The sequence below is a fragment of the Macrotis lagotis genome, chromosome X (genome assembly GCF_037893015.1).
Source record: "Macrotis lagotis isolate mMagLag1 chromosome X, bilby.v1.9.chrom.fasta, whole genome shotgun sequence".
Taxonomy (NCBI): Eukaryota; Metazoa; Chordata; class Mammalia; order Peramelemorphia; family Peramelidae; genus Macrotis; species Macrotis lagotis.
In genome coordinates this window covers 388133659-388277837 of record NC_133666.1, presented here as the reverse complement: position 1 = coordinate 388277837, position 144179 = coordinate 388133659, and the positions used below count along the sequence as shown (strand labels likewise).

Here is a 144179-nt window from a genome sequence, read left to right as displayed (position 1 = left end):
CCAGAAGGCAAAAAAGCTTAGAATGCAACTGAGAATCAACTACCCAGAAAAAATGAATGTCTTCCTCCATGGAAAAAGATGGACTTTCAATGAACCAGGGGAATTTCAAATGTTCCTGTTGGAATGACCAGAGCGGAACAGAAGGTTTAATCTTCAGGTACAGGATTCAGGTGAAGCATGGAGATTGAAGGAGAGGGGGAAATTATGAGGGGCTTGATGATGAACTGCATGTATTCCTGCATAGAAAAATGACACTGGTAATACTCATATGCCTTCTCAGTTAATAGAGCAGGTAGAGGGAGCTTTTATAGTTGAAGCACAGGAGAAAGATGAATTTGAAAATAAAATATGGTGTAAAAAGTGGAGTCAATAGAAAAAAAGGGAAATGTAATGGGAGAAAGAAAAAGGAGAGGGGTAATAGGCCAAGATATCTCATATAATAAGTTTTTTTCTTTATTACGATAAGATATTGCAATGATATGGAAGGGGAGAAGGCAAGGGGGAATGAGGGAATCTTTGTTCTCATCAGAGGTGGCTAGAAGAGGAAACAGCATATATACTCAATGGGGTATAGACATCTGGAGTAAGAAGGGGGGGGGATGTGAGTGATGGAGGAAAGGATGGACCATGGGGGGAGAGTGGTCAGATATAACACATTTTCCTTTTTACTTCTTGCAAGGGGCTGGGATTGGATGGCCTGTCCGAGACCATAGGGCCAGGTGGATGCTGGGCCTAAGGGGTGGTAAGGGGGCTCCAGGCCTCTTGGCCCCAGGACCAGGGATCTGTCTGCTGTGTCACTCAGATACCCTGCAGCAGAGTCAGAGTGAAAGGAGAGAGAAAATATAGTACAGGGTAGTAGAGAAATACAAAAGGAGGGAGTTGAGATCAGCAATGGCAACGGTGGAAAAATATGGAAGTAACTTTTGTGATGGACCTACCATAAAGAATGTGCTCCACCCACTACAGAGTTGTTGGTGTTGGAACAAAGACTGAAACACATGTTTTATTATTATTATTTGGGGGGGGTGCAGGGCAAATGGGGCTGGGTGGACTGCCTGAAGCTGCATAGCAGGGTGATCGTTGGGTGTCTGAGGCTGGATTTGGATGCAGGTGCTCCTGGCTCAAGGGCCAATGCTCAGTCCACCACCCAGCCACCCATACTATAATTACTATTTTATTTTATTTGGGGTCTTTTTTTTCTTTTTGGGGTTTTTGCAGGGCAGTGGGGTTGGGGTGGAGTGCATGTCACATGGCTGGGTGATTATTGGGTGTATGTGGCTGGATATGGGCTCTGGTGCTCCTGGCTCCAGGGCTAGGGTTCTGTCCATTGCGCCACCTGGCCATACCTACAATTATTACTATTATTTTTTAATTTTAATTTTTTTCTCTCCCCTTTATTGCTCAAGCGAGTCTATATTTGGGGGGGGAGAGGGTATTCTGTTTACTCTTAAACAAGAACATTTTATTAATGTATAAAAACATTATTTGTACAAAAAGAGAATAAATAAATATTAAAATCAAAAGGAGTATAGTTCTCTCCAAAAAAAAGCTTAAAAAGTTATACCATAAGATTAAGTGGATAGGCAATGCCTGTAAATCTTGAGGTGACAGTTGAAAGGAACATGATGGAGGCTGTGAGTATAAATTGATCATGAGGTGATGATTTATTTCAGCTCATGAGGGCTATATATCTATTGGGACAATAGAAGAGAATATATTTGAACAGAGTGTAAGGGGACATGTGAACCATGATAATGATAATGCGTATGGTTCTTGAAATTTGTGCTTCTATCGGGATAGTTGAAAGGAGTATACTTTGACAGTGGATGGGGTACAAGCCAGGTATAAAAGAATCAAGACATGAAAAAAAAATGTATACTGGAAGAAGATGAAGACATTAGAAAATAATTAATACTACAGGAAGAGACCCAAAGGACCAATAGAAGGAAAGAAGGAAGAATACTGAGTAAATCCTATTGTCAACAAATTTGGCTCAAATAAGGAATGATATACATCCCTAATTGAGTTTAGAAATGTTTCCTACCCCATATAAAAGTAAGAAGAAAAAGGGGAAAGGACAGTGTGAGAGAAGTAGTCAGAAGCAGAATATTGGTGAGAAGGTTTAAAGGGAAAGGAGAAAGAAAAGTACAAATACAGGGAAGCTGGGATGGAAGGAAATAAAAGGTTTTCCACACAAATAAGATTAGAAAGAATGAAGAAAACTTAAAACAATTTTCACAGCAAATATTTCTGAAGAAGGATTCATTTCTAAAATATATAGAAAACAAATTCAAATTTATAAGAATACAAGTCATTCCCTAACTGATAAATGAGGAAATGATATGGACAGACAATTTTCAATGAAGAAACCAAAACTATCTATAGTCATGAAAAAATACTCTAAACCATTAAGATTAGAGAAATACAAATTAAGACAATATGAAACTTCAACTCCAACAAAATGTTTTACCATCCATCCCCTGATGATTTGGACAATGGCATAAGAATCTTAATCATGGGGAACCTCCATTCCTTTCCAAATTCCTCCCCAGGTCCTCACTCAGACTCTCCTTCTGGAACTGGAGATGGCAATCATTTCCAGCTCAAATGGAGTCAGGGTCAGTGTCTTGTCTTTCTTCCCCAGAAGCTCCCAAGGATTTGAAGCAACAGCACCCTGTTCTGAGCAATTTTGTGTCAATGACTAAAGTTGAGAAGTTTCCTCAGTGCTCCTGGTCCTCATGTCCATAACCCCCCATTAAATCTCCATAGCTCAGATGGACAAACTTCTAACTGCCAGGAACTCCCTGTGCATGCCACACCCTCTGGACTCCAAAACCACATCATACTTTCTGAGGTTTATTCTGGAACAGAATAACATGCTGTCTCAGCTCATGTGCAATCCTACCACCAGAACTGCACCTCCTCCCTTCTTGCATACTTTGTGATGCTCACTCAGTTGTGTAAAGACATCATGAGCATACTTTAATTTGAAAAGATCTTGTTCCTTTCTTGCTCCCTCTTTCCTCAAAAACCTCAATTCAAAATATGAACTACACTCTGCAATTGCCCCTAATATATTCTCTAGACCAGGGCGACCAGGACAGCCTTGGGAGCTCCTGAATGCAGGGAGTGTTAATGTTGCAGGTGACCCAGGCCTACTGGTTGGTTAACAGGAAGTTTGTGTTTTGTGAGAGTCATTTTTTAAGGAAGAAAACTTGGAGAATGTGTTATACTTTTCCCTAGGAGACTGATACCTGTTTAAAGGAAAGGGGAGGATTTCTGGGATAGCATCAAGGTGGTATTGTGAAGCTAGAATGCTGGGACCTCTTAGGCAAAAGACAGAACTGGGTTGGAAATGAACTATTGCATAGGCTGAACCTGGACATAAAGTAGGAATCAAACCTCTGGCAAAGGCAACATTTTGTCTAATGATAAGTCAGAGATCAGACACTAGCCAAAGAATAAAAGGTTTGGGTCTATAATCCCCATTCCCCAGGAACTCAAACAAGCAAAATGAGCAAAAATAATAAAAGTGCAGTAACCATAGAGAGCTACTAAGCAGATAAAAATGATAATGCACCTCAGAACAAGAAAGCAATGAAAAATTAGATACAGGGGAAGCCATAAAGGAGATTATGAATTGGACTCAAATCCAAAAGGTCATAGAAGTGCTTTAAAATATTTTAAAAACAAGGGCAGCTAGGTGGCGTAGTGGATAAAGCACCAGCCTTGGAGTCAGGAGTACCTGGGTTCATATCCAGTCTCAGACATTTAATAGTTACTTAGCTGTGTGGCCTTGGGCAGGCCACTTAACCCCATTTGCCTTGCAAAAACCTAAAAAAAATTAAAAACCAAAGAAGAGAGGGAAAAGAAAAATGAAAAAAGGAAATGAAAAACATGCAGGAAAATTATGAAAAATTGACTAAAGAAACCAACTCCTTTCAAAATAAAAATAACCAACTGGAAATCAGAATGTAACTCTGCAAAAAATAAAATTTACCAGCTGGAAAAGGGAAACAAGTCATCTAAAACTCAAATCAAACAACTGGAAAGTGAATATAATTCATCTAAAACACAAATCAATCAAAGGGAAAGGGAGTACAGCTCAGTTAAGAAGTAAAATTAGCCAACTGAAGAAGAAAATAAAACCCTAAAACTCAGAATTGGACAAAAAAGAAACAAAAGAATCTAAGAGACTAAAAGATTTCTTCAAAGTAAAAAGACTGACAAAAAATTGAAGAAAATTTAAAGTAATTTTTAGGAAAAACCAATGACCCAGAACATAGATCCAGGAGAGATAATTCATGAGTTGTTGGCTTCCTAGAAAGCAAGATTAAAAAATAACCTGGTAAATATCTTTCAAGAAATCATTAGGGGAGGGGGCGGAGCCAAGATGGTGACATGAAGGGATCGAGTCTTAGGAGCTCTATGATAAAAACTCATAAACTAAGGACTCTAACTAAACTTTCGAGAGACAGAACCCACAAAGGGACCCAGTGAGGCAGTTCTCCCACTCAAGGTAACCTGGAAAAGAGCAGAAAGGCTCTGCTCCCCAGGGTCGGAGGGGTGGCCCGCCAGAGGGGTGGCCCTCCAGAGCCAAAGAACTTTAGCCTCCCAGAGGCAGCCCCAGGGCACTGGGAGCTGCGGCTCACAGCAGCGGGGGAGTCTCCTGAGCTGCACGCCGGGGAGCACCGGCACAAAGTGGGGGAACAGGAGGGGACCTCTGCCAGAGCGAACACATGGAGCCCAGCCCTCAGGGCACACAGTCAGCAGCTTGGTCTTTCCACAGCCCAAATGCAGGAAACAGAAGCAGGTGGAGCCAGTAAGCAGGAGCCCCCAGGGCATGAGCCCATTGAGTTGAGGGAGGGGAGTGAAGAGAGAGAGAGACTGCAGAGCTCTGTCCTCTGCCTCTGGAACAGGACTCTGGGGTTCTAACCACATTCAGATCCTGATCCCAGTCTAGGCCCCCCCCATAGAACAAGAGGGCCACCCTACCTCGGCCCGTGGCAGAGGGGGGCGCTTATGTTCATTCACAGACCAGGAGGGAGGACAGAACCTCACACACTGAGACCCTTGTGGGAGTGTCCCAAAAGCTCAGGAAGCACCCCCAAAAAAACAGGCTTAGACTGGGAAAATGAACAAGCAAAGGAATAAGAGTAAGACCATTGAGAAATATTTTGCAAATGAGCCCAAGAAGGATCAAAATACTCAGTCTGAAGATGAGGAAGCACAAGGTCCTACATCTAAAGACTCCAAGAAAAACAGAAATTGGGCTCAGGCTATGATAGAACTCAAAAAAGACTTTGAAAATCAAATGAGGGAGTTAGAAGAAAAACTGGGAAAAGAAAGGAGAGAGATGCAGGAAAAACATGAAAATGAAGTCAGCAGCTTAGTCAAGGAAATCCAAAAAAATGCTGAAGAAAATAGCATGCTAAAAAACAGCTTAGGTCAAATGGATAAAACAGTTCAAAAAGTTATTGAGGAGAAGAATGCTTTAAAAAGCAAAATGGGCCAGATGGAAAAAGAGATAAGAAAACTCTCTGAGGAGAACAAATCCTTCAGACAAGGAATAGAATTCAGAGAGATTGATGAATTTAACAGAAATCAGGAAACAATACTTCAAAACCAAAAAAAATGAAAAATTAGAAGAAAATGTGAAATATCTCATTGAAAAAAACAACTGATATGGAAAACAGACTTAGAAAAGATAATTTGAAAATTATTGGAATACCTGAAAGTCATGATCAGGAAAAGAGCCTTGACATCATTTTCAAAGAATTATTACAGGAAAATTGCCCTGATATTCTAGAAGCAGAGGGCAAAATAGAAATGGAGAGAATCCACCAATCCCCCCGAGAAAGAGATCCCAAAAAACCAACCCCTAGGAATATTATAGCCAAGTTCCAGAACTTCCAAGTCAAAGAGAAAATATTACAAGCAGCCAGAAGGACACAGTTCAAATATTGTGGAGCTGCAGTCAGGATCACTCAGGACTTAGCAGCATCTACATTGGAAGTTGTAGGGCTTGGAATACAATATACCGGAAGGCACAAGAGCTTAGAATGCAGCCAAGAATGAAAAACCCAGCAAGGCTGAATGTCCTCTTCCAAGGAAAAAGATGGACTTTCAATGAACCAGGGGAATTTCAAAGGTTCCTTTTGGAATGGCCAGAGCTGAACAGAAGGTCTGATTTTCAGATACAGGACTCAGGTGAAGCATGGAGATTGGAGGAGAGGGGGGAAATATGAGGGACTTAATGAGGATGAACTGCATGTATAGAAAAACGATACTGATAATATTCATATGAACCATCTCAGTTAATAGAGCAGGTAGAGTGAGCTTTTATAGTTGAAGCACAGGAGAAAGCTGAATTTGAAGATAAAATATGGTGTAAAAAATGGAGTCAATAGAAAAAAAGGGAAATGGAAAGGGAGAAAGAAAAAGGAGAGGGGGAATAGTCCAAGATATTTCACATAATAAGATTTTTTTTTTATTACAATGAGCTATTGCAATGATATGGAAGGGGGGAGGCAAGGGGGAATGAGGGAACCTTTGCTCTCATAAGAGATGGCTAGGAGAGGAAACAGCAAATATACTCAATGGGGTATAGACATCTGGAGTAAGAAGGAGGAGGGAGCAGGGGGCAGGGGTGGGGATGTGAATAAAGGAGGAGAGGATGGACCATGGGGGGACAGTGTTCAGATATAACACATTTTCTTTTTTACTTCTTGCAAGGGGCTGGGATCAGATGGCCTGCCCAGGACCATAGGGCCAGGTGGATTCTGGGCCTAAGGGGTGGTATGGGGGCTCAGGGCTTCTTGGCCCCAGGACCGGGGATCTGTCTGCTGCACCACTCAGCGACCCTACAGCAGAGTCAGAGTGAAAGGAGAGAGAAAATATACATGGTAGTGGAGAAATAAGAAAGGAGGGAGTTGCGATCAGCAATGGCAACGTTGGAAAAATATGGAAGTAACTTTTGTGATGCACTTATCATAAAGAATGTGATCCAGTCATGACAGAGTTGATGGTGTTGGAACAAAGACTGAAGCACATTTTTGTTATTATTATTCGGGGGAGGGTGCAGGGCAAGTGGGGCTGGGTGGCCTGCCTGGAGCCACATAGCAGAATGATCTTTTGGTGTCTGAGGCTGGATTCAGACCCAGGTGCTCCTGGCTCAAGGGCCAATGCTCTGTCTGCCACCCAGCCACCCCTACTATTATTACTATTTTATTTTATTTTGGGTCTTTTTTTTTCTTTCTTCTTTTTGGTTTTTGCAGGTCAGTGGGGATCGGGTGGCTTGCATGTCACATGGTTGGGTGATTATTGGGTTTACGAGGCTGGATATGGACTCGGGTGCTCATGGCTCCAGGGCTGGTGCTTTGTCCATTGCACCACCTGGCCATACCTACAATTATTACTATTATTATTATTTTTTTAATTTTAATTTTTTTCTCTCCCCTTTTTCACCCAAGCAAGTCTATCTATATTCATGGGGGGAGGGGTATTTTGTTTACTTGTAAACAAGTATATTTTATTAATGTAAAAAAAACATTTGTACAAAATGAGAATAAAAAAAATTAGAAAATCAAAAAAAAAGAAAAGAAAAATCTACCCTCATTAAAAAAAAAAAGAAATCATTAGGGAAAACTGTTCAAATAGAGCAAGAAGGTAAAAAATAGCCATCCAAAAATACATAGAGGTCCCAAGAAAGAGACCCCAGGATAAAAACTCCAAAGTCTATCTTAGTCAAATTCCAGAAATCTCAAATAAAGGAGAAAAATACCTCAAGCAGTGAAAAAGAAGCAACTTAAATATAAAGGAAACACAAGCAGACTTACACAGTATTTATTAGTTTTAACATTGCAGAACCAGTGGACCTTGGAATACTATATTTCAGGGAGCAAAGGACCTTGGATAACAATCAAGAACAGTACCCTGAGAAATTCAACATATTCTGCAGGAGAAAAGATGTATGTTCAACAAAATAGAGGATCTCCAAAATTTCCTGATACAAAGATGAGAGCTGAACAGAGAATTCAATCTCTAAACATAAGACACAGGAGTTACATAAAAAGGTAAAGGAAAAGGGGAAAAAAAAACAATTTTACATAACGTTAGTCAAGAACCTTAAATTGTATAGAACCCTGGAAGGGAAGATATAATGCTTTTAACTCTTAAGAAGTATATTTCTCTTAAGATAGTTAAAGGGTTGAATATAGCTGAAGAGGTTGGATTTAGAGGACATGGGTATGATTGCTCCTTGTCTTTCCATTGAAGAGGACCAAGATCACTTCACTATGTTTGAGATAAATAGAGGAAGTGAAGCATGGGGTGTTACCTCTAAACTTATATAGTCTCAATTTTCCTTTGACTTACTTTAATCCTGTCTTGCTCATAGAGCTGAGCACTTTCCCTAAAGAGGCATCCAATGCTGGGCAGTCCATATCCAGTGTTTATTATGCCTTACAATCAATTCTAACATTTTTAAAAGAGATCTTCAGAGTATCCCAATAGTTAGAGTACCTGGAGACTCTATAGTTAATTAAATCAGAAGTTACTTTATTTTTCTAGATACTTAGAGATTTGTTATATCACAGTGGCAGAAGGTGGGAATTTACTTAGAAGGGTTTGGCATAAAGATACTAAGAAGTGATTTTATCTTAATCCATATGGAGTAAGTACCAAGGTTGGGGAACTAAAGGTGGGGGTGGGGGTGGGGGTGGGGGGTGGGAAAGAGTATGCTTGTGCAGGGGGGGATACAAATGGTTCATAAAATGATTTGGGTTTACATGATGGTTTGGCTCATAAGGATTATGTGTCCATAGAGGAAACTTGACAAGGGGGCAAGGTATAAAAAGATTACAGTTTGATATGATTCATGACTCTTCAGAAGTATATTTCTAGCGAGACAAAAGAGGGGAGGGTACTTTGAGACAACAAGGTAATGCTGCTTATCAATCAATCAATTAACCATTGATTGATAGTGCTTCTGTCAAGTCAGATAAACAGAGAAATTTATTTATTTATTTATTTTTGGATTATACAATTTTCCCCCCTAATCTTGCATTCTTCCTCCCAGTCCCCACAGAAGGCAGTCTGTTAGTATTTACATTGCTTCCAAGCTATACATTGACCTAAATTGAATATGTTGAGAGAGAAATCACATCCTTTAGGGAAAAAAATAAAATATAAGATAGCAAAATTACATAATATGATAATGCTTTTTTAAAAAAAATTAACAGCAATGAATAGTCTTTGATCTTTGTTCAAACTCCACAATTCTTTATGTGGATACAGATGGCAATCTCCATTACAGATACCATAAAATTGTCCCTGATTGTTGCACATATGAAATGAGCAAGTCCATTAAGATTGATCAACAACCTCATGTTGTTGTTTTGGTGTACAATGCTCATATTGTTCAGCATCACTTCATGCAAATCCATCCAGGTTTCTCTGAATTTCCATCCTTCCTGAATTCAAATAAACAATAGTGTTCTATAATGTACACATACCACAATTTGTTCAGCCATTTCCTAGTTGATGAACATTCACTCAATTTCCAACTCTTTGCCACCATAAACAGAGCTGCTATGAATACTTTTGTTTAATTAATGTTTTTACCCTTTTTCATGATCTCTTTAGGATATAACCCCAATAGTTGTATTGATGGATTAAAGGGTATGCAAATTTTTATTGTCCTTTGGGCATAAACCCAAATGGCTCTTCAGAAAGGTTGGATAAGTTCACAACTCCACCAACAATGCATTAGTGATCCAAATTTCCCACATCCTTTCCAACACTGATCATTGTCCTTTCTGCTTATAATGGTCAGTCTGTTAGGTGTGAGGTGGTATCTCAGAGATGCTTTAATTTGCATTTCTCTAATAAGTAATGATTTAGAGCAATTTTTCATATGATTATAGACCACTTTGATTTCTCATCTGTAAATTGCCTCCACATATCCTTTAATCATTTGTCAAATGGGGAATGGCTTTTTTTTATAAATTTGACTCAGTTCTCTATATATTTTAGAAATGAATCCTTTGTCAGAAAATCTGGTTGTAAAAAATTGTTTCCCAATTTACTACATTTCTTTTCATCTTGATTATAGTGGGTTTGTCTATGCAAAAGCTTTTTAATTTAATGTAATCAAAATTATTATTTGTTTTTAATGATGTTCTCCATCTCTTTCTTGGTCATAAACTGCTTCCCTTGCCTTCTATCTGATAGGTAAACTATTCCTTGATCAATTAGTTTACTTTTAATATTATCTCATATCTTTTAATAATATTTTCTTTTATTGTCTTTTAAATCATGTATCCATTCCGATCTTATCTTGCTATATGGTATGAGGTGTTGGTTTAATCCAAGTTTCTGCCATACTAACTTCCAATTTAAACAACAGTTTTACTGAAGAGAGAGTTTTTATTCCAAAAGCTGTACTCTTTGGGTTTATCAAACAGCAAATTACTGTAACCATTTCCTGCTATTACATCTATTCTTTGATCCACCACTCTATTTCTTATCCAATTTCAGACAGTTTTGAAGACTGATGCTTTATAATATAATTTTAGAACTAGTAAGGCTAAGCCACATTCTTCTGCACTTTTTTCATTAAATCTCTGGAAATTATTGACTTTTTATTTCTCATATGAATTTATGTACTTTTTTTAACTCATTAAAGTATTTTTTTGGAATTTTGATTAGTAAGGTGCTAAATAAGTAGTTTAATTTAGGTAGAATTGTCATTTTTATTATATTAGCTTGGCCTATCCATGAGAAATTGATATTTTCCCAGTTTTTTAAAATCTGATTCTATTGTTGAGAGAAGTATTTTGAAATTGTTTTCATTGAGCTTCTGAAACTGCCATGGCAGGTAAACTACCAGGTATTTTTTATTGTCTGAAGTTACTTTGAAGGAATTTCTCTTTCCAGCTCTTGCTGCTTCATCTTGTTAGTAATATATAGAAATGCTGAGGATTTATGAGGGTTTATTTTATATCCTGTGACTTTGCTAAAGTTGCTAATTGTTTCCAGTAGTTTTTAGATCTCTTTTTTAGGATTCATTAGGTATACCATCATGTCATCTGCAAATAGTGAGAGTTTTACTTCTTCATTCCCAATTCTAACTCCTTCAATTTCTTTTTCTTCTCTTAATGCTGAAGCTAACACCTCCAATACAATATTGAATAGTAGTGTGATAATGGGCATCCTTGTTAAATCCCTGATATTATTGGGAATGACTATAATATAACCCCATTGCATATAATGCTGGTTGATTGTTTCAGATACATACTGTTAATCATTCTAAGGAACAGTCCATTTTAGTATTTTTAGTAGGAATGGATGTTGTATTTTGACAAAGACTTTTTCATCATCTGTTCATACAATTATTATTTCTAATAGGTTTTTTATTGATAATAGTTAACTGAATTAACAGTTTCCCTAATACTGAACCAACCCTGCATTCCTGGGATAAATACTGCTTGGTCATAGTGTATCATCCTAGTGATAACTTGCTGTAATTGCTTTGATAAGATTTTATTTAAGATTTTTGCATCTATATTAATTAGGGAGATAGGTCTATAATTTTCTCTCTCTGTTTTGACTCTTCCTGGTTTAGGTATCAGCACCAAATTTGTGTCATAGAAAGAGTTAGGCAAAGTTCCATCCTCACCAATTTTGCCAAAGAGTTTATATGTAATTGGAACCAATTGTTCCTTAAATGTTTGATACAATTCATTTGTAAATTCATCTGGCCCTGGAGATTTTTTCTTAGGGAGTTCAATAATGCTTTTGTTGAATTTCTAGGGTTATTTAAGTAATTAATTTAAAAGATGAGTAATTTGATAAAAGAAATGTAAGTGCTAGAAGGATAAAAATGTCAAAAAAAGAAGTAGTAGCCTATAAATGAGTAGATAATTAATACCAAGTGAAGAGGCACAAAGTCCTATTATATTAGAAGGAAAGAAGGGAGGCTCTGAATACTGAGTAAATGCTATTCAACAGATTTGGTCCAGAGAGGAAATAAGATATGTTCTCAGTTGGGTTCAAAAATCTATCCTATTCTACAGAGAATAGGGGGGAGGGAGGTAAAGAAAAGGCAAGATAAAAGGGAAGGTGATAAAAGGGAAGATGAAGGTATAAGTGCAAATATAGTTAAATTTAAAAGAAAAGTTAAAAGGTAAAGAATGTGAAACTTTTGTGAGGAGGAATAAGATTGGAAGGAAAGAGAAAAGTATAAATGGGGAGAAGTAGTATGATGGGAAATACAGAATGAATAATCTTTATTATAAATGTGAATGGGATAAACTCTCCCTTAAAATGGAAGTAGAGAGCAGAAGGGATTAAAAACCTGAATCCTACACTATATTTTTTTTTACAAAAAATACATTTGAAACAGAGAGATACACACAGGGTAAAAGTAAAAAAAATGGAGCAAAATATATTATACTTCAGATGAAGTAAAAAAAAAATTGGTGGTAGCAATTCTGATCTCAGACAAAGCAAAATGAAAATATGTCTCAATAGAAGGGGTACGGAAGAAAACTGCATCTTCTTACAAATAATGAAGTTATATCATTATTTAACATGTATACACCTATTGATAGCATCCAAATACTTAGAGGAGAACCTGAGTGAATTACAAGGAGATAAAAACAGAAAAACTTTAATAATGGCAAACCCCAACCTCCATCTCTCAGAACTGTATAAATTTAACTACAAAATAAACAATAAGGAAGTTAAGAAAGTGAATAAAATCTTAGAAAACTTAGATATGACAGATTTTTTGGAGAAAACTGAATGAGGATAGTAAAGAATATTCATTTTCCTCTTCAGTACATGGCACCTATACCAAAATTGACTATGTACTAGAGTATAACATCCTTACAATCAAATGCAGAAAGGCAGAAATAATAAATATATTCTTTCTCAGATCATAATGCAAAAAATTACATGTAATAAAGGACCATGGAAAGTTAAACCAAAAATCAATTGGAAGATATAAAACAATTTTAAAGTTCAAGTAGATCAAACAATAAATCATAGAAATAATAATCATTTCTTTCAAAGAAATGATAATAATGAGATATCATACCACAATTAATGGGATGCAGTCTTTAGGAGAAATTTTAATTGCTTCTCTGAAGAAAAAAGAGAAAGGAGATAAATGAATTGGGTTTAAAGCTAAAAAAAAGCTAGAAAAATAATGAATTAAAGATTCCTTATTAAATATGAAATTAGAAACTCTGATATTAATAAAATTGAAAGCAAGAAAACCATAATAAATAACATAAATAAACAAAAATAAATGAATATAAAAAATAAGATATATATAAAAATAAAATAAATAAAACAGTTGATGTTATGAAAAGGCTAATACAATAGATAAACTTTCAGTTAATTTGAGTAAAAACAAGAAAGAAGAAAACCAATTTAGTAGTATCAAAAATGAAAAGGATGAACTAACTGCCCATGAGAAAGAAATTAAAGAGATAATTTGGAGTTAGTTTGCCAATTCCAATAAACATGATAATCTGAGTGAAATGGATGATTATTTGCCAAAATACAGTGTCCAAATGAACAGAAGATGAAATAAATATTTACCTAACCATATTTCCATAAAAAAATTGAAGAAACCATAAATAAACTCCCTAAGAAAAAGTCTCCAGGTCCAGATGGATTTGCAAGTGAATTCTATCCAATCTAATACCTAAACTGGGAAGAACCATAGTAGACAAAGAAAATTATACCAATTTCCCTAATGAAAATTAATGCAAAAAAATTTAGTAAAAAAATTTACAGCAAGTTATTACCAAGATAATACACCATGATCAGGTAGAATTTATCCCAGGTAAGTAGGGATCATGCAGTATTAGAAGAACACTCAACATAATTGAACATATCAGTAGCAAAACCAACAGAGATCATATGATTATATCAATAGATGCTGAAAAGCATTTGACAAAATACAAATCCATTCCTATTGAAAAGAAAAGAAAGTGTAGGAATAAATTGAGTTTTCCTTAAAATGATAAATAATATCTCTCTAAAACCATCAACAAATATTATATGTAATGGGATAAAATAGGAGCATTTCCAATAAGAAGAGGGGTGAAACAAGGATGACCATTATCATTCACTATTCTATATATATTAGAAATGTTCACTTTAGCAACAAGAGAAGAAAAAAATTGAAACACTCAAAATTGTCAATGAGTATGCAAAGCTTTAATTTTTTGCAGGTGAAATGACAGTATACTGAGAAAACTGAGAGAATCATCTAAAAAAATGACTTGACACAATTAACATATTCAGCAAAGTAACAGGATATAAAATAAACCCACATAAATCATCAGCATAAATATGTATGAACAACAAAACCCAAAAGCAAGAGATAGAAAAAATCCATTTGACATAATTGCAGACAATATTAAATACTTGGGAATCTACCTCCCAGGACAAACCCCAAAAGTGCACAAACACAATAACAAACCAATAGAACATTGTACACATTAACAACAACATTGTGAGTTGATCAACCTTGATAGATGCAGCTCTTCTTGATAGATACAGCAGTTCAGAGAGCTAGGATAAGCCTAGGAAAACTATGGAAAGGAGACAAAGATACAACTTAGAGAGAGAGATACAACTACTGAGGAGAACATGAATTGGTCTCCAGCCCAGAAAGACTGATTAAAAAAGATCAGGAAAGAGTTTAAAAATCAATTGGAAAAACTGGGAAAAGGAATGTAAGATAAAATTTAACACCTTGAAACAAAGGATGAAAAACAAAACAAAACAAAATGCGCTATAGAATTTGAATGAACCCTACATTGACTTTTTTAAAAGATTCTGTTTCTTTTCCCTTAATCTTAATTCCTTATACAGAAAATGGCTAATCTGTAAACATGTTAAACACTAGTGTGTATGTACATATTTACTAAACTGTTCACTGCTAAGGGCAGGGGTATGCTAAGGGAAGGCAGAAGATACTTATGTAGCTTAAAAATATGCATATGCATGTGGATGAAGTTTGAAAAACCATTGTAACTTGTAAGTGGAAAAGGAAAATAAAATATCCATTAACAAGTTTGTTCTTTGGGTCTAAGGCCTCTAGGGATGAGTAAGGGTTTGAATTCTAGACAGAGGAACTGTGTGAAACATGGACCAGCTTAAGCATATTATTTTAAAAATAACAACATCACCAGTAAAACAAAATAGAAAGACAGCTCTGTTGTACTACCTCACATTTATCAGATTTCCTAAAATGGCAAAGAAGGAAAATGATCAATGTTGGAGGGGATGTTGAAAAACTGAGACACTAAGGCATTGTTAATTAATTTGTGAACAGATCCAACCATTCTAGAGAGCAATTTGGAATTTTGTCCAAGGGGCAATAAAACTATGCATACTAACTTCTGGCCAAGATGGCAGAGAGAAGACAGGCATTGTTCTAAGGTTTCCTGGCTTTCCCCTCAGAATTAATATGAATCAAGCCTCTTAACAGAATTCAAATCCACAAAATCAGAAAGAGCAAAGGAGAAGAACATCTGCCAACATGGTTTGTCTCAGAGGAATGTGAATGAGCTAGGGGCAGAGGGCAGAGCCAGGTCAGGGATTGTGGAGTGAAATCTAGAACTAAACTCAAAACAGCCTCAGAAACTTTAGCTTGTAAGCAGGCAAGACAGCAACACAGTGAGTAGGAGACCTCCAGCATGGCTAGATGTCAATCTGGTCAATTCTTCTGGCTGGGAGACCAGGGCTGCTTGCCCCATATTTGTAGCATAGTCCCTGTATTTCCAGTTAACCCCCACCCCCAATAGCTGTGAGAGAAATGGACTTTTCCCAGAACAAATACAGTAATAACCTGCCCAACCCCACTCCCAGGCTCAGGTTTGAGCAGCAGATATCTCTCAGTGCTGAGTGAATATGATCGCATAAATAAATAAATAAATAACCCAAGGGCCCAACCCAATTTGTCCAAGGATAATTCATAGCTTGCTATTCCACCCCCCTACCCCACCCCAGGCCTATGGAGTGGGCCACAAATCAAGTTCAGATACACTCCATAAAAAGCATCTACCACCCCCTACTGCTGGGCTCACTTGGAGTTACTAACCCCATTGAGCAAAGCCCCTATGGTTTTCTAAACCAAAAGTCTATGAACCATCCCCCCCATACAAGATCTTAGGAAAATGAGGAAAGGTCAGTGAAAAAGGGGGGGGGTCCACTGAAAGCTACCTTAAAGAAAAAATCCTAACTTAGAGTGAGATGCAACTACTGAGAATATGAACTGGTCTCCAGCCTAGAACAACTTATTAAAAGAGATCAGGAAGGAGTTTAAAAATCAATTGGGAAAATTGGGGAAAGAAACACAAGAGAAAATTTAACACCTTGAAACAAGAAAACAAATGCTTAGAAAATAAAATTGGACAAACGCAAAAAAGAAAATAATTCTCTCAAAACCTCAACTGGGCACATGGAAAACTCCTTCAAAAATAGAATTGACCAATTGGAAAAGAAGTTGCAAAAATGGAAATGAAGAAAATTCTACAAAAAATAGAATGGAATATATGGAAACTTATGGCAACATGACAGTAATATTTTGTTAAACAAAACTACAAAATCAAAAAAATAGAAGAAAATATAAACTATCTCATCAGTAAAACTACTTACCTCAAGAATAGATCTAGAAGAGACAACTTAAGAATCATTGGGCTTCCTAAAATCATTGAGTAGGAAAAAAAAAAGTCTGGACTCAATATTATAGGACTTAGGGATGGAAAATTGCCCTGTTGTCATGGAACTAGAGGACAATATTGTTACCGAAAGAATACAACAATCCGTGCTGAAAGGGATACCAAAATGAAAACACCAAGGAATACTGGGGTCAAATTCCAGAACTATCAGATAAAAGAGAAACAGCCAGAAAGAAACAATTTATATAGCAAGAAGTCACAGCAAGAATTACACAGGACCTGGGTGAATCAACATTAAGGGATCGAACAACCTGGAATGCAGTATTCCTAAGAGGAAGGGAGTTTGGAATGCAGCCAAGAATTCACTATAGAGGAAAACTGAACCTTCTCTTCAAGGGAAAAAAGGACATTCAATGAAATAGGATACCTCCAAATTTTCCTTATGAAAAGACCAGGGTTAAATAGACAATTTGGACTTCAACTAGGAGACTCAAGAGACACATGAAAAGGTTAAAAAAAAGGAAAAGAAAAATAATTCTATCCAATAAGATAATACTGGCTATATCCCCTCCTGGGAAAAAGATTCACATAACTCTTGAAAACTGTAACTCTATTAGAAAGAACATACATAACCAGAAGTGATGAATACTCATGACTTATCTGTGACTTTGATAGCATGATTTAAAAAGAATATCTCCTTAAAGGCGGACAATGCTAAAGAGTCAGGAGAATGGAGGTGATTGAATGGAATAAATCACATTAAATAAAGAAAAATAAAGGACCTATTGCAATAGAAGGGAAGAAAGGAGGAGTTGAGAATTGCCTGAATCTTACTCTCATCCAAAGTGACTTAAAGTTTACATCCACACACACAGTTAAGAAACTTATCTTACCTTTAAAATGTTACTAGGGGAAAAGGGGAGGGGGAGAAAAGAGGAACAAACAGAAGGAAGGGAAAGAAGAAGGGGCAAGGGACAAAGGGAAAAAGGAAAGAAAGGGGAGCAGGGGTTGCTTATAAGTGGGCAAACCCACTGAAGGTGGTGATATGCAGAAATAACATACTAGGGAATATAGATAAATAGAAAAAAGGGGAAAATACAAAAGGAGGGAAGTTAGCATGGAGAATGATGAAAACTTAGTAATTGCAACTTTGAATGTGAATGGGATGAACTCTCCCATAAAACATAATCTAATAACAGAGTGGATGAAAAACCAGGACCCTACAATATGCTGCTTACAAGAAACTCCTTTGAAGCAGAAAGATACATATAGAAAAAAAAGTTAAAAGGTTGGAGCAAAATATATTTTGCTTCAACTGAAATGTAAAAAACAGGGTTAGCAATCTTTACCTCAGACAAAGCAGCTGAAAAAATAGATGTCATTAAAACAAATAAAGAAGGAAACTGTATCCTCCTAAAAGGTACCATAGACAGTGGAGCAATTTCATTACTAAATATGTATGCACCAAGTGTTTTAGCATCCAGATTCTTAGAGGAGAAGTTGAATGAGATAAAGAAAGACAGAGAGAGCAAAACTCTACAGGGGGAGACATGAACCTCCAACTCTCAGATTTAGATAAATCTAACCATAAAATAAACAAGAAGGAAATGAAGGACATAAGTAGAATGCTAGAAAACCTAGACATAATAGAACTTTGGAGGAAATTGAATGGAAATAGAAAGGAATATATTCATTTTCTGCAGTTCGCAGCACTTACACAAAATTTGATCATGTACTATGGCATAAAAACTTTATAATCAAATGCAGGAAGGCATAAATATAAAATACAACCTTCTCAGATCATAATGCAATAAAAATCACATCCATTAATGGGCCATAGAGAGATAGGCCTAAAACTAATGGGAAACAAAATAACCTAATTTTAAAGAATAAGTGGATAAAACAACAAATAATCAAAAAAATGATTTCATCCTAGATGATAGCAATGATACCTATGATAACAATGATAACAACATACCTAAACTTATAGGATGCAGCCAAGGCAGTTGCCAGGGGCTATATTACATCTTTAATTGCTTACATGAATGAATGAGAGAAAGAGGAAATCAATGAACTGAACATGAAACTAAAGAACAAATTAAAAACCCTCAATTAAATACAAAATTTGAAATTCTAAATATTTAAATAAAAATTAATAAAATGAAAAGCAAGAAAACTGTCAAACTAATAAATAAAACTAAGGGTTGGTTTTATGAAAAAAAATGCAATAAAATTGATAAACCTCTGGTTAATTTGATTACAAAAAACAAAGAACATATCATAAATGAAAAGGTGAATTCACCACCAATGAGGAGGAAATTAAAATAAATAATTCAGAATTATTTTGCCCAGCTATATGGGAATAAATTTGATGATCTAAGGGAAATGGATGAATACTTACAAAAACATGTAACTGCAGTTGAATGAAGAAGAAATTAAATAACTAAATAACCCTATCTGAGAAAGAGAAATTCAACAAGACATTATTGAACTCCCTAAGAAAAAAATCTCCAGGTCCACATGAATTCACAAATGAGTTCTATTAAACATTTAAGGAACAATTGGTTCCAATTCTATATGAATTCTTTGGCAAAATAGGTGAAGAAAAAACCCAGAATTCTTTCTATGACACCATTTTGGTGCTGATACCTAAACCAAGAAGAGTAAAAAAAACAGAGGAAGAAAATTATAGACCTATCTCCCTAATCAATATAGATACAAAAATCTTAAATAAAATCTTAGCAAAGCAATTACAGCAAATTATCACTAGGATAATACACTATGACCAAGCAGGATTTATCCCAGAAATGCAGAGTTGGTTTAATATTAGGAAAACTTTTAGTATAATTAACTATATCAATAACAAACCTATCAGAAATTATATTATCTCAATAGATGCTGAAAAAGGCCTATTGACAAAATATAACACCCATGCCTACTAAAATTCTAGAGAATGTAGAAATAAATTGTTTGTTCCTTAGAATGCTTAGAAGTATCTAACTGAAACCTTCAACCAGCGTTATATGCAATGGGGATAAGCTAGAGGCATTTCCAATAAGATCGGGATGAAACAAGGATGTCCATTATCACCACTACTATTTAACAGTTTTAGAGATGTTAGCTTCAACAATAAGAGAAAATAAAGAAATTGAAGGAATTAAAATTGGAAATGAAGAAACAAAATCCTCACTTTTTGGAAATAACCTGGTGGTATACCTAGAGAATCCTCAAAAGTGATCTTAAAAAAACTACTAGAAACAATTAGCAACTTTAGCAAAGTCACACTATATAAAAAACCCTCATAAAGCCTTAGCCTTTCTATATATTACTAGCAAGATACAGCAGCAAGAGATAGAAAGAGAAATTCCATTCAAAGTAACTTTAGACAATATTAAGTACTTGGGGGGTCTACCTGCCATGGCAGTTTCAGAAACTCAATGAACACAACTACAGAACACTTCTCACACAAATAAAATCAGATTTAAAAAACTGGGCAAATATCAATTACTCATGGATAGGCCAAGAGAAAAAACTATGAAGTCTGAATGCAATGAAAGGCATGCTATGTTCACCTTTTAAATTTCTTTTATGTTATTTCTTTCTCTCTCATTCCCCTCCGCCCCAAGTTTTAATTCTTTTTTCACAACATAACTAATATGGAATTGTTTGTGTACAAGCTATATCAGATTGCATACTGCCATGGGGAAGGAGAGTGGAGAGAATGTGGATACAAATGTGGAATTCAAAAGTTTGCAAAAAAGATGAATTTTGAAAACTATCTTTGTATGTTATAGGGAAAAAATTAAAAAGAATGAAAAAAGGTACCAAAAAGACTCTCTTACATTAAAATATAAGCTCATGGAAATCAAGAGGCTATATTTGACTCAAAATAATAACAGTTGAAAAGGTAGTTATGGTGTGAATGAAAGGAGAAGCAAAGGCCATTAGAATTACAGAAATGATGTTCAAGATTAGATTGAAGAACTAAGGAGAGTAATGACACCTAGCTCAAGGACTAAACTTTGTTTTAGGAGCATATTTTGCTGAAAAATATTGAGCTTAGTGGGGTGTTTTTTTGGTTTGTTTGTTTTACAAATAACTACATGGCATATTTCAGAAGACTTGACTAAAATGAATTGCCTAAATTTAAATAAGTTAGAAGCAAAACTAGAACTAAAACCTGGACCTCCTAAATCCCAGTGTTCTTTCTACTATGCCATATTGACTCAGAGAACCTGGATTCAAAATCTGGCTACAATATTTAAATCTTAAATAATCTTAGGCATATCATTTTGTCTTGATAATTAGTTTCTTCATCTGTAAAGTGAAAGATTATGCTTCAGAAGTTCTTAGGGTTCTTTATAGACTGTGAATTGTTTCCATTGATAACTATTTTTCAATATCACTCTCCCTTTGAAATCCCATCAATAATATTTTATGCATTTAAAATAATAAAAGATCTATAAACTTCCCCAGACTATGAAAGGGATCGTGCCATAAAAACAAAAACAAACAAACAAAAAAAATACTTAAGAAACCTTGGACAAGATGATTGCAAAAGTCTTTTCCAGCTCTAAATTCGTCGGACTAAGGTGATCAATATTCTCTCATCCAACAAATTTTAGACTTCACTCTGTCCTTCACTGGTATTTACCCATGCATTTCTTCTGTTCTACTAGCCACATCTTCTCCTGAAGGTTTAGAAGAAGAAAAAAAAAATCCTGTCACTTCTAGGAGGGACATAGTTTTTGATAGCACTGACAAGAAAGGAACTGACTTTTTCATAATGAAATACTATAGTAACCAATAATCTGTCTTCAGTTGGTAAAATGTTTTACCCTTTCCTTAAGTTGGTCCTATTATGCTATAATTTATTTTGAGGCGTTATCTTAAAGTTGTTTCCTCCTCCATGTTGACTCTGCCCCTCAATAGGATTTTTTTTTCAAATAAAAATTAAAGATACTTTTGTAAAGATTTTTGTAAATCAGTAATTTTGAAAAGTTGACATAAGTAGAAATGGAAGTGGGGGCAGCTAGGTGGTGTAGTGGATAAAGCACCGGCCCTGGAGTCAGGAGTGCCTGGGTTCAAATCTGGTCTCAGACACTTAATAATTACCTAGCTGTGTGGCCTTAGGCAAGCCACTTGACCCCATTGCCTTGCAAAAACCTAAAAAAAAAAGAAGAAGAAATGGAAGTGAATCAGTCTAGGTTATTAGAGGATGCTGCAGGAAGTAAAAATAATTATCAAAATAAAAGAAGTGGGTCAACTGCAGGAGAAGAAAGAATCAAAAGAAATATCTTTCTGAAAGAAAAGGAGGGCATAGAGTCTTAACTGAGAGAGGACATAGAGTCTAAACCAATAGAGAACAGAGTATAAACCCCTGGAGGACACAGAACCTAAAATAATGAAGGAAACAGAAACAAAAAAGTCACATTGGAAGAACCAGAGAAAGAATTAACTCCAAGATATCCCTCCAGGGTAAATCACCGGAGAAAGAAGAGGCAATAGTCACTATGCCAGTTCAATAGAAAGACCCAGAGTATACAATGTTACCAGTTACCTACACCTTTATAAGAGGAGCAAAAGGATATTACCTAAACATTGTCATGTTCACTCATTTATGTGGAATTGGAGAACAAGAGGAAAAGAAGGGATATATTGGCAGTGTACAGCATTCACTATAATCAAGTCAAATGCATCTGTTAAATAGAGAGTGTTAAATGTGAGGTATAACTAATATGACTTTTAAAGATGGAGCAGCATATTGATACAGCAAACCATTTTTGCTGTTTTCTGGGTTGGTAACTGGCCACAAAATTGGAATAAGTCATGCAGGATAAAATAAGGAGCACAAAGGCCTTTGAATAAGATCATTTTTTTCTCTTCTGAACTTTACTAGTCATTCTTATGAGGATTTGTTTACATTGATTGGATATACTTATTTATACCTTCAAAGAAAGAACAACCACACAGTAAATAATTTCGTTCTTCAAAACAAACAAAAAGCCACTCTCCTAAAAAACACTCTAGTTGGGTTCTTAGCCAGTGTCTAAATAAATTGAAACTGAGAAGTGGAGTCAAGATGCCAGAGTAAAGGTAGGAAATTGCTAGAGTTCTTCACTCCAAATACCTTTAAATAATGACTAATCAAATTTAGAGTAACAGAATCCACAAAAAGACTGAGTGAAACAATTTTCAGTCCCAAAGACAACTTGGAAAATTGGCTAGAAAAGTCTGCTGCCCTGGGTTTAGAAAGGACCCACAGTGCAGTCATGTCACAGTGAAACAAGTACGGGGCTCCTGGGTCAGTGGAATGGTGGCAATTTCCAGACCTCTCAACCCAGGAATTGCCAAGAACAACTTTAAGAGTCAGCAGGAAAACACTGCCACATGGGGGTGAGATTGGAGCACAGAGCAAGGCAGAGATCAGCTGCACAGACCCAACCACAGCAGACCAGGAACAGGTCTCAGAAGCCATGGAATCAACATAAGTAGCTGCTTCAGGAGCTCTCAGTCCATGGACCATAAGGGAATTACAGGGGTCCCTTACTACCACTGAGGCAACACTGTTGCTTTGCCCCATCTCTGATTTGTTTCACAAAGTCCCAAGACAAGGAGTTGAAGCACAACAAAACTTACTTCCTCAGTGGAACTGGAACCCTCCTCTGAGTTTCAGGGCAAAAAGGAGTACTTGGGGTCACCAAAAATTAGAGAACAGTTCAGGAGAGAAGTGATAACCTCTCTTAAACCTTGGAAGAATTGAAAACTTGCAGTTCCCTAAAAGTATATCTGAAAATAGTGGAAAAAACTCTCAAAAGCTTGGGTCAGTGCATCCTTCATCCAGGAAGTAGAATCCCACCTATTAAAGAGTTAAAATCAAATCAGAGGCTGGGGAAATGAGCAAACAATAGGAGAAGAAAAAAAATCCCACCATAGACAGTTAATATGATCCTATGGAAGATCAAAACTTCTACATTCAAAGTCTCCAAAAAAATATGAGTTGATCTCAGGCCATGGAAGATCTAAAGAGGGATTTGGAAAGTCAAGTAAGGGAAGTAGAGGAAAAATTGGGAACAGAAATGAGAATGATGGAAGAAAATGATGAAAACCACATCAATAGTTTGGTGAAGGAGATTCCCAAAATACTGAAGAAAATACATCTTAAAACCCAGACTATGCCAAATGAAAAAAACAGGTCCATAAAGTCAATGAGGAGTAGAATGTCTTAAAATGCTTCATTGGCCAAATGGAAAGAGACATACAAAAGGTCACTGAAGAAAATAATTCCTTAAAATATAGACTAAAGCAAATGGAAGCTGATGATTTTGTGAGAAATCAAGAAACAATACAACAAAACCAAAAGATTGAAAAAACAGAAGAAAACGTGAAATATATCATCAGATAAACAACTGACCTAGAAAGCAGATCCAGAAGAGATAATTTAAAAATTACTGGACTATCTGAAAGCTAAGACCAAAAAAGAACAGCTTAAACATCATTTTTTAAAGAAATTATCAAGGAAAACCACCCTGATATTCTAGAAGCAGAAGGCAAAAATAGAAATTAAAAGAATTTACTGATGACCTCCTGAAAGAGATCCAAAAATGAAAACTTCCAGGAATATTATAACCAATTTTCAGAGTTTCCAAGACAAGGAGAAACTATTGCTAGTAGATAAAAAGAAACAAATTTAATATCATGAAGACACAGTCAAGAAAACACAAAATTTAGTAGCTTCTACATTAAGGGATCATAGGGCTTCAAATATGATATTCTGGAAAGCAAAGGAAGATAGATTACAAACAAAAATCAACTATCCATGAAGACTGAACCTATTCTTTCAGAGAGAAAGATGAACATTCAATGAACTAGTGGACATTCAAAGTTTTCTGATAATGAAACAACCAGAGCTAAACAGAAAATATGATTTTCAGATACAAGGCTTAAGTGAATATTGATAAGGGACTTAGTGATGTTGAACTACTTTTATTCCTGTATGAAAAGATAATATTGATAACTCAGATGAACTTTCTGATTCATTAGTTTGAAGGAGCAAATAAAGAAAGGATGGAAGTTGAATTTGAATGGATAATATATTTAAAAGATTGAGTCAGTGGATGAGTGGAAGAAAGGTAGAATGGAGTAAGCTATTTCATATAAAAGAGGCAAAAAAATGCATTTTCAGTGGAGTGGAAGAGGATATTGGTAAGGGGGGAGTGAATGAGCCTCACTCTCATTAGAATTGAATGAGAGAAGGAATTGCCTTCACCCTTAATTGGGTGTGGAAATTTATCTTATCCTAGAGGGGAATGGGAAAAATGGAGACTGGCAGTAAGGAGGTAAGTGGTGGAAGGGAGGGAAGATTGTGGGAGGAGGTAGTCAGAGAACAAAAAACTTTTGAAGATGGACAGGGTGAAAGATGAGACAGAAAGGAATAAGTGGGAGTGGATGGAATAAGATGGAAGGAGATATAATTAGCAATAGTTATGTGTGAAAAGATACTAAATATAGTTTCTCTGATTAAAGACCCCATTTCTCAAGCATAGAGAACCGAGTCAAATTTGTAAAATATACTAGCCATTCTCCAATTCATAGAAGATGAAAGGATTTGAATAGTTTTCAGATGAGGTTATTAATGCCATCTATTTAATTTTTTTTTAATGGGGACAGCTCAGTGCGTGCATAGGGCACTGGCCCTGGATTCAGGAGGATCACAGTTCAAATCTGGCCTCAGACACTTAATAATTATCTAGCTGTTTGACCTTAGGCAAGTCATTTTAACCCCATTGCCTTAAATAAAAATAAAATAAAATACTTTTTTTTAAAAAGAATCCCAAATCACTATTGATAGGAGAAATATAGATTGGAACAATTGTGAGGTACTACCTTATACTTATTGTATTGGTTACTAGGACAGAATGAGAAAAAAGACAAATCTTGGAAAGGATGTAAGAGAAATGAGATATTAATGCAGTGTTGGAGGAGTTATGCAATGATTCAACAATTCTGTAGAGCAATTTGAAAGTAGCATTTCCACTACTGGGCCTATATGCCAGAAAAGATGAGAAATGGGAAAGAAAAGGACCCATATGCATAAAGACATTTACAGCAGCTTTTCTGAAGGCAGGGAAGCTAGAGATTTATAGTATGTTAAGCAATTTTTGGTATGTGAGTACAATGAAATGCTATTTGGAGATAAGAAATGATGAACAGGATGATCTCATTAAAAAACTCACCTAAGTAGATGCAATGAGAAATGTACTGTACACAAAGTAATAACATTGTTGTAGTATGTTCAATTTTAAATGACTTAACTTTTCTCAGCAATGCTGTGACCCAAGAAAACTCTGAAATAATTATGATAAAGAATACTGTCCCTCCCAAAGAAAGAGCTGATAGCTTCTGAAAACACAGATTGACCTAAATTATCTGTAACTGTATTTTTTTGGGGGGGGGAGGAACTATGTTTTCTTTTATGACATGACTATTTTAATGACTAAACTTTTTCAACCTCTATCAAGAAACTTTTTTCTTTTTTAATTGATGTTTTATTTTTCCAAATCCATGTTATGAAAGTTTTTCAGCATTCATTCATATGCATATGTATATTTTTAAGTTACAAAATTTCCTTCCAGCCTTCCTTTCCACCCCTTCTCCCCGCAGTGACAAAGTCAGGTTATTATTGTAAATACTCATTTGTGCTAAAATGTCTATAAATTAGTCATTTTCAGTATGAAGAATTAGAATTAAGAGAAAGAAATGCATAAGAGAATTTTTTTAAGCAAATGTATTATTCATCAGATTCAGAAGGTTTTTTTGTTGTTTGTTTTGCTTTGTTTTGTTTTGTTGTTCGTCCTCTGGATGGGGATAGCTGGTCAAATAGGGTTGCTCTAGCTCTCTGAACTGCTGAGAGGATCTACATCTATCAAGCTTGATCCTCTCACACTGTTGCTGTTAATGTGTACAACATTCTCTTGGTTCTGCTCCCTTCACACATCCTCACACCCTGTAATTCATTCCATGTTTCTCTAGAGTTCAATCATTTATGATTTCTTATAGAATAGTACTCTATAATATTTATATACCTTTTATATACACCACTTGTTTAACCATTCCCCAATTGATGAGGATCCCCTCAATTCTCAATTCTTTCACACTACAAAAAGAGCTGCTGTGAATATTTTGGAATATGTGAAAATTTTTCCCATTTTCTTCAGCTTCAATGCTCTTTATCAGTTTTCTCAAAATTTAACGTTAATTTATTTATTTATTTATTTCTCTCTTATATGGATAAAACCCTTTCAAGTTAGTGAATTTATAGACTATAGGATCCAATTTACGGAGACAAGGAGGTATAAAAATATAGCAAATTATATATAGTTAGTGAAGATATATCTTTAAGTACTTCTTTTGTATAAACAAATACAAAAGAGCATAGAATTTCAATATCAGCAACTTATTTCCAATGACAAACAGGAGAAACTTTTTTTCTATCTTTAAGAATATTTCTGATCACATCTATTTTTACTCCTATATTCAGTACCATGACAATGGAGTAGCCTATATGCCTAGATACATAATTCTAATCCTTTTTTTATATTTTCTGGCAGAAGTGTTATATTGTGAACAAGTTTCTTTTCCAATGACTTTGATACACAATAATTGAGAGAATCACATGAGATAATATATTGGATTCAATTCAATTCACAAGTATTAATTTACCAGTCACTGAAGGGTAGAAGAATGAAAACAAAATAGATCATGTATTCAAGTAGTTTGTAATTGACTATATAGTTGGAAGGACTGAGTAAGGTCATAAAGGGAAATGGAAACAATATAAAAAAGTTCTATTTTGGTCATGTTTTAAAGTATTTGTAAAAGGCAGCTAGGTAGCACAGTAGATAGAGCATTGGCCCTGAGGTCAGGCAGACGGGAGTTCAAATCCAGCCTTAGACACTTAATAATTCCCTCGTTGTGTGATCTTGGGTAATTCATTTAACCCCATTGCCTTAAAAATTTTTTTATAAACCTTATTTTATAAAGTTTTTAATAAACCTTAAAGTTCTCTCCCTCTCTTTCCTCCCTTTCTCTCAAATCTCTGTAAAATAACATAAAATTTGTTGCAGTATTATATATGTGTGAGCATTTTTGTAATGGCCATTGTTATTATTAGTATCTATTGTATTACTATTTATTATAAAGACTAAGTTAAATATACAAATATCAAGAGTGAAATTCATTGGTTTCCAGGATGTCAAAATATCCCTGAGGGCTAAAACTGTGAATAATTCCTTATTAGCTAACTGGCAAAGTAAAAAATTTCAATAGAAATAGTACAAATCAGTCTAGGCCTCTGATTCTTCTACCAATAATTCAAATTCCCAAAGCCTCACTCTAGTCAAAGATCATGGCTAAATTTTCTTACTGTATAACGCATCTTTGATATATCTTCAAATATCCCGATCATCATCATCATCATCATCATTGTGAAAATATGCTAGTTGTAGAGGATAGGAGGGAAGGGGATCACTTAATAAGGACATGACACTATAGATCCAACTAATAGAATGGCTCCCATTGAAACTTCTAGGTAGCCAGAAGACTTAAACTGCTATGGGAGCAGCTAGAGATGAAGAATATAAGATATTCAATTCTAATGTGCTTTGGAGATCTGTTGTTTCATTGTGAATTATGACAACAGCTCTGAGTGTGCAAAGTTTTTGACCTTCATTGCAGGAAATACAGTATCTGTGTGTCCTGTGAATTTAAAGGTGTCATAGATGATGATTTTGGTCTCCCTATATAGCAGAAAAGACTAATGCTATGACAGGGTGAGCAGTTCTTTCCATCCTGAGAGCATGGGAAGAGATTGCTTCAGTTTCTGACTTACTGCCACTTGCAAAATCTGTCACTTGGTTGTGACTCAGCCCCTTTCATCCATTATTTCCCAGTTTCCCAGAGCTATTCCATAATGTGTAAAAAAATGCTTCAGAGTACATTGATAATGTTTCTTCATTTCATGCTGCTGACAGTTGATGATGTCAAGTGCTTGCACTTGATCACTGAATCCAAGGAAGAATTTGTGATATTACTCTTGGAACTTGCCAGGTATTTGACTTATGCAGAGAACATATCTAATCTACACTGCCTGATAATAAATGGGTGTTTATTCTTCCTAAAAGATGACCTCAGAAATATTGATCAGGACCAGGCAAGCAATGAATATGCAGGGGATGTCATTATTGTTATCAGTTTGTTTACCTTTGTTCTTGAAAATGATGGCAATATCTTGGGCATATTCTCACTGCTCTGTGTGCTGATATGAATAGCCTGTCCATACCTCACGTAGGGCAAAGAAACAGCACAGTAGATAGTGCATATGGTTTATTCAAGAGCCTTTTATTATCATCCTGACTCCTGCATGTATTGATTCTATAACCTTGGATGTTACTTAAATTCTCAAGAACCTTAATTTCCTTATCAATTAAAGGTATAATAATAATAATAATAATAATAATAATAATAATACTTGTACTGCCTAACTCCCAGAGTTGCTATAAGGAAAGTACTTTGCAAATCATAAATGTGAAATATTTTTAGAAAGTGCTTCAGGGGATCCAAGATGGCAAAATAAAGTCAGGGACTCCAGTGAGCTCTCCCCCAAACCACTCCAAATACTTTTAAATATTGATTCTAACAACTAGAGTAGCACAAAAATTAAAAAAAAAACTGAGTGAAACAATTTTCCAGTCCAAGATAACTTGGAAGATCTCTGGAAGAGTCTGCGGCACTAGGGTTAGAAAGGGCCCACAGGTCAGTCCAGGCCACATAAAGCCAGACACCGGGAACAGACTGCAGGACACCTAGATTAGTGGCAGTAATGGTGATTTCCAAACCTCTCAGCCCCAGAATTGCCAAGGACAATTGGGAAGGTCAACAGGAAAACACTGCTGCAACAGAACTAGAATAGAGCCTAGTTTAACTCAGGTCTCAGCACAGATCCACCCCCAGGGGATGAGTAGTAGACTTGTGGAGTCACCTGACAGGGAATTACCTGTCAAAATGCTTCCAGAGTGCTCAGCCTGTGGATGGTAAGAGGGTCAAAGAGTTTACAGAGGTCTCTTTGCTCTCCTTGAGGCAGGATTCTGTTGCTTTGTCCATATTCAGATCCAGGTCAAAGTCTGGGGCCCAAGTCTCAGAAAAAAGAGCAGAAGCACAGCAGAGCTCACTGCCAAAGGAGTTCTTGTGGTCATTCACATATCAGAGTACAGGCCAGGAGAGCAGACAGAGCCTCTCCTGAGATATTGGAGGAATTGAGAACTTGTAGGTCCCTGGGAGATGTCCCTGAAAACAGCTGCAAAAACCTACACAGGAAGAAAATCTTTCCCCCTTAAAAAAGAGTTAAAATCAAGCCAAAGGCTGGAGAAACAAGCAAATAACAGAAGAAAAAATCAAGACCATAGACAATTACTTTACTCCTATCAAGCTATGGTAGAGCTCAAGAAAGGTTTCGAAAATGAAATAAGGGAGGTAGATGAAAAATTAGGAAGAGAAATGAGAGCAATGAGAAAAAAATCATGAAAACTGAGTCATCAGTTTAGTGAAGGAGATACTTCAGAAAATAATACCTTTAAAAGCCAGTAGATATCAAATAAGGAGAAGAATTGTTCAAATGAAAAGGATTTACAAAAGCTCTTTGAAAAAATAAATCCTTAAAATGTAGAATGAAGCTAAGGGAGGCTGATGACTTTATAAGAAATCAAGAAACAAAATCAAAAGAATGAAACTTAGAACAAAATGTGAAAGATCTCATTGGAAAAACAACTGATCTAGAAAGCAGATTCTAGGAGAGATAACATAAAAATGATTGGACTACCTAAAAGTCATGACCAAAAAAAAAAAACCTAGACAGCATTTTTCAAGAAATTATTCAGGAAAACTGCTCTGATAATCTAGATACAGAGAGTAAAATAGAAACTGAAGGAATTAACTTATTACCTCCTGAAAGAAACCGCAAAATAAAAACTGTCAGGAATATTTTAGCCAATTCCTAAAACGTCCAAATCAAGATGAAAATATTGCCAGCAGTTGGAAAGAAACAACTCAAACATTGTGGAGTTAGTCAGGCTAACACAAAATTTTGCAACTTCTACATTAAGGGATCATAAGGTTTGGAATATGCTATCCCAGAAAGCAAACAGTTAGATTAGGAATCAGCTACCCAGAAAAAAACTAAACCTATTCTTTCAGGGAGAAAGATGGACATTCATTGAAATAGGAAATTTTCAAAGTTTTCTGATGAAAGGACAAGAGATGAACAGAAAATTTGGTCTTCAAATACAAGATTCAAGTGAAACATGAAAAAACATAGGAAAGGCAAATCATAAGGGATTTAATAATGTTGAACTGCTTATATTTCTACATAGGAAGATGATACTGATAACTCATGTGAACTTTCTCATTTGTTAGGGTAGTTAGAGGGAGGTTATATAAACAAGACACAGGTGGGAGTTGAAATTAAAGGGATAATATATTAAAAAGATGGAGTTAATGGAGGAGAAAGGAATGTCCTGTGGGAAAGGGAAAGGAGAGGTAGAATGGGGTGCATTATTTCACATAAATGAGGCAAGAAAAAAAATTTGTATTAGAATGGAAGAGGGGGAAGGTGAAGAGAGTGACTGAACCTTACTCTCATCGGAACTGGCTTAGAGAAGGAATAGCATACACACTTAATTGGATAAAAATCTATCTTATCCTAGAGAAAAATAGGAGAAGAAAAGGATATTAAAAGGAGAACTAGGGAGTTTGGGGAAGGTGCAGGTGATAGAAGGGAAGGAAGATTATGGAAGAGTAGAGTCAGATGCAAGACACTTTTGAGGAGGGACCGGGTGAAAGGAAAGAGATAATAGAATAAATGGGGGGCAGACTGGAGAGAAATACAACTAACAATAGCAACTGTGGAAAAATATTGAAACAAATTTCTCTGATAAAGGCCTCATTTCCCAAATATAGAGAACTGAGAGAAATTTATGAAAAATAAGAGCCATTCTCCAATTGATAAATGTTGAAAAGATATGTACATTTTTCAGATGAGGCTATCAGTGCAATGTATTTGAATATTCTTTTAGGAAATGTCCTACCTCTCTACTGATAAGAGAAATTCTAATCAAAACAATTCTGAAATACTACCCAGAAGGAGAAAATGACAAATATCATAAGGGATGTAGGAAAATTGAGACATTGATGTACTGTTGGAGGAATTGAGAAAGGATTCAATAATTGTGCAAAACAATTAGGAACTATGCCCATAGGGCTATAAAGTCATGTCTTCTCTTTGGCCTAATGGAGCCACTATGAGATCTAAATTCCAGAATAGAAGAAATATTGGAAGAAAAGTATATACATGTTGAGGGATATTTATAATAACTCTTTTCTGGTGATAGAGAACTGGAGACTGGGGGAAGTCCATCAGTTGGGGAGTGGCTGAAAAAATTGTATTATGTGATTGAGTTGAAATGCTGTTCTGGTATAAGAAATAATGGATAGGATGCTCTTAGTCAAAAACTTTAAAAAACAGATGCAATGGGAAACGTATCTTAGACAAAGTAATAGCAATATTGCAAGATGATCCGCTGTGAATTAACATACCTTTTCTTAGCAATGCTGTGCCCCAAGAGAAATCTGAAGCACTTATGAGAAAGAATGCTATCTTTCCCAAAGACAGAACTGATGGTGTCTGAATACAGAGTGAAGCAACTTTTATTTTTCTTGAGGTTTCTCATTTTTTGTGGGGGGGATTCTGTGTATTTTTGCATCATGACAATTGTAGTAATTTTTTCATAACTACACATTTTAATTGACATCAAGTTACTTGCTTTCTCAATGAGGGACAATGAGGTGGGAGGAAGGGAGAGAATTTGGAAGTCAAGGTTTTGGAAGTAAATATTGAAACTTGCTTTTTCATGTAGTTGGGGTAAAATGTTTTAAAAGTTAATTTAAAATATTTGTAAAGTGTTTTGAAGACATTAAAATACATGCTATTATATTATTATTATTATTATTATTATTATTATTACTATTACTATTATTATTACAGTTCTAAGTTCTGGGAATACAATAAAAAGATACTTAATGACAAAAGAAAAAAGAATGCTTCATATTATAAATAAAATTATAAAGCAAGCTAACACTAATTATACTATGTGATTTTTGATGCACCTTTCCTTGATTTCACTCATTTGCCTATATCTTTTTAATATTCCCTCTCCTCTATTGTTTACCCTCTCTTGGCCCAAGTCTCTGTATTATTCTCCTCCTTGAGTTGCAGGAGGGGATAATAGTGAACACAGAAAAATAATCTATGCTAATATTCTAGATATAGAGGGAAAATACCATATTTGAAAACAAAAAGTATGTTTTGGAGCCACAGGTTATGAGCTCTCCTGATTGGTTAGTAAGCAACCCATCCTGGCTATCATCTTGCTTTCACTCTAATACCATATTCATAGCATACCAACACCACATTCTGCTTTTGTTCTGAAAATATTGATCAAAGCAATATTATAATTGCTTCTAAGTAAGACAGGGCAATCAACTTCCCAATATTCATTCATCATTTCTGTAATTTTCCACCTTTCCCAAGTCCCTTCTCCATTATATGTTTTTCATATTTTTATTAGAAAGCAATGTCTTTCAGTTCAGGGATTGTAATACTTTTTTATTCATATTACCATTACTTAACCCTACTTATGCAAATCATAATAAATGCTATTCATTCAGTCATTCACCTCTGCTCTAATATTTATTAGCTATGACGTTAGACAAGTTGTTGAACTTTCCCATGCTTTGATATTTCAGATTTATTAGGGGAATATTATTAATATAGTATGTTATAATAATTATATATGTTAATTATAGTATAATAATAACTATAACTAATAACCATCCCAAAGTGAACATATTATTCCAGATGGCATCTGAGCAAAAGCAAATAGCTCTATTATCTTTTAGTCTTGGATGCTAACTCACCAGATGAAGGCATAGTTAGGTCCACTAGGAGCTAGGCTAGTTATTTTAATTATAATTGATTAAGGCATAAACTGCATAATTAGATATAGGAGGATATAAAGCTGAGTGAAAAACTTCCACATTGGATGGCAAAATCAAACTAAATATAAAATCTTGACAGAATACACCAATAAGCTAAATTTAATAAAATGAAGCTTTACAAACATAACTGTACAGTGTTAGACTGGAATGCAGAAAATCAATTACAAATGTAAAATGGGGGAAGTATGGATAGATAATATGTATAGATAATATAAGTATGGATTGATAATATTTCATTGAAAATGGAAATCTTTCCTCTCAGTCTTTTCTTGGCTTTTCTTGCTTCTTTTCTTCCCATATCTGTGAAACAACACACAGTGTACTATCAATGCTGGGCAAACACTAGTATGTGACATTTGACACCAGAATGTGATTATCATATACATCCTAACTTGTCTCTTGATGGCCCAGTCAGCAATATGTTCTTTCTTCTCAAAGCTTCCATTTTTGCATTGTGAAAAAAAAAAGTCAAGTTCTTTTGAGAGGTCAGATATGTAGGAGGGAGGTGATATTCTTACTATATTCTGCCCTGACCCTAGAATCTTTGGAATACTGTAATCAGTGTAAAAGGCACAATTTTGGGAGGATGTCAAAAAAGACAATATGGTACAGTGTTAAGTATGACATGGAATCAGGAAGACATGGATTTAAATGCTGCCCCAAATGCTTATTATCCAAGTGATTCTTTTCATATTATGTAACTTCTTTGAGCTCCAATTATCTGTAAAAGTGCCTACCTCACAGGTTTTTGAAAGTCAAATGCAATTATGTGTGTGATACACTTTGCAAAACACAAAGCTCTATATAAATGATTAGTATTACATTTTTAGTAGAAATAATTGTAGATTGAGAATATATTCCAAGTATAGTGACCAGGATAGTAAGGGTAATGGAAATTATTTCATTGTTATAGGTAATCTGGGTGAGGAGACTAAGCCATAAATGACATATATTTTGCAATGTCAATAATAGCCATGCACAGAAACCATCACCTCACTTGTGCTTTTTGTGGGTAAAAAACTACTTACCTTGCAATAGTGAGAGGTGCTGAAAATGTTTATCCTATGCAAGGCAGTATTTTAAGAAGGATATGATGGGCATCATCAGGTTTTTAAGATTGTCTTGTAATAGAGTTTGTAATTATTTGGTTTTGTCAGATATGACAGAACTGGGTGCAGACAGATTTTTGATTCCACACAGGAAAAAGTTTTCTTATAATTAAGTGCTATCAAGAAATGAATTTCTCTACTTCCTCAGGAAAGAGTAAGTTCTTTTATAAAATGTATAAAAGTGGAAGTTGGATGACTACTTCTATGGACTATTGGAGAAGGAATGCTTAATTATAGATCTGGAGCTAGAAGAGATCTTTAAGGCTCTCTAGTTCAATTTCTTGTTTTATATTTGGTAAATCTAAGTGAGTCAAAGAAGAGAAGCAAAACTTTGTCTTGCAAATCTAAAGTTTGAAGACAGGTATTCCAGCATTCTTTTCTATTGTATTTTTCCAACTTAAAGAACTCATGAATTGGGTTGCACTGAATGACTTATGTCAGAACTTTCTTCCAAACCCAAATTTCAATGTTCTTTTACTAAGAATTAGCAATATCAGAAATTAAATGTGAAGATGCCACAATTGAAAACAAGTGTGAGAAATTAAAATTAAAATTCCTAGTACTTAAAAATAATATAAAATGTTAATTATTAGGCTATGTTAAAAAACAGCTTTCCAAAAAGAGTAATATCTGGAATAAAGACACAAGTGCCATTGTTTTACTACAGATAGAGATTGTGTGAAATTTTGATTTTCACTGTGACATAAATATTATAGATTTCTTGAATTGGAATCAATTGCTAACTTGCTATGGAACTCTATACTAGTCCCTAAATAATTACTGATTCACATCTGTAAAAATGTTTCTCAATTCACAGGAGACTATCCTAGTCCCAAATCTTCAGACTTATCACTAGTTGAGACCATTTCAAAACTCAAAGGCCATTTAGTACATTTTTTAGTCATGCTAGGAACTTAGTCATTTAAATGACTCTCCAGAAATTTGGTCTTGGCATCATAAAGAGGAACAGCAACTGATTTTCTTTGGCAAATAGTTATTTGTACTAGAAGGAAGAGTGGGAGTGAACAAAGGAAAGATAAAAAGAATAGGGAAGAATACGGATCACTGATGAGGGCTACCATCATAGTAATGAAGTAACATAGTATACAAAAGCGTTGAACTTGGAGTAACAAGGACATGAGCTAAACCTTAGTTTTTGATACTTACAACTAAGTGCCCAGAGTCACTTAGTTATAAACTTTTGTTTGCCTCAATTTCTTCATTTGAAAAATGAAGATAATAACAGCACCTTTTTCTCAGATTTAATTGAATCAAATGAGATAATTGAAAAGTGCCTGGCATAATATAAGGGTTATATAAATATAAACTAATAGTAGTAGTAGTAGTAGTAGTAGTAGTAGTAGTAGTAGTAGTAGTAGTAGTTGTATTGTTGTTGTAGTAGTAGTAGTAGTATCCAAGGTTGACTGATAACAGATGGGAAAAGAAAATTCCAATATAATAATATTCACCAAAATAACTCTATCACTGAATATTTATCAATTGTACCATTTTCAACTTTATATATCAAATGAATCCTAAGAAATTCAAAGTACACTAAATAAAGTTTTGAATATGAAGATGAGTGATAAAGTGAACTTTTTTGGAGTTGGGCAGTGATAGAGTGAATAGGACTGGGTTTTGATCAAATGCTTTCACAGCTACATGCTAGTTATATGATCTTAGATAATAGTCTTTCATAGAGTTAGTATTCTCATCTGAAAAATGTGGAATATAAATCGTTCACAGACTACCTCACAAAAGTATAAAGAAAGTGCTTTGCAATCAGACTATATATAAATATAGATTATATAATTTATCTAAGTATACACATAGAATGAATACATATTCAGAATGTACATGTATATTTAGAAATTACATATGCATACATTCAGATATATGTATATGTGTATACATACACAAATACAGAATTGCTTTCTACTGGTGCTAAGCCAATTTGATTGAGAAAGTTATAGAATAAATATGAAAAAATACAAATAAAATTTAAAAGTGTTGCATGGCTACTTTTTCAGAGAACCAGTTGTTAAACATTTAATACCAAATTACAACTATAAGCCTTCCTGGACCCCAGTCATCAGTGCTTTCTCCCTCCTTAAATTAATTTGTGATTACTTATTTCTATAATTATATCTCTTCATTACATGATAAACTCCTTGAGGTCAAGGATTATATGGTTTCTGTGTCTGTAATCTTAACCTCTAGACCATTGCCTTAAAAATAATAAACACTTCAAATGTTAGTTAAATTGAATGACTGAATTGGAGGGGGGATTACAAACAAAAGATTGTTGAACATCTGGAAATATATTCATAGCAACACTTCAATTTAAAATGAAACTCTTATTATTTACAATTCTTTCAGCATTTCTGAGATTCCCATTATCTAGGAGACCTTGCCTTTTTTCCGGTTAGATTTATCAGTTTCACAGTTTTCCAGCCTGTCTTTTTTTTATTTTCATTGATGTTTTTATTCCTCTCACCCTTTTCATCTTCTTCTTTTGTCTTCTTGACATTATCAACTCCCTTAATAAAACAGCCTTTCCCCATGACATCCCACTGTCACCTATCATTTAGTTCTAACTCCCCATCTCTGTGCCCTATATTATCACCTCTGTCAACAATTGCCTCAGATGACTTCCCTAACTCTACAATTTTCCACCATGGTATTCATCTTCTGCTAAAAAGAATTCAGCTTTGACCTCAGGCTCCCTCAGACTTAAATTACCTCTGCCATTGCAACATAGTAGAGAATTTCCTTTCCAGCCACAGTATGAAAATTCACTTGAAAACAAGAGGACTCAGAACTTAACTGATTTAGACATATGGGAAAAATTAACAGTTAGATAATGGTGACTTCATTTTGCAATCACAAGGGCATGTTGAGTATAGGTGTAAGAATACCCATTCAAAATAGAAAAAGGAGAAAAGTACCTGAAGTTCAGGAAGAGGTTGAGATTAACAACCCCCTCCCACCACCATAAGATGATAAATCTTCAGTGAAAAATGAATCGATTGCACTTAATAGAGGACAAAAGGAAGAGATCAAATCTTCTTCTGACAATTTCTCCAAACCTCTAGCATCACTATCACCTTTTTAAAAGAGTCAAAGAAATTACCGAGTCTTCAAAACCTCAATTTATTTCTACAATTTTATCAAGTTTTAAAAAAAAGAATTCTTAAAACTTCAAAAAAGTTATTTTTTATAGAGGAAGGAAACTATCTAGGATGTTATTCACTCCTAGGCTTAAAACTACATTGGTTGAAAGGAAGAGAATCATGAATGACAATTGAGTCAATTTTCAATATTATAGACTATTAATTATGATCAACATAGAATAATAACTATTAATTGTTGTTAGAACAATAGAAGCCTTCCCAAAAAGGTGCCTTACCAGAGGTCAGTGAGAAGCGGAGATCTGAAAGGCCTCTTTCATCTCAAGCATCTCATAATAGGATAAAATGACAATTCTCTGTAACTTCTACTGGAGAAACAACTTTGGTCCTGAAAATGAAAGATGATAATAATAATAGAGGTCAAGCTAGGAGTCTGAATGGACATCTAGCTGGGGTCCTTCTGCTGAACTTTAAGATTTATGGAATCAAGAATCTGAAATGCTCCTGAAATTCTAACAGTGTCAAGAGGAGTCTTAATTACTGTTAGCATTATAATATAAAGAAGGTATGGTCCAAAGACTCTTTTTTAAGGAAAAAAATAGACGAAATAATTAATTTTATATTTAAAAATAAGGAAAGGTTAAATTATTAGCTTCAAAATTGAAAAGGAAAATTTACCTTGATTTAGAAGAAATTACAGCAATTACAAGAAGATATTTTGGCCAACTATATGACAATAAATCTGGCATTCCTAGTGAAATAGAAGGATATTAATAAAAATACAAATTGTTCAGATTAACAGGAGGAATAGAATGCTTAAAGAATACTATAATAGAAAAAGATATTACATGAGCTATCTCCATAAGAAAATATTCTCAGGACCAGTCATTCTTAGAGAAATAGAAGAATATTTACAAAAGATATAAATTAGTCAGATTAACATAGGAGAGAAAAGACTACCATCTTAGAAAAAAGATATCTCCCTAAGAAAAAATTCTCAGGTCATAAAATGAACCAAAAAATTTTAACAAATATTTTCTAAAAGTAATTAATTCCACTACTATATAAACTATCTGGGGAAAAAATGGCAAAGTAGTCCTACCAGATTGCCTCTATAGTACTTATAGTACTGAACCAGAAAGAACCAAAACACAGAAAGAAAATTATAGATTCATTTCTCAAATGAACATTGATGTAAAATCTCAAATAAAATACTAGCAGAGGTTTTCATATCATATAGAAATATATCACTAGAGTAGAAATAGCAATGAGGGAAAAATCATAAAGATCTTATATTATGATCAAGTGAGATTTATATCCATGATGTAGGACTAGTTCAATATCAAGAAAATTATCAGCATAATTGACCATATCAATAAAAAAAACAAAGAGAACTCATATAATTATCTCAATAGATAACAGAATTTCTTTTGACAAAATACAAGACCCATTCATTCTAACTAGAAACAGTAGAGAGCATAGGAATAAAGAGAGTCTTCCCCAAATTGATGAGTATCTATTGATCCAACTATCAACAAACATTATCTATGATGGGAACAAGTTAGAGGTCATTTGAATACAACCAGAAGTGAAGCAAGGATGTCTATTATCACTCATTATTGTAGTATAAATGGTAGTAATAGCAATAAGGTGGGGGGGAGAAGAAATTATTTTTATTTCTTTAATAATTTATTTTTTAATTTTATAAAAATTTATTTAATTTATTTATTTTTCCAAATACATGTAATGAAAGTTTTTCAATAGTCATCCATATGCATATGTATATTTTTAAGTTTCATAATTTCCTTCCACCTTCCATTCCCAGTCCCCCTCCCCTCAGTGGCAAACAGGTAAATGAATATTGTACATACACATTTGGTGTTAAACATGTATACAGATTAGTCATTTTCAGTATGAGGAATTAAGAAGGGAAAGAAATACATAAGAGAATTTTGTTAGAAAATGAATTCAATGTTCATCAGATTCTGAAGGTTTTTTGTTTTGTTTTGTTTTGATTTTCTATCTCTGATTCAAAGACTCTTAGTGACAAATGCAAAAGAAACAATGGATGTCATTAATGAGATATGCTTGTGTTGCCCCACATACTCCTGGAAGTAGAGGAAAAATGACAGTAAAATTCATTCAGCTAAAAACAGGAATTATCTAGTTTTCACTCATCTCAATGGTGAAGAAGGAAGTGATAGAAAACTATATCATTTCCTCACAATATTGCATATAGATTTAATGGTCATCATTTAGAACTATTTTCTTTTTAGACAATATTTTGAATTTCTGGTTATGAACTTGAACTCCTATTAAGACCAGGCCACTATCAAGTGTCAGCTACTTCTACTTAGCTGGATGTATGCTAGGAGATTAGGAAAGAAGGGGAACCAGAAGGTCAGAGTTCTAAATTATTGAGAATTTGTTTTAAAAATGTTCATATTTTAGGGGCAGCTAGGTGCTGCAGTAGATAAAGTACCAGTCCTGGAGTCAGGAATACCTGGGTTCAAATCATGTCTCAGACACTTAATAATTACCTAGCTGTGTGGCCTTGGGCAAGCCACTTAACCCTATTTGCCTTGCAAAAACCTAAAAAAATAAAAAAAGTTCATATTTTGCTAATGAGGATTGGGAGATATGTATTCAATAGAGATGAATACTAATTAAAGTTTGCGTGCAAGAGAAAGAGAGAGAGAGGGAAGAGAGGAGAGCAGAGGAAAGAGTGCATTTAAAATTGATAGACATGTTAAAGCAATTTATTTCCTGAAGAACATTCTTCATATGTAATATTATCTATGTGGATTTCTAAAAGCAAATAATCTGTAAAAAGTTTTTATTGGATATTATGCCTAAGAAATGGAGGCCCAGAGAGATCAAGTGACCTGCCCAAATTACATAACTAATCAAGGTAGAACTTAGACTTGATGGTATTCAGGACTCAACTCCCAGACCTCTACTATTTGAATTATGTCATATGAATTTTAATTAAAGAATGAATTATAATGCAAATTACAGAAAAGAATTGCTTGTAAAATCAACTGCATATCACATAACTGGAATGATTGGAGTTGCAATACTTGAAATTTTATAAGTACACATAACTTTGGATAACTTGAAAAACGAAAATGAGAATCGTTACTTTAGATATAAATGAGACATGAGTTAGATGGAGAAAGTAAGAACTTGACACTGATTATTTAAAAAAAGTCAGGGATTGAGGAGATTTTTCTAAATTTATTTATTATTAAATTAATTAGTAAATCAAAGTCAACATTTGTTAAATCATCTACTATCTTCCACATTCTGTGATTAGACTTAGTGATGCAAAGAACAGAATGAAACTCTCCCTACCTTCAAAAATCTCACAAGAAAACAAGAGCCTTAATAAAATACTCTACATTTTAATTGCTTTTATTTTTCCTTTGGGATATATAAACTTATCTGAAGTTTCAAAAATAGTTAAGAAGGGAGTATTAGTAAAGTATTAGAGTACTAGAATTACTAGTAGACAGGAAAGGAGAATATGAATATTAAATGTCACAATAGCTCATCACCTTATCAAATCAAAGTAGTGTTTTATAACTACATAGATTAGCTAGGTGACACAATGGTTAACATGCTGGCCCTGGAGTCAAGAAGATTCATCTTTTTGAGTTTAAAGAGCAGATCACACATTAAAAGTGTGATCCTGGGCAAATCACTTAACTCCATTTTCCTCAATTTCCTTATCTGTAAAAGTGAACTAGACAAAGAAATGGCAAATTACTCAGCATCTATGCCAAGAAATCCTCAATGGAAACAGAAAGTCAGCCAAAACTGCAAAACAAGAATAATACCCAAAAGTACAATTAACATTTCAAGTAATTAGAATCCAATTAATAATTTAATAGCCTATAATCTTGATATTTTATTTATTCAGAAACCATTTATTAAGTCCTTAATATGTATGCCTGAAGAAGGCACTGATGTTATAAAGCTGATACAACAAAAGTCCTGTTTTTAAGACACTTACACCTCAACATAAGACTAAAATATCTTTGACATGGGAGTTACCTGCCTAAACAGAAACTTGGAGCCTGCAATATGTTGAAGAAAATTATATAATATTTTATTAATTCTGATATTTTTTGCATAACTTCTGTAAAAGTAGCTAAAATATGAGGCAGTTCAATATTTCTTAAAATTAACTAGATTTTGACTTAGAAGAGCTGGATTTGAATCGTGATTCCCCTGATTACTGTCCACGTAATATCACTAAATTTCACATGTTGAATTTTTGTAATCAGTAAAATAAGATAGTTATATTAAGTAATCTCTTATGGCCCTTCCAGCTCTAGGGAATGATGGACAAGGAAAAACAAACTGCAATTACACCTTTTCAAGAACAAGACCTACTGAAATAAGTTAAATCTCTTCATGTGTAGAGTTCTAATCTTAGTAAATTTAAAGGATTTCATTTATTTGGTCATTCATAATGCTTTTATTTCTGTCCCACTTAATGTCATCCCCAGAAATGAAAGGGCTATGTATGTGTTTTGTAGAAGGAATGAGCTTGGCATCCATAACTTGATGGTTGAATCATAACTTGGTCATTAAAATAGTGAAGTCAAATTATCTGAAATTGTTACATTAACTTTCCCATAGGATGTGTATGAAGAAAGCAGTTCAGAAACCTTAAAGTCTTAGAGGAATGTGAGTTATTATAATCAGTAAATATATGATGCAATAAAGATTAGGAATTAGAGACTTAAAATATATATATATGTATATATATATATATATATATATATATATATATATATATATATGGGTTTTTTAAGTTTTTACTATTAATGAATATGGACTTTTGACGTCCAGAAATTTTTTAATTGTCTGACTTTCTGTAACCTCATTTGAGGTTTTCTTGGCAAATATATTAGAGAGGTTTGCCATCTCCTTCTTCAGATCATTTTACAGATGAGGAAATGAAGGCAAGCAGAGTTAAGTTGCATAGCTAAGAAGTATCTGAGATGAGATTTGAATTCAGAAGGATATGTCTTCCTGATTCCAAGTCACCTAATTGTCCTAGTATATGGTCTACTATGTTAATCTCTGTTTCTTTCCTCAAAGATAGATTAATTTGATCACATATTCATAGGATTGTATAATATGACTTTGGGGGGGAGGATGCTTAGCCAAACAAAACAGACCATTATCTCTGACTTTAAAATACCTAAATAGGTGATTCAGGGGACAGAAACTGGAGCTGAAATTAGGAAGATCTGCTCTCAAATGCATCCCCAGACACTTATGAATTATGCTACACTGGTCAAATCACTTAATCCATCTGTTCAATTTTCTTCATCTGTAAAGTGGAGATAACAATAGTAGTCATTTCTCAACTTGTCTTGAATTTGAAATGAGATATTTTTAAAGTTTTCTTCAAGTTCTATATGAACATTTGCTGTCATCATTATCATCATCATCATCATCATCATCATCATCAGTTCATACTTCTTTTGATAGACTGAGATAAATACTTGGATTAAAGGCATTATCCAGAAAATAACTGGTATACCTGTGTTCCTGAGTATATAAAATGATAGCATGCAATTGTAGATATTTCCTAAAAGACTTTTATTTTTGCAAGGCAAATGGGGTTAAATGGCTTGCCCAAGGACACATGGCTAGGTAATTATAAAGTGTCTGAGCCTGGATTTGAATTCAGGTACTCTTGACTCCAGGGTCAGCACTCTATCCGCTGTGCCACCTAGCTTCCCCCTAAACAACTTTTTAGAATGTTGATTGGGACCCTTAACAACGAAAATATCTGTTTATAATTGTAGATGACTTCACCAGAATGTCACTTTAGAAGGGAGACCATATAATGCAATACAAAGTGCACTGGTTCTGTAGTCAAAGGACTTGGATTCAGTTTCCAAATTTGATATCTACTTTTGGTACGATCTTGGGCAAGTCACTTAAACCCTGTGAGCTTTAATTTCTTCATCTGTGAATTGAAAATGTAAGACTACTTGACCTTCATGATCCCTTTCAAATGTAAGTCCTCTAAGAACTAAACTCAATTTTCCACATACTGCTTCAAAATTTAAAATGTTGCCAGTGCACTTTCTAAATTTCATTACCTTTGTAGAAATTGTATCTCCATTCTGCAATTATAGCTCTGCAAATGCCCAATAATAAACCATTAGTCTGTGTGGTTTAAACATGAAAAGATCTTAGGGTCACTTTGAATAAGAAGCTGACCATGAATCAATAAGTTAGCCAAGTCCTATAGATGAGAAAGAAGACATGTAAGCTCTATTAAATGTAGTAACTAACTTCGTTTCTGGGGTCTATGAGTGTTTCACAAGACATTCTAGCGAATCAGTTCCCTTCCAAAGTAGCCTCACAGACTTTGTGCCTGAGGCAGAGGAAGCTATTCTCAAGTTCAGGCTATCTATATTAAAAAGTGTAGCTCTCTGTGAGATACTCTTGAGAGGCTGAGACAGAAGAAAGCAGTCTTGGATAAGATTCAGGTTGGAAAATTAGCTATGAAGAAGTCAGATTTAGAAAAAAGATTTCTAAATTTACTCCTGATTGCAAAATTGAAAACAGAGGGGAAAAATTAGCAGTAGCCACGTCTGAGTCTATAGAAGTTGCATTGTTTGGTGTCTGGGCCAGCAGATGGCAAATAAAGACAAAATGAGATAATTAGTTTGGGATCAAAGAACCAAGCTAAGATGGAACAATCATCCAGTACATTCATCAAGGAAATGATTTGGATACTATTCTAGGAAAATTAGTATATAAGAGCAATGAATATAATTTGTTTTACACAAAAAAGGGGACTTAGTGTTAAAGGATGTTGTCATATAAAATTCATTTTAGATTACATTATGGCCTATAGTATTCACATCACTAAATTATAATGAGAATTCTTTTTTTTGGAGAAGGTACACTATAAATAATTTTTCAAGTTTATAACTTTTATAGAAATGATAAAGACTTAGGATCAAAGAATTAAAAGAAAAAAGTGTTGTAAATGGCATTTAGTACTTGTTAACATTTTATAAGTGATTTCTTCCATAGTTACATTAGCTTCTGAAGGATATGTAATATTCTTTCCTTCTTATGATAGAGTTGAGTATCTGGACTGGATCTCATATACTGAAGAAAATATGGGGAAAAAAGGATTTGTCCAAAATATTTTTATCTTAAATATCCACATGAAGACAAAAGTAAAATGAAAAAGGGAAATTATCTAAAAATGCACCTTATTTTCAATTTTCATTTATATATTGTACAGATATGTATATTTGTGTTTTCCTCACATTTGAAGTTTTTCAAGTAAATCCTAATCGAAAGATGCATTTATTGAAGATTGGCTAGTATATGTAAAGCACAGTCATAGCCACTGAAAATATGACAATGAAATTGGTCATGGTCCCTGTCCTCATGAAGATTGTTGTCTATTAGGGCCAAAGAGACATATATTCAAATAAGTATAAAATTAAAAGATTTAGGCATATTTTACAAAAGCACATCTCCAAAAACAAACCAGGATCCTTGAAATCTAATCTAGCAAAATACAAGATTTGGCAGAATTTGAAGACTTTTAGTATGCATCTGGAGATAATCTCATTATCTGTTGTCCAAGGGCTAACCTAGTTAAATATAACTTTATTATCAAATTTTAATGAGGATTTTTCATTCTTTATATTTGTATGATCACCACCTAGCATAGTACTTATCAGTACTACTTAAAAAAATTTGCTTAATTGGTAGCAGTTATGAAGTAAAACAAAGACACTTGGTAGCAAACCTTTGTTCTTTCTACCCAAAAATAACTTCTGAGTGGATCAGATTGATTCCATAATATATATTTTAGAGTATCACAATCAATATATCTGTCAGGTATCTTTTTAAAGTGACATCTGAACTTTAATATGAGGATATCCACTAAGTAAATGAGCGGTTGGTATCAATATTGTGGAAAGAATACCTTTAAATTTGAAGTTCCTAAAAAAAGGATAAATGCATAGACTGGATGTCATGGCACATACCTAAAATTCCTGATACCAAGGGATGCTAAGGTCTATAGACTGCTTGAGTTTGAGAATTCTAAGAAAGTCATCACCAACAGGATAAACCCTAGAAACAAACAACAACAAAAACACTATGCTGCCTAAGGAAAAATAAACCATCCCACATCAGCAAAAATATGGCAAGTTAAATCTTCTGTGGTTATCATCATTGGGATTTAGCACATGAGTGAACACTGTACTTATAGCTAAAGTGATCTAGAGAAACCCAGGCTTGGCACAGATATTTAGATAGATGGATGGATGGATAGAAATTTCAATGAGAATTCCCTTTTGCTAAAAAACCTAAGGGTATATTGGAAATAATAGGCACAATTCATAGACCCATGGCACTAGAAGTGAAGTTTGGTGAATAAGAAACAATGGGAAATAAAAAAAGTTTAATTTGAAGGCCATATGTCCTAACTCACATGATCATTTCTAAAACATTGTTAAGTATTTTCCCAAACTCCCCCTGAAAACCTTCATATTAAGAAACTTACTCTTTGTTTCAGCAAGTAGCCCTTTCCATTTTTGGAAAGCTGAATTGTGAGAGTGATTTTTCTTCTGAAACCTTTAGGAAAAATACACTCATTGATCCTAATTCTGCCGAACCAAACCATGCTAGATATTACAAATTAGATTATAATTATATTTGAAGATCAAATAGCATTATAGAGTTGAAGAATGGCAATTTCAACACCCAAAGAAAAAGACAACTATGAAAAATTCATGACTAGTTGGAGATCAATCTTTCCCATAGGCCTTCAGTAAAAAATGAATTAATAACCTCAGTGGAGGACTAAAGGCAGAGAGCAAATCTTTTCCAATGAATTTTTCCAGTTCACAACTATTGCATTCCTTACATTTTAAAAGAGACAAGAAAACATTGGAGACTTCAAAACTTCAGGTGATTTTGATTTACATGAGTTGAGGGAGATTCCTAACTGTATTTCCTTATATCAATGAAAATACAAGTCCAGGTCCTATCCCTATTCCAAATCAGTCTTTCAATATGGTCATAAAAGAGGGCTACATTGATTCTAAAATTATATTTCATTGACATTTGGGAAAAATATTTACTAAAGTTAAAAAATGCAGAATAAATGTAGAAAAGTTAAAAAAAAGAAACCATTAAAATGATCTAGAATTGAAAAAACTATAGTGAATGCTGAATTTGAGGTCAGAAGATTTGGGTGTCAATATGACTTCTTAGTTTCTCTGGGACCTGGGGCAAATTATGTCATCCATCTGGGCCTCTGATTGCTCAATTATAAAATGATGAGTGTTCTCTAAGTTCTAAGATGATGTCTTAGTTCCTTTCTTAGGAGACAGGCAGATGGTACAGTGGATAGATCGGTGAAGCACATGACAGAAAGACCTGAATTCAAAATTAGCCTCAGTTATTTACCAATTGTGTGCCCATGGGAAATTCACTAAATGCCTGGGTCTCCTGCAAAATGAGTGTGATAGTACTATTCATCATACAAGGATGTTAAGTGGATCAAATGAGATAATATCTATAAAGTACTTAGTATAGTTCCTGACACCCAGCAGGCACATGAGAAATGCGTATTCACTTCCTTTTCTGCTAACATTCTCTGATCTTATGAATCAAACTAAGGTAGCCCCTTTAAGAACAAGACACAAGCTTCTCTTTGAGGGAGAAATTTTCAAGATCATTCATTTTCCTAAAGATGAAGAGCAAGATAAATGTATAAGATCTGGAGCTTGAGATCAATAATTACATCATAGGCAAAGTGAGGAAGTTCAATTAGATGATCTCACTGTTCTCTTCCAGTGCTAGATCTGTGATTTACAATCCTATAATCTAGTAGATATTCTTAACATGTTATATGAGCATGCGTTTGAAAATATCTTAATAATAATAATTATTATAAGTATCTTTCATTTTAAATCCCTTATATTTTATTTTATTCTTATAAAATAGAGTCCATAATGTTAAAAAAGAGTTCATAGACTTTAACTAACTGGCAAATGAATTTGTCAAGTTTTTTATTTCACAGATATAGAAACAGAATCAGAGACTTTCTGATTTACCTCATGTAACATCAAGATTATAGCTAATAAAAGAATAATATACATATATATATAGCACCTTCCTCATAAATATATATATATACATATATATATATATATATATATATATATATATAGAGAGAGAGAGAGAGAGAGAGAGAGAGAGAGAGCACCTTCCTCATAAAATTACAAGGAACAAATGATGATAGCTGCCATTTATATGTTGATAAGACTTGTGAAGATATAAATGCCTCTAATCCTCAAAGCAACCCAAGAGGAACATTCTCTTTAAAATCTAACTTTACAGATGAGGAAAGCAAGGCAAATAGATATTAATTGACTTATCCAAGTTCACACAGCTACTATCTGTGGGAATATTTGAATTCAGGGTCTTCTGACTCTAGGTATGGTAATCTATTCACCATGTCATCTGATTCAGTTAGCATACATAGAATGCTTGCTAAGCTAAGTCCAATAGGTTAGTCACTGTAGAATTTCTATAAAATGTTTGAGTTTAGCACATCACTTGAAAGAAGTCATTTTGGTACTGAAAATGGAGTTCTATTATTCATAGTAGAAAATAAATATGTGAAATTTATTGCATTAGGAAGTAAGATAGGCACAAAATATCAAGTTTAAAAAATGCATGACTAAAAGAGCTACAACTAGTTATTTGGAGTTTATAACATTTGACATGTTTTCCTTAACTTGCCAGTTGAGCAAGGAGTTAGACTAATTAACTTGTTTCTCTTATAAATCTTCCAAATACCTTTCTCAGAGACAGTACAGGATATTGGAGGGACCATTTTTATTTTAAGTTATGAAATAATTGTTACAGTAATTACTCTTCCCATTTTGCAAATCAGAAAATTGATACTCAGAGAGTTTGTTACTTGCCATACAAGTGGTAGATAATCAATGTAGTTGGGCAATTGGTTTGCAACTTACAACCTTTATGAGTGCAGCCTGGAAAAGGCAGAGATGGGCTCAGAGCCAGGACGAATTGTGTTTTAATTTAATCTATCTGGGGCCATGGCATATCAGTAAGGATCTTAAAGACTTAGGAAATGCTTTAAAAATGCTTTGTCTTTGGGCAAGTCATTTAATTTTTGTGACTGCTGAATTGCAGAATCATTATAATTTTACCACAGTTAACTTGATCCCAACCTTAACTCTGAACATGCACTATTTGATTCTTGAATTCATATTCTTCATTGCTATGTTTAATAAGGATGCTGAGGAGAGAAGAGGGATCACAATTTCTTCCTGTTTGGCTTAAAATTATTTAAGACTTAAGGTTACCTAAAGACATTCGAGGCAGACCAGTATTTTTAAGCCTTTTTTTCCCTAAGGAGAAAATTAAGGTCAATCATCAGCTAAAATCTAGAAGAAAATGGAAAGTTTAATACATATATAAATACAACATATCTTGTCAAAATGATTGAATTAAGTCATAAATTATTTTCAAGAAAAATGCTAGATTTAGTTCTTGACAAAAATGATTGAGAAATATGATGCAAAAATGCAAAAATCAAGATTAATATCTGAAAGTTATGTGATTAACTTGAGAAAATGTTCTATGATCTGGTAAGACATAAAAACACCATAACTGAGCAAATTTAATGCTCTGAAATGATGTTATGGGAATATACTAAAAGATGAAGTATCATTCAAATGACTAGTCCATGAAGAATTAATTCTAAGATGTATTGACTATAGGCTTTTTATTTTATTACAATTGGAATTCTCACCTAAAATGAAAGAATGACAATTAAAGAATGCTAATTCGTGCTAACTATAAGTATATAATTAACACTAAAAACAACAGTTTAAAAAGGCTATGTTAACACAATGGAAACTTAAGAGATTTTTTTTAATTTTCAAATTTTAAAAATCATGAAAATTCCTTATTTTTATCTGCACTAAAGTAAGTAGTGCAAATGATTTGTTTTTCTAGTATTTGTGTTGATGGACCAAAGTGCGTTCTTTGGTAGATTCTTTTTTCTTTTATGAGTTAACAAAATAATTGATATAAAATTATGATATTATAGTTGACAAAGTACTCACATTTTTTAAAGTCTACATGAAAGGCTGCTTGGCATAATGAATGAACAGTTGACTTTGGACATAGGAAGACTCAACTTCAAGTTCTGCCTTAGTCATTAGCTGTCATTGGGTAAGTTGCTCAGTATAAAGTATTTTGAGAGCCTTAAAACACTATATAAATACAACCATTTAGGTAACCTGAAGAAAAGTTACTAATCTGCAAATAAAGAGGGAATTTCCTCATCTCAGAATTAGCTATATCTATGAAATCACAGGTTCAACAGAATTCCTACAAAGTAAGTCTCATGTTTCCCACAAATTTATAGAAGTGATTATTAACATGTGGTTTTGAAAATATCTTTCATAGATAAGTTTAGAGTTTTAAGAAAATATGCTTTGCAGAAATTCATCAAATAATTCATATATGAATACAGTATGAGGAGTATTACAAAACAATCAAAATGGACAGACATCTTGGAATTTTTATTTATTGTAACAGAAATTTGATTTTTTTTTGTATTGAGGAATATCTGCACCTCTGATAAAAAGATCTTACATGTATCAAAAATGACTTTTTCAACCACATGAATATAAATAAAGGTCAGATTTTTACCTTCTGGCTTTTAGAGAAGCAAATGATGCTTTCTATCCTCAAGCTCCTTCATCTTTTGTTAACTCAGCAGAAAAAAAGGGAAGAATGATATCTTCTACAACCTGCAGTATCTATCAGTTCTTGCTAGAGATGTTAAAAAAATTAGTTTGAAAAACAATTGAAACCATTGCTGTCTTCTTATTAAAAATTAGGCCAGACTGTATCATTATTGAAAAGTAGAGGATGTTTTCTCTTCATTAATATACTGTAATTGTTTGATGATTTGTTCAGAAGAAAATGTCTTCAACATAATTATTTGGGAAAAAGCATGGGATCTTTTGGGTTACTGGGTGGTATCATGGATAAAGTGGATGTTTGCCTGGGGTCAGGCAAATCTTCATAGGTTCCAATCCAGTCTCAGATATTTGCTAGCTGTGTGACACTGGGCAAGTCATTTAATCTTTTTGTCTCAGTCCTTCATATGTAAAATGAACTGGAAAAGGAAATGGTAAACCTTTCATTATCTTTGTCAAAACTCCAAAAGGTGTCATGAAGAGTCAGACATGACTGAAATGACTAAGCAACAACAGCATAGGCTCTATTGGTCATAGGAATAAACCTTCCCTAAAATCTTTCACAGTCAAATACCATCAACCATGTGAACAAAGGCAATATGCTTTTAGGGGCTTTCATGAGAAACAAATCATAAAGATATCAATCTTCTTTATAACACATTCAATCCAGTTACTTTCAGTCAATCAACTAGCACTTAAGTGACTTCTATGAACCGGGTAACTTTGAAGGTACAAATGAAAGAAAAAGGAAGCCTTTCTTCTCAAAGACTCACAGTCTAATGGGGGAAATAACATGTAAACAACTACATAAAAATAAACTGAGTGCATATGTATGCATATATTTGAATTTTTGTATTCACATATATATTATATAATTGGAGATAAACTACAGACAGGAAATAATTATTGCATTCAGAGGGATAATAAAAGACTTTTTTACAGAAGATGAGACTTTGGCTGAGTCTTAAAGGAAGCCAGGAAGTAGAGATGAGGAAGAAAAGGAATCCAGAACAATCTGTAAAAACTATATGTGTAGGAAAATAAGACAGCAAGGGGGCCAATGTCACTGATCATAGAGTTCCAAGTAAAGGGAATATAAGATGTAAATAGAAAAATTGGGTGCCACTATAAGACTAATAGCAATGATTCACAAAATATTAGAAAGAATACCATATTAGAAGTTCATTTAGTTTGCCATGAAGTATTTCTTAAGTGACTATTCTATGCAAAATGCTCAGATGCTGAGGTGGCAAAATAGAAAACAAAAAGGGAAACAATATTTACTCTCAAAGAACTTAAATTTTCTTTCTTACATACAAGCAAATAATTAAAAATAAGACTATATTAGGAGGATAAAAGTATTAACAACTAAAAGGCACTGGGAAGGCATCTGGTAAGAGGTAGTATATGAGCTGAACCTTTTAAGAAGAAAGGGTATTTCAAGCAGGAGGAATTGTCTATGATTGTAAGAAACAAAGTGGTAAAAGGAATAGAAAGTAGGCTGGTTTGATTGAAGCATAAAGTACATGAAGATGAATAGCATGATGAATAATGAAATATCTGGAAATGTAGATTGGAGTCAGATTCTGAAGAGTTTTAAATGGCAAGCCTCTGAAGATTCTTGAGCAGGAAAATGATATGGTCACTCTTTGATTTTAGGAATATTTTTTGGGTAAATTTGTAAGTGTTGAATTAGAAAAGTGAAAGCTTGAAGATAGGTCTGCTGATAGTTCAGTAAAGGGGACTAATTAGGAAGAGAAATGAGATAATAAGAGATATGCTGAAGAATATGATTTTAAAACTAATTGATGTGGGTGATATGAGTGAGAAGCAAAGATAGCTTTGAGTTTGTGAGCCTGGATATGACCTAATAAGAAATAAGAAAATTTGAAGGTTAAGTAGGTTTATCAAGGAAAGTAATTAGTTCTATTTTGGATATATAAAGTTAAGATGCCAATGGATCAATCAAGTGAAGATGTCTAAAAAGTTATTTGACAAGTAGGATTATGATTATATAAATATAGGGATATTATAAAGACATAATAATTGAACCATGGAAATAGATAAAGGGAAAAAGGTCCAGATCAGAGTCATAAAGAACATCTGTGTTTTTAGGGAAGAATAGTTAATCAAATGATTCAAGTTAAAATAAAAGCTATCAGTGTTCAAAAGATCATAAGTTTACAGCTAGAAGGGATTTTAGAGGTCACTGAGTTCAGTTCCCTCATTTTTTTTTTTTAGGTTTTTGCAAGGCAAACCAGGTTAAGTAGCTTGCCCAAGGCCACACAGCTAGGTAATTATTACGTCTGCAACCAGATTTGAACCCAGGTACTCCTGATTCCAGGGCCAGTGCTTTATCCACTATGCCACCTAGCCGCCCCCTACGCCACCTAGCTGCCCCCAGTTCCTTCATTTTACAGCTAAAGAAATTGGGGCCAGAGAGGATCAATGACTCCCTCAAATTCAATCAATAAATATTAGAACTGATGTATCAAATTCTTTCAATCCAAATCTAGGATTCTCTTTCTCCTTTACCTAGTAAGTCGTTTAATGTCTCTAGTCTTCAGTTCTTCAAAATGGAAACAAAGATTCAAATCAAATGTGCTTTTATCCTCTAGTCCATTTTCCATTGAACCCCATTCATTATGACCCCTTTGAAATTGTCTTGATACTGGAGTGACTGGCCATTTCCTTCTCCAGTTCATTTTGCAGATGAGGAAACTGTGGAAAATGGGATTAAATGACTTGCCCAAGATCATAGATTTAATAAATGGCTAGGGTCCCAACTTCCAGGCCCAGCACTATCTAGTGTAGCTGCCCTCTTTCCTCTGATAATTGTGCTACTTAGGGAGGATTCCCACAGTTTAGGATTAGTGGGTCTCTCCAACTTAAATATTCTTTTTTTTCTCTTGAGACAATTTCTGTTATTCTTTTTATTTTTCTTTATTTTATTTTATTTTTATTTCTTTTGGTTTTTACAAGGCAATGGGGTTAAGTGACTTGCATATGGTCCCACAGTTGGATAATTATTAAGTGTTTTAGGCTGGATTTGAACACAGGTCCTCTTGACTCCAAGGTTAGTGCTCTATTCCCTGCACTGCCTAGCTACCCCCAATTTTCTGTTATTCTTAAAACAAATGTTTCTAAAAGAGGATGAATTGAGCACCACTTTTCAATCAATAAAATTAAGAGAAAAACTATCTTGACATTAAAAAAGGATTTTCCCTGCCCACCTAAAGAATCTCCCTCTGGCACTAAAGACCTTTCCTTGTGAAGTGCTTGGAGATAGAGAAGCAGAAATCCTTTGTCAGGCAAAATAATTCAGACCAAGTTAGTTTCCTAGAAGCTTCATAAAAATTAGGCTAACCTCTGAAATGCATTTAAAACATTCCCTGGAATTCAGTAAGCCCCCTTTACCATAAAGTATTAGTCAAGCTCCCTAAAGTAATTTTATAGAAGATGCTGCTGGTGGTGTCAACAACTGGTTTATCATCCCTCTTTTCATATACTTTTAAACAACAATACTGCTATAAAACTAGAATTGAAAGCATCTCTGCTTGTGAACAGTTAGTTCACCAGTAAATCAGAATGAAGCTCTTTCAGTGTTATGAGACAAGACAACAGAATATGTATGTCCATTGTATAAAATTAGATGATTGTCTTTGATATGGAAGCAAATAGGGCATTTGATTCTGTTGGAGTAAATATATGGAGGATAATCATCTTTATTAATTTATTTGGCAAATATCTCCTGAATTATCTTGTACACACTCAAAATAATTTCATATTTCATTAGGTATAGCACGTTACTCCAAATTTTATCAGAATCTGAATGCAGCCCTTCTAAAATTCTAGTTCAGGAGAAAAGGTTTGTGACTGCCAATGGGAAGCCAATCATGGATGTGCCAATGAGCAAGCATAAAGGGATAACTGATATAGGAAGACCTTCAGAGAGGAAATTGATGATGATAAATAAGATTATGGGATGGGGCTGGGTCAAATAATTTCTGACATGGCCAACTTTTGAATACAAAATCCTTTATCTACAATTACTTTCTACCTTTAGCAAGAAAAATAGAAAAAGAGAATGACATGAAAATCAGCCAGAAAAAACTCAAATCTGATAATTCAAAACCATTAATTTCAGGAGAGATACAGAGAAAAGAAATAAATAATAAATAAGTATATAGTCCATGAAGCACAAAATAAAAATCAGAATATAAGGTAAGGAATAGAAACAATGAAGTCAAAGTAAAGGATGTGGTCAGTTAAAGAAATCAATGCACTTGCCTCATCCCAACAAAATTTAGTGATAAAATTCTGTGCCCTGGTACATTAACCAGAATGAAATAAATCTTAACAGATAATCATAATCAAAGCATACAAGTTATATGAAAGACAGCCTAGGTCAGTTTCGATGTCTCTAATAAGTCATTGGAAGAATGGAGAGACTTGGCCTAGGAAAAGTATTTGTATTGTTTGAAGAAACTTGATCAAATCCTAGGACTCTTCTATTAATATCAAGCCATTCAAAAAACAATAGCAGGAGATTTTACAAAGTCAAAAAAGAAAAACAAAAAAAAATCTAGTTAACCCTTTAAGATGGAGTAGCTTCTGAAGGAAGGAAATCACTTATATCTCAGGCTTATCCTACTCTAACCTCACTACCACCATTGACTGGAGAAGGGTGCAGGTTCAGAGCATTTCCTTTCTTCTCCTCATAGAGGTTTCCTAGAAAAATTTCATCAGGAGAATGAAAGAGAATGCACACAGTTTATCCACTAAATTGGAAAGCATTTAATAAAGGGTAAGGAAGCAGGATTTTTAAATCTATATCTATCTGTCTCTCTACACTATATATATATATATATATATATATATATATATATATATATATATATATGCTCTTTTTTATGTTTTTTGTGGGGCAATGGTGTTCAGTGACTTGTTCAAGATCATACAGAATAAAATGTTGACCAAATTTGAACTCAGGTCCTCCTGACTCTAGGGCCAGTGCTCTATCCACTGTACCACCTAGCTGCATTCCTATGTAAATATTCTTTTACATTGGATTCAATAATATTTTAAGCATCTAAAAATCATTTTCTTTTAAATGCTTTTCAATTTAGTGAGGGATAAAGTGCTTTTTTACCACAGATGACATAATTGGTGAATATTATTTTTTTAGGGGTTTTTTTTGGCAAGGCAATGGGGTTCAGTGGCTTGCCCAAGGCCACACAACTAGGTAATTATTAAGTGACTGAGGCTGGATTTGAACTCAGGCACTCCTCACTCCAGGGCCAGTGCTCTATCCACTGTACCACCTAGCTGTCCCAGGAATATTATTTTTTAAGAAAGGATTACCACAACTTTAACTTTAAGTGAAAATCAAATCAGCATCTCCTAATTTTCTAAGACAAGTTTCATTCTGACAATCAATGACAATAAAAGATAAGCAAGTAAGTACTTGGACTGCCATTTCAATAAGGATATGCATTTAACTCTACTATGCACAAGTCTTGAAGAGATTGCCACAATTTTTTCCATGCAAAATATTGTTTAGAGAAAGAAATGGCAGGATCAAAATCAGTTAGGACTTGGGAAAGGCATTTATCAATTACTTTATAAGTCAAGTTGGTCATTTTATTATAAGCATATTTTATAAACTATTTTATGTACCCCCTAAGTATTTTTTTGTCTGTATCAATGTAAATGTCCAGCAGATAATGAGGAAAGGTTTACAGATAACATGAAAAAGAAATTCTCTATTAATCAGCTTTAAAAAATAGACAGGTGTTCTTTTGTTTTGTAAGATATAACAGATTTCCTCTCACTACTATTGTTCTGACTTTAGTTTAATGAAGACTGGTTTGAATGGAGTTTTAGGTACTGAATCCATATTATTTTATAGTCATTTTATAAGGAAAAATTAGAATATTAATGAATTAAACTATATACATAGACACATCTCCCTGACATAACTGCTCAATAACTAATACTTTAAAAACATCTATAACCACTAAAGAGAAAAATGAACAAAATTATTTTTCCTAAAAAATAAAGCATAAGTGTAATTACATATCCACAAATAGTTTATAACAATGTGGCTATTAAATAGCAAACTAATTAAAATACTAATTTAATGCAAGACAATGAGAATGTATAGTCTTAGTTCATATTTCCACAGCTTACAAATTTATGATTTCATATTGAAAAGGAATAAGCTCCTAAAATATCAAAAGCTATTCTCAATCGTATAGAAAATCTATGAGAATTCATTAGAATAATATGAAGCAGTCCTTTTTTAAAAAATAAAACATGAATAATAGTTGTACTCAAAGCTTATAGACACAGGCAAAAGAATCATAATATAATATGAAATAAAATATAAATCCAACACTTTACCTTCTAATTCTCTACACCTCAATATTCTACTGCATGACACTTTTTATTTGTCTCTGTCAAAGGTGAAAGCCAAATAACCATAGATTTTGTATTTATCTTTGTTTTGTGGGCTTTGGGGAGTTCCTATTCAGTGTTGATTAAAGTTTTATTGAAATGAGAAAACCAAACTATCTTCATTCTAGTTAAAAATATTTTAACTACTCATTACCTCTCTCTACCACTTTACTCTTCATTGCCTGCCACACCCCCATTTTGTTTGAAAAAAAATTTACCCCTTCCACTTTTCTCTTCTCCCTACACCTAATGTATCCCACTTTTTTATCCTTTCAGTTTCTTTGGATATCATTATGACATAATTCATACATATCCATTTACTCTGTTAATATAAATTCCTTTTAACTGTCTCAATAATGCTAAAGTTCATTCCATTTTAAATAACTATATATAATAAATAATTGGGAATCTACCTCTCAAGACAAATCCAGAAACTGTATGACCACAATTATAAAGCACTTCTCATCCAAATAATGTCAAATACAAACAATTGGAAAAAATGTCAAATTCTCATGGTCAGATGCAGCTAATATAATAAAAATGACAATTCTACCCAAATTAAATTACTTATTCAGTGAAATACCAATCAAACTTCCAAATAACATCTTGACCAAGTTAGACAAAAAAACAACTAACAAAATTAATCTGGAGCAACAAGAGCTCAAGAATAGCAAGGCAAGTGATAAAAATTTTTTTAAAGGTAGCCTAGCTCTATCAGACCTAAATCTATGCTATAAAGTGGTAGTCATCAAAACTGCCTGAAAATGGTTAAGTGATATTGGATAAGTGAATTAGGATAAGTTCAAAAGAAACCACATTAAATGACTACAGCAATCTACTATTTGACAAACCCAAAGACATCAGCTTTTGGGATAAGAACTCACCATTTGACAAAAATTGTTGGGAAAACTGGAAAATAATATGGCAAAAACTAGATATAGATCCACATCTCACATCCTATACCAAAATAAGGTCAAGATGGGTGAGCACAGGATTTAGACATAAAAAGTAATATCATAGATAAATTAATAGACCAAAAAATATTCTATCTAACAGATCTATAAAAAGGGGCATAAATTTATGACCAAACAAGAATTAGAGCACATTATAAACTGCAAAATGAATAATTTTGACTATATTAAATTTAAAAGGTTTTACACTAATAAAATCAATGCTGCCAAAATTAGAAGGAAAGCAGAAAGCTGGGAGACAATCTCCACAACTAGGAGTTCTGATAAATGTCTCATTTCTAAAATAAATAGAGAATTGCATCAAATTTATATGGTTATAAGTCATTCTCCATTTGATAAATGGTCAAAGGATATGAATAGACAGTTTTCACATGAAGAAATTAAAGCTATATATAAAAAACACTCCAAATCATTATTGGTTAGAGAAATGCAAATTAAAACAACAATGACATATCAACTCATACCTATCTGGTTGGCCAAGATGAGAAAAAGGGAAAATGATCAATGTTGGAGAGATTGTGGGAAGACTGGGACATTGAGGCATTGCTGGTAGAGTTGTGTACGGATCCAACTTTTCTAGAGAGCAATATAGAACTATGCCCAAAGAGCAATAAAACTGTTCATATGCTTTGACCCAGCAATTCCAAATCTAAGTCTATATCCAGAAGACATTATTAAAAAAGGGAAAAATTTTACATGTTACAAAATATACATAGCAGCTCTTTTATGTAGTGGCAAAGAATTGGAAATTGAGGGGATGCCAATCAAATGGGGAATGGATAAACAATTTATGGTACATTAATATTATGGAATACTATTGTTCTATAAGAAACCATAAATGGTCTGTCTTTAGAGAAGCATGGTATGATTTCGGGATTTGATTCTGAGTGAAGGGAGTAGAACCAAGAAAACAATGTACACATTAACAACAACATTGTGAGATGAACAACCTTGATGAAAGTAGCAACTCTCAGTAGCTCAAAGAGCTAGCACAATTGTATTAGACCAGCTACAGACAATGTTGTCCCCATTCAGAGGAAGAAACACAAAAGAAAATGAAACACAAACAAAAAACAAACAAATAAAAAGCACCCCTTCAGAATATGATGAACACTTTGTAAAAATTATCTCTTATGTAGCTTTTTACCTTAATCCTAATTCTCTTACTGAAAACAACTAATTTGTAAACATGTTTATCAAAAATGGGTATGTACAATGCTGACCTGGGTGTTTGCCACTGAGGAGAGGGGCATGCAAAGGCAGGTGGAAGGAAATTTTATAACTTAAAAATATACATGTGTACGTATATGGATGAAAATATACAATTGTATTAATAAATTAAATAATGTTAAATTTCATGGGAATTAAATATATCATCTTTCCACAAAGAAATGTAAACATCCCAACTTTATTGAGTCCTTTATGGTTCTTCTTTCCTGTTTGCCTTTTTATGCTTCTCTGGATTCTTTTGTTTGAATATCATTTTTTTATTCAATTCTGGCTTTTTATCAGGAAAGTTTGAAAGTCCTCTATTTCATTAAATATCCCTTTTTCATCTTAAAGATTATACTCAGTTTTACTGGGTAGTTTATACTTGTTTTTAATTCTAGTTCTTTTGCTTCCAGATCATCACATTCCACACCCTCACTTCCTTTAACATTGAAACTACTAAAGCTTATATTATCCTTACTGTAGCCTCACAATTTCTGAATTTTTGGTTTCTGGCTACATGCAGTGCTTTATTTTTTACCTGGATGCTCTGGAATTTGGCTATAATATATACTATAAATATTTCTGAGAGTTTTCATTTTGAAATCTCTTTTAGGAGACTATCAATGGGTTCTTTCCATTGCTATTTTTGCCTTTGCTTCTAAAAATATTAATGTAATTTTCCTTGATTATTTCTTGAAATATTATGTATAAACTTTTTTTGATTATGGTTTTCAACTATTTCAATAATTATGATATTAATTCTTTGAATGGGTTCTAAATAGGCCTTCATTCTAGCATTCCCAAACTTTTTCTAATAACCTCCTAAGTTTTCTAAGACCAGAAAAATGTTTCATCTTGACTTTCTGTATAGTGGGAGAGTTAGCATTCTCTTTTGTCACTCCAATATTTGATTTGAGGCATTATTTTAAAGTTGCTTGGAGGGAAATGTTGAGAGAGTTCAACTGGCTTGTCTCTAATCTTTCATCTTAGAGAAAACTTTTTTTAAAAAATGATGCATTTTTCAGTAATTAAATTTCTTTCAAATCTTGTTCAATATCTCTCAACTTTTCTGACCTGAAAATTTTCCATGACACAAGGTTTTAAAAAGAAAGAAAGAAAGAAATAAACAAAACAAAATATGAACTTAAGTCTATCAGAATATGCAAAGCTCCACCCACAGAATTATTCACCTATGATAAGAAGGGAAGGAGGTATATTTTCTACTTTCTTCTTTGAAGTTAATTTAATCAACATAACTAAAGAGTTCTTAGTTTCTTTTTTTTTTTTGGAAGGGCAAACAGGGAAAGAAAATAGTTTTATTTCTATTAAAGTCAGTATAGTCACTGAATACAGAGAACTGTATTATCAATAGATTGGACACTGAGTGATGAATTATTTGACCATAAACACCAGAAACAAAAATCAATATAAATTATCCCTAAGTCTTATAGTTTAGTATTTATGTCAGAGTGCAGAAAGGGGACAAAACAGTCTAAGTCTTACACAGTTTATGAAGCATATAACTAATTTTACAGTTAGAACACTAAAGGTGGAAGCCTTCTTCAATGACTCATAGGCTGATGCAAAATTGTAAGAAACTGATCATATTAAGTTGTATATTCTTAATATTAATGCAACTGGAAGAAAAAAGTGAATGGCGATAAATAAAAAGATATTCAGAAATTCTTGTTGAAAATACAGGAGTTGACAGAGTTGTTTGATCATGTATTCAAAGAAAAATTATCAAACAGGAAATACTGATTACCAATTTAGTACTTTCTATGTAGTGGGGGAGTTAGTCAGTATCTCTGATCAATTGATTTTTCCCCCAGACCTGTTAATAATATTATAGAATATAACAGGGCAGTAACAGAGATGAAGAGGTGTTAAATTAAGAGTAAAAAATTATCTGCATTTTATGAAGTGTGAAGTACTTTAATCAAGCATAAAGGAATTTGAGTGTAGCTAGCTACTAACTTGCAAAAGGATGTATGGGCCATGCTAATGAATTGATTGATTTTCTCTCACTGTCTGGATCCTTCTTAGACAGCTTTTGGGGAGTTGGATGATTTACAATCTAATGAAGATAGTCAGAACTTACAGGCTCACTTAGACTTCTAACAATGGTTTTGGTATGGCTTTAAATGAAAAGGTGAGAGATGGGAAAGTGAGTGGTGTCCTTTTCTCATTGCAGCAAAATATGTGAGAGCATATGACGGGCATATCTCGACTTGGAAAGTCTGGGAGATTAAGTCTGTGGTTGCATTTTTTAAGTAGAATCCCAAAAGGGATATTTCCAGACTTGGTAGCAATCTTGTAAGTATGAAAGAATTAGAGATTCTGTGTCTAGTGTTGCTACAGACTGAAATCAGGAAGGATGATCTGACAACCACTATAACATTTCTTGGAAAGGATGAGCACCAACAGAAAAATAATCCAAATTTTTGAACTGACTTGTCTGAGTACATGGATCTAGATATATTTATCTGTATGGTATGGAGTCAAAGTGAAATAGAAAAAGACTATTCATCAGTCCTGCTTTTTCATGTCCTCACATTTAAGTTCCAACCTTCCAACAGATTGTTATACCAATTACATAGACACTTGACTTCTATGCCCTAGAAGGTTGAGCTCCCCTTAGGCCTGAAAAAAATACAGAGGGCACAGTCTGGGAACCAGTGGATGACCTTCGCATCTTTGATGCCTGGCCACACTATTAGCACTCCAGAGCACTTGTTTCAAGACACTTTCAAGGCCACTGGAACACATTATTCTTATCTCCCCATTTTACTGGGGAGAAATCTTTACTTTCTTGGGGTAGATACCTCCTAATTCACTGATGAGTTTGTGACCCATTGGCTACACTTAACCTGATTTAGCCTGTCTGCAGAGTTGGTTTACCAATGTGTTTACAGAACAAGCCACATTTTCTTGCAATCGTAGATGAAAGTTGAATGCCAGATGGACACCAAAAGTGGATGAGCAGCCCTACAAAGAACTCAGTAAACCCTCACACCAGAGTTGTTAGCCCTCCGTGAACACCTTTTACTGCTCTGTTCATATCATTCTAGGATCCTACTTAGGAGAATCAAGACTCAAATACACCAGCAATTATTTTTGTTTCAGGCATTCTTAGTAAGGATTAAGTGTCAATTCACTCTGCTAGTTCAAAGGTATTCTTCTATGCCTTCCTAACTCTGAGGGTTAGCTACATTGCTTCTTGCATTGCTAATAAGTACCCCAAAATGTTTTATTAAATACTGTCAACAAATAGCATAACCTGAGCAAGAAAATGTCTATCATCCAATGAATAAAAATGTTTAATTTTTCAATCTTGGAATTGATGAGATTATCATTTTCACTGAAAAATCAAGTAATACAAATAATTAATTTCTAACTTAAAATAATGTTACCAAATTATTCTACCAAGGATTTACAAATTTGAGGTCCTGTTCCCTACAGGATCCATGAAAATTTTTGAAGAATTACACAAATTCTAAGCCAAAATGATCTCATTGCCATTTCCTCATATCTGAAAATATAGGTGTCTATAACATAGGTGGCTAGTGGTGATAGAGACTTCATTTGAATTCCACTGAGGAGAGAGTATACTACCTTCCTAGAGAAACTATCTCTCTTTTGGATAGTTCTATTTTAAGAAGTTTGGAGGAAAGTGGATATGGTATTGAGGTTGGTTGTTTTGATTTGGTTTTATTTTATGTCCTTCCATAAAATCCAAATGTCTCTTGTACCTTTTACCCATTGATCCTATTTCCCCATCTGCAGTCTTGCAGAACAAGTCTTAATCCATCTTTCACTCCTAAAATCCCTTCAAATACTTGAAGCATGATATTATATCCCCATGTAAGTCTTCTAAGATTGGACATACCAGTTCCTTCAACTTATCTTATTTGGATGGATTAAAGGCAAGAGCCATGTGATCTTCTTCTATATATCTAACACCTAGTACAATTCCTATCACATAGTTGGCACTTAATAAATGTTTGTTAATTGATTTATTGATTCTGTGCCTAGTAAAAAGCTTAGCACATAGCATGTAGGAACTCAATACATTCTCATTGATTTATTGTTTTCCCTAAATTCTCTTTCTCTCCCTTCCCTTTTCTCTCCATTTCTCAGTCTCTCTGTCTCTCTGTCTCTGTCTCTGTCTCTCTCTCTCTCTCTCTCTCTCTCTTTCTCTCTCCTTTAGCATTGAGCTCTCCTTTAGCATCAACGCTAAAAATCATTCCAGGTTCTCAAATTATTTTTCCTGGAAGCAAAAGGAGAAAAATACAATATTTCCATATAGGATGGAGGAGTGGTTATAAAATACACAAGGTAATCCAAAAATTTGTAAACAAATTTAATCTTTGAAGCAACAGGAAAAGCAAGTCGAAAAAGAATTACAACTGATTGTCAGATCATAATTCAGTTAACAAAAATTAATACTAACAAAATTATGTGCAATTCTTCATTACAACTCTTAGTTACTTGGATTGCATAGTAATGCTTTTTAAAAAAATGGAAGTTGAACTAATTAGAGAGCATTGTAATTACTATGTTGATGTCTCAGCACAAGCAGCAAACTGATCAATATCAGGGTCCTAGTGAAGTCTTACTATTTTATGTTCTCTTTAAAAACACAGTGAATCTTTGAAACCATAAAACTCACATTTAGTACTCTTGTATATTGTGTTTGACCTTGCAAGGTAAAAACCAGGAAACTCTGATCCTATTATTCCAATGTTTCCTTAAAGAAACAAACGTTAAGAGAATTGACTACAGAGTTACATAAATTACCTCAATTTTCACAAATCTGCAAAATATATTTACTGAAATATGTTATATCCCAGGAGATGATGTAATAGCAAGGGAGGAAAAGTGTCACAGAGGTGAGAGAAGAACCTTGGGATATCTGTAGCTTTGTGTATTTCAACCTGACTCTGGGTACTAACACACGATCTCCTTGTACAAATTCAAATTCATCATCAACTCAACCCCACAACCTATTCCTTTGCTAACCTTCATTTTTTTCTATTAATAGCATCAATCTTCACAACAAAATAAAAGCCTCATTTTTGAAACTCTTCTTGGAAAAAAGTGTTCAGATTTTCGAATGGTATTCAGGACCTCTGTATTTCCTCTGTCCCCATCCTTTTGCAATCTCATCAACAACAAACAATTCACATAACTTACACTAATTTTTCTACTGTGAACTTCTCCTTTGATTTTTTTTTTATCTCCTTGCCTTTGTTCACATGATACATTTTGGAAATGTACTAACAAACTATGGTCTTTTTAATGCTGAAATTCTATATTCAAAGACTAGCTCAAATGTGCCCTACTGTAAGAAATTGTCCATGATTGTCCTTTCTGTACTTTTTCCTCTTATCTGTAGTATCTTTCACATTCATTTTCTCTTTAAGACTACCAGCTTATTGAAGGGAAACAATCCTATTTTTATACATGTTTGAAGTTTTAACATCAATATATCTTGCACACATGGTGTGTCTGTGGGTCAAATGATTTTTTTATATTAAAAACACTCTTCCCTCTGTAAAGCTACTAACTGATTGCCCTATAGTTGTTTTTTTTAAAGGTAATTCAATTGAATTACTGAATGTTTGCAAGCCTCTTCCTCTTAAGGTTCTCCCTCTACTTAGAAGTAGAACTCTGTTAAGATCATCTGTTTCATCATACTAGTGCAGTCAGCTGAGATAGTGAAAGAACACCAGTTCTGAAATCTTCAGAGTATAGTAAACCTAAAATTTAAATAACATAATCTACAACAAAATTTTGAAGAGTAAAAAGTTAAATACATTTTCTCTTCTTAGCCATTCTAAGAAATTAATATTGCCAAATTACCATCATAAAAGAATTTAAGAGGTCAATCAGTTAATAAGAATTCTTTAATTGTTTAATATGAATCAGGCTCTGTACTAAACACAAAGGGAAAAGGAAATCCTTGCCCTCAAGGAGCTCTGTCTATTTGGAAGACAACAAGCAAGAAATAAGTACAAAACAATTTAAATACAAGATTAAAAGGAAATAATTAAAAGAGGGAAGGTTCTAGAATAAATGGGGATTGGGAAAATTTTCCTGTAGAACAAAAAAATTTAGTTGGAATTTGAAAAAAATCTAGGAAGCCAGTAGGAGGAGTTGAGAAGGTACAGCATTGCAGGCATGGAAGACAATAGCCAGAGAAAATGCGTTGGAGCTTAGAGATAGTATGTTATGTTCAAACAGCAAGTAGAAGGGAACAAAATTTAAGAAGACAGGAAATTAAAAAGGGAACAGGGTTTTAGAGGTCTTTGAATGCAAAACAAAGAATTTTGTATTTGTTGTGAGGAGATAAAGAGTCATTGGATTTTGCTGAGGAGAGGGTAAGGTTAATTGCCTATGAAACTATTAACAATTCACAGAATCCCAGAGTTGGAAAGACCCACATAGTTCATTTTGTCTAACTCAGACCTGAATGGGTAATCTCTTAAGAAAAGATTGGAGAGAAGTCTGAATTTATAGTTGAGGACCTATAATACTGGTTATGCCATTTAATTTCTGTAGTACACTGAATAAATCACTCAAGCTCTCTTTAGTTTTTTCCCAATGTAAAAAAGATGGGTAACCTCAAAGTACCCTTCTGGCTCTAAATCTAAGATCTTCTGGTAAATAAATAGACATCCAGTTCAAAGGTCTCCTATACTGGGGAAACCATTATCTCTAAGGTACCCAATTTAACTTTGGAATAGTATTCTTATATCAAGTTCCTCTTTGAAATTTCTATCCACTACTTTTAGTTCCTTCAGTGGATAAGTAGAATGAGTCTAATCTTTCTTGCACATTTACCTTCAAATATGTGAATTGGACATGATGTATTTTCTCCACCTTCCCTTATACCTTCTTCTTCACATTAAACACATTCTCTATTCATTCACAGACTAATATCTTCCCCTCATTCTCCAGGTCACTCTGAACCTGGACTTATTCCAATTTGTCAGTATATTTTCCAAAGGGAAGCATCTAGACTGAATACAATATTCTGTTTCTAAACTCTACCTAGAGTAGAATTACACAAGAAATGGTAAAAGCTATTTTCAATCTCTTCATAAGCTAACCCCAAAAGGAAACAGACTTAAATTGTAACACTAAAAGAGGTTTTAAGGGAAGAAATAGAATCTCCTTCATTGGAAATCTTTAGTTGAGTAACTGCCTCTTTTTCTTTAGTGGTTTAGATGAAACCTAGCTAAAGGCTGAAGAATACTATCTATTGCTAGTGATTTCTATGTTTTAGTACCAGATCTCAAACATGACATGGAAAGAGGATGATGCTTCCAATGAAAATATATTCTACCCTTTTTTTCTGTCTAAAATAAAAATGTATTGTTATCAGTAGTTAAAGAAGGAAATAATCATTTCTAGGGTAAAAAAGTGACAAAGTTAATAATCATCACTCTCAAAATTCACAGTTGTTTTAATGAGTTGTTGTTTTTCCAGGAACAGTAAATTTCCTAGCCTAAGCTATTTATTGAACTTTTACTCAGCAGAAAAGAAATACTATTTACTTTAGGAATCACTGATTTGAAGCCTGGTGGAAAGTTGGGCAAAGGTCAGCAGTTCTATTTACTTCACCTAGGTCTTTGCAGTCATACTCTTAAATTGATTTTTATAACCTTAAGGAACATTATGCTAGATTCTCTCATCATAGTTTCACACAAATTGCTTTGTGTGTCTTTTAGGCAAATGTACTTTTGGCATTTGAACAATGTGGTCAGCCCATTGGAGTTGTAGAATTTGAATACTTGGCAGTTCAACTTGAGAAAGAACATCCATGTCTGGTACCTTATTTTGCCAAATGAACTTCAGAACCTTCCTAACACAATTCAAATGGAAGTGATTCAATTTCCTGCATGGCACTGGAATACTGTTTAAATTTCACAAGCACGCAACAATGAAGTCGGCATAATCACTCTGTAGACCTTCAGTATAGCCTTCTCACACTTTCCTTGGGAGCCTCCCAAACAATGATCTAGTAATGCCTGCCTCAATTTCATCATCTTTGTGTATATCTCTAGAACATATACTGACAAGATAAGTGAATTTATCCACAACATTCAAAATATCTGCATTTTCTATATTCTAAATTTTATATATGAATGGTATGGCTAGTGGAGCATCTTTGTTTTCTTGATGTTTAATTGTTAGGTCAAAATTAGTACAAGCAGTAGAGAATCAATCCATACTCTATTGCATCTCAGCTTCAAAGCTGCCTTGAGTGCACAATCATGTGCAGAAAAAAAGTCACATACCAATTCTCTCTCTACCTTAGTCTTACCTTGTAGCTTTTTCAAATTAAATAATTTTACCATCAGGGTGAGAGCTGACCCAAATGCTATTTTCATCCTCCTTTAATGTGTCTGACAACATTGCTGGAAACATCATTCCAAAAAATAAATTGTTTCACTCTATTAGACCCTGAGAAAACACAAGAGCATTGTCTATGATCCAGAACCAATGCAAGCATGCCATCATGAAACTGATACAAAAAAATGATAAACTTCTCTGGGCAACCAAATTTTGGCTAATTTTCTAATTCTCATGATTATAGTATCAAAGGTCTTAATTAGATTAACATTTGTTATACACTGACCTTTGTTCTGTATGCAATACAAAGGTCAATGGATAACAGATACACAAGCATGAATATAAATAAATAAAAGATAGATACAGAATATATATGAAGCAATTAAATAAAAATCTATACTAATCAGTTGGTTTGGGAGGGAAGATCTGAGCATTTGAGGAGATTAGAAAGAGTTGGTTTTTGAGTTACACTTTAAAAGAGACAGAGGTGGAAGGAAATGGAAGTCAGGCACGTGAAGCATTCAGAACTGACCAGTGTACAGGAAGGTGAATAATGTTCAATAAGAAAGGAAAATAGATCAGGATCACATTGAAAGACTAAAATGACAGTTACTATTATCAGGAAGCTTACAGTCTAATAGAGGAAATAACATTAAAAATGTAAAAACAATCTATATAAGTATAAATTGTAAATAATCACATGAATAAAGAACTAAAATTAAGAGGAATATGGAAAGGCTTCTAGTTATAAGAACCTGGAAGGAAACCAAGGTATCCAGAAGGGGAGATGAAAAGGGAAAGAATTTCAGTGTTTCCCGGAAGGAGTGTGTAGTATAATGTCTAAAAAACTGGAAAGTTGAGGGTCATGTAATGAAAGACTTTAAATACCAAACAGAGGATATTGTATTTGATCCTGAAGGTGATAGAAAGGCATTAGGTTTTACTAAGTAGAAGACTAACATGGTCAGAAGTGAGTTTTAGGAAGATGACATTGTCAGCTGAGTAGATGATGGATTGAAGAGGGAAGAGACTGTGGCATGAGAGCAATCATCAGGCTATTTAAATAGTTCTAGAGTTCAGTGCATGGATCAGAATGGTGTAAGTGTCAAAGAAGAAAAAGTTCATACACAAGACATGTTACAAAAAAAATGATCATCTTGAGTTTGTCATGTGAAGATAACAATGAGGAATTAAAGATGGTGGTAAAAAGATTCAAGTCAGGATGGTTGGGAGCATAATGGTACATTCTAAAATAATATGGAATTTGAAAGGGAAGGGTTTGGAAGAAAAGGTGAGTTCAGTTTTAGATATGCTAAGTTTAAAATGTCTCTAGGACATGCAATTTAAAATATTCTTTGAGAATCTGAATAAGCAATTTTGAGAATCATCAAAGCAAAGATAACAATTAAATTCAAGGAAGCTGATGAGAACACAAAGTAAAATAATATAGAGAAAAAAGAGAAGAAAATACAAGGCAAAAGTCCTCTGGGAAAGATTGAGGAGACTGAGAAGAAATGGCCGGAGAGGTAGGAGGAAAACCAGAAGAGAGTGAGGCCTTGAAAACCTTCAGAGAAAAGAGTAATTAATAATATCAAAGGCTTCAGAGAGCATAGGGATTGAAAAAAAGCCATTAATTTTGGCAATTAAAATGTTGTTAATAACTTTAGAAAGAACAATTTTAGATGAATGAAAATGTCAGAAATTAGATTGCAGAGAGTTAAGAAGAGGGTGGGAGAAAAGAAAATTGGTCAGTTATTATAGGTGGCCTCCTCAAAGAATTTAACCCCAAAAGGGAAAAGAAATATGGTAAGATAACTTGCAGAGTTGGGTGGATGGATCAAGTAGAACTTTTCTGAGGATAGGAGAAACATGGCCATATTTATAGGAGAGATGGGAGAGTAATGATGGTTGAGGCAACAACCTCATAGAGAAGATGGTTTGGAATGGTTCCCTTTTGTAGAAGCTGTCTGATAAGGAGAAGAGGCATCTTTTCCTATGAGTCAGAAGTGAAAGAGGAGCTACTGGCAGAAGGAATTTGTTTCATGTGAGATGAAGCAGCTCTCAGTGAATAGTCTCAGTTTTTAAAATAAAATATAAAACAATGTTCTCAACAGAGGGGAGTGGGGGAAAGGTATACATTTATTAAGCACCAACTATATTCCTGTCACTATACTGAATGCCTAACACATATATAGTATGAGATTTGAGGAGGGAAGAAAATGTTTGAAAAAACAACTGTGATGAGTAAAATAGTAAATGAATTGCTTTATAGGAGTGAGTACCCAATTGTATTTTGGTATCATAAACTTAGATTGAACCTAGTAAGCATCGCTGCATATTTTATCCAAACTTTTTCAGCATCATGAGTAAATGAGTGGAATAAAAAATCAGTGGTGGGAGTGCTCCCACTGAGAGTTGGCTGAGACTTAGCAAGGTGGGGCAAGGTCAGCAATAAAATAAAAAGGCAAGTGTCAGAGATGATAACAGTGTAAAATTTAAATGTGAATTCAGAATCTTGGAAAGTACTGAGGTTAGGGACAATTCCAAGATGGTGGGGAAAAAACCAAGAAGTTGCTTGAGTTCTTCCCAGTTTCCCTTGGAAACAATGTTAAATCATGCCTCTAAATGGATTCTGAAGTGACAAAACCCACAAAAAGTTGCAGCAAAATATTTCCCAACTTAAATTAACTTAGAAGGACTTTAGGAAAGGTCTGTCTCGCTTGGGTAAAAGAGGATTGCAGCCAGCATAAGCAGTGTCCGGAAAAGCCAGTGGGAAAATCTTAACCACAGCAAAAACCAGCAAACAAGTCTGTGCAATCCTAGCTCAGAAGCCTAGTGGCATAGCAGACCAGGTGTGAGACCCCCAGCCACAGCACAGAAGGCAAATTGTGAACCATAGAATCTTGGCACAGCAGGGCAACTAGGATTGGGCCACCAAAACACAGTGAGCAAGCCACAAGCACCTGGGGTACTGGCTTGGAAAACCAGTGACCAGGCCCTGGCTGCCATCACAGAAATTTAGCGACAGTGCCTGTTGGGCTCTAAGAGCATAACTCAACCTTAAGTCACAAAATAGATTTTAAAAATGAATAAGAAAAAGAAAAGAGCCCTAACCATAGAAAGCTACTATGGTGACAGGGAAAAGTAAAATACAAACTCAGAAGAGGAAAATATTGTCAAAATATCTACTTGTGGCACATCAAAGGGGACTACAAATTGGCCTCAAGCCCAAAAAAATCTTGGAAGAGCTCAAAGAGTATTTTAGAAATCAAATAAGAAAAATAGAAGAAAAACTGGGAAAAGAAAAGAAAAAGTCTTGTAGGAGGTTATGATAAAAAAAAAGAGTCAACAGTTTGGAAAAGGAAGCACAAAAATTGACTGAAGAAAATAATTCTTCAAAAATAGAATTGACTAAATGGAAAAGGAGGAAAAAAAACTGATGAAAATATTTCATTAAAAACTCAAATTGGGCAAATGGAAGCTGATTACTCTAGGGGATATCAAAAATCAGTCGAATAAAATCAAAAGAATGAAATAATAAAAGTGAATGTAAAATATTTCATTGGAAACACAACTGCCCTGGAAAATAAATCCAGGAGAGATAATTTAGGAATTTTGGACTACCTTAAAGTTATGATCAAAAAAAGACCCTGGACAAAACCTTTCAAGAAATCAAGGGAAATTGCCCTAATACTCTAGAACTGGAGGGTAACATAGAAATTGAAAGAATCCACTGGTCATCTCTTGAAAGAGATCCAAAAATGAAATTCCCAAGAAATAGTGTGCTCAAATTCCAGAATTAAATAGTCAAGGAGAAAATACTGCAAATAGTCAGAAAGAAGCAATTCAAATATCAACGAGTCACAATAAGAATTGCCCAGGGCTTACCAGATTCTACATTAAAGTATAAGAGGGCATGGATTGTGATATTTTAGAAGGCAAAGGTACTTGGAATATAATCAAGAATCAACTACCTGCCATAACTGAGCATAATCTTTCTATGAAACAGGAGACTTTCAAACTTTTTTTTAATGAAAAGACCAGATTGAATTAGAAAATTTAATCTTCAGATACAAGTCTCAAGAGAAACAGAAAAAAGTAAACAGGAAAGAGAAAAAAAAAATGTTATCCAATAAGATTAAACTGTTTATAGGCCTGCACAGGAAGATATTTGTAACTGCTGAGAAATTTATTTTTGTTAAGAAAGTTACAAGGATATACATAGACAGAGAGTGTGAGGGTATAAATTGTTTTTGATATGATATTTAACAAATTAAGAGGTGAAAAAGAATATTGTACTGAGAGAAGAGACAAGTAGGAAGCAGAATAGAATAAATTACATCACATGAATGGGCACAAAAGACCTATTACTGTGGAGAAAAACAAAATGATTATTCTTTGCAAATGATATGATGGTATGTTAAAAGAATCCTAGATAATCAACTAAAAAGGTACTTGAAATAATTCCTTTAGCAAAGTTGTAGGTTATGAAATAAATAAACATAATCAGCATTTCTTATATTGCCAATAAAACTCAGCAGCAAGAGAAGAAAAAGAAATTACATTTAAAATAACTACAGACAATATAAAACATGTGGGAATCTACCAACCAAGGCAAATCCAAGAATTATATGAGCACAATTACAAATTATTTTTCAAGCAAACAAAATCATATTTAAGCAACTGGAAAAATATAAATATTCATAGTTATTCCATATTTATTTAATAAAAGTGATAGTTCTACTTAAGTTAATGTATTTATTCTATGCCATATCAATAAAATTACCAGAAATTGCTTTATAATTTGAAAGAAAAATCATCTGTAAAAACAACAAAAAAATCAAGAATATAGAGGGAAGTAATGGAAAAATAGCTTTGATATGCCAGATTGAAAACTATATTATAAAGCTGCAATCATCAAATCTATTTGGTATTATTTAAAAAATAGAGTGGTGGGGCAATAGAATAAATTAGGTAGACAACAGTAGTAAATGGCTATAGCAATTGATTCTTTGCTAAACTCACAGACTCCAGCTTCTGGAATAAGAATTCACTATTTAACAAAAACTACTGGGAACACTGGAAATTAATATGACAGAAACTAAGCATAGATCAATAATCTCAACCAATATCAAGATAAGATAAAAATAGGTACATGATTTAGACATAAAGGATAAGCCTATAAACCAGTTAGGAGAACAATTTTCTTTCAGATCTGTGGGGAGGAAAATAGTTTATGACCAAAGAGGATGTTGACAACATTATGAAATGCAAAATGGATAATTTCAATTATGTTAATTTAAGAAGATCTTGCCCCAACAAAATCAATGCAACAAGCTTAGAAGGAAAGCATAAAGCTGGAACACTTTTCTTAATAGGAAAAGTTTCTGATAAAGATCTCATTTCTCAAAGTTTCTGATAAAGGTCTCATTTCTAAAATATATAGAGATAATTGAATCAAATACTTAAAAGATATGTCATTTCCCAATTGATAAGTGGTCAAAGGATATAAACAGACAGGTTTCAGATGAAGACATTAAAGTTATTTATAGTCATCTGAAGAAATGTTTTAAATCACTTTTTATTAGAGAAATTCAAATTAAAACAACTGAGGCACCATCTCACACCAATCAAATTGACTAATATGAAATAAAAAGAAAATGTTAAATGTTACAGATGTGGGAAAATTGAAACACTAATGCATTGTTGATGGAGTTATGAATTGATTCAATTATTCTGGAGATTAATTTGGAATTATGCTATAATACTGTATATTCTTTTAACCAACAATCCCACTACTAGATCTGTATCACAAAGATATCACAAAGATGCAAGAGTATCCACATGTACAAAAGTAATTATAACAGCTCTTTTTGTAGGAGCAAAGAAGGAGAAATTGAGGGGATGTTCATAAATTGGAGAATTACTGAACAGTTTGTGGTATAAAAATAATAGGGAATACTATTGTGTTGTAATATGATGATTACTGAATATGTGGGTAAAAGAAGAATCTGAGTAAGAATTAGAAGTAGTAAGTATTTTGCCTTCTTTTCCAAGACCAATGAGTAAAGAGATATAGCATGCACAGACAACATGCTATTTATTTATATTTGCTATTTCTGTGATTATCTTTAAGTTTAGGATAAATATAAACTCATCTATAAGACACTCAAAAGTATTTCACAATCTTTGTTCTGTTTGTTAATAGTGGTCAATTCCTCAGGCATACCATCTATGGAATTTTCTTGGAAACATCATTGGAATAGCTTTCCATTTCTTTCTCCAGTAGATTCAGGGAAACAGAGATTAAATATCTTGTCCAAGGTCACACAACTAAATAATTATCTGGATTTGAGTAAGACTGAATTTGAACTCAGATCTGAGGTCCAGCACTCTATTTACTGAACTATCCATTCAACCTCCAGGCAACCAGAGGTTAAGTTGACTTTTCCAAGATCACATAGTTGATAAATATGTGAAAATTAGATTTAAGTTCCAGTATTACTAACTAGGACACAATGCTCTATCTACTGAGACATCTGATTCCTTTTTTAATTCCTGTCATATATTTGACTTATTGGTCCATATTTCACTATCTAGGCCCATCTATTTTTCCTGATTCTATTCAACATTACTACTCATGTACTCTACATTCAGTCAAACTATTACTGAGCTATCTGCCAGTTCTGCCTTCAGATTCTGCAGTTTTTGATCTCCAAACCTTAATGGAAACTACTCACAAAACACTCATCAATTACTCTTAAAATTCTATTCTCTTAAGTCTCTGCTCAACTGTTAGTCTTATTCAAGGCCTTTTCTGATATACCCAGTTCTTACTGTGCGACCCTCTACTCCTCATATACTTTCCAGAAAATAATTTTGTGTCTCTAGTACTCAATACACTGCCAGGCACATTTTAAGTGCTTAATAAATGGTTATTTATACATTAATGCAGATTTTCTTTAGTTAGTATTAGATCTTTGCATTCCCCTAAGATTACATATAATTCCCCTCATTGTCAGATGTTCAAAAATGGATAAATCTCAATTTCTCACCCCATGCCTTTGTTCTTACAGCATTCAAAAACAGCTTTTCCAATGAATCTCTTTATAAAATAATAGTCACAGGAGAAAACTTGCAAATTCTCTTAAGGCCAATATTCATTTTCTACCTTCTTTTGAAAATAACCAGTTGTATACTTTAAAATTTGAAATTGTGTGGGTAAAGAACAGTTTACTGGGAGTCAGGAGACCTGGGTTTTGATAATTGCAACTTTGTAATATAGTTTTAGTGTACTCTTATACTAATTCCTTTGATAAATACAACAAGTCATTTACACTTTAGTCTATGCTACCGGCCCTATCTGTAAAATGAACTGACTGAAATAGATCTGATATCTGTGATATCTTTTGACTCTAATATATATATATATATATATATTTCTGCTTCCTGAATTGCTTTCCAGTTCAAATTAGAATAAAAAGTTTTCCAAAGATAATCTTTTTATGATCTAATATACTTTGCAGTCAGAAAAGTTTACTAATACTCAACAGAAATTTCTAGTTTATTATATTCACCCCATTACTCTTCGCAAAGCCTATAAACTATTACTGAGATGTTTATCCTTTATGAAAATGCCCTTCAGAGATATTTGTAGTCAGCTGTCATATCCTCCAGAGTTGTTTTACCAAGCTATGCATATTCAGTTATTTTAATGTTTTTTCTTAAGTCACTCCCTCCAGTCAATCCATTGTGTAGCTTTTTACTAAATTCCATTCTAGCTGTGATTTTTAAAAAATATATATACTGAAGGATTCACAAGGAACTGTAGTATTTTAAACTGTTGTCCCTCAGAATCACGTAAGTAGGTATAATGATCTTGTTACTCCTGGAAAAGATTCCTCCTTACTGCTACTTATCATTATGCTTAATAATGTGCATAAATTCAACAGACATTGCTATTAAAATCCTCATTAGAGAGAAAAAAACGAAGAGTAAGTGGGACAAAAAGCAATTCACTTCATAGCATCATTGAGAGCTCATTTGTTTTCAAAGAATTGCAAATATGTGGAATGATCTAGTGGGAAATAATATTGACATGAAAGCATCCGAGAGATTTTAGAAGCAGTTTATGAGTATTTTGTCTTAAAAAAAATAATTTATCCATAGTGGGAAGGGAGCCCTTTATTTTCTGATTCAGACCATCCTATGTAAAAGGAAAGCTCCTAGCAGATTTTTCTATTTCAGATGATGAAAGAAATCAAAGTTATTATATTCATCTCTTGTTTTAAATGGATAGCTCCTTATATTAGAGTATCATGCTTGTAGCTTCAAGGTCACTATTTTGCCCCCCTAAGTAATCAGAATATCCTATCATAATGGTAACTTACATTTCTATACCATGATATAAATGATAATAATAGCACCTACCTCACAGAGTTATTATAAGGATCAAATGAGATAATAATTATAAAGATCTTAGAACAATGCTGACACGTAGAATTCACTATGTAAATGGCTGCTATTATTATCATTACATCATTGGACTCAATCATTTACTCAAAGTTATATTCTTTTATCTTCCCTTCCTTTCGTTGCCAGACTCTTAAAAGAATAAAAGATATTCACACTTATTTCCTCTACTCCATTCACACATCGCTGAATTCAATGCAAAATGACTTTTGACCCCATCTTTCAACTAAAAATTTTTTCCAAGGTTGTCAATGATCTCTTTGCTCACAAATTAGACTCCCTTTTCTTAGATATTGTTCTTTTCTGAAGTATTTGACATGTCATCTGGATAGTTTCTCCCTAAGTTACGAGAATACTTCTGGTTTTCCTACCTACCTGGATACTCCTTGCTTGATTTGTTGGATTATCATTCACCTTTTTGCTTCGGGGTATATATAGCCCAGAAGGTTTGTCCAATGCTTTCTTTTTATCCTTTCCTTTTTTTCTCCTGATATACTATATACTCTTAGTTCTGAAAGGTCCAGTCTTCTGCTTGAGAAATTCCATTCGTTCTCAATTGCTTCTAACCTAAAAATTCACATGCTTCTATTTGGTTTTTAGAGACCTTCATAATTTGACTTCAGGTTATCCTTCCAAATTTATTCATAAATTTAAAGGGATTCATATCCAGACTCTAGTCAAACCTACCTGATTGCTTTTTTACTGTATATAATACTCTATCTCCAGCCTGCATGCTTAGGCTGTATCTTTTGCCTGGAATTGCATTCTTTTCTCATTTCTGCCTCATAGGAACTTTAGCTTCCTTCAAGGCTCAACTCAATTACCATCTTTTGCATGTCACTTATATCCATTACTCTACTTACAAGCTTCCTCCCTCTAAAATTATCTAGCATTTATTTTGTATGACTTTTGTATTTACTTAACTCTTTATATGTTCCTTCCCTATGCATAACAACAAGAAAATTTGGAACTAAGTTTCTTGAGGGCAAGAAATTTCAATTTTGCTTTTATATTTTCCTGGCATTAATAGGTATTCAGTCAATGCCTGTTGAAGGAAAGAAAATAGTGCTACATTTGAAGTTAAGAAGTTATGAGTTTGAATTCAATCTCTTAACTTTCTATATGATCCTGATCATGTCACTGAACTTTTATGTGACTCAAGAAGTTTTATCTGGATCTGTACATGGAGAGATACTCTGACTCACAATCTCACCCACCCTTTCACACACACACACACACATTCATTAACTCTTATTAATGTTAGAAAATTTACTCAAAATGTGAATGAAAGACAATATTCATTTAAAGACAAAGTCTAAAAATGAAGTATTTCATTGGTATCTTCTACACTTCTGAGAAACATACCTCCCCCACCCTAAACAAATATGTTTGATCCATTCTCATTTCATTTTATGTTTGCATCTTTCGTTTGACCTCCAAAACAACAATGACATGGGACATTATCCTTTCAAAATGAAAACTTTGTTACTGTAAGCCTATTATATTTGTGCTTCATTTCTCTCTCTCTCTCTCTCTCTCTCTCTCTCTCTCTCTCTCTCTCTCTCTCTCTCTCTCTCTCTCTCTCTTCATTCCAGCTGGAAATTGTCACTCATTGTAAACAATCTGTTAAACCTCCTGCCTGTAGAAAAAAAAAGAAAAAAGTGACATTTCAGAATAAATCTCATCATTTGCCAGTGGTTTCACACACACACACACACACACAGCCACAAGAATTGCCCCACTGGAAATTACTGGATGACACATCTAGGCAAATGGATTAAATGCATTCTCTAAACTATACATGAAAGGCACCATAGAATTAGATGAATTTCCATTGCCTACTTCCTTGTGTATATGTGTTTTGATGGAAGGGAGGAAGTGAGGGAGATAAATAAGATAAGAGTCAGAACTTTATAAAAATAGAGGAAATATGCTTTCTCTTCCCACCTTGTGATCTATGTCTCACCTGCATCATAAGGAATGCTAACACTTACTGTTTTATCAAAGTTGGTGTGACTGCAATTGCTATCTTTATTCTCACTTACAAGTTTATGCCCTTTCTAAGTCTTTGATAATTTAAGTTACACATTAAGTCATACATTAACGGGGTAGAGTAATCTCCTTTACCTACATTATATACTATCTCTTCCAAAGGAATCTTTATGGAAATATGAAAAACCCTGCTCCAAGAGTTTAAATATGGAATTTCTTTGTCTTCTGTTCTTATCTCTCCTCTCCAAACCTCCATCTCTGATCATTGGTCCTTCTTCCACATTTGTCAGTTTCATTTATCCTCTATTTGTTTTGTTTCACTGATTTCTCTCATTCTATGCTTCATTTTTCTAAACTTTAGGTCTCTATCTGTATCTTTTTAAGCCAACAACAAGAATTAAAGGGTTTTTTTTTTCTGCTTCCCCTTCTGGTGCCAATTCCTTTGCTTATTTTCAGTAAATGTTTCATTCTCACCCTTCAAACTCTGGCCCCCTGCCCAGGGATATCACATCTAGAACAGCACTACTCTCCTCCTGGCTTCAGTTTTCATAGCTTCCTGGACTAAAGTGGGCCAGTGGACTGAACTGCATAATGGCATTGGTCTGACCACACAGGTTGGAGTTTAGTATCACCCAGGCTGCACCTGGATTTGGAGGTGGTTGATGGCTGGGAACTGAACCATTTTATTGAAGCCAAAACAAAGTCAAATAATAAAACTAAAGATATGAAGAGCAATGAGAAGTGCTTTTCAGAGATCTGGAGTTTTGGCATTGAGACCTGTTCTAAATGCAAAAGTAGAGAGTAATAATATTTCTGCACTGAACTCATGAGGATTAATTACTGTCTGGTTATTTTGAAAGCTCAGGATACCAAGTGTTAAATCAATGCAGGTTTTTTTAAAAAGAGAAAAAACTTGTAATGGCTTGGATTTTTATAATTTTCCAGTGAAAATGGTTTAATTCATATTGGCTCAGTGTCAAAATGCCACCTTTCATCCCACTTTACATTTTTGTTCTCTGCATCATTAAGTTATTAATTTTTTTATCTTTCTTTTAAAAGGAAAAGACTTGGATGATTAGAATGCATTTCTCATGTTAATACTTCCCCTATGTCTTAGTATTATCATACTAGTAAACTTCACAGTGCTTTTTTGCAGTAATGCTTTCCTATTGCTCTGAGAACTCAACATTTAATCACACATAGATAATGAGTATTATATATTTCTAAACACTGATTACACATTTTAAAATAACATTACTTATTACTCTGATTTTCTTATGGATCTGTCTTCTCATTAATGAAAATACTTCCTCCAATGATGCAAAACATAAGCCACCCAAGTCTGCTCCTCATCTGCAGCTCTCATCCAAGTCTTCTAATAAGACCTCAACAGAAGGTCAAAGATGTTTGGGGCTTCCCCAGAATGCCCCTGACATCATGGAAATAGCAATGGAGTATATAGATATTTCTTCTATTTTTCCTATTCATGACCATCTTTTCTGGATACACATTTCTTTGACAATATTGGCTATACTACTTCTCTTACATAATCATTACTTGCTTATAATATGTTGTAGTCTATTTACACTGACCAAGTGTTTCACTGCTATCTTTTGCATAATCTTCACTTTGATCATTCCTGAAGTGTTTCCTTTCTTGCGTTCCTTTCTCCTATTCTTATTTTTTCTTCCTTTTTTCCCTTCCTTCCTTTTTTCATTCTTTCTACTTTTCTTTCAATCTTTATCAAGGTGAGTAGTGCAGCAGCCACTCAGAAGCAGATCACATACTGTGTTTCTTATTCACCCTTCCTTAGGAAGCCTGATAGGATCCCACTTCCTGAGATCACCATATTGGCACTGGAAATAGTGAGGATACCTAATCAGGTTTAACCCCAGAGCATCTCAAAATTTTCAAATTCAAGAAATTCACTATCCTCAGCTTTACCTAGTATTAAAGATTACAGTCATGCTTCACTATTCCTCAGTTTGCAATTTTTAGAGACTGTGGTGACCTGAGTCTCATAACCATACAAAATCAAAAAGAGGCAACACGGCTCAGAATGGAATGCAATATAATAGATGTGGTCTAGTCCAAAAGAGCACAATAGGGCAATCACCTCATTATCTCTGGAAGTTATGTTGTTATACATGAAATCTAAGAGGATATTAGTTTTTATGATACTATATCTCACTGTTAATTAGCATTGACCTTACAATGCATCAAACCCAACAGATTGTTTTTCAGATTAACCTCTTTTTAAGAATAATTCCCAAGTGGTGGGGAGGAATAGGATGAAGGGAAATACAGATAGTGATAGAAACTGTGGGGAAAAAATACTGAAGCAATTTCTCTGGTGGACTTATGACAAAGAATGCTATCCATCCCAAAGACAGAACTGATGGTTTATGAATACAAACCAAAGCACACTTTTTTTCCTCTCACTTTTTCTTCTTGAGCTTTCTCTTGGGAAGATGAATTAAGTTTACTTTCACAACATGACTATTGTAGTAATGTGAAAAAATAAATAATAAAGTGCTCTACAAAAAAAAGTAACACCCAAGCAAGGTGGGACAGTGAATAAGAGGTCTGAAGTCAGAAAGACTAAAATTCACATTCTGACTAATAGACATATCAACAATTTTCTTTTACTCTGGGAAAGTCATACAATCTATATGCTTCAGTTGCATTTTGCATAAAATGGGAATAGTAGTAGCATTTCACAGAGAAGATCAAGTTATATATAATATGTATAAAGTACTTTGCAAATCTTAAAGTACTATATATTAGGTATATTATTATTACTATTATTATATTATCTCTAATAAGATAATTTTTAACCTAAACTTAAAACTTTATTTGTTTCCTTTAAATTCTATTTTAATAGATTCAGTCTAATATTCTAGCCTCTTGAGACCTTTTTGTGTCCTGATTTTATCATCTTTTATATTATGTATATCCTTACCCCCAATTTGGGGTAATATGCAAATCTGATGTGATCCATGCCTTTGTTTGCATCATTGATTAAAAAAAAGTATTAAAAATCACAAGACAAGACTTCTGGCCAACATGGTGGAGAGAAGACAATCACAGTGCTAGTCTCCTGATATTTCCTCCTATATAATATGAAACAAACCTCTTAACAGAAATCTGATATACAAAACCCAGAAATAAAAGCCAGGAAAACATCTACCTTAGGATTTGTCTTCCAAGATCATGGCAGACTCTTCTGGGAGCATGGGACTAGGTGAAAGCCTGGGAACCTAGATTAGTCTCGGATTAGTTTGATTAGCAGCTTAGCTGAAACCTGGGATCCTGAGGGCTTGAGAACCAGACTGGCTTGATCAGGGGCAATCTAGAGTCTGATTGGCCACGTGGCAGGGATAAAGGCCAACTAAGGAACTGAGGCATTGGAGTGGGTGCTGACTATCTGGAGTTTGCAAGAAGGGCTGGAGAGAGAATTCTGGTGCTGGAGAGCTGCAGACAACAATCCCTGGGCCCCTCTGGTCAGGAGGAAATCAGAGTAGATACCTTCATTTCAGCTGAAGCCTCTTCCCAGAACAAACACAATCACAGCCCACCTCCACCCCAGGCTAACATGTGAGCAGGAGAACCACTTCAGCTGTGAATAGGGAGAGTGATTACCTCACCCCAGGGTATAACCCACCATTAATCAAAGATAAAAGGATTCAACAGCTTCAACCACTCCCTCCAGGCCAAAGGAGAGGGCCTCAATCAATTCTCTCCAGAGAAAGAAACCAGAAATCCCTACTGGTCAGCTGGAGATATTATACTCAGTGAGTAAAGCCTCTAGGGATCCCAACACCAAACCTCCCCAACACAAGGTCTTAGAATAATGAAGAAAGGCCAGCACAAAGGAGGGTCCATAGAAAATTCTTGGAAGGGAACCACACTAACTAAGAGAGACCTAGAACCTCTGAGGAGACTATTACTTGGTCTCCAGCACAGAAAGACTTCCTTGAATAAATAAGGGAGGAGTTTAAAAATAAATTGGAAAATTTGGGAGAGAAAATTTTCACCTTGCAACAATAAAACAATTCTCTCAAAACCTCAAATGATCAAATGGAAAACTCTTTCAAAAATAGAATTGACCAATTGGGAAAGAAGTTGCAAAAGGTAAATGAAGAAAATACTTCTCTAAAAAACAATGCAGTCTCTGGAAACTAATGATTTCATAAGACAGAGAGTCTGTTAAACAAAATAAAAAAATTAAAAAAAATAGAAGAAAATGTAAAATACCTCATCAGAAAAACCACTGACCTCAAGCATAGATTGAGAAGGGACAACTTGAGAATTATTGGCCTTCCTGAAAACATCAAAAAGGAAAAATAAGCCTAGATTTAATGCTACAGTATTTAGTGATGGAAAATTGCCTTGAAATCATGGAACCAGAGGGCAAAATACTTATTGAAAAAAATACATCAACACCCTCTGGAAAGAGATCCTAAAATGAAAATACCAAGGAATGTTGTGGCCAAATTCCAGAACTATCAGCTAAAAGAGAAAAACCTGCAAGGAGCCAGAAAAAAACAATTTAAATACCAAGGAGCCACAGTAAGGATTGCACAGGACCTGGCAATATCAACATTAAGGGATCGAGGGGGCTTGAATGAAATATTCTGAAGAGCAAGGGAGCTTGGAATGTCGTCAAGAATCCTCTATCTGGCAAAACTGAGCCTTCTCTTCCAGGGGAAAAGATTGTCATTTAATGAAATGAGAGACTTCCAACAATTCCTGATGAAAAGACCAGAGCTAAATAGAAAATTTGGACATCAAACAGGAGTTTCAAGAGACACATGAAAAGGTTAAAAAGGGGGGGGGAGGTAAATAAAACAACTGCTATCCAATAGGATGAAATTGGCTATATCCCAGCATGGGAAAAATATTCTCATAACTCTGGAGAATTGTAACTCTATCAGAGAGAATATACTTAGCCAGAAGTGATGGACACTCATGATTTTCTGTGACTCAGATAGAATGATTCAAAAACTTTGCCTCCTTAAAAAAGGGACCAGTAAGGAGACAGGAGGATGGAAGGGGATTGAATGGGGTACGTCACATTACATTAAGAGGTAAAAAAGACCTATTGAAATAGAGGGGAAGAAGGGAGGAGATGAGAAGCACCTGAATCATCTTCTCATCAGACTTGGCTTAAAATTAACTTACACACACACTCAGTTTACTTAAGGAACATCTTCCATTTCAAGCATTAAAAGGGGAAAATGGAAAAAGGGGAGGGGGGATGGAGACAGGGAGGGGGGAAGGGAACTAACAGAAGGAAGGGAAATAAAAAGGGGGAAAAGGGGAAAGAAAGGGGAGGGGGTTGGCTATAGGAGGGAAAACACAGTGAAGGTGGCAGTATTCAGACACAAAATACTGGGGACTATGGAAAAAAGTGGAAAAAGGATAAAAATACAAACAGAGGGAAGATAGCATGGAGGGCAATAAAGATTTAGTAATTATAACTTTGAATATGAATGGGATGAACTCCCCCTTAAAATAGAAGCAAATGGCAGAATAGACTAAAAACCATAATCCTACAACATGTAGCTTACAAGAAACTAGTTTGAAGCAAAAAGATACATATAGAGTAAAGGTAAATATACTTTGCTTCAGCTGAAGTGAAAAAAGCAGGGGTAGCAATCCTTATCTCAGAAAAAGCTGCTGAAAAATAGATAGCATTTGAAGAGATAATGAAGGAAACTATATCCTCCTAAAAGGTATCATAGACAATAAAGTGATTTGAATACTGAATATCTATGGTCCCAATGGGATAGCATCTAAATTCTTAGAGGAGAAGGTGAAAGAAGTACAGGAAGACCTAGACAGCAAAACTCTACTAGTGGGAGACCTCAAACTTCCACTCTCAGGTTTAGCTGAATTGAATCATAAAATAAACAAGAAGGAAATTAATAAAATTATTAGAAAACCTCGATGTGATGGGTTTTATGGAGGAAATTTAATGGGGATAGAAAGGGATATACTTTTTTTTATGTGCAGTATATGGCACTTATACAAAATCTGACCATGTACCAGGGCATAAAAACCTAATGATAAGTTGCAGAAAGGCAGAAATAGTGAAGACATCTTTCTTAGATCATAATGCAATATCAAATTCAATATTGAGCCAGGGTGATAGGGAGATAGAGGCCCAAAACTAATGGAAAATTAAATAACTTCATTTTAAAAAATGAGTGGATCAAACAACAAATTATAGAAATAATTAAGTATTTCATCCTAGATAATGACAGTAATGAAACAACATACCAAAACCTATGGGATTCGCTCAAAGTGTCTGTCAAAGCATATATTATATCTTTAAATGTTTAAATAAATAAATTAGAGAAAGAGGCAATCAATGAACTAAATATACCGCTAAAAATTTAGAGAACAGACAAATTAAATACCCCTAATTTAATATAAAATTTGAAATACTAAAAATTACAGGAGAAATTAATAAAAGAAAAATTAAAAAACTGTTAAATAAATAAAAAGAAGACTTAGTTTTATAAGAAAAACAATTAAATTGATAAATTCCTGGTCAATTTGATTTAAAAAAATGAAAGAAGAAAACCAAATTGCTAGTAGCATAAATGAAAAAGGTGAATTCACCAACAATGAGGAAAAAAATTTCAGTAACAATTCATAATTATTTTGCCCAACTCTATGTCAATAAATTTGACAATCTAAGTGAAATGGATGAATATTTACAAAAATATAAGTTGCCCAAGTTAAATGAAGAAGACATTAAATACCTAAACAGCCCTATCTCAGAAAAAGAAATTCAACAGGTCATCATTGAACTCCCGAAGACTAAATCTCCAGGGCCAGATGGACTCAAAAGCAAATTCTATCAAACATTTAAGGAACAATTGGTTACAATCCTATATAAAAACTTTAAAAAATAGGTGAAAATGGATCTCTGCCTAACTCTTTCTATGGCACAAATAAAGTGCTGATAAATAAACTAGGAAGAGTTAAAAGAGAGAAAGAAAATTATCAACCTATCTTCCTCATGAATATAGATGCAAAAATATTAAATAAAATCTTAGCAAAACAATTATAACAAGTCATCACTAAGTAAATACATTGTGACCAAGTAGGATTTATCCCAGGAATGCAGGGTTGGTTCAATATTAGGAAAACTGTGAGCATAATTAATTATATCAATAACAAATCTGACAGAAATTATATGATTATATCAATAGATGTTGAAAAAGCTTTTGATAAAATACAGCACCTATTCCTACTAAAAACACTAGAGAGTGTAAGAATAAATGGACTGTTCCTTTAAATAATAATCAGTAACTATATGAAACTGTCAACAAGCATTATAAGAAATGGAGATAAGCTAAAGGTATTCCCAATAAGATCAGGGGTGAAATAAGAATGCCCGTTATCACCACTACTATTCAATATTGTATTACAAATGGTATCTTCATCAATAAGAGAAGAAAAAGAAATTGAAGGCATTAGAATTGGGAAGGAAGAGACAAAATTATCACTCTTTGTAGATGACATGATGGTATACCTAGAGAATCCCCCAAAATCATCTAAAACTACTGGAAACAATTAGCAACTTTAGCAAAGTTGCAGGATATAAAAGAAACCCTTATAAATCCTCAACTTTTCTATATATGACTAGCAAGATACAGCAGGAAGAATTAGAAAGGGAAATCCCATTCAAAGTAACCTCAGACAATATAAAATACCTGAGAGTCTATTTGCCAAGGCAGACTCAGAAACTTTTTAAAAACAATTACAAAACACTTCTCACACAAATAAAATCAAATTTAAATAACTGGGTAAACATCAACTACTCATGGATAGATCGAGTTAATACAATAAAAAGGACAATTCTCCCAAAACTAAACTACCTGTTTAGTGCCCTACCAATCAAAATTTCAAGATATTACTTTAATGAGTTATAAAATCTTGTAAGTAAATTCATATGGAGAAATAAAAAGTCAAGAATTTCCAGGGATTCAATGAAAAATAGTGCAAAAGAAGGAGGTTTAGCCCTACCATATCTAAATTATATTAAAAAGACTCAGTCATCAAAACTAGTCTGGTATGGACTAAGAAATAGTGTTGGACCAAGGTAATAAACTAGTTGCAAAAGCAGGAAATGATTACAATAATCTGCTGTTGGATAAACCCAAAGTATCCAGCCATTGGTATAAATAGTATTGGTATAAAAAATTCTGTCTTCAATAAAAAACTGCTCGGGAAATGGAAGAAACTTTGATTAGACCAATACCTCACACCCTATACCAAGATAAGATCCAAATGGATACAGGATTTAGACATAAAAAAAAATATTATAAGCAAACTAGAAGATCAAGGACTAGTTTACCTGTCAGAACTATGGAAAGGGAAGCAGCTTATGACCAAGGAAGAGACAGAGAAGAACATTAAATAGAAACTAGATAATTTTGATTACATTAAATTAAAAAGATTTTGCACAGACAAAATCACTGTAACCAAGATCAAAAGAGATGTAGTAAATGGGAAAACAATTTTTACAACTAGTATTTCTGACAAAGGACTCGTTTCTAAAATATACAGAGAACTGAGTCAAATTTAAAAAAAAAACATGCCATTCCCCAACTGACAAATGGTAAAAGGATATGCGAAGACAATTTACAGATGAGGAAATCAAAGCAATCCATAGTCACATAAAAAATTGCTCTAAATCATTACTTATTAGAGAAATGCAAATTAAAGCATCTCTGAGGTACCACCTCACCCCTCTCAGACTGGCCAATATTACCTGAAAAGACAATAATCAATGTTGAGAGGGATGTGGGAAATCTGGGATACTAATACATTTTTGGTGGAGCTGTGAATTCATCCAACCTTTCTGGAGAACAGTTTGGAACTATGCCCAAAGAGCAACAAAAAATGTTCATACATTTTAATCCAGCAATACCACTATTGTGCCTTTACACTGAAGAGATGATGAAAAGGGGTAAAAACATCACTTGTATAAAAATATTCATAGAGACCTATTTGTTCTGGCAAAGAATTGGAAATCAAGTAGATGTCCTTCAGTTGGGGAATGGCTTAAAAAACTGTGGTATATGCATGTCATGGAACACTATTGTTTTATTAGAAATCAGGAGGGATGGGATTTCAGGGAAGCCTGGAGTGATTTGCATGAACTGATGCTGAGCAAGATGAATAGAACCAGAAAAACATTGTACACCGTAACTACAACATGTGTATGATGATCGACCTTGATGGACTTGCTCATTCCATCAGTGCAGCAATCAGGGATAATTTGGGGCTATCTGTGATAGAGAATACCATCTTTATCCAGAGAAAGAATTACGGAGTTTGAACAAAGACCAAGGACTATTACCTTTAATGAAAAAAAATAAACCTGATCTCTTATTATGTAATCTTGTTATCTCTTTATTTTTCTTCCTTAAGGATATTATTTCTCTCTCATCACACTCAATTTGGATGAGTGTATACCATGGAAACAATGTAAAGACTGGCAAATTTCCTTCTGTGGGGGGGATGGGTAGAGGGAAGTAAGATTAAGGGAAATATTGTAAAACTAAAACTAAATAAAATCTTTAAAATGAAAAAAAAATCTTTTTTAAAATAAAGAATCACAAAACCAGAGGTAGTTCATTGGTTCAGTAGATAGAGCATTGGCCATGGAGGCATGAGGACCTGAGTTTAAATTTGACCTCAGACACTTCATAATTGCCTAGCTGTGTGACCTTGGGCAAGTCACTAACCTCATTGCCTTGACAAACAAAATCCAAGCAAAAATAAGTAAAAAAATGAATCACAAGACCAAGAACAGATCCTAGGGTCATTCAAATGGAGATTTTTTGATTCTGACCATATGCTTAATTCTAGTCTATTTAATTTCGATATTATCTAACTGATATTGCTACCTCTATTACAGAAGTAGATCAAGAGACATTTTGTTCAACATTCCACTAAATCCAGGCAATCTCCATCTGTAGTTTTCTTCCTATCTGACAGTTTAGTTACCATGTTTAAAAAAACTTAGATTAGGAGGCAGCTAGGTGGCACAGTGGCCCTGGAGTCAGGAGTACCTGGGTTCAAATCCAATTTCAGACACTTAATAATTACCTAGCTGTGTGGCCTTGGGCAAGCCACTTAACCCCATTTGCCTTGCAAAAACGTAAAAAAAAAAAAAAAAAAAACCTTAGATTAGGCTAGCATGAATTATTCTTGTTTAATCTAAACTGGTGTATTTTAATAACTTCCTTTCCTAGATGCTAATTAACCACCTCTTTAATAGTGTGTACCAGAATTTTCCCAAGAATCAATGTCAAGTTCACTGTTCTATTGTTAGCAAATACTGTTCTCTTCCTTTAAAAAATAATTGGAACATTTCCTTTCCTCCAATCCTGTGGTACACCTTCTGATTTTCATTATCTCTAAAATATGAACTAAGAATAAAATTATCTCAAGAATCATTGTTACAAAAAACTCCTAAGAACAAAAAAAGAATTATTGTTCTTTCCATACCCAGGATGTAGTTCATCTCAGCAAATCTCACCAGAGGAAATTGGCTTTCTTGATTTCACTACAGTATTAGCTGTTTGTTTTTCTTTTCCCATGAAAAGACCCTTCTTATTGATAGAGAAAAAATAAAATAATAAACAGTTCTGATTTCTCTATCATAACTTTTCATAATTCTTCTAAAATGTTTTTTTCTTTGATCGCCCTATTTCCCCTAATGAAGAGGGAAAAAAAATCAACAATGACACAAATGCTGAGAGTAGGATCACTTCATCCACCACAAGGTTTTTCTTAATTCCTACCCTCAAGGAACTTAATTTTTTAATTTTTTTTTCAAATCACATCTAAAGATAGTTTTCAGCACTGATTTTTCTAAGATTTTGACTTCCACATTTTTCTTTCTCCTTCTTTTTTGTCCCTTCTCCCTATGACAAAGAGAAATCTGAAATAGGAATATATATATATATATATATATATTACATACACAAAAACATATACAATCATGTTCAACACATTTCCATATTAGTCATGCTGTGTAACAAGAATCACAACAAAAGAAAAAAACGTGAAAAATAAAAATATATAAAATCAATTTAAAAGATGGAAAGAATTTGCTGTGATCTGCATTCAGACTCCCTAATTTTTTTCCTCTGGATATGGATAGCATTTTCCATTACAAGTCTTTTAGAATTTTTGATCACTATATTGCTGAGAAGAGTTACATCTAGCATAATTGATCATCATGCAATGTTGCTGTTAACATGTCCGGTGTTTTCTGGTTCTATTCACTTCACTTCAGCGTTAGTTCATGTAATTCCAGATTTTCCTGAAATCCACCTGCTCACGATTTCTTACAGAACACTAGTACTCATCACATTCATATACCATGATTTGTGCAGCCATTCCTGAATTATTGGGCATCTCCTCAATTTCTAATTCTTTGTGACAAAAAGAATTGCTATGAAAATTTCTGTACATGAGAGTCTTCAAGGAACTTAAATTTTATATTGAGAGAAAAAATATACCAGTAATACAATAAAAATAATGAAATCTAGTCTTCTAAGAGTCAAATTAGTGTAGAAGTATAAAGTTGTTCAATGGAAACAAAGCAAGACCTGAGGGGGAAGAGGAACCATGTCCTGTATGCCTTGTTACTTGAGTTCAATCATGAATGAAGGATAAGAGCTCAAGAAATAATAGTAAGGACCTTCTTTCCTCCAGGTTTGACTCTCCACATTCCCAAGTCTTTTAACTCTTAGAGCTGTTATGAACACTTAATTTTATCTTATTGTGATCTAGTATCTTACAATTTCTTTTGGAGGTAAATATAGCTGTTCCAACCACCCTGAATGTTTTATTCCCAATCAAGCATTAGTAGGCAAGTTACTATCTAAGTAGACTGAATGGTTCATTAGCTTACTTCATTGTGTTTTTATTATTTTAAATTTGTCTATAAGTAGGTACCCATTCTAGGTTCCTTATTTGTGCTTCAACTATTATTTAGCTCAGGAATTAGGGTGATAAACTTGAGGAAGGGGATGTAGTTCTGAAAGGAACCTGAAAAAGCACTTATGACGATCATACCTATGAAATTATTTTTTTATAAATTTTATTTATTTAAGGCACTGTTAAGTGGCTTGCCCAAGATCACAGAACTAGACAATTATTAAGTGCCTGAGGCCATATTTGAACTCAAGTCCTCCTGACTTCAAGGTTGGTACTCTATCTACCGCACGCCCCCCTCCATACCTATGACTTTCTTTAGAAGTTAAAGGAGGATAGATCTCTGTAACTCAAAAGAAAGAATGAGAGAGAGAGAGAGAGAGAGAGAGAGAGAGAGAGAGAGAGAGAGAGAGAAATAGAAATGGAAGGCAGAAGTTAGCACTCTAGAAGATGGCAATAGGGACTACTGAAAAGACAGAGACCACTGTCAGGTACTATGATTTCTCAGATTTATTTGAGAACTCATCAAGTTACTCAGGGATCACTTTTTCAAATCTCATCTTCCCCCCCCCTCCCCAGTCTGTGTGCACTGTTCCTCACCTAAATATTTATTGTATCAGTCCCCCCCCACCAAATACTGTTGTTCATTGAGTACATTAGTCCATATCACTAATTGTGGATGGCTTTGATATGATTTAGCAGTCTCTAGCAATTGATCATTACATGTAGTGCATACTAACAACCAAATTAAAGCACAGTTGTTAGTCATGCCTCAATTTACCAGTCTTTTGTGAGAAACCCAAAACTTTCATAGTTTCTGGGATTGCAAATTAAACTCATTTCTAAATTCACAGTTATGGCAATTCAACAAGCAGATAGCTTTTTACAGAATTCCCATGGGTAGTTATTTACTTTGGTGTTAATAATGGCTTCTTTTATCGTCCCCTTCCCCAAAAAATAAGAGAAAGAAAAATTATAATGATAATGATGGTAAAAACAAAAAATAAAAATAAAAACTTCTTTCACCAGGAGTAAAGTCTAGCCCCAGATGAGCTCCCAACAAATAATTGAATTTTGGCATTAATTGAAAGTCAATGGCTTACGCTTAGATGAGAAAACTATCATAGATGAAAACTTTCAAAGATGCAAACTCCAGTGGATGTCTGCAGTTCAAAGAACAATCTACATGGAAGTCTAGGCCAATTGTCCTGACTCCATGCTATGGGTTTAGGTATGACATTATTATTTTGTGTTATGTTAGGTGTTGGCAGTTCCAAAAAAAAATCTCCAAAACAAGTTGCAATGGGGCTCTCAGAAAAAAGTTTTAAGATATAGGATTGTTTGGTAACCAAACTCATACCTTCAATGAGGTCTTAACACATATCTTGTGATCTAGGACTTTACTTCCTCCCCCAGGACCCTAGGGCTCACAGATTATTGTGAGAACTTGATCACAACAAGGTTAGTTTCTTTAACTCCTTATGACCCCAGTCTCTGAAATAAGTAAAGCTCCTATCTAAGCTTCCCTAACAAGGATAACATAGTCCCTAAACTCCCACTAATGGAATGAAGTTTTTTAGTAATTATTGTATATTATACTACCTTCTATTTCACCTAACAGAAAGGGTGTAAGTTGTAAACCCTCACAGGACATTACTTATATAGATCATTACATTCTCAGTAGATTATAGACTTTCAAAGTTACTGAACAAGCCATTTCCTTCTCACACGACCTGAAATGCCTGAATAATTCACACTAAGTTGGAAGAATATCAAGGAATAGATTTTTCAGCTATTGGAACCATATTGGTCATATTTTTTCTTTCTCCGGGAAATAGACATGTGAAGGAACTCTTCTACCTTTAAAAGTATTTTGGTGAATTGTTAATTTTGAAGTTATACATAAGGAAATCTACCTCTCAAAGCTGCAAAAGCCTCCTCATAATTTCTAGTTTCCTTATCTAACACTCTATTCCCATCTAAAAACATAAAATGCCGTTTTCATTTCACCATGTCCTTTATTTGGCCAGGAAACAAATAGATATTGGGTCACCTCCAGCTCCAACTGAACTCCCTTGCTCAATTAGCATTTTTACTAATTTGGACTCTAATGCAGTTGATGACCATAATGTATGCTTTCATAAATATCATTACTCCAAAAGACACACTCCTTCCTCCCAAATTTGCATGAAAAGAGTTTATTATTCTCTCAATTTGTCTAACCAGAACTAAAGAAAATATCTTTTCCCTATAGATGAAGAGAACCATTTTATTTCCTTACCTAAGAAATATGTACCATCACTAACAGCCATAAAATTGAATTTCTACACTTTTCTAGATGATTAAAAACTTATAGCCCCTCTAAGTTCTTTGTTTAAGATAGTTCAATAAAATAATGCTTATCCATTTAAAGTAATTTTCTTAATCATTTCTACTATAGGAGTTTCAACACAAAAACAAAATCATCACCAATTTGAACTGATAAACTTATAAACATGTTTATTCTTTTGAAGATCATGTGGAATAAAATTGCTCTAAGCAATTAGAGCTACTAAGAGAAACACAATCAAGCAACAATGCCCTATTTTGGAAACATTACTCTACTTTGAAAGCTCAAATAATTCCCCTCAACAATAATTCTGGAGGTGCAAGAGCTTATTTAATAAAACTGAATTTAAATTCATACATCCAATGAATAAATGAAATTCCCAGTTGATAAGCAATTATCATACAGGGGAAAAAGCCACTATATGAGGTGCCAATTGGCAGATGGCACATTTGTTGGCAGTCTCCACCAAAGCCACAGCCTGAATCAACATTCTGACTGAACTGTCTTCTCATCCATAGAGGTGTTCTGTGTAGAACATGGTTGACACATTTTTATAGACAAGGGCTGGAAAGCGAGTATTGCTGGACCCATTCTGTGAGAAAACAAATGCAACAACTAGCAAAAAGAACAATTTAAATTTGTCTCTACAGTATTATTCATATGCATCTAGTTAACTTCATTAAATTTTATAAATGTATGCATGTGTCTCTTGACTCTGACCACAAAAATATACTAGGCAAAAAGAGAGTCCTATCTTAGAAAGAGTTTAGTTAAAAACGGTCAGGGTTCAAGTTCTGTTCTCTGATCCATATTAACTTTGTGGCTGTGAACAATATACTGAAATTTTCAAGCCTGTTATGTTACAAAAAATAGTGGGGTCCCATTCCACTCCATTTCACTCTCCCCCATGGAAAAAAAAGAAAGTCAAAAAAATTCTCTATATTTTGAAAAAAGAGTGTTCTATGCTCTAGATGATTGTGGGGTTGTTGCAATAATTGTTTTAAAAATACAACATTTGCATATAGAGAGATATGCAAATAAGAGACAACCAACTTTAAAGACACAAAGATATTATTTCAAGACTTGTATCTGACACACATTGTTACTATAACTCCGTTCAAGTTACGAGATGTAATTTGATGACCTCTCATCTTTTTCCTTCCTGTTCTAAATTCAAGATCTTATTATCCTATGATTAGGATTATGTCTAAGATTATAAATATGGAGAACTTAACAATATGAGGATTTGTTATTCCTCAAAAATTTTATTTCAATCAGCAAAGCAACTCAGATTTGAATCAGGCTTGCATTTTATCTATTATTTTCTTCTTTAATTCACTTTTGCTGTAAAAACTGTAGAGCAGGGAGGATGAAGGAGACCACACTCCTGATGCTCAATAGAAACAGAATTTTGGGGGATGGGATTCACAAGCTATATGTATTTTGATGTTGAAGTGTACAATTTGACAAACTAACCAACAGAGAAACAATTGTAAAATTGTTTAGGGAAAGAAGCCTCACATGTGGGAAGGGGCACCAAGTCCTGCTCCTTCCATTCCTCAGACAAGCTAGTTTCCAGAATTGACTTGCTGAGGTAAAAGATAAACTTTAAATTTGATGTCTTGACAAGTTTGGCAAAGACCATATTGCAAGAAGAGATGAAGAAAGAGCTTTCAAATGTAAATCTGAATGATTGGGACAGCCAGGGATTTGGAGTCTTTCAAAATTAAAATGTTTCCATGGAAAGCTAGGGCAGCCTTCTTCAGAAATGAGTGGTTCTGGATAACAAATAGAATCTCAGTATCAGAGGGATTAGAGCAAAAAGAGACCTTAGAGACTATCTAGTTCAGACCCTTCATTTTATTAGAGGACAATGAAGATCTGCAAGAGAAAATGATTTGCTGTTATTATTTAGTCATTTCATTTCTCTCTGACTCCTCATGACCCACAACACTACCTAGCTATCCTACATGTATCTTATATATGCATATATTTTTATACATGTATATAAATATTTATATAAATGTATATGTATATATGTATATATGTATATATGTATATATATATATATATTTATATATGAATGACAGCCAATTAGTGAAGTAAATAAAGAACAGAATCTTGAGTCAGGAAGATCTATATTCATATCTGGCCTCAGACAAATGCAACGGTGCCACCCTGAGCAAGCTACTTAACCCTTTTTGTTTTAGTTTCTTCATCTGTAAAAAGAACTAGAGAAGAAATGGAAAACCACTACAAAACCTTTGCAAAGAAAACCTCAAAAGATGTTAAAAAGAAACAAAAACACCATTCAACAGCAACAATATATGTTATGTGTCAATGCATGCACACACATTCACCCTCTAAAACTAAAATAACGAAGAGACATTTAATTATCTCCCCTTCCTCAAAATACAATGCTGTTCTGCATTCTCATTCTCATTCTTCTTCCTTAGCTCTCTTCTGTTATCTCATAATGTATGCCACTTTCTGACTGTTCCTATCACTGTTTCTGATATTTCTGCTAATTCCATTGTCCCTGTCACTCAATTTCCATTGACTGCTGCTACCGCTACTTTCAACTATGTCATAATTCTGATCTTTACCAATTCTGGAAGTATTTCTTCAATATTCTCTGTTTAATTTTCCCCCCTTTGTCAAATTTCTTCTATCCCCTATGGCTTTGTCTTCACCCTTCAATTTCTGGAAAAAGGCAGGCTACCACCAACCAATAAAAGCACTCTTCCCCCCCCCCCCAAGTCCTGTTTCTTGATGGATGGCTACATAGGATGTGCCACCTTGGTTCAGAGTGGCCTGGGAACAGGTATAAGTGGATTAGATAACATTTCAATCACTCACCTGTCATGATACAAAGCTATTTATTATAAGATTCAGAACTAAAATCTTGGAGGACTGACTACAAAATAGAAGGAGATATAGAGATTAGAAAAAAATCCCTTTTTCCACCTTCCCAGTAAGTAAAATTATCATATAACCTCTGCTTGAAGATTACAGCTCAGGTACTCTAAGTTCAAGTTTAACTATTATATGACTATTTCTGTCTATAGAAGCATATCTTTTATTATTTGATTACTTTTTTAGACTCTTTAGTATGAAATGTTTTCAATTATTTAATATTATCTCAACCCCAAAACTGTAAAATTCCAAATCTGAACCACCTGAGTGTCTCAATAAGCCTCTTTATTTGTATGACAGCCCTAATGTATTTTAAACTCAAAATTCATATTTCTAGGGCATCAAATGCTTGAGAAAATTATGTAAAATACAACAATAGCATTGCTGCATATACTCTTTTAATATAATTAGTTGGAATAATAGTTGATATTTATATAACACTTTGAGTTTCAAAAAGTGCTCTACATGTACATTCAGATGTGAACTTCATAACAACTCTGAGATGCATGCGATTATTATCACAAATTTACAAAAGAAAAAAGTGAGTCTGAACAAGGTTAAGCTATTTGCCCAAGGTTACAAAAAAATATTAAGTGTCTAAGGCAAGATTTGCATGCAGGTCTTCCTGATTCTTAGTCCAATGCTATCCATTCTGATACCCTAAGTATCCTGATTGCTGCATCTTTCCTTTACTTCCTGGTATCTGATCAGAAATATAAAAGTACATTTTATATTTTTCCCCACTATTTTTCCCTCTGGTATTGCTAAATACAACTTCAATCTTCCTGATAAAGGGGGAAAAAATGAAAGATGCCTCTTAATTGTACTAGCTCATCATACTCAAACATCAAATTATCTTACCATTTAGCTACACAATCATTTTGCTTAATAGAGGACATGAACTATACAATCCATCATCTAAGAAAAAAAAAAACAGATATGCAGGCCCACCTACTGATGTGAATAGGTTGCTGGAGTAGAATAAATTCTAAAGCCTCATCAGATTGTCCATGGGGAAAACAGCTGAAATGGTTTCCATCCTGCCCCTGGCAAAGTAATAACAGCAGTTCTCAGGATTGCTCTGTCACCTGGTCATTAAACCTTAATAGTATTTCATTCATGTCTTTTAAATTCATTCCTAAAGTGTATGATTTATCTTGTTCATTTTTAAGAAATTAAAAGCACTTTGCTTTCAGTTTTATTGATTTCTTTATATTGAGTGAAAACTTCATATTTCATAAAATATTTAGTAGAAGTTGTAGGAAAAAAGAAAGACATACCAATCTAAGGAAATCACTGATGAGGAGTACAAAAAAAGGACAAAATGACAGGAAACTGTCAAAATCAGCTTAATCATCTGAAATGTCAACTTAAACTAAAATATTTGAAATTTAGCAACTGTGAATTAAAAGTTTTTTGAGATATAAATGTATTTATACAGAGAAAGGGAAGTTATTCTCAGGCTTAGTCATTAAAATTTAATGCATTAATTTTCAGTGTTTATATATATATATATATTATACATATACATATATATATATATATATATATATATGAAAACATTAGAAAAGAATTAGAAGAAAAAGTATAATTGAGTTGCAATAAACTCCAGTGGAAACTATTCCCACCTCATTAAACTTCAGCAGCCCTCAAAGAATTGACAAATCTAACTGGTTGTTGGTAGTTGAACTGACGCATTATTACATAATCATGATATTATAGAAGACACATAGCAGATAATCAGCCCTGAGTTAGATGGTAAAGAGCTAAATGTGACCCAGTGTGATATCTCTATGAAAACTTTACTTTATAAAAATAATAACTATTTACAATGTATATAAATATATAAATAAAAGTTAAAAAGCCTACAAAAAACTTAGAGCATGTAATAACCTGCAGTTTTAGAAAGGAGAATTTTTGATCAATTTATTTATTTTTCATCTATATGCAAAGATAGCTATCAACAATCTTTTTGTAAGATTTTTGAGTTTCATATTTTTTAAGGAGAATTAAAAATATCAAAAAATGAAAATATATTTAAATCTGACTGTAAAAAAACTAAGTTGGTCTCACTTGATAGAGAAAGTAAAGTATCTCAAGAAATCCTTATTCACTGTCCTTAAAAGAATAGAAGTTCTTAAAGAGAAAAGAATGTAGAATGTAATATATATGATCCAAGGGTGAAAGAATGTGATAAGGGAAGATGTTAAGAAGACCTCTATATTAGTGGAATTAGGTAGTAATTTAGAATATGGGACTTTAAGAAGTAGCTTCTTATGCTCCGTGGAATAAAGTTATGGAACCACCATTTTCATTAGGACAAGGAAATTTAGAAAAAGTTATAGAAAAAAGGAAAGAAGTACCAATCTAAGGAAATCACTGATGAGTACAAAAAAAATGTACAAATGCCTGCCTGATTTAATACTTGGAGACCACTTCACATATGGGTCAAGAGAATACTCTATCCTGCAATCTACTTAATCTTACTGTATCAATTATTTAGCCTATTTAGGAACAATTACAGTTTTCTACTGAGATCCAATGAATAAAATGCTTCTCCCTAACAAAGGGAAAAATATTATTTTATTGAATAGCCTAGTCACACAGTCAGTGGTTAGAGAGACTTGATTCCAGTCATCTTGGACAAGTCAATTAACTTCTCAGTGTTCAAGGAATAACAATCATGATAATAATAATGATGCTGCTGCTGCTGCTGGTAATGATAATAATGATGATAACAATTAAAATAATAATAATGTATTTAGCATTACATGACAGACTCTGTTGAGTGCTTTACAATATGATCCTCAGAGTAACCATGGGAACAAGATGCCATTATCATCCTTGTTTTATAGAGGGTTAAACTGAGACAAAAAGTGGTTAAGTGGCTTTCCCCAGGATCACAGAGCTATTAAGTATGTCAGGCCAGATTTTAACTTGAGGGTTTCTGACTCCAAGTCCTTCAGTTTTTCTACTGTGCTTTCAAGATTGTAAGCTTCATCAGAGGTGCTATCATTCATTGGTAGTGAGAGTTTCCTTACTCTGAATTTCAGATGAAATTGAAAATTCAATTTTCATTCCTTTTCTTACAAGCATAAACTATCATATTTAGACAGGAAGTCAATGGAAAGTTAACAGAAGCACATGTCTGTACTCTCTTGATGACCTTTTGTTCAAGTTGATTCAAAGTTCTTGGCACCAGACAAATGCCTTGCATTTAGAAAATCCCTTCTACTGTGTCTGAGAAGTTCCAACTGAGGCAAGGAGAAATCTCATAAGAAATATATTGAAGGGAACAAGATAGGCCATTCCATGATGAGGGGGAAAAAAACAGTTCTAGAATGTCTTTTACCACAAGGTAAGGTTTTTGCTGTAGAAGGCAAAACTTGCCAAAGGATTCAGCCATACCAGGAACTCAAGGGAGAGCAGTGTACCATCTAGAAGTTCAGGCTTGGGTACAAATTATAAAAGCAATAAGAAGCAGCATCAGCTGGAGAGGTGAGATGATGCCACTAGATAGCACCACTTTTGAAGGACTGCTTATCCACCTTTGGTGTTCACCTGATTCACAAAACTCTCACCTGTGGCTTGCATAATCTGTATCATATCATCAGCCATATCCTGGCAAACCATCTTAATAGTCAGCTAAACCAGTTTGAGAATAATCAAAGGGGTTCAATCTTGTCAGTGAGTTGGGGGATATCTACCCCCAAAGTTGTGAAGTAGAGTGGGCAGATGAGAACAATTTTTTCCAGTGGCCATGAAGGCAGCTGAAGCAGACACTATAGAGTGCTTGGAGCTTGATCAGACATTGAAGATACCAAGGTCACTAACTGAATTCTAAGTCATTGCCAATCATCTTGACATTTGTCTTGCCACTGAAATTCAATGACTCAGGTAAGAGAGAGTCATTGGTCCTCTTCAAAAATCAAAGTCAATGATTCTTTTCTAAAAAATTATCTGGGTGGTGGCTTGTTTTTGTGAATTATGGGAAATGCAAAAACCACCACTAAAATGATTTAGCTTCTCCACCAACATTCACCAAAGAGGATGAAAAAGTTGAAAATTTTTATCAATAGCTTGATATGATACACTAAAGTAAATAAAATTTTTACTTGAAGATTAAAAATGGTAATGTGGAAATTTAAAAATGGGAAGACAGCAAAAACTATTTTTGAAAATATGGTTATGAATCATAAATGGTTACAAAAAACTACTCAGATGCTTCAGGCCTATATATTATCAATACTAATACTAATTTTAGGGGGTGACATTAACTTCCATCATTATTACTTAGTTTCATTTGTTCTTAAATTTTACAAGTATATATATATATATATATGTATATATATATATATATATACATATATATATATATACTTATATATACTTTTTACTAATGTTCCAAATGAACAATAGAAAAGAAAAAGAAAAAACGACCTCATAACAAATATGCAAAAAAAAATTCCCACATTGGTCATACCTAAAAATGGAATACTTTCTTTAATTAGGAAGCTAGAATTCACAAGAAACAATAGATATAGAATGACATATGAATGCATTTTAATGTATTTTTTAAAAGAAAATATTATTGGTTAAATATGTCATTTGAAAATTAACTGTTGGGGCGGCTAGGTGGCATAATGGATAAAGCACTGGCCCTGGAGTCAGGAGTACCTGGGTTCAAATCCGGTCTCAGACACTTAATAATTACCTATCTGTTTGGCCTTGGGCAAGCCACTTAACCCCATTTGCCTTACAAAAAACAAAAAAAAAAATTAACTGTTAGTATGAACTTAGATCATAGACTACTTAGAGCAAAGATCAAAGTAAACATAAAATTAGAAGAAAAGGTAAACATAAGAATACATTGTTTAAGTTCCATCCTGACCTTTTTGCTACAAAATTATTATAAAGAGCTAGAAAAAATAAGAAAATTCAACTAGAAGAACAACAGCTCAAGAATGTCAAAGGAATCAATGGGAAAAAATGTGAAGAAAGGTAGCTCATCTACATCAGTTTTCAAATTGTAATATAGAACAATAATCATCAAAACAATATGGGACTAGCTAAGAAGTAGAATAATGAATCAATGGAATAGATTAGGGAGATAATACATTTTAATAAATGGCTGTAGTGATTTAGTGCCTGATAAACGCAAAGTTCTAACTAAGCTTTTGGAACAAAAACTGACCTGATGAGAAAAGTTGCTGAGAAAACTGGAAATCAGTATGGCAGCTAGGTATAAGCAACATTTCATACCATATACCAACATAAAGTCAAAATAAGTACATGATTCAGACAAATAATAGTGAGATCATAAGATCTATGGCTATAGAAACAATTTAGGAGCAAACAAGATATAGTACATATTAGGAAATGTAAAATTGGATAATTTTAATAATTTAAATTTTTTTTTTAAAAATTGAATAAACAAAACCAATGAAATAAAAATTAGAAAGTAGAAAATGCCAAAAAATATCTACAGCAAGTATCTCTGCAGGAGTTCTCATTTCTCAAATATTTGAGGAAATTAGAAATTTTAAGAGAACTAGTCACTCAAAAATTAATAAATTGCCAAAGGATATTTATTCAGAAAAAGAAATTAAAATTATCTGTTGTGCCATGAAAAATTGTTCTAAATAATTATTGATTAGAGAATTAAAAATAAAAACAACTCTGAAGTATCATTTCACATCTTTTATACTGATTATATGACAGGAATGGAAAATGGTAAATATTGGAGGAGATGTGGGAAAATTGGGACACTGATGTAGTGTTGGTGGTTGTGTGAACTGAGGTAACCCTTCTGGAGAGAAATTTGGAACTATTCCCAAAGAGCCATAAGACAGGACCTTCCCTTTGATTCAGCAATACCACTATCAGGTTTATATCTTAAAGAGCCAAAAAAGTTTGCGTGGGGGGAAGAATAATTTTTTTTTTAGTTTTTGTAAGACAGTGGGGTTAAGTGACTTGCCCAAGGTCACAAAGATAAATATTAAATGTCTGAGGTCAAATTTGAACTCAGGTCCTCCTGATTCCATCTGGTGCTCTAGCCACTGTGCCGCCTAACTGCCCTGAGAATAATGTATTTTTGCAAATATATTTTACAGCAATTCTTTTTGTGATGACTAAGTATTGGAAATTGAGGGGATGCCCATAAATTGCAGAATGGCCAAACAAATTATAGTATGATTGCAATAGAATCTTACATCCTTGCTATAAGAAATGATAACTTTAGAATGACTTTAGAAAATTCTAGAAAGATTTGCATGATCCAATAAAGTGTGAAATTAGCAAAAGCAGGAGAACACAGCTACTGGTGCACTTTTGTATGAAGATGAAATGTGAATGCTTGCTATAAATAATACACTAATCCAAAACAATCCCAAAGGAATTATGATAAAAAATGCTACCTCTCCCTGGAGAAATAATACAAATGAAAGCATACTATTTTTCTCTTTCTTCCTTCTGTCAAATATAAATATAATATTCTTCAGAAAAACAACTATGCTCAACTTCTATCATTGTTCTTTGCTGTAAATTCAATCTGGTATAAAACTTCTGATTTTACATCATCAACAAGAAACCCTTATTAAATTAAACCTTTATTACAAATTTTAGACTGTCATTCTATAGTATCTAAATATTTTTGAACCTTTAACCTATAAATCTTTGCTATCATTCCTGGTTTTGTGTCATCTGTAGCTTTGATAAGCATGCTATCTATGCTAAGTCACTGGTAATAGATGATGGAGAAAACAAAAGCAAAGATCAATATCTTCTATACTTCACTATATTTTTCTCTACTGAGTCATATGAATCTATTTAAGATTCAAACATGAAATTATCAAAAACTAACAATTCTATCCTCATCTCTATATATTTCTATATTTTCAGTAAGAATATAGTGAAAATTTTGGTCAAATACATTACTGAAATTAAGTAGTAGTATATCTATCACTTTCCCTGATCAAAAATAGTAATCTAGAATACCCTAACAGAAAATATTTCATGCTGGCTCTGGGTATCACCTTTCTAAATGTTCAAAAGTCATTCACTATAAAATAACACTGAATAATAATACATACAATCTAAAATTTGGCTAGGATTTAAAGTCAACCTCACAGCTCTTGATTTAGAGAAACTATTCTTTTGCTTTATGGAAAATTAGGACTATGATTGCCCATCTGATGGATCTATCTTATTCTAAAGAAATTTTTTTAGTAAGCAGTGACTCAGTAATCAAAATTAACAATCTTCCCTACAACCATAATTCACTTGGAGTTCATTTTTGCCATTTTGTTTGAATTTGTCCAAGATTGAGTTATTCTTAAAATCTTTTCCCAAATCTTGGGTTTTTGGTAAGTTTCCTAGTCAGAAGATCATTCCTATGTAGTTAGGCACAAAGTAAAAGATGAATGGTTCTGCCATTTCTCTGTCATCTGTTTTCAGCCTTTACACATGGATGAAGAATAACTCTATCTTTAAAAATAAAAATTCTCTTGTGACTAACAGAGTTTTAAAAAGTTTTTTTAAACTTAACAATCACCATCAACCTTAACTCATCATGATAATTATTGCTATGAGACTATGCCACTCTTCTATCTTCATCTGCTATTTATTGCCTTTAAAATGTGAACTCCTAGAATTCAGTTACTATTTTTAGTTGTGTGTTCTTTATGTGCTTGTGTGTATGTGTGTTTGTGTATGTGGATTTATCTGTGTGTTTGTATATGGCTGTAAGTATGTGTGGAGTAATATGTATATGTATGTTTGTGTGTGTTTTTTGGTTGAGTATGTGTGGGGGATGTATGTGTGTGTATGTGTGGAGGATGGGCATACTGTGGGTGTGTATATATATATATATATATATATATACCCAGTACTTAGCACAGTGCCTGGAATATAATAAACACTTAATTATTAATTAACTAATTAACTGACTTATCCTCACTTCTTTGCCCAAAGTTCAGTCTTCTAATGTTTCTCTCTTATGTGTTTCTGCTCAGTCAAGGAAATTACATGCGAATTACCATATGACTCCTCACACAGATCTTAGTCTATTAGACTTTGTTCATTAGAATCGTTAGTTAGCATAAGCAGATTCCTGTTCTTAAGGGCATATCAATCTCTCTGATACAATTTCTTCTGTAGAATTTTAGACCTTGGGAAACTAGCTGTCCTTTCCCCAAACATTTAAATCTTCCCTCCCTAAATAGAGAGCATTTTAAAGAATATTTCCACTTTTCCCTTCGAGTTGTAAGATAATAATCACTCTTTCCCAAGGCTTCATAACTTTTTCTTTGATAACAAGTTCCCCTTCTTTCCTCTGTTTCTCTCTCATGATACTTCATCACCTATCTTTCTGACTTCAGGCTGTTCTTCATTGCTTGAAGACTCTCTCGTCACCTCCACTTCTTAGAATCTATCATTCCCAACTCAGTTCAGGTGCAACTTTCTATGTGAAGTCTTTCCAGTTCTCTCCCCAGACTTGTAATTATTGCTGCATTCTTTCTCAAATTCATTGTAATAATGGAAATCAGGTTTAAAAGACATGCCCAGGGTTAGATAACTAGAAAGTAACACCACAACTAGATGGTGTATTTGGGAGAACATCTGACCCTGGAGTCAAGAGGACCTGAGTTCAAATTTGACCTTAGATACTTACTAAATATGTGACTTTGGGCAGGTCAGTTAGCCCTGATTACCTCATATCTAAGGTTATCTCAACTCCTCCTGGTGATAGGACCCCAGATGTCTCTGGACAAGAAAGTGAGATATGATTTAGCACAATGCTCCCTCAAACAAATCCAATTCATGACCTTGTCATGGTATCACATTCCTTGATGTCATGGTTTTCTTTGAGAAAGAAGGACAAACATCATCATCACATAGTATTAATATATTTATATTAATGTTTATATTATATATGTGTATGTATGTGTAAGTACTCATACACACACACACATACACACACACACACACACACACACACATATATATATATATATGAACTTTAAATTTCCTAAGTAACTTACGTTTAATGGAAGTCATGTAAGTTCTCTAAAAAATAATTTTTTTCACTTTGATGTTATATCACCAATGCTTAGAACAGTGTCTTGCATAGAGTAATCAATAATAAGTCAATCAGTCAAAATTTATTAAAAGCCAACTAAGTTCAACCACTGTGCTGAGCATGGGGAATAAAAAAACAAGCTAAAGACACTCCCTACTTTCACTTCATTAATAAATTTTGATTAATTAATTGGTCAACTCATTGTACATAATCAGATATTAAACAGAAATTTCTTTAAGGGATTTCTCAATCTGTTGGGGGAAATTAAATTATAATTAAGAAAAGTGATGAAATGTTCAAGGATTAACTCTTTAAATACATAAAAATATGCCCTATATTTCTGGATAGCTCTATGCTAGTTTTCTAATCTGATTAAATTAGCACCCATTTACTACTTATATTCTCAAGATATTATCATTTTTATTTCTCTCCAAATAGAATGTTGAATAGAATCTCATAATTCTCTTCAGACAAGCAGAGACAGGTAGGGGAAGAGATCTGGTATAATTGTGGAAACATACTACAGACAACTGGGCCACAAGTAAAATTGGACAAATTGATTCACAAGGGAATCAACAAGCTGACATAGAAGAAAAATATTTTATTGATGGGGAGCTTCAACTACCCAGCTATCTTCCAGATATCTCAGCACATTTGACTTGTCTTAATTATAATTTTCTCCTTCTGAAAACAGAGAGAATATGAAAAAGAATTGCACTACTGGATTTTATAATAATAAGTACTCATTGGTTGGAAAATTTATGTGCTGAGAAGCTTGGAAAAATATGCCCACTTTTTCCTAGCATTTCCTTTTGGCTTGTATATGTTTTCATTTCATTTCATAGGATCTTTGATCTCTATTCTGAGTCCATTTACTCATATCAATACTAAATTAGTTGGATACTTAATCAGCATAGATGACTGAAACTCACAAACTCTGAAACCCAAAAACCTCTGCCAGTTAAGACTGTGGAAGCATACCGTTCTAGAACTTGTGATGTTATATGTGAAAATCAGTAAATAGAAAGTGGTTTGTTGCTGTTATGGGTACCACAATTAATTAATGAAAAAGTAGGGAATGATTAATTTATTTAGTAAATGAATTTCAAAAGTCCAGGAGATTTCTAAGAGTAGAATAACTCTCCTCAAACAGAGAAAGATTTTTCACTCATCAATGAAAGGGATTATCAAGATTTCTAAGCAATATGGAATATTTCTATTATGTTTTATCTCTAATCATTTATCAGATGAAAAATGCTTACTTTCTAAATTTTAAGAGAATTAGCATGTTTAAAAAAGGTAGAGTAGGAACAGAAGTACTTAACTTGGAGTGAGAACACCTAGTTTCATCTTGTAGTGTTACCTTTAACTTGCTGTGGAAAATTACTTAATTTCTCTAAATTATAAGTTCTTCATCTGAACAGCAGATCACACAAGACCACTGTGAAAATCAAAATGAAATAGCACTAAGAGAAATATCTTGTAACCATAAAACACTCAGAATTGTCATATTTTTAAACCTTCTTTTCAGACAACCAGAATTGTTACTTTCAGTCAGTCACCATATATTTAGAACATCCAATGTCCTATGCTAAGTAAGCACTTATGGTGAAGCATCAGTTCCTAAGAGGATCACATTTGAACACAAAAAGAAAATTTGAGAATTAGTATGATCATAAATGACAAATTCCATGTGGAATAGAATCTCAAAGGGAAAGGAGAACCAAGGGAGACCAGAGGCAGAAGATAGAATTCAAACATGATCATGAAGATAACAAAAGAAGCTCTGAATGGAAGAGAGGAAGGAGAGTGTTCCAAATATAGGTTACAGTTAGTGAAAAAGCAGAGAAAAGGGAAATAGGATATCACATTCAAGAAAAAGGACTTCAAATGACATGTTTTGGTGATTATGAAGTAATTATAGAGTCACTATTGTTTAATTAGTATGGAGTTGGAAATAATATGATCAGGCTTATGAAACTGAGAGGACAATAGGTTTGAGAGACAGACTTCGGACAAAGAAAAAAGTGGAAAGCTTTTTCTATTGTAATATAATATTCATGAGAGCCAGGACCATGTATGTTCATTTTTATATCTCTTCCACTATTTTAACAATATATGATGATGTAATTGGTGTTTGATAGATATTTATTGACTGAAATATTATCACTTTTATCAGAGTCTCTTGACTCCTTTCTCATATCAAAGTCCAGACACATTTTATAAGTTCTCACTTTTTTTGATACTTTCCCATATCTCATATGAGACAAGGATAATAAATACCTGGAATTTTCTCTATAAATATCAGTAGTTCCCCCTTTAAGCACTCAGGCATATACACATTAAACATTTAAAAAATTATTTACTTGATAAAAGGAAGGACTTGACCTCAAGTACAAAGGGTATGAATATATTCTTTGCTTTCCAACCATCCCCATTCTCCCCCCTCCCCATCCCTCCCAAAGATCTAGTCTTTGAGCTAATAATGCCATTTTGAAGGGAGTTCTAGGAAGAGTAATGAGAATTTATACAACTCTACTACTCACCATGGAAGGAACTGTGGATCTTCCATGTTTCTGTCCTCAGTTCAGCTTTGTTTTTCCCCATATTTTGACTATATTTTTCAGGAGAGGGTGTCTATTTCTGAATAACTAGACTTTAGGAATATTACATTGGAATAGTTGCACATAGCTTTAAGACCATTTTCTCCCCTCTGTGTCTGGAAGAGTTCTGGAATATTTAAACTTTCTGTACTTTTACACAAGATTTGATAACCCCAACCTACATTTAGTGTTTTGCCTACTACAAGAGACATCATATCCTTTTCTTCCTGCTTGACTAGATCTCCGTTTTCCATTACCCAAATATAAGTAATTCTGTCCTATTTATTTCCTCTCCCCTAAATCTAATTTCTGGACAATACTTTGTTTACTAACCTAGCAACTCTTACATAGTCTTTTTGAGGATTTGGAAAGAGCCCCCCCGAGCCCATTGGCCTATTAACATCCTATATTCCTTACAAAAACTATACTGAGTCATATCTCAGTTATTTTTCAAGGAAGGGTCAGGAAGAAGAACTAGTTACTTTAATTTCCTTAACTTAGATTGAAAAATACATCCTTGCCCAAAGAAGCTATTAGTCATCACTGGATATTGAAATAATGACTACCACTAAAATTCCCAGTAAATTCAAAAATAGTATTGGGAAAAGTCAAATTTTATAGAAGATATTCTGACAGATAGCAAGGGAAAATAGAATCAGAAGACCCAAAAGAAAATTCAGCTCTTCAGTATCCCAAACATCTGCATAATGTTAACCAATATACAAACAAAAGTGCTGGGCTGCCTAGTGTTTATGAATATAGAATAGAAACAAAAGCTTGCCTCCAATGAGAAGTGATGGTAGGTTTGTCAGTAGTGGGATCACTACTCCTGGGTTTTGCTACTCTGTGCTCTCTAATAGCACTACAGAAAGTAGAACATCTGTTTTGACTGAGCTTGCCTACACCTTTTAATAAAACATGAACACTGCAATGCCCTTTCCATTCAGTTTTTTTCCTAAAGATATGAGATCATGCAAGACAGTAAAGCAAAGTGTAAAACTACCCAAAGGTTTAATTAAAATGCTTCAAAAGGAGAACTTTATTAATATTTGATATTCCTCTTCTAGTAAGGAGTTCTGGCACACCAAAAAAAATTGTCTAAGAATGAAGCAGTTCATTATCCCAATGTTGTTGATGCTAAAATACAATGTCATTTTCTGCACTATTCATTGATGGTTCATTTCATGGAACTGAGCCCAAAAATGTGTTTTATTTGGTAAAGCATATGTGAATTTCTTGGCATAGGACCTTCTCAATGAGTACTAGTCATTAGGATGTTAAGTTACTTGCCTAAAGTAATAGAGACAGCATTTTGTCAGAGGGAGGAATCAAATTTAATCCATCCCTCTTTGAATTCAGGTCAGGTCTGCTAGTCAAAATTCTCACACACACAAAGTACAAAAGTAAATGAGGTACAGAAGAATTAATTAATTCTTTTCACTTACCAGTGGTAACCACTGATTGGCAATCATGCTATTGTAGATGATTTCACTCTGGAGCCAAGTTCTGATTTTGCTTGCATTCTATCATCCTCATTCTTTTCTCTATGGAATTTACAAGAAGTCCAGGAATGACCCAAATGTAATCTGATTGGAGCGTCCTCATCTCTGCTCCCCAGAATTAGCACTTCAGTGCAGAATCAAGGAAAGTCAGTCACATTAGTCCTAGAACTCTCTGCAGTATTCCAAATCACCACAGGAGGCTTCAAGTTCCTAGATACTATCATTCAAATCTCTCCTAAACACAAACTTATTCCTATTATAGACTTAAGTGCAGGCTGAACACACAGAGCCTGACATTATTTGTGTCTCTGTTTTTCAGCATCTCTCTTTCCTTCTCTTCTTCCCTCTTCCCTTTGCTCATTCTTTCCTTCTCTTTTTCCCTCCTTGTCTTCTTTTTCAACTTTTTTCACTTTCTCTATTTCTTTTCCTTTTCTTCTTCCCTCCCTTTTCTTCCCCAACCCCTCCTCCATTCCCAAATCTCACTCTCAACCTAGGTCTCAAAACTGACTGAATACTTGCAACATGGTCACCTTACAATAAGACTCTGTTGCTTGAGTTCTTCCCTCCTACTTACATATACAAGGGGACACTGTATATCACTGGAAACTTCTCTCAAACATTAGCTTCAAGGAAAATATCTAGATATTTTCAAAATAGCCCAGGGTATAACTCCTATTTGGACAGCAATGTGCCCCAAAAGCCTCAGGCACATGACTCAACTCTGTTTAGATTTTATCAATTCTTTTAGCAATGGGAAAAAGTAGGCCACTGGGAACCTGAAGATATATGCAAAGATAGACAAAGAAGAAATACCTTTACTGTCTCTGCTCAGGTGAAGATAACTTGTACAGGTCTCTGCAAATGAAGCACCTTGAGGGTACAAGCCAGTAAGGAAGCTCTTATCGATATATTATGCTATTATCAAGACTATCTAACTCTAACATCTTTTCTGAGACTCATGCCTTTTATTGATGCTCCACTCAATTAAGAAATTCATAGATTTATATTTAGAAGTAGAATCACAGGGCCTTTAAAGTTTTCTCAAAATTCCTACCCTGGTATGACAATACACTTCCATAATTCCCCTTTTGCCATTTTTTTCTCATAAAATATATCTGTACCATTCTATCTCCTTATACACATACAAGCTATTTCCTATTTTCCAACTTTCTTGTTACATTTAATCTCTGTGGTTCCAGACAATAGCACACTGTCTACCTTAGTAGCAATGAACCTTCAGAAAAATTCTGGCTGCCTTTTCTTTGTACATTGCCAGAGGGAATCTTTATTTCCTACCTATAAAACAATAAACAAGAGGTGTTCTTCAGAGAGAAAGAAGTGAGATAGCTCTGAGGGCATCAGATATGAAAGGAGGATAATGCTATAGTCTTCACTGATTGACAGGGATGATGAGGTAGAAAACTACTTGGGATTTTTCTGCTTAGTGTTTTTAGCCATTAAATTTCTGATAAATCTATGATGTTACTCTCCCATTTCATGAGAAAAGAAACACATGAATGCTTGTGATGCTTGATTAAAAATTGATTCCTTCGAAGGAACCCTCATAACATGATTTCTTGAGTAAAAACTATTTTTGTTTTTGTTTTTGCAAGGCAATGGGGTTAAGTCCAAGGTCACACAGCTAGGTAATTATTAATTATCTGAGGCCATATTTGAACTCAGGTCCTCCTGACTCAAGGGCTGGTGCTTTATCCACTGCCATCTAGGTGCCTCTAAAAATTATTTTAAAAATTTATTCCTGAATATACATACCAGCATTGAATTTTTGCTACAAAAAGAGGCAATTTCAGAAATCAAGGCAAAGATATATGGGAGAGATACTGTTGCTCCCTTTTCTGGTCCACAATCAGCTATTCATAAAACAAAGAATAGTCTAACTTTAAGCCAAAAAAATCCTTATATACATAGCTGATAAAGATATATAATGTCATCTGAATCAGAGCAATTTTTGTTTATTTTTAGGTGGGATTTTTGGCAAGACAATGGGGTTAAGTGGCTTGCCCAAGGCCATCCAGCTAGGTAATTATTAAATGTTTGAGGCCATACTGAACTCAGTTACTCCTGACTCCAGGGCCAGTGTTTTATCCACTGTGCTACCTAGCCACCCCTTGAATCAGAGCAAATATTAAAAAAATTCATTTATTTCTATTCTGAGAAAAGAAGATTATAATACGCAAAAAATATTTTACTCTCTATTTTGGATTATCAGAGACACTATTTTTCAGAAATGCCACAAAATTATCAGAGACACTATTTTTCAGAAATGCCGCAAAAAAGGAAAAAAACAGTTTTTATAACTCCTATAAGGGATTATCCATCATATTCATGTTTCTGGTAGTCAAGAGGTGAGAGTTCAACAGAAAGGACTAAAAGTTGCAGCCTCTTTGGGGCACATTACATGCAGAAGACCAATGAAGTGGAAAAAAAAAACTTTTTTCAATCTCCTAGCCTCTTTTTTCTGAAGTTGTTTATTCAAAGTCCAGGATATTCCAAACCTTGGACATTTAAATTGATTTAGTTCATTTGTACTCCATTATTATTTTGAAACTTTTTGGTGATTTACAAGAGAGTTTTAAAACCTAATTGGTGTACCTGAGACATTCCAATGAACCAATTAATTAGTATGTCAAATTATTACAGCACAGTGAAGCACTATGGAAATGCAAAAGAATGTTATATGAGGTTCAGGGGAAGAGGCATGGAAATAATCAAAAATAGTCTCAAATTTGATACAAATATACACAGCTGGCAGAGTTTTGGTCACCAAGAGATGAACATGACTGAAAAAAAAGAATGTTTGCAAAACTATTAAGGATATGAATTCATGTCCTCAATAATTTTCCTGTTAAATAAATACAAATTGAAAAAAAATAACAGAATTCAGTCTCTGATACTGTTTCCCTACACAATAAAATTCTTAGACAGATGCTGCAATCTAGAAAACAATCTATTTCTTATACCTGACAAAAGTCATAACTGACATGTGTAGAGTGTTTCATGTTCATTATCCCTTTTAAGCTTTAAAATAATCCTGTGAAAAAAGGGCAAACATCATTATATACACTTTGCAGATGAGACTCTTGAGGCCTATAGAGTCTAAATGGCTTGTATGAAGTCCAACTGTGAAGCAAACATCAGGATCTATAGTTGGAAGTGTACCGTGGGTAGTTTGATTTGGGAAACATGGAAATTTTGTGGTAATGATTTGTAGAATTTAGAACATAAACTGGTCATATAAATGACTTAATGGAATATTCTCTAGCAAAGGTTAAATAACCATCAAATATACAGATCATATTTTCAAGTAATTGTGTGATTTTGAGTACGAAGAAATAGCAGTTTACTAGTGCCTGGGAGATATTCTACTTCTCATTCCATATATTTAATCCTGATTTATGGACCCCATCCCATCATTTAAAAGGATATTCTCCTCAAAGCTGCTTCCTCAGCATAGGACTGATGTACTTCATAGTTGGGAGATATGAAGCAAGGTAGCACAATAAATTAAAACTACTAAAATCAAATCAGGATTTTTTGATCATTGCCAGTTAATCCAATGCTTTGAGTTCAGTTATCTAAATTAGGTATTAAAATAGCAGGACTACTCAGGTAATAATCCTAATGTTTGAATCCATAAGATATGCTACCTATTGCCTGGGTCTGTAAAATTAGTGAATTGGACCAGGAACTCTCTCAGATTGCTGTCAGATGTTAATCTGTGATTCAATGCCTCAAGTTCAAATCTTCTTACTAGTGCAATTATTCACTATTTACCTTGTTGCTCTGTCATCTATTAACTTCCTCTAAAATTGAAATAAAATTTGAAATTTCTCAAAATGTTTTAAAATATTTTAAATACCTTCTTTTTTTCTAGATTCACATAGTCAAGGACATTATGTGGCTATGTTTATTCATATTTATTACTTTAATCAGAATTTCATAGTTAAAAGGGATGTTATAGACCATCTAAACTAACCAAAACATGAAACATGGAACATTTCTCCAAATTCTCCAATAAATGATCATACAGTCTCTTACTAAATTCCTTTAATCATGCTGAACTTCCTACGTTATGAGGTAAACTATCTCATTTTTGGACAGCTCTAATATTAAGAATTTTTTTCATATTAAGCCAAAAGTCAACCTCCTGTAGTTTCTACTTATCTTTCCAAATTTGGTCATTAAGTCTAATAAGAACAAATCTTATTTTTTCCTAAATTACAATCTCCTGGAATTTAAAGCATCCACTTCCTAAAATCATGCCTTCTCTGCCCTAAGTTAAAGATTCTTATAGTCTCCAATTTAGCTTCTTATATACCATGACTTAAAGGCATCTTTCCATACTGATCACTCTCTTATCTTTACAGGACAGATTGTCAATGTCCATTCTAAATTGTGGTACTTAAAAGTAACCTAACCAAACAAATATGATGTTTCCAGGAGAGAGGACAGCAAAATGACTATTTTATTATTTTCCTTTGTATCTTTTATTACCATTGATTCAATCTAGGATATTGAATAAGTTTTCTAGCTATTGTGTTAGAGTCATACATTTGACATATTTAGAACTTGTGGTATGTTAAAACTCCCACATCTGCTTCACTTAAAAAGGTATCTAGTCACCTATTTCCCATTTTGTATTTGTCAAGTTGACTCTGATCCAATTTTTATGTTAATTAAATTTTATCTTATTAGAGTCAGCAGTGTTCCAAATGATTGAGAGATTTATGGACCTTGAATCTGTCATTCAGAGTGATAGAGATCCCAAATGCTGTTGTTCACAAATTTTATAACTATACCATTTTTGCCTTCAAATTGTTAACTAAACTGCAGAACAGAACAGGACCTAGACACAACCCTATGGTACTGTGAAAAGTTTTCCGTCAAAATGACATAAATATATTAATCAGGATTTCGTGAATCCACTTTGCCAATCATGTCTGATATTTTTTTTAATTATAGTATTTTTCCAGTCCACATCTTTCCAGCTTTTCCTCAAGAATATCAAGAGAGATTCTGTTAAATACTTGCTAATATTCAAGCATTTCTGAGTATGGAAGTGTTCTATCAGATTATTTATCCTATTTTTTTAAAAAAGAATTGTAGTTAATATGACATGAAATGAACCTGATGAACTTATATGGACTACAATCAAATATTTCTTGCCTTTAATTGAATAACCTATTTCTTTTATAATATCAGAGAATTTTGTCAAGTCAAAATTAAATTAACGGACTTTAAGTTAATAGACTTAAAGCAACAATTGACAATATAGATAGAACACTAGACTTATGTATAGAGTTATGTATGGAATAATTCAAATTCTGCCTCAATTATTTAATAACAACTCAATTAACAGCATTTAAATCTCAGCTTTTTCCCATGGAAAATAGGGGAAATTATATACCTATATGACCAGATTGTTCTTAGGATAAAATGAGATAATACATGGGAAAAATTTTGCAAAATGTAATGTCTATATTGAAGTTGGTTGTTGTTGCTGAGAACATAACCTCTGTTATCTATATTAGTATTTTGATGTTTGTCCTTTATTTTCAAGAAGACCATGACATCATGTAGGTGATGCCATGACAAGCCTCACTTTCTCCTCCAGAGTCATTATAGGACCAGTGGTCAGGTGAATCAGGACTAGTGCAGATGGCCCTGAATGAGAAGCAATCAGACTTAAATGACACAGTATGGTGTGAGGCTGAATTTGAACATCTAACCGCTCTGCTATTTTGCAATTTTAACTGTTTTCTGATCCATTTTCCTCTATTTTCCTCCCCTTTTCCAAACTGAAGGTCTTTCTTCTTGGTAGAAAAAAACTCAAAGTCAAAATTAGAATTGGGAATCCAAGAAATATAGAATCTCAGGGATTTTGTTTTGTTCAGCCTGGAATTAGACAAGACCCTTACTTAAAAAAAAAAACACTTATTTTGTTCAGTCTCTCTCTCTCTCTCCCATAAACCTTCTCACTGAGGGAAAAATTAAAGGAAAAAAAATCTTAGGAAGAAATAAAAATAATCAAAGGAAAATAATTCTCACATTGAGAATATGTGTGTATGAGAATGTGAGTATGTTGCATCTCACTATGCAACCTGATCTCAACATCTCTTTGCCAAGAAGTGAATGGCATGTTTCATTAATAGTCCTCTGAAATCTTGGTAACTGCATTCATCAAAAATCTTAAATCCTTCATTTATTTCTATAATGTTGTTATTACCTTTTTTAATTTTTATTTCTATTCTGTTCATTCTGTATATTTTGATACAAGTATTGCTAGCTGTATTTGAAATCATTCACTTTACTATATCCCAATACTTTTCCATCACATGCAAATATCATATTTTGCTCAACAATATTAAATATATGTGTATGTGTGTATAGATATATACATATATAAAACAAGGAATCTTTTCTATTTTCTTAAATCTTTTTAGGGCATAAAATAGTTATATAATTACTGGGTAAAATGATATATATGGTTAATGACTTGGAGGAATAGTTCCATATAGCTGGACCAATTCACAGCTCCAACAAGGTATTAATTTATCCATTATACAGTGAGCTCTTTGAAAGTAGAGACTTGGCTTTCCAGCCGAGCCAGTACCAGCAATGACTGCCACTCTCCACCCCTACCTTAGTGCAGTGCAGGCCAATCTGCAGACTGCCCTCTGCCTGGAGAACTTCTCCTCCCAAATGGTGGAGTGGCACAACAAGCCCGAGGTGAAATTCAGGAGTAGCAAAGCACTCTTGTAACAGCCTGTGACCATCAGCAGGAATGAGAAGGAAAAGGTTCTCATCGAGGGTTCCATCAAATCTGTCAGAGTCAGCATCGCTGTGAGACAGGCTGATGAGATTGAGAAGATCCTTTCATACGTCTCATGATGATGAGAGCAAAGAACTTCCTCATCTTGCTTAGGAAGCCTATGGAGGGTTATGATATCAGTTTCCTGATCACAAATGCAAATGTACAAACACAAACTGGTGGACTTTGTGATCCACTTCATGGAGGAGATTGATAAGGAGATCAGCGAAATGAAGTTGTAGGTCAATGCTTGTGCTCGTATTGTGGCAGAGGAGTTCCTCAAGAAATTTTAGTCTGTCTGAACACTTGACTGCTTCCTCTTCTCATCCTTTCTCCAAAACTGGGTCTCCTGCAAGACCCAGTGGGCCAACCTGGCCTTCCATGTTCAGTCCCCTGGGCTGGGAAAGTTTTTTTTTTTTTTTTAATGTCTTGAAATTTAAAATTTTGTGCTTGTAGACCAAAAAATAAAAAAAAAAGAAAGAAAAGAAAGTAAGTAGACTCCTTTTTGCCTTTCTTTGAGTTTCCAAGGCTTATTATAGCATCTACCCCCACCCAGCAGGTAGTTTCCCCTTTCCCTGTTTGTGATCCTCTAAATTGTTTATAAAATAATTATTTATGACTGTCATGTATCCATTTAGAGTTTGTGCCTGTATAAAGTTTGAGGTGTTGCCATATGCATAGTTTCTGCAGAATTACTTTCTAACTATCTCAGAAGTTTCTACCAAATATCAATATTACTGTAGTAGCTGAGGTCTTTCACTTGGCTCCCAAATCCATGTGATATCTAGTCTGTTCCAGATTATTTTGATGAATATTGCTTGGTAGTATAGTTTGAGAACTGGTATAGTGAATCTTTTTTTTCCATTTTTTTTCAATGAGATGCTTGATGATTTTGTCATTTTGCTATTATTTTTCTTACTCTTTAAAGTAATACTTTAGTGGTATGATTGGGATGGCACTAAATAATTAAATAATTTGGGTACTTATTGTCATTTTTTGTATTGAAAGTCTATCTATGAATAATATCTGTCTTTTCTACTATAATTATAAGATTTCTTTTCTTCCACAAATTATATTATATAACTATTCATATAGTTTTTGTGTATATTTAAATTATATTTCTAAGCATTTTGAATATTATATTTTAATTTAAATGTAATTATTCTAGTTCTTACAGTTATATTTTGTTGATAATCTGAAATCATTTGCATGATTTCATTTTGTTATTATTTTACAAAAGTTTATTAACTATTTCAGTTACTTATATTTGATTCTGTAATTTTCTTTAAGTTAAACATCACATCTGCAAAAAACATAATATTGTTTCAGCTTTAGTTAAGTTTTTCCCCTCTATTGCTTTTTCTTATCTTGTCATAACTAGTGCTTAAAGCATGATGTGACATTGTTGAGGTGGTATTGAACATCTTTACTTTGCCCTTGGTAATACTGGGAAAAAACCCTGACTTATCCTCTAAACATATAGTGTTGATCTTTTAATATAGATAAAAATACTTGGGGTGGCTACATGGTGTAGTGGACAAAGCACTGGCCCTGGAGTCAGGAGTATCTGGGTTCAAATCCGGTCACAGACACTTAATAATTACCTAGCTATGTGGCCTTGGGCAAGCCACTTTACCCTGTTCACCTTGCAAAACACCTAAAAAAAGATAAAAATACTTGAATTAAGAAAAAAATTATGTGTATTCCTGCTTTCCAGTATTGCTTTGAATAAAAAAAGCAAATAAGCAGTGCATCCCATCAAAAGCATTTTGTGTAATTGTGATGCAATTATGTGATTGCTATTGTTCTTAATATGGTCAATTATATTGATAGTTTTCTGAATATTGAACCAATGCTGCATTCTAAATACTAATCTAGTCTGGTTTGTGATGTGTTGTAATAGTTTCATTGATAAAGTTGTATTTATAATATTTTCATCAGGGATCTTTGGATATAGTATAACCTTTCTCTACTTTGTCATATTTTGGTTTTTCTTTCAATCCTTGAAGGAATTTGATGGAATGTTTTATTACAATTTATTTTAAATAGGTGTTATAATATTGGAAATTATTGTAGGTTGATGAAAAGTTCTTGCAAATCCAACGACTTAGGGGTCCACACTAGGGAAAGTAGAGCACAGTTATAGTTTGTTCAATTATTTTTTTTCTGATGAAGTTAATTTTTATCCACATCTTTTTTCTGGTTATTTTGATAAATATTCATTTGATTTAAGTTGTCAGCTTGATTGGAATTTTATTGTGAAATTACTGTCTACAAAGTTCTTTTTCATTTGTTATGCCCTTTTCTCTTTTGATATTTGTCCTTTATTTTTTCTCTTTATTTTTTTTAATCAAACTAAGCAATGGTTCATTTTATTTGTTATTTGAAAAATAATTTTTGTTTATTTCAATATTTCTTTTAATTTTGTTCCTCTCTGATCTTCAAGTTTTCTTTTTTGATGTTTATTTGGGGTGTATTTTTCTCTAGCTTTTTTTTGTTTGTTTTATGATGAGATTTTTGTTTATTTATTACTAATGATCTCATTTTTGCCCAAAGACTACAATTGTTTTGCAAAAAATAAGAAGTTAATATAATCCCATTTTTGTCTTCTTTGCATGGAATTTTGGAATAGATTGCTTATGGGTCTGTCTTCCTCAAAACTCTTCCTGCTCCAATCCATATTCTATTCAAGCACAAAAGTGATTTTCCTAAAGTACAGATTAAATCATATTACCTTCTTGCTACTCAATAAATTCAACTCCAGTGGTCCATGGTGTCACAGGATTAAATGCCAAAATTCTCTTTTGGTATTCAAAGTCCATTCAACTACATCCTACCTTCTTGTCTTTTAGACCATATTTCCTACTATATACTTTGATGCATTGATTAAGGTAAATAAGAGAAAGACCTCGATTTAAATGACCAAGTTCAACCACTGCATCCAGGGTCATCTCCAAGCATCCCAAATCAAATCGAGCCACTGGATCCAGATGGCTCAGGAGGAGAAAGTGAGACTGGTAACTTTGCACAGAACCCCCTCACTTAAATCCACTTCACTTGTATATAATGGCATCACCTTCATGATGTCATAGCATTTCTTCTTCCAGATGAAGGACAAACATCAACTTTGATCCAATGACACTGACCTCCTGACTATTCTCTGCTCTAAGAATTTTTTCCTACTTTCCTACAAGTACAATGTTCTTCCCTCTCTGTTCTAATTGACTTCCCAGGCATTTAATTAAAATCTCATCTTTTCCTGGAACCCTTTCCCAACTTCTTTTAATTCTAGGGCTTTTTCCTCTTAATTGTTTTCTTTTAATACATTGCATAGTTTACTTTGCATATATTTGTTGCATGTGTTTTATTGGGTAATAAGCTCCTTGAGAGCAGGGACTACCTTTTGCCTCTTTTTTGTATACTCAGAACTTAGCAGTGGCTGCCACATAGTAGGGATTTAATTCTATGCTTTATGCTTTCATACTTTTTCATTGCAGCATTATACTAAAATTTATTGTATAAACTAATTTTGTTTTTAAATCTTAATCTTTTGCTTTTTTGAAATATAACATTCTCTACTTATTGCTACTTTACTGCTAAGTCTTATTTGAAATTGACTATGATCTTTCTTGCATTCTTTCCTTCTAATTACTTGCAGTCATTAACTGCTATACGGTCCATTCTAATTTTCAAGGAATCTGTTTCATAGACAAAGTTTTGTATTTCTTGTGCTAATTGGTTTACTATCCTTCCATACCTTTCCTCTATAACTCGTTTCTTTTCCAGTTCTTTCCTTTAATAATGTCCTTTCATTTGTAAAATAATTTTTAACTTAAACTCTTATTTCATTTCTTCAAGGAACTCTCATTGTGTTTTTCTTTTACCCTTTCCTTTTTGAAAATTTTGAATTAAACTCTTTTTTCTAGGTTTATGTCTTGGCATCCCTGTTATTATTCATTTTCCAGCATTAATTCTCAAATCATGATATTGCATTAATGAAATTTTATACAGAATTCTTTTTTCAATTTATTTTTATTAAAGATATTATTTGAATTTTACAATTTTCCCCCAGTCTTGCTTGCCTCCCCCTTCCACCTCAAAGAAAGCACTCTGTCAGTCTTTACTTTGTTTCCATGTTGTACCTTGATCCAAATTGGGTGTGATGAGAGAGAAATCAAATCCTTAAAAAGAAGAGAAGGCTAAGAGGTAACAAGATCAGACAATAAGCTATCTGTTTTTTTTCTAAATTAAAGGGAATAGTCCTTGCAATTTCTTCAAACTCCACAGTTCCTTATCTGGATACAGATGGTACTTTCCTTTTCAGGTAGCCCAAAATTGTTCCCAATTGTTGCACTGAAGAAATGATCAAGTCCTTCAAGGTTGAACATCACTCCAATGTTGCTGTTAGGGTGTACAGTGTTTTTCTGGTTCTGCTCATCTCACGCAGTATCAGTTCATGCAAATCACTCCAGGTTTCCCTGAAATCCCGTCCCTCCTGGGTTCTAATAGAACAATAGTGTTCCATGACATACATATACCACGGTTTCCTAAGCCATTCCCAATTGAAGGACATTTACTGGATTTCCAATTCTTTGCCACCACAAACAGGGCTGCTATAAATATTTTTGTACAAGTGATGTTTTTACCCTTTTTCATCATCTCTTCCGGGTATAGACCCAGTAGTGGTATTGCTGGGTCAAAGGGTATGCACATTTTTGTTGCCCTTTGGGCATAATTCCACATAGCTGTCCAGAAGGGTTGGATGAGTTCACTGCTCCACCAACAGTGTAATAGTGTCCCAGATTTCCCACATCCCTTCCAACAATGATCATTATCCTTCCTGGTCATACTGGCCAATCTGAGAGGTGTGAGGTGGTACCTCAGAGAAGCTTTAATTTGCATTTCTCTAATAATTAATGATTTAGAGCATTTTTTCATACGGCTATGGATTACTTTGATCTCTTCATCTGTAAATTGCCTTTGCATATCCTTTGACCATTTGTCATTTGGGGAATGGCTTTTTGTTTTAAAAATGTGACTCAGTTCTCTGTATACATTAGAAATGAATCCTTCATCAGAATCATTAGTTGTAAAGATTGTTTCCCAATTTACTACATTTCTTTTGATCTTGGTTACATTGGTTTTATCTGTGCAAAATCTTTTTAATTTAATGTAATCGAAATCATCTAAATGGATTTTGGTGATGTTCTCCAACTGTTCCTTAGTCATAAACTTTTCCCCTTTACATAGATCTGACAGGTAGACTAGTCCTTGATCTTCTAATTTGCTTATAATATTTTTTTTATGTCTATGTCCTGTAACCATTTGGATCTTATCTTGGTAAAGGGTATGAGGTGTTTGTCTAATCCAAGTTTCTTCCATACTAACTTCCAATTATCCCAGCAATTTTTAGGAAAGAGGGAGTTTTTATCCCAATGGCTGGACTCTTTAGGTTTATCAAACAGCAGATTACTATAATCATCTCCTGATTTACACCTAATCTATTCCACTGGTCCACCACTCTATTTCTTAGCCAATACCAAAATGTTTTGATGACTGATGCTTTATAATATAATTTTAGATCGGGTAGGGCTAAGCCACCTTCTTTTGCACTTTTTTTTCATTAAGCTCCTGCCAATTCTTGACTTTTTATTTCTCCATATGAATTTACTTATAATTTTTTCTTACTCGTTAAAGTAATTTTTTGGAATTTTGATTGGTAAGGCACTAAACAGATAGTATAGTTTTGATAGAATTGTCATTTTTATTATATTAGCTCTACCTATCCATGAGCAGTTCATATTTGCCCAATTATTTAAATCTGATTTAATTTCTGTGAGAAGTGTTTTATAATTGTTTTCAAAAAGATTCTGAGTTTGTCTTGGCAAATAGACTCCCCAATATTTTATATTGTCTGAGGTTACTTTGAATGGGATTTCTCTTTCTAGCTCTTCCTGCTATTTCTTGCTATATACATATATATAGATAGATAGATAGATAGATAGATAGATAGATAGATAGATAGATAAAGTTGAGGATGTATGAGGGTTTATTTTATAACCTGCAACTTTGCTAAAATTGCTAATTGTTTCCAGTAGTTTTTTAGATGATTTCTTGGAATTCTCTAGGTAGACCATCATGTCATCTGCAAAGAGTGAGAGTTTTGTCTCTTCCTTCCCAATTCTAATTCCTTTAATTTCTTTTTGTTCTCTAATTGCTGATGCTAACATTTCTAATACAATATAGAATAGTAGTGGTGATAATGGGCACCCTTGTTTCACCCCTGATCTTATTGGGAATGCCTTTAGCCTCTCACCATTGAATAAAATTCTTGTCGATGGTTTCAGATAGATAACTGCTAATTATTTTAAGGAACAGTCCATTTATTCCTACACTCTCTAGTGTTTTTACTAGGAATGGATGCTGTATTTTGTCAAAAAGCTTTTTCAGCATCTATTGATATGATCATATGATTTCTGATAGGTTTGTTGTTGATATAATTGAGTATACTAACAGTTTTCCTAGTATTGAACCAACCCTGCATTCCTGGAATAAATCCTACTTAATCATAAAGTATTATCCTAGTGATGACTTGTTGTAATCGTTTTGCTAAGATTTTTTATTTTGGATTTTTGCATCGATTTTCATCAGGGAAATACGTCTATAATTTTCTTTCTCTGTTTTAATTCTTCCTGGTTTAGGTAACAGTACCATATTGGTTTCATAGAAAGAGTTAGGCAGAGTTCCATCTTTCCCTATTTTTCCAAAAAATTTATATAGGATTGGAACCAATTGTTCCTTAAATGTTTGGTAGAATTCACTTGTGAATCCATCAGGCCCTGGAGTTTTTTTTAGGGAGTTCAGTAATGGCTTGTTGAATTTCTTTTTTCTGAGATAGAGTTGCTTAGTTATTTAATCTCTTCTTCATTTAACCTGGGCAACTTATATTTTTGTAAATATTCATCCATTTCACTTAGATTATCAAATTTATTGGCATAGAGTTGGGCAAAATAATTTCGAATTATTATTTTAATTTCCTCCTCATTGGTGGTGAGTTCACCTTTTTCATTTATGATACTAGCAATTTGGTTTTCTTCTTTCTTTTTTAATCAAATTGACCAGAGGTTTATCAATTTTATTGGTTTTATCATAATACCAACTTTTGGTTTTATTCATTAATTCAATAGTTTTTTTGCTTCCGGTGTTATTAATTTCTCCTTTAATTTTTAGAATTTCTAATTTGGTATTTAATTGGGGATTTTTGATTTGTTCTTTCTCTAATTTTTTTAGTTGCATGTTTAGTTCATTGATTTCCTCTTTCTCCAATTTATTCATATAAGCATTTAGAGCTATAATATATCCCCTGAGCGTCGCTTTGAATGAATTCCATAGGTTTTGGTATGTTGTTTCATTATTATCATTATCTAGGATAAAATGATTAATTCTTTCTGTAATTTGTTTTTTGGTCCACTCATTTTTTAAAATGTGGTTATTCAGTTTCCAGTTTGTTCTGGGTCTATGTCTCCTTGGCCCAGTATTGCATATAACTTTTATTGCATTGTGATCTGAGAAAGATGTATTCACTATTTCTGCCTTTCTGCAGTTGATCATAAGGTTTTTATGTCCTAGTACATGGTCAATTTTTGTATAAGTTCCATGTACTGCAGAGAAAAAGGTATATTCCTTTCTATCCCCATTCAGTTTCCTCCATAAGTCTACCATATCTAATTTTTCTAACAATCTATTTACCTCCCTAATTTCTTTCTTGTTTTATGATTCAATTTATCTAGATCTGATAGCGGGAGATTGAGGTCTCCCACTAGTAGAGTTTTGCTGTCTATGTCTTCCTGTAGTTCTTTCAGCTTCTCCTCTAAGAATATGGGTGCTGTCCCACTGAGTGCATATATATTCAATATTGAAATGACTTTATTGTCTATGGTACCTTTTAAGAGGATAAAGTTTCCTTCCTTATCTCTTTTAATGCTATCTATTTTTGCTGCTGCTTTGTCTGAGATAAGGATTGCTACCCCTGCTTTTTTTACTCCAGCTGAAGCAAAATATATTTTGCTCCAGCCTTTTACCTTTACTCTATATGTATCTCTCTGCTTCAAATGGGTTTCTTGTAAGCAGCATATTGTAGGATTCTGGTTTTTAATCCACTCTGCTATTTGCTTACATTTTAAGGGAGAGTTCATCCCATTCACATTCAAGGTTATGATTAATTCTTTATTGCCCTCCATACTTTCTTCCCTCTATTTGTATTTCCCCCTCCCCCCCTTTTATCCAAATTCCCCAGGCTTTTGTTTCCGAAAACCACCCCCTTCAGTGTGTTTGCCCTCCTATATCACACCCTCCCCTTTCTTTCCCCTTTCCCTTTTTCCCTTTTCCCTTCCCTTCCTTTTGTTATTTCCCCCATTCCCCCGTCCCTTTCTCCATCCCCCCTACCCTTTTCCCCTTTTAATACTTGAAAGGTTAGATGGTTTATAAGTTAACTGAGTATGTGTAGGTTGACTTTAAGCCAAGTCTGATGAGAAGAAGATTCAGGTGTTTTTCATCTCCTCCCTTCTTCCCCACTATTACCGTAGGGTTTTTGTACTTCTTAGTGTAATGCGATTTACCCCATTCAGTCCCCTCCCTCCTCCTGTCTCTTTCCTGTCCCCCTTTTTAGGGAGGTAGTGTTTTTTTTAGATCATTCTATCTAGGTCATAGAAAATTCTGAGTGTCTCTCCCTTCTAGTCCTGTATATTCTATCGAATAGAGTCAAAATTCCTGAGAGTTATTAGAGTCTTTCTCCCAAGTGGGGTTAAAGCCAGTTGCATCCCATTAGATAGTAGTCTCATGGATAGGTCATGAATGTCCATCATTTCTGGCTAGGTGTATTCTCTCTGTTAGAGTTACATTTCTCAAGGTTTATGAGAATCATTTTTTTTACCCTCATGCTGGGATACAGCCAGTTTCAACTTACTGGATTGCATTTTTTTTTCCTTTTACCGCCCCCCCCCTTTTTTTTACCTTTTCATATGTCTCTTGAACCTCCTGTTTGATGTCCAGATTTTCTGTTTAGCTCTGGTCTTTTCATCAGAAATTTTTGGAATTCTTCCATTTCGTTAAATGTCCATCTTTTTCCCTGGAAAAGAAGACTCAGCTTTGCAGGAAAGCAGATTCTTGGCTGCATTCCAAGCTCCTGTGCTCTTCAAAATATCTCATTCCAGGCCCTTCGATCCCTTAAAATTGATGCAGCCAGGTCCTACGTGATCCTTACTGTGACTCCTTGATATTTAAATTGTTTCTTTCTGGCTGCTTGCAGGATTTTCTCTTTTATCTGATAGTTCTGGAGTTTGGCCACAACATTCCTTGGTGTTTTCATTTTAGGATCTTTTTCTGGTGGGGATCGATGTACTCTTTCAATAACTACTTTGCCCTCCAATTCCATGATTTCAGGGCAGTTTTCCATTACTAGATCCTGTAATATTAAGTCCAGGCTTTTTTTCTCTTCAGTGTTTTCAGGAATCCTATAATTTTCAGGTTGCCCCTCCTCAATCTATTCTCTAGGTAGGTGGTTTTGTTGATGAGGTATTTTAAATTTGCTTCTATTTTTTGATTTTGTTTAACTGACTCTTGCTGTCTCATGGATTCATTAGTTTCTGTAGACTCCATTATTTTTTGGGGGGAGGAGTTTTCTTCATTAACCTTTTGCAACTCCTTTTCCAATTCATCAATTCTACTTTTGAAAGAGCTTTCCATTTGACCAATTGAGGTTTTGGGAGAATTAATTTCTTTTTGCATTTGCTCCTTTGAAGATATGATAGAATTTTTCTCATTTTATAATTGTCCAATTGATGATCTGAGAGACTTATTCTCCTTTTTTGTTTGTCCAATTGTACTTTCTAAGGTTTTGTTTTCTTGTTGCAAGGTATTAATTGTCTCTCCCAAATTTTTAAGCTCCTTCCTTATTTCTTCAAGGAAGTCTTTCTGTGCTGGAGACCAGATTGTATTCTCCTCAGAGGTTCCAGGTCTCTCTGAGTTGGGGTCTTTCCCTTCCAGGAATTTTTCTATGGATCCACCTTTCTGCTGACCCTTCTTCATTATGCTAAACTAAGACCTTGCATTGGGAGGGGCTGGTTCACCTAGACTTGGGATGCTAAAGGCTTTACTGAGTGCATTTTCTCTGGCTGGCCAGTAGGAGGTGCTGGTTGCCCTCTCTGGAGTGTCTGTGACCTTGGTTGAGAGGCCTTCTCCCTTTGCCTGAAGAGAGGAGTTGGAGCTATTGAATTCTTTTGCCTTCAATCAATGGTGGGCTTTACCCTGGCCTGAGGTCCTTCCTCAGCTGGGCTGGTTCTTCTGCTCACACACCTGGGCCTGAGGCAGAAGTAGTTTTTATTTGTTTGTTTGGGAAGAGGCCTCTGTGCAATGGAGGTGTGGACTCAGAGTTTCTCAGACCCGAGGAGCCTAGGCATGGTGTCTGCTGGTCTCCTGCACCAGAACTCTCCCCCCAGCCTGGTCCCCAAGCTCCAGGGGGACAATACCAACACCAGCGCCTCTGCTTCCCCGCGGACCCAAACCCCTTTTGTCCAGCCCCACTGCTGATCCAGCAGGTCTGGCTCTCCAGCCCTCAGACTCCTGGTCCCAATTCAGCTGTTAATCTGGCTGATCCGGGGCTGATCCTCCCTCTGAGCCCAGACTCAGCTGCCCAAATTTGGCCAAAGCTGCTGCAGGAGACAAATCCTGAGGTAGATGTTCTTTCTCCTGGCTTTTCTTTCTGGGTGTTGTGGGTTGGGTTTCTTTTAAGAGGTTTGTTTCATGTGATAGATGGGGAAGAGATCAGGAGACTTTAGAACTGTGCCTGTCTTCTCTCCACCATCTTGGCCGGAAGTCTATACACAATTCTTGAAGGGATCTTTGGACATTCTTTGGAATAGTGTTATACCTCCTTGAGCTTTACCATTACTTTTTCTAGGTGCTGAGTGCCATAAAAACAAAATCTCAGAGGTGGCTTAGCCTAGAAACTGGCATGCATTCAGTGCTTCCAAAGTTTCCTGATCATTGTGCTACTGGTATACATTTAGCAAGCTCCTGACTTACACAAGTCTAAGCAACACAACTGTGGGTTTGCTTTTGATTAGAGTTCTAGAAGAGTATTATTAAGCTCAGCCAACACCAGTCATTTGGGTATCTCTTCAAGTAGAAGAACTATAGCTTCTAATTTTGTCCCAGCTCCTGGCTCTGTTTCTTGTTTTTTGTTTTTCATTTTTGTTTGGTTTTATTTTTTCCTAAAGTATACATATGAGATCAGGCTAGAGTTTGGATCTGAGACCCTGTTCTACTTCCACAATCAGATCTATACAGTTGCAATTCCCTGTTTTTGATCCTGGCCCAATACACAGCTTCAGGTGTCTACCATCAATCTTGCTTCTAGTATGTGTCACCTGGGTGTATGTGAAACACACATACACACACCATCAAGCTCTAAATCAGTGACTCAACTCTCGAGTACAAGTGGCAGAGCTGCCACATGATACTTGTTAATGATTATTGCACAACACTGAGGTATTCATGATGGAGTGGGTCCTTTTGTTTTTTCCTATTGCACAATCTCAGACCCTTTTCAGTTTCCCTCTTCTGGAAGACCCTACCTCACACCTTCATTTCTGGACTACTTTACTAGCTTTCACACATCTCTTTATCTTTCTCAGTATGCCTGTCTAGACTGGAAAAAAATAATTTTCTCTGATTTTTTTCCTTGAATTACCATATTAAGATTGTATAGGCTCATTATCTAGGACTTTGTTAGATTCATCATGGGGATGGTTGTGCTAAATTTCTACAACATATCCCAAAAATTAAATATTCATGAATATATTGACAGGGGGCAAGAGACAACAAAGCAATCCAGAAAGATCTACATCACCTTGAGTGGTAATCATTGTGATGAAATTACAAAAATAGATATACACAAACAAGAGTCATATAGTATGGATAGTCACAGATGGTTGAGATCTTCATTGTGGGTAAAACATTCAAACTCATAAAGTGATAATTATTAAATTATTAAGAGAAGCTTTTTCTTCCATTAATTACAAATTTGTGTCTTTGAAATTTTATCTATTATTCTTATTACCTCTCTTGGGAAGCAAACAGATAGAAACCTTTTTAAAACCACAGACAGCTATCACATTCTTCCTCTGTATTCTCTTCTCCAAACTAAACATCTCCAGTTCCTTCAGATTGTCCCCAAAGTGTATTGTGTTGATCCCTTACATTAGCAGGCCTTACATTATCAGGGTCACATTTCCATGAATGATTTCAAAGCTATTAAAGATCTCTCTGTCCTTTAAAACAAAAACTGAATGAACTACTCCATGTATATTCTGAGAGTAGTTCTCCAGAACATTTAACATTATCTCTTATCATTAGTCTATTTACACTAACATATGACCTTTCTCTATTTCTCTCCTTATATTATCCCCATAGTAGAATTGAAGTCTTTTTTTGTTTTGTCACATTTAGTCACTTTCCAAGAAATAATTCCTTAATAATACCTTCCCCATATAAGTTAAACAAAACTGGTTATAAAGTAATTGTAACTGACAATCTGTCATATTTTATTTTTGTAGTTTAGTATCAGCAGAATGGGAGGAAAGGAGATCTAACATTAGTAATTCATAACCAACTAACACTATCCATTCAATTTGACCTATGTGTGGTCACATTTTGGTATTGTCTTCATGTATATTATATCTTTATTTATATCATTATTGCTTAATGAAACCTTCCCTTGGAATAAAAAAAAAGTTAAGTAAAAAAAAATCAATGTATTATTCATGGCTAATAACATGTGCTTCTTTCCAGACCAATAGTTTACAATCTTGGTTGGGTGTTGTCTTTGGTTCTTAAAAAGGACCAACATGACATCACTCTGTTGAAATCAAATTGCAGTGTATGGAGTACAAATTACAAATTATCAGACTGTGACTGATCACACCAATATGAGTTTGGAATGCTATAGCACAGGTTGGACACAAGTAAACCATGAAAACATTTGAGATGGATTCTCAAAATGGCTGCATCTCACATTTTTTTTGAAGTACTTCAATTCTACTTTCCTTATAGAGAATAGCAACTTCTTTGAAGAGGGCATGCAATAGTGGGCGGTCCAGCACTTCTCCTAGATCATTCAATCAACTCCAAAATACTTTAGAGAGGCCTTGATAGTGTCCTTGTACCACTTCATCTGATCAACATGTGAGTGCTTACTTTGTGTGAGTTCTTTATAAAATGGACTTTTAGACAAGCATATATTTGGCATATGAACAACATGACCAGCCTATTGGAGTTATGCTCTCTAGTAAAATTTGAATTCTTGGTAGTTCAGTTTGGGAAAAGAGTCTGGTTCCTTATCTTCTCAGGTTATCTGCAGAATTTTCCTAAGAAAATGGGGTCAACACAGTATCTTTGAAGACTCTCAGTTTGATATTCAGTCTTATACTGCTTCTCTTCCACAATTTCCTATGTAACCTAACCACTGAGCTAGCTCTGGCAATGACTAAATCAAGTTCATTATCTATCTATCTATCTATCTAGCTATCTATCTATCTATCTATATGTATATATATATATACATACATACATATATATATATGTATGTATATTCTTAAAAAGTATACTGCCAAGGTAAGCAAACAGTTTTCAAACTGTTTTCATTTGCAATAACTGATGATTCCACATATAACTGCTGTTATACTGGCTGGTAGAGCACCTGCATTTTCTTGATCTTAATTGTTAAGCCAAATTTTGCACAACCAAAAGAAAGCTGAACCATCTTTGTTGTCTCTTATTTTCGGGGGCTGCATTGAGTTCACAATAATCTGCAAATAAAAATCTTGCACCAACTCTCCTTTCATTCTAGTCTTGACTTGTAACCTTTTCAAGTTAAAAAATTTGCCATCAGTGCGGTAACTGATCTTGCTGAGTCAGCAATGAAAGCATTGCTGAGTCAGAACACAATCTTGTTTCACTGTAATGATGACTGGGAAAACCCAAGAGCATCATCCATTAACCAAAACTTGGGTAAGCATCCCATCATGAAATTGATGTACAATACTGATGAGCTTCTCCAGGAAACCAAATTCTGATATTTTTATAACACTTCATAACTAACAATATCAAAAGCTTTGATCTGATAGTTAAACATTGTATACAGACCTTTGTTCAAGTACTGGCTGTTCTCTTGGAGTTGTCAGGCAACATACATCATATCAACCATCCCTTGGTCCTTTTGGAGCCACACTGGTTCTTAAATAGATGACCATCTTCCAGGTGAAAGATCAGTTTATAAATTAATATTCTCACAAGAATTCTGTCAGCAATGACTAAGAGATACACTTCCCTTCCCTATTCTCTGATAATCAAAGAACAATCCATTTCCTTCATCTTTATAGAAATGGACAATGGCAGCATCCTTGAACTCCTAGGTGACTTTTACAGAAAAGCATTCATCCAGCTTTGACTTTTATAAACTGACCTTAACTTCTCCATTTTATTTCATTCAAGGCTGTCATTTGGATGCAATTTTTAGTGACTTTTTTAGTAACAAGAACTGTCTGTCTTTCAGGTCTATAGAATTGTGTGTTGCCTATAAGTGTGCATACATTCCATATCCTGATTTTGAGTGTAATCATCTTTGCAGAAGTTTCTGTACCTTTTTTTGTATTTACACTGCAGGGTATGATCCCCACCTTCCATAGAAAACATGTCTAAGCAAACAATTTGGGGTGAATTTTTTCTAAGCCCTTCCTGACACCTGGAGATGAAAAAGTGTGGTCCTTAAAAGGTTGCACTACTACTGCTTCAATTCAATGAGAAGATGATCCTCTATCCTAGGCTATTTGTATGAAGAGTTGTGACACCTAGTGTATCCACATCTTCTACTTTTCCACAAGACTTTGAGATAGAAAAAAATGATATGAAGGAAGTTTGTTGATTCATGTATAAATTAGATTTAAATGAGGCAGAGTCGCACAAATTTACTGGCTTCATTCTTCCAGAATTGCTACATTTCAGTGGCAAGACAGAGTCAAGATGACTGGTAGTGACTTGAAATGTAGTGCATAACCTTGGCGTCTTGGATGTCTAAACATGTTCTAAGCACTCCACTCTTTAGCTGCTTTCATAGCCATAGGAACAAATTGTTCCCATTTGCCTATGTCAACAGAGTAGACTTGAACTAGAAACTTTCCAACTCAGGGATGGGTTTGAAACCCCCCAGTTGATCTCCACCTTACTGGGATGTGGTTGTTGCACATTCTTCAGCTCTTTTGAGCCAGAGATAAGACAAGGATCAGATAGCCCCCAAAGAAAGAGAACAGTCCTGAAAAGTTTCAGCAGACCTTACACCAGAGGTACACGTCTTCCCTGAACACATTCTCCACCCCAACACTGCCAACACTTCAGTCTGCATTAATTTATACATTTTCTCAAATTTTTAAATTGAAATATTTATTTCTTATTGCCAAAATCAACCTATAACATTCAGACCATTATATTCAGTCATTTATCTTATTTTCCCATGTGTAAGATGCTTCTTAATTTGGGGGCCCGAAATTCAAAAAAAATATACTACATGAAGTTATTGAATTCAAGTTTTATTCATCATGAAATTCAAGGACCTTCTGCTCATATCTTTCAGGCATCTTTTGGGCAAGTCTGGTGCATGGATGCATGCTTCGTCCATTCCTTTTCATGAACCCAAAGCACTAATGGTGTCCTCCTTTGAAATCAGTCACTTCTTTTTCATCAGCAATTCTTCTTACCTCCTGCTGAACCATCTTTGCGGACACAAGAATTCCACTTGCCCTTTGCTCTTCAGTCCATCTCTTCAATTCCCTCTCTAAATCAGGCCATTTTGCTGAATTTCCTCTCATGGCCTTCTTCTGCTGAGGCATTTCTTCTTTCCATAGCCAGCTTAAGATTGTTTTCTCAGTTCGAGGAGGACCAAACATGTTCAGCAGCAGGATTTCCATTCACTCTTGCAAACTGCATCACTTTGAACTTGAATTCAGAATTATACAAAAATTATTTTTCTGACCCATTTCTGGGCAGAACATGGTTGAACAAAATGACAAGCATAAAAAAGTGGGAAATGCAAGTAAAAAAAAATCTACAATCACTGTATAAGACACTCCCAGTTTTTACACCCCAAATTTTTCTTAAAAGGGTGTGTCTTATACATGGAGAAATATGGTACTTACTAAGTGTATATTCTTTCAGTGATTCCATTTTTTTCCCCTTACCACAGAAAGCATTGACAAATGTTAGTATATGAAAGATTTTTCCTTCTGCTTTTGACTTTCTTGGAGACAAAAAATTTAATTTATATTAATTAGTCTCTAAGTATATTTTGGTATTTTTTAAACTATGCATCATTTTAAATCAATTGTTGCATGATTCCCCGAATTTTTCATAATTGTTGAAAAATATCTTACATTATTTATTGCATCATATGCTATCATTTCTGCAACTGTCTACTTCTTGGTTACTTAATTAATTTCTTTTTTTAATTCATACATTTAGTTTTGATTTTAATAGTTTGGTCTATGATTCTCCTGCATACCAGTGTCCTCCTTGGGATTTTAGCCAAGTAGTGGAATCACTTTTATAAAAGGATGTAAGCAATATAAAGAATTCTAAGTTTTTAATTGAACTTTTATTCCATTTTTCCAGTTAAAAGTGATGGTAGTTTTTCAATAATCATCTGTTTGAAAATTTATAAAGTTCACAATTTGCTACAACCTCTCTTTCCCCACCCATGGCAGGGAATAGTCTGGTAAACGTCAGTCATGTACATGTGTGCTTGACATATTTAAATATATTAGTCATTTTATGGAAGAAGAATTAGAATTAGAGGGAAATAAAAAAAAGCATGAGAAGGGAAGGAAAAACAGAAGAGAATTTTTTCTTTAAATAAACATAGTATGCCTTCAGATTCCCTGTTCTTTTTCTCTGCATATGGACAGCATTATCTATAGTTGATCTCTGAACTGCTGCGAGGTGTTTCATTCATCATAGTAGATCATTTCACAATGAAGTTGTTAATATATACAGTGTATTCTTGATTTCACTTCCTTCAATCAGCATCAGTTTTTGTAAACTTTTTCATGCTTCTCTACAATCCAACTACTCAAGATTTCCTATATAACAATAGTACTCCATAATATTCTTATACTATATCTTGTTCAACAATTTCTCAATTGATGGACATCCCCTTTATATCTAGTTCTTTACTATTTTGAACATGTGATATTCTCCCCATTTTTGATGATTTCTTTTGTATTATAGTTCTAGTACTGGAATCACTGGATAAAAGGGTATGCTCAGTTTTATTGCTTTTTTGGTAATAGTTCCAGATTGCTCTCCAGAATGGCTGGATCAGTTTAAAACTCCACCAACAATGCATTAATGTCCCAATTTTCTCACATCTTCTCCAATATTGATCATTTCCCCTTTTGCCATCTTAGCCAATTGGAAAGATGTGAGGTGGTACATCATGTATGTTTTAATTTGCATTTATCTAATCAATAATGATTTAGAGCACTTCTTCAGATGACTATATAAAGCTTTAATTTCTCCATGTTAAAACAAAGTGTTAATACTTTGACAATCAATGGGGAAATAACTTTTAATCATATACATTTTATTGAGTTCTCTATAAATTTTAGAAATGAATTCATCAGGAACAATACTTATGAAAATTATTTCCCTGTTTTCTATTTTCCTTCCAATCTTGACTACATAAGTTTTAATAATGCAAAAACTTTTTAGCTTAACATAGTCAAAATTATCCCTTTTGCAATTTTTAATCTTCTCTATGTCTTGTTTGGTCATAAATTTCTCCCCTTTGTATAGATCTAACAGATAGAATATATCTTGATCTCCTAATTGGTCTATGGTATTGTACTTTATATTGAAATCCTGTGCCCATTTTTTGTTTGTTTTTGGGTTTTTTGCAAGACAATGGGATAAAGTGGTTTGCCCAAAGTCAGACAACTAGGAAATTATTAAGTGTCTGAGAGTGCATTTGAACTCAGGTCCTCCTGACTCCAGGTCTGGTGCTCTATTCACTGTGCCACCTAGCTCAACTTACTTTGATATGGGTTTGAGATATAGGTCTCTGCCTAGTTTTGTCATACTATTTTCCAGTTTTCCCAGAGGTTTTTGCTAAAAAGTGAGTACTGAGTAGAGAAATTAATGTCTTTGTGTTTGTTAAACAGTAGATTATTAAAATCATTTGCTATGTATCTTTTGCAACTACTCTAATCCACTGGTCCATTACCCTATTTCTTAACCAATACCAGACAGTAATTGATGACTGCTTCTTGATAATATAGTTTGAGATCTGGTACACCCAGACCACCTTCCTTTGCATTTTTTCATTAATTGCCTTGATATTCTTGACTTTTCCTGCTCCCAATAAATTTAATTACTATTTTTTCTAGCACAGTAAAATAGTTTTTTTGGGATATTAATTGATATGGCACTGAATAAATAATTTAATTTGGGAAGAATTGTCATTTTTTTATTTTTTATTATATAAGCTCAGTCTATCAACAATTAAAGTTTTTTCAGTTGTTTAGATCTGACTTTATCTGTATGAACTGAATTTTATAATTGTATTCATATGATTTCTGGGTTTGTCTTAGAAGTTAGATTCTCAAGGACTTTATGCTGTCTGAAGTAACTTTAGATGGAATTTTTCTTTCTATCTCTTGCCCTTGAGTTTTATTGCTCATATATACATTTATATATATATGTATATGTATATGTATACATATATATACTGATTATTTATGTGTTTATTTTATATCTTCCTACTTTGCTGAAGTTGTTAATTGTTTCAAGTACTTTTAATTAGTTTTTGAGGGCTCACTAAGTATTTCATCCTATTATCTGCAGAGTGAAAGTTTTGTTTCCTCAATGCCAATTCTAATTCCTTCAATTTCTTTTTCTTCTCTTATTAGTAAAGTTAACATTTCTAATACTATATTGAACAGTATAGGTGATAATGGATATCCTTATTCCACCCCAATATTTTTGTAAATGTTCCTAGTTTTCCCCCTTTAGATATAGTACGTGATAATTGTTTTAGATTAAAGTTGCATATTAATTTAAGGAAAGTTTCATTGGTTCTTATATTCTTTAGGTTTATTAATAGAAATAGGTGTTAGAAAAAGTCAAAGACTTTTTCAGCATCTAATGAGATATTCATATGGTTTCTGTTAGTTTTATTATTTATATGATCAATTATGTTGCTGTTTGTCCTAATATTTAATCATTTCTGCATATCTAATCATGGTGTATTATGCTAGTAATAACTTTTTGTATTATCTTTACTAAAATTTTATTTGAAATATTTGATCAATGTTATTAGTAAGATTGGTCTATAATTTTCTGTGTCTATTTTGCTCTTTCTTATTTAGGTTTCAGCAACATTTTGTGTCATAAAAGGAATTTGGCAAAACGCCTATTTTTAAAATAGGTTATGAAGAATTAGAATTAAATGCTCCTTAAATATTCAGTAGAATATAATGTAAATCCATCTGGACTGCAACAATTTTTCTTAGGGAGTTTCTTAATGGTTTCTTCAATCTTTTTTATTTTGAAATGGGGTTACTTAAATATTTTATTTCTTCTGTTAATCTGGGTAGCTTAAATTTCAGTAAATATTCATCCATTTCACTTAGCTTGTCAAATATATAGACAAAATAGCTCTTAATTACTGATCTAATATCATCCATGTTGGTGGTTTTTCCACCCTTTTCATTTTTGACACTGATTATTTGGCTTGTTTCTTCCATTGTATTAATCAGATATACTAAAGGTTTATTTATTTTTTTAACTTTTTCATAAAGTCAAATCTTAGCTTTATTTATTGGATCAATAATGGTTATATTACTTTCAATTTTATTAATTTTTCCACTGATTTTCAGAATTTCTAATTTGGTATTTAATTGGGAATTTTTATTCAATTTAATTGAGCTTTTTTTAGTTGCATGGCAAATTCATTGATCTTCTCCTCTATATTCATATAAAAATTTGGAGGCACAAAATTTCCCCTAAAACTGCTTTGGCTGCAGCCCATTGTTGATTATTTCAATGATTTGTTGTTAGATTCATTCATTCTTGAAAATTAGGCTATTTAGTTTTCAATTAATTTTTGGTTTATCTTTCCATGACCATTTTATTGCATGCAATTTTTGTGACATCATGATCTGAAAATGATGCATTTAATACTTCTGTCTTTCTACATTTGATTGTAATGTTTTTATGCTCTATACCAATTCTGGCATAGATGCCATATGTTGCAGAGAAAAAAGTATATCTTACATTCTATCCCCATTCAGTTTTCTTCAGAATTCTATCATATCCAAGTTTTCTAAAAGTCTTTTTACTTTCTTAACTTCCTTCATGTTCATTTTGTGGTTAGATATATCTAATTTTTAGAGTCCTTCTCCTTTTATAATTTGCTGTCTATGTCTCCCTGTAATTTGTTGAGTTTCTTTTTTGATATGAATGCTATATTGCTTGGTGCGTATATGTTTAATTATTAAATATAATTTCCTAAGGTTCTTTTTTTAAAAATTGTAGTTTCCTTCCTTATCCTTTTAATGAGATCTATTTTTATTTTTGCTTTGTTTGTGATCAAAATTGTTACCACTGATTTCTTTTACTTCCACTGAAGCATAATATATTTTGCTCCAGCCTTTTGTCTTTACACTGTTTGTATCTCTCTGCTACAAATGAGTTTCTTGTAAACAATATATTGTATGATTCTGGTTTTTTAATCAATTCTTATAGCTGTTTCCATTTTATGGGAGAGTTCATTCCATTCACATTTATAGTTAAAGTTAGTAACTGTTTTTACCTCCATGCTATCAAGCTCCATTTATATGCTTTTTTCTTTCCTTACCCTTTATTTGTCCTCAGCAAAGTTTTATTTCCTTTTCCCTTGGACTTTTCTTTTTTAATATTAATTTGACTTGTACTTTTGCCTTTCCTTTGATCAGTCGCCTTTTCCCTTTCTTTACTTTTCCCCCTCCTATTTTAAATAGGGTAAGATAGATTTTTAAACCCAATTGGGAAGGCATGTTATTCTCTTTTGGGGGGCAAATCTGTTGAAGGTAGGATTTACTTAGAGTTCACACCCTCTCTTTTTGCCCCACTACTCTAATAGGTCTTTATATCTCTTCATGTGGTGTTATTCATTCTCTAATGTTATTTAACCTTTAATAATATCTTCTAATCCTTCTCCTGTATAATCCTTCTGTTCATGTCTTTATTGTTTTAGTCCTGTCTTGTACCTAAACCCTCTGCCAAAATATGCTTCTTTCATCTGTCCAGATAGAAGAAACTTTTTCAAGGTTTGATTAATAAGAAACATTGTCTCATATTCACTAAATACACTCCCCTTTCCAGTCCCATTAGAAAAACTACTTATTAAAATTAAAGCATCTCTGAGTTACCATCTCACTCCTATCAAATTGGACAAGATGATCAGAAAGGAAAATGAACAGTGTTGGAGGGGATGTCGGAGATCTAGGACATTAATGCATTGTTGGTGGAGTTTTGAAATGATCTAACCTTTCTGGAGAACAATTTGGAATTATGCCCCAAAAGAGCAATAAATATGTATGTTCTTTGATACAGCAATGACACTACTGGATCTGTAGCCTGAAGAGATCATTAAGAAGGGTAAAAATCTCATATGTACAACAATATTCATAGCAGTAATTTTGCAGTGAAAAAATTCTAAATTAATGGTATATTCATCAATTGAGGAATAGTTGAACAAATTGTGGTATATATATTTGATGGAACACTGTTGTTCTATAAGAAATCATGAAGGTCAGGATTTCACAAAAAAAGTCTGGAAAGACTTGCATGAATTGATATGGAGTGAAATGGGTAGAAGCAGAAGAATATTATACATACTAACAACAACATGTGGTGAAGATCAACCATGATGGACTTGTTCAATTCAGCAGTACAAAAATCAAGGACAAGTTTAGGGGACATGTAATGGAGAATGCCATCCATATCCAGAGAAGGAGCTGTGGAGTTTAAATGAAAACTAAAGCTTATTATTTTCAATTTTTAAAAGCTGTCTTTTGTATTATGTAATTTTGTCATCTCTAATGTTTTCTTTCTTCCTTTAGAATCTGATTCTCCCACAACACATTTAATTTTGACCTATGTCTAGCATTGGATGAAAATGTAAAGCCTATATCAGATTGCCTTCTAATGGGGGGTGGGGCTTGGAAAAGGAAGGGAAAGAGGGGAAAATGATGTATAACTCAAAACCTTGCAAAAATTTATTGGTACAAACTATCATCGTAGGTAATTTGAAAAACAAATAAAATATTTATATAATAAAAAATAAAAATAAAAGGAAGAACCTCAAAAAAGTAATATACTTCTCAAGAGACATAAATAACATCAAATTATAATCAATTTATACGATACCCTCTTTTCAAGTACCATCTATGGACACATAATCCTCAAATATAAAATAAAGCAAAATTGCTTCACAATCTATATATCTAGTTCCTCTACCTATACTCTCTTCCCTTGCCTCTTTAGTATTCCAATTATGGCATTACAACCATTGTTAACTAAGGAATGAAATAAGGCAAAATCACTTCATGAGTTATTTATGTCCAGTCTTTCTAAGTACACTCTCTCCCTCTATCCATATTATGCTTCAACCCTCATAAGTTAAAGTATTTAACAAAGTAAGGACACTTCAAGATTTAACTATATACAACATTAAGTACTCTTCATCCTTCTGTCCAATAAAAACTATGACCCTTGTAATCAACAATGCTTCATGACTCATTTATACCCATATTCTCTAAATGCAATCCTTACAATTATATTCATCCCTTATAAACTGGAGTATTGGCTAAAGACTCAACACTTTGTGACCATGTTTTACCCATATCCTCTTTGTATGTTTCTTTTAACTATACTAAGAGAACTACATTTCTCAAGAGTTACAAGTATTGTCTTCCCTTATACAGATGGATACAGTTTAATGTTCTTGATTAGCATTTTCCCCCTTTCCATTTACCTTTTTATGCATATCTTGAGTCTTGTAATTTGAAGACTGAATTTTCATTCAGTTCTGGTCATTTTACCAGGAAATTTTGTAAGTTCTCTATTTCATTGAAAATCCATTTTTTCCCCAGAAAGAATATACTGAATTTTCCAGGGTGATCAATTCTTGGTTGTAATCCAAGGTTCCTTACATTCCAAAATATCATATTCCAGCCCCTCCAATACATTAATGATGAAGCTGATATGTCCTTTGTAATTCTGAGTTTGGTTTCTTGGTATTTTAATTGCTTCTTTTTGATTGCTTGAAGTATTTTGTCCTTTAGCTTAGAATTCAAGAATTTGGCAATAATATTGCTAGAAGTTTTTATTCTGCAATCTCTTTCTAGAGGAATCTGTGGAACCCTTCAATGAATATTTTGTCTTCTTGTTCTAGGATATTAGGGTAGTTTCCATGATAATTTTCAGAAAGATTTTTTCCAGGATCTTTTTTGATTGGGGCTTTCATGTAGAAAAATAATTCATAAATTATCTCTTCTAATTCTATTCTACAGGTTATTTGTCTTTCCTAAAAGTTATTTTATATTTTATTCTATTTTTTCAGGTTTTGGTTTTGTTTGATGGAGTATTGGTGTCTCATTGAGTTATTAGTTTTCATTTGTCCAATGCTGACTTGTAAGGTTTTGTTTTCTTTCATTATCTTTTGTTTTTACTTTACTAGTTGGTTACATTTTAGTTTTAAAAGAGTTGCATTACTTTACCAGTTATTTAATTTTACTTTTTGATGAGGCATATTCTGTTTCCAGTTGGTCATTTTTACTTTTAAAAAATTTGATTTCTTTAATTAATTTTTCATAATTTTCTTGCATGACTCATTTCTTTTCCATTTTTATTCTTCCTCTCTTCTTTAGTCTGTAAAGCCTTTTTTGAGCTCTTCCAGGAGACTTTAAAGTTGAAGCCAATTCATAAAGTTCTTTGGGACTTCACATGGGAGTAATTTGTCACTGCTTTCTTATTCTGTGATGGCATTTTTATTGTCCCTATCTAGGGCAGTAGCTTTATATTGTTAGTATACTGTTTGCATTTTTGTTCATTTTGATAGTTGAACTCTGATCTCAGGAGTATAGTCCCAAAGTTTTTGTCCTGAGACCAGGATCTGTTCCTTGACTGATCATTTCCTAAGGTGCTGCCTTTGCAACCCAGGTGTTGCGTATGCCAAAATCTATTTTCTCCCCTATTCCCAGGCTTTGTCTATCTAGTGATTTGTTTCCAACCCAATCCGGTATGTTGCTTGAACTTTGAGATTTGGACCCTTTTTTGCTTTCCTGCTACCTAGATACCTTACTGAGCCCTGACTTAAGCTATGTGCCTAAAAGCTTGTCACTGACTTTCCCACTCTCCTGCCTATGCTGGTTTATACTTCCCCTTAAATTGCAGAGACAGACTTTCACTAAAGATATTGCAAGATATTTTGAATTGAGAATTTGTTTCACTCTTATTTTGGTGGAATCTGTAATATTAAAGCTTGTGTAGAGACTTCATTTAATGTTATGTTGGGAAAAGTTTTGGGAGCAAACTAGCTTTGCACTGCCATCCTCACTTTACCCTGGAAATGCTGGGGTTTTTTTCCCCAAAAACTCTTGAAACATTGACATAACCACAAGCAATGGATAAGTATACACAACTTCCTATATGTCCTCCAGCACTGAATTATATTACATTTCCCAATTTGACAAATGCCAGGTAAATACCTCACAGTATTTTTTACATTTTTATTTCACTAGTTTTTTTTATCAAGATTTGCAGATAATTTTCACAAGTTTAAAAAAAACTGTTCCTTCTTATCCCTTGAAAAATGCATATGATGTCGACTAGATCTTACTGTTATAATTTTTTAATTATTTATATAACTTAAATATCAAGATTTTGGACATTTTTGGTGACGATATTTTTCCATTAGCCTTTTTTTCCACTTTATGTCAACAATATTTTTTTTTGTCCCAAATCATGCAACCTAGGTGTCATTGAAGACATAAATTTAATACATTTGGAATCTTATATGGTATGTGGCATCCATAAAATGATGTTATAAAACTATTTTCCACTAACCTGACTTTTAATTTTTTCCAGAAGTCTGTATTTTGTTTGCATTCTTGATTTTCTATATTTCTATATATGTCCCATCAATATCTTGTTTATTTGATGCAATATTCTCATCCTTCCTTTTTGATTTTTGTTCAATTACACATAGTTCTGTTAATTGCTACTTTGTAAAAATAGCTTCATATCCAATAAAGCTAATCTCCCTAATTCCTAATTTTATCTTTTTTATCTTGTCAGGCAGTAGTTCATGTGCCCCATGTGATAATCCCCCACAGAGATGACATAAAATGGGAGGTGAACAGATACCAATGAGGAATAACATAGGTAGATGTCCACCCAGTGTCGCTAATACCATGGGTAGGTTGGTGACTGGGACAAAGTAACAGGATGAGCAATAGCCTCCAAAGAAATTCAAGCTTCAAGTTTATATTGAGATTTTTATACAAAGTACTAATATAACACTAAAATAAGACTTTCTCTTCTCCCATGAAACAAAGCAGTTCATCACTGCATACTGAAAACATGAAGAACACAACTCAAGAACTCAGCACAAATAGTGAAACAGCAAGCAAGGATCCAGAGAGAGGAAAGGACTAGTCCCTGTATACATTCTATCTTGAGTATATCTGTATCCTATAGAATAGCCAAGAGGCAAGGTGGGGTAGTGGGGTGGACAGGTTGTACCAATAAAACTGATTTTCACCAGAGTTACCCAAAGTCAAAATGAAAAGCATTCTGAACCCTAAGGACAAAGACAACAAATATACAAGGACATTCATGATTATTTGAAGCCGAAAAAGAGCACACTAAAAATAAGTTCACTTTCTCTAAGAAGTGAACAATAAATTGCCCTTTGAGAGGAGCTAAGGAGAGCTGGGATTCTAGGAGTTAACTTTTTTTTCTTTTAATGGGAGTGCAGTACAGGTATTTAAGTTAAGTTCTTACTGGGTTTTGCATGATTTGAGGCTAGCTCTGTCAAAAATTAGTTTCCTTATTTGTTCTTCATTCATTGTGCTTTCATGTTTCTCACCTATTTTGAAAATTTGAAGTCTTTTTTCCATCTATCTATCAGTCTCTGGACATTTCTTCATCACTCTCTCACCATCTAGAGCTTTATTAATTTTGCTAGTATTTTTATTTGCATATTAAAATACTCCCATTTTTTAGAAGTGCTAGGCTTAATTTATGAATTAATCTTTTAAAATGTTTTACTTTTGTAAATAAAGCTTTCTTTAATAATAGTGTTAATATTATTATCTTATAAATTCTCATTTTGAAGTTACATGGTAAACTGATTCTTTTTTATCTTTTGCTAATACATATGCTCTGATATATAATTTTGAACAAAATACTATTTAATTATATCTTAATTTTTGTCTTGCTATTATTATTCTCTTAATTAGAAGGATTATTTGTGATTTGTGTTCTATAATCAACTTAATCTTTATATTATTTTCTAGTTTCTATTTATATCTTTTGTTTATATTTATTTTATCAGTTATACATTTATTAAGAAATTCTCTCTAAGAGATATTTATGGATTTCCATTTTTATTTAAAATAACAATGATGCCAAGATATAGTTATGATTTTTATATTCACCTTCAAAATCACTAAAATCTACCATATATAATATTTCTAGTATTATGTTCAAAATTAAAATCTCCTCCTTTAGTATTTCTGTTGGATTTCTACAAATATTAAAGAATCATATTAAAACACTGACAAATTTTGTTTTGTACTATTTTTGAATTTCAACTTTGCATTAAAGAATTGAATTGTTATACATCTCTGTGATTAAATTGTTTAAATTATTACATTACTTCTCTGAAATTCAATATGAATGTTTTCTCCAAATATTCAAATCTCAACTCATTCATTCCTGCCCAACCAATGTGATTTGTGCACATTCTTCCTTAGTTTCAATAGATAGAGTAAATGAAGCAAGCTAAAGTCACTCCTTGATTTTTATTGTCACTTCAAGGATACCAGCAGAATGCAGTTTATCCATTAATTACTCCCAACACTTACTACATGACAGGTCCATCTTCCTTTTCAATCATGGAGTTGCATTATACTGAATACCTATGTCATATTTTGGACAATAGTCATTCCTCATCTATTTGGTTTGTCTTGTGTGGATTGTAGGTCAAACCCTTTATAGTAGTTATAGATCTCCTTCATGATCTGTTGCAATATTCTGAAACTTAATTTTCCATATACTGTTCTGTAGGAAGCAAATAGAACCATCTGGAGAACCTCACCATCTTTCAGAATGCATCTTCAAATTTATCTCTGTGCTATATCTCTTCCACAGCTAAGCATTAACCTCACATACATCTTGCCTATTGCTACTAAAAGGATTGCTGGGGAAAATTTAGCTCTGTTTTCATATCGTTCAGAAATCATGAATTTTGATATATGCATGAAAGACATCTTGAAGGAAGATAGTCTTTCATGTCATATTTTACTCTATTAAATCAAAAGTTTGCTTATATTTAGCATGTCTGTTTATAGTAAATATGTCTATTGATGGCTTATATTCTCTTCATCATTGAATTAATTGTGTGATAAGATATAATTTACTACTGACTCATTCTTGTGAAAAGCTGACTACATGTGTTTATTACCATAGAGTTGCTATAGCAAATAATTTATATCAGTTAAACTTTCATGATGAATTACTAAGATTATTATTCACATGTTTTCTTCTATCCATATTCTATTTTTATTGACAACAAGTTTCCTAAATTGTTCGGTTTGGATTTGATTTGGTTGCATGTCATATTTTTTCTTATTTTTAAACATTTTTTTTCTGAAAGCTTTAAAAATTTGATCTATGTTGTATAACCTCCTAACTTGGTAGAGCATAGCTCAAAATTAGTAGAAAGAGAAAAAAAGAAGAGAATTATAAAAATATATAACATAAATTTTTAAAATTCAAAATGAATTTTTAGATGTTAATGACAAAAAATGAGTCATATAGAAAAATTGCAGAAATTCCACCAAAATAAATATACCTCAGGCCTTAGAAAAGACCACAACAGAAAGAAGAAATATCTTTGGCTAAGAGAAATTGAAAACTTAAATGAATAAGAAAATAAATTTTCAATTTGAAATTAGAATGCAACAACGTCAAATATTTCCAGAGTATATTAGAATTTGAAGAAAAGAAAGCAAGAAATGATTATAAAAGTTAAAAACATTAAAGATACTTCAAAGACTTAGAAGATAATTGACAATCTATAAGAAAAAATAGAAATCTCATTAAAATAAATGATATTGAATAAAAAATGAGATTTAAAAGAAAAAAAAATAGAAAAATAAAAAATATCAAAATTCAATCCAAGGATAACAAATTTAGAACATTTAAAATATCTATGAGTCAAAGGAACTT

The 144179-nt window shown here is 33.7% G+C and overlaps 1 pseudogene; it reads left to right on the top strand.

Annotated features, from left to right (window-relative positions):
- Window positions 1–115381: 115381 nt before the first annotated feature.
- LOC141501671 (actin-related protein 2/3 complex subunit 4 pseudogene) lies at window positions 115382–115867 on the top strand (annotated as a pseudogene).
- Window positions 115868–144179: the final 28312 nt, after the last annotated feature.